This window comes from Salmo salar, chromosome 04 (assembly GCF_965601325.2).
Source record: "Salmo salar chromosome 04, fSalSal1, whole genome shotgun sequence".
Taxonomy (NCBI): domain Eukaryota; kingdom Metazoa; phylum Chordata; class Actinopteri; order Salmoniformes; family Salmonidae; genus Salmo; species Salmo salar.
In genome coordinates, this window is record NC_138294.1 from 70,193,250 (window position 1) to 70,315,145 (window position 121,896).

Consider the following 121,896-nt stretch of genomic DNA (forward strand, 5'->3'; position numbering starts at 1 on the left):
TTTACAACTGGGCCAAACATCATGTTTCTGTTTTGATTGATGAAGACATACTGTTTTTAAATGTGAATATGATGCCCCACAGGCTCTAAGCCAATGGTAAACAAGTTGAGCCACTGAATAAAAGGCATACAAGAAAAGACGCGCCAATACTATGCTACTCCACCTATACATTACATCCCAATACCGAAGTGTGTCCGGTCACAACTTGCAGACTTGTTTACGTTTTGTTGCCGATCTTACTTTGCTACCTGACTACTTCACGGTTTTTAATTTTTCATTACCGTATATTTTTAGTTTTTCCCTCACTCAACTTTTTCACCCCGGAGGTTTTATCTGGACATGGTTCGTCAGGACTTCAAACAGCCGAAGCTAAGTAACATTAACATGATGCCTTCTAATTGCAGTCGCTGTATTCATAATATACAGGAGAACGATCGCCTTACGGCAAGGATAGCTGTGCTGCAAGCCCAGCTTCAGACGCAATCGTTAGGCAAGGGTAATTTTAGTGTAGGAAAAGATGAAACAGCGTCTGTGCCACCAGTAAGTACAGATAGTAACGTTAGTATAAACCCCGCAGCCTGACAACTTTCTCATGGCTTCTGGAGGGAAACGCTGTAGGAATGCTCAACCGGTGTCGCTTATTCAGTCGACAGAAACTTTCAACCGGTTCTCCCCATTAAGCGAGTCGGAGTCGGAGGCCGAAACTTCTCTGGTCTCTGCTCCTCCCGTTGTGGGGTCTGAGACGCCGAAGCCTCTCACCATTAGCTCTGACAAATTGAAAACCCTAGTCATTGGCGACTCCATTACCCGCAGTATTAGACTTAAAACGAATCATCCAGCGATCATACACTGTTTACCAGGGGGCAGGGCTACCGACGTTAAGGCTAATCTAAAGACGGTGCTGGCTAAAGCTAAAACTGGCGAGTGTATAGAGATATTGTTATCCACGTCGGCACCAACGATGTTAGGCTGAAACAGTCAGAGGTCACCAAGCGCAACATAGCTTCAGCGTGTAAATCAGCTAGAAAGATGTGTCGGCATCGATTAATTGTCTCTGGCCTCCTCCCAGTTAGGGGGAGTGATGAGCTCTACAGCAGAGTCTCACAACTCAATCGCTGGTTGAAAACTGTTTTCTGCCCCTCCCAAAAGATAGAATTTGTAGATAATTGTCCCTCTTTCTGGGACTCACCCACAAACAGGACCAAGCCTGGCCTGTTGAGGAGTGACGGACTCCATCCTAGCTGGAGGGGTGCTCTCATCTTATCTACGAACATAGACAGGGCTCTAGCTCCACAATGAAATAGGGTGCAGGCCAGGCAGCAGGCTGTTAGCCAGCCTGCCAGCTTAGTGGAGTCTGCCACTAACACAGTCAGTGTAGTCAGCTCAGCTATCCCCATTGAGACCGTGTCTGTGCCTCGATCTAGGTTGGGCAAAACTAAACATGGCGGTGTTCGCTTTAGCAATCTCACTAGAATAAAGACCTCCTCCATTCCTGCCATTATTGAAAGAGATCGTGATACCTCACATCTCAAAATAGGACTACTTAATGTTAGATCCCTCACTTCAAAGGCAGTTATAGTCAATGAACTAATCACTGATCATAATCTTGATGTGATTGGCCTGACTGAAACATGGCTTAAGCCTGATGAATTTACTGTGTTAAATGAGGCCTCACCCCCTGGTTACACTAGTGATCATATTGTTGCTAACATTTATGATAGCAAATTTAAATTTACCCCCCAAAAAACAACGACGTTTTCGTCTTTTGAGCTTCTAGTCATGAAATCTATGCAGCCTACTCAATCACTTTTTATAGCTACTGTTTACAGGCCTCCTGGGCCATATGCAGCGTTCCTCACTGAGTTCCCTGAATTCCTATCGGACCTTGTAGTCATCGCAGATAATATTCACATTTTTGGTGACTTTAATATTCACATGGAAAAGTCCACAGACCCACTCCAAAAGGCTTTCGGAGCCATCATCGACTCAGTGGGTTTTGTCCAACATGTCTCTGGACCTACTCACTGCCACAGTCATACTCTGGACCTAGTTTTGTCCCATGGAATAAATGTTGTGGATCTTAATGTTTTTCCTCATAATCCTGGACTATCGGACCACCATTTTATTACGTTCGCAATCGCAACAAATAATCTGCTCAGACCCCAACCAAGAAGCATTAAAAGTCGTGCTATAAATTCTCAGACCACCCAAAGATTCCTTGATGCCCTTCCAGACTCCCTCTGCCTACCCAAGGACGTCAGAGGACAAAAATCAGTTAACCACCTAACCGAGGAACTCAATTTAACCTTGCGCAATACCCTAGATGCAGTTGCACCCCTAAAAACTAAAAACATTTGTCATAAGAAACTAGCTCCCTGGTATACAGAAAATACACGAGCTCTGAAGCAAGCTTCCAGAAAATTGGAACGGAAATGGCGCCACACCAAACTGGAAGTCCTCCGACTAGCTTGGAAAGACAGTACCGTGCAGTATCGAAGAGCCCTCACTGCTGCTCGATCATCCTATTTTTCCAACTTAATTGAGGAAAATAAGAACAATCCGAAATTTCTTTTTGATACTGTCGCAAAGTTAACTAAAAAGCAGCCTTCGCAAATGGAGGATGGCTTTCACTTCAGCAGTGATGAATTCATGAACTTCTTTGAGGAAAAGATCATCATCATTAGAAAGCAAATTACGGACTCCTCTTTAAATCTGCAAATTCCTCCAAAGCTCCGTTGTCCTGAGTCTGCACAACCCTACCAGGACCAAGGATCAAGGGAGACACTAAAGTGTTTTAGTACTATATCTCTTGACACAATGATGAAAATAATCATGGCCTCTAAACCTTCAAGCTGCATACTGGACCCTATTCCAACTAAACTACTGAAAGAGCTGTTTTCTGTGCTTGGCCCTCCTATGTTGAACATAATAAACGGCTCTCTATCCACCGGATGAAAAAGCCAAATCTCTCTTGAAAAAGCCAAATCTTGACCCAGAAATTATAAAAAACTATCGGGCTATATCGAATCTTCCATTCCTCTCAAAAATTTTAGAAAAAGCTGTTGCGCAGCAACTCACTGCCTTCCTGAAGACAAACAATGTACACGAAACGCTTCTGTCTGGTTTTAGACCCCATCATAGCACTGAGACTGCACTTGTGAAGGTGGTAAATTACCTTTTAATGACGTCAGACCGAGGTTCTGCGTCTGTCCTCGTGCTCCTCGATCTTAGTGCTGCTTTTGATACCATCGATCACCACATTCTTTTGGAGAGATTGGAAACCCAAATTGGTCTACATGGACAAGTTCTGGCCTGGTTTAGGTCTTATCTGTCGGAAAGATATCAGTTTGTCTCTCTGAATGGTTTGTCCTTTGACAAATCAACTGTAAATTTCGGTGTTCCTCAAGGTTCCGTTTTAGGACCACTATTGTTTTCACTATATATTTTACCTCTTGGGGATGTCATTCGAAAACATAATGTTAAATTTCACTGCTATGCGGACGACACACAGCTGTACATTTCAATGAAACATGGTGAAGCCCCAAAATTGCCCTCGCTAGAAGCCTGTGTTTCAGACATAAAGAAGTGGATGGCTGCAAACTTTCTACTTTTAAACTCGGACAAAACAGAGATGCTTGTTCTAGGTCCCAAGAAACAAAGAGATCTTCTGTTGAATCTGACAATTAATCTGTATGGTTGTACAGTCGTCTCAAATAAAACTGTGAAGGACCTAGGCGTTACTCTGGACCCTGATCTCTCTTTTGAAGAACATATCAAGACTGTTTCAAGGACAACTTTTTTCCATCTACGTAACATTGCAAAAATCAGAAACGTTCTGTCCAAAAATGACGCAGAAAAATTAATCCATGCCTTTGTTACTTCTAGGTTGGACTACTGCAATGCTCTACTTTCCGGCTACCCGGATAAAGCACTAAATAAACTTCAGTTAGTGCTAAATACGGCTGCTAGAATCCTGACTAGAACCAAAAAATTTGATCATATTACTCCAGTGCTAGCCTCCCTACACTGGCTTCCTGTTAAGGCAAGGGCTGATTTCAAGGTTTTACTGCTAACCTACAAAGCATTACATGGGCTTGCTCCTACCTATCTTTCCGATTTGGTCCTGCCGTACATACCTACACGTAAGCTACGGTCACAAGACGCGGGCCTCCTAATTGTTCCTAGAATTTCTAAGCAAACAGCTGGAGGCAGGGCTTTCTCCTATAGAGCTCCATTTTTATGGAATAGTCTGCCTACCCATGTGAGAGATGCAGACTCAGTCTCAACCTTTAAGTCTTTACTGAAGACATATCTCTTCAGTAGGTCCTATGATTAAGTGTAGTCTGGCCCAGGGGTGTGAAGGTGAACGGAAAGGCTGGAGCAACGAACCGCCCTTGCTGTCTCTGCCTGGCCGGTTTCCCCTCTTTCCACTGGGATTCTCTGCCTCTACCCCTATTACGGGGGCTGAGTCACTGGCTTACTGGTGTTCTTCCATGCCGTCCCTGGGAGGGGTGCGTCACTTGAGTGAGTTGAGTCACTGACGTGGTCTTCCTGTCTGGGTTGGCGCCCCACCTTGGGCTGTGCCGTGGCGGAGATCTTTGTGGGCTATACTCGGCCTTGTCCCGGGATGGTATGTTGGTGGTTGGAGATATCCCTCCTGTGGTGTGGAGGCTGTGCTTTGGCAAAGTGGGTGGGGTTATATCCTACCTGTTTGGCCCTGTCCGGGCCAAACAGGTTTCATCGGATGGGGCCACAGTGTCTCCTGACCCCTCCTGTCTCAGCCCCAGTATTTATGCTGCAGTAGTTTATGTGTCGGGGGGCTAGGGTCAGTCTGTCACATCTGGAGTATTTCTCTTGTCTTTTCCGGTGTCCTGTGTGAATTTAAATATGCTCTCTCTAATTCTCTCTTTTTCTTTCTTTCTTTCTCTCTCTCGGAGGACCTGAGCCCTAGGACCATGCCTCAGGACTACCTGGCTTGATGACTTCTTGCTGTCCCCAGTTCCAACTGTTCTGCCTGCAGCTATGGAACCCTGACCTGTTCACCGGACGTGCTACCTGTCGCAGACCTGTTGTCCCAGACCTGCTGGAACCCTGACCTATTCACCGGACGTGCTACCTGTCCCAGACCTGCTGTTTTCAACTCTCTAGAGACAGCAGGAGCGGTAGAGATACTCTCAAAGATCGGCTATGAAAAAGCCAACTGACACTTACTCTTGTGTTACTGACTTGTTGCACCCTCGACAACTACTATGATTATTATTATTTGACAATGCTGGTCATTTATGAACATTTGAACATCTAGCCCATGTGCTGTTATAATCTCCACCCGGCACAGCCAGAAGAGGACTGTCCACCCCTCATAGCCTTGTTCCTCTCTAGGTTTCTTCCTAGGTTTTGGCCTTTCTAGGGAGTTTTTCCTAGCCACCGTGCTTCTACACCTGCATTGCTTGCTGTTTGGGGTTTTAGGCTGGGTTTCTGTACAGCACTTTGTGATATCAGCTGATGTAAGAAGGGCTATATAAATAAATTTGATTTGATTTGTCTCAGGAAGAGAAGTGGAGAAAGGCTTCAAATAGACAACATAGGCTCCACTTAATGCAGTAGAGCTTTGAAGTGAAACACTAAAGAGCAAAGACAAAGAAGAAAGAAGAGAGTGCAGACAGGCAGCTCAATATATCTAGGGGCTATTACTATGTCTAAAAAACTTGCCTGCCAGCAAACTGCAGCCTGGCGTTTTGCTCTATGATTCTTCTGCTGTCATGCCAATTTAGTGGGTTCTTTGCCTGTTTCACAGAGGACTGACTTTAAGTGACTGTGGGCAGGTGTTTTGCACTAACAGGTACACCGTGAGCTGTACAGGGTGACCTGACAGGGCAACTAAACTAAGAGTTCCCTGGGCCAGGCTGTCATTAAAGCATTTAGCCCAGAGAAAATGTTGGGTGGGTCTCTAAGGGAAAGGAGGGAGGCATTGCTTTGGTGTTGGTGCCTTGATTGGATAGGAGAAATTAGATGGACCACCCAAGAGAGGAAAAAATAGAGGAAGTACTTTAGAATTAAACCTTATTATGAGTATGACAAGTAACATCAAAACAATACGGATACATAAAAGCTCGGATAGTATTTGAAATTGCATGGGAATCGCTCATAGAAAAATCTATCGCACGTGTGTGGCATATCTTTGAGGAATAGTTATGTGATGTTGTGGATGGTGATGACATTAGTATTTTCCCATCCGCACCAGGGGGCAATGATGTTTATAAAATAAACTCAGCAAAAAAAGAAATGTCCTCTCACTGTCAACTGCGTTTATTTTCAACAAACTTAACATGTGTAAATATTTGTATGAACATAACAAGATTCAACAAATGAGACATAAACTGAACAAGTTCCACAGACATGTGACTAACATAAATTAAATAATGTGTCCCTGAACAAAGGAGGGGTCAAAATCAAAAGTAAGTCAGTATCTGGTGTGGCCACCAGCTGCATTAAGTACTGCAGTGCATCTCCTCCTCATGGACTGCACCAGATTTGCCGGTTCTTGCTGTGAGATGTTACCCCACTCTTCCACAAGGCACCTGCAAGTTCTCAGACATTTCTGGGGAGGATGGGCCTAGCCCTCAGCTTCCGATCCAACAGGTCCCAGATGTGCTCAATGGGATTGAGATCTGGGCTCTTCGCTGGCCATGGCAGAACACTGACATTCCTGACTTGCAGGAAATCAGGCACAGAATGAGCAGTATGGCTAGTGGCATTGTCATGCTGGAGGGTAATGTCAGGATGAGCCTGCAGGAAGGGTACCACATGAGGGAGGAGGATGTCTTCCCTGTAACGCACAGCGTTGAGATTGCCTGCAATGACAACAAGCCCAATCCGATGATGCTGTGACACACCGCCCCAGACCATGACAGACCCTCCACCTCCAAATCGATCCCGCTCCAGAGTACAGGCCTCGGTGTAACGCTCATTCCTTCAACGATAAATACGAATCCGACCATCACCCCTGGTGAGACAAAACCGCGACTCGTCAGTGAAGAGCACTTTTTGCCAGTCCTGTCTGGTCCAGCGACAGTGGGTTTGTGCCCATAGGCGACATTGTTGCCGGTGATGTCTGGTGAGGACCTGCCTTACAACAGGCCTACAAGCCCTCAATCCAGACTCTCTCAGCCTATTGCGGACAGTCTGAGCACTGATTGAGGGATTGTGTGTTCCTGGTGTAACTCGGGTAGTTGTTGTTGCCATCCTGTACCTGTCCCGCAGGTGTAATGTTCGGATGTACCAATCCTGTGCAGGTGTTGTTACATGTGGTCTGCCACTGTGAGGACGATCAGCTGTCCATCCTGTCTCCCTGTAGCGCTGTCTTAGGCGTCTCACAGTACGGACATTGCAATTTATTACCCTGGCCACATCTGCAGTCCTCATGCCTTCTTGCAGCTTGCCTAAGGCACGTTCATGCAGATGAGCAGGGACCCTGGCATCTTTATTTTGGTGTTGTTCAGAGTCAGTAGAAAGGCCTCTTTAGTGTCCTAAGTTTTCATAACCGTGACCTTAATTGCCTACCGTCTGTAAGCTGTTAGTGTCTTAACGACCGTTCCACAGGTGCATGTTCATAAATTGTTTATGGTTCATTGAACAAGCATGGGAAACAGTGTTTAAACCCTTTACAATGAAGATCTGTGAAGTTATTTGGATTTTTACGAATTATCTTTGAAAGACAGGGTCCTGAAAAAGGGACGTTTCATTTTTTGCTGAGTTTAGATACTCCGCATTAGCATGACACTCAAGATGATTTTCTCCATCATTCCTGAAATGCCTGTGGTGATTTTGCACGCGCCACACTCCCAACAAATGGACGTCAACAAGTGACGAAAATATATAGGGAAGAGAATGTTTTGACCTAATATGTTGCAGTTGTCCTCAGCAGCAGGTGAGTGAAATGTTTCACGCTGCACTCCCACACATTGTAAAGGCAGGAGGCAGACTGACAAAGCCATAACTTAATTTCTTTAAAGAACTGTTCATTTAAAGGCAGAAGGGAGATATAGATCATGCATACATATGCCTGATTAAGTCATTGTGTGTGGTGAATGGCCTTGACTTGACTCATTATACCTCTGTCATTTCAGAATGTTCACAGTACCTCTGACTACAATGAATATGACATGCCACAGTAGACTAAAGGAAAATCCTCAACCGTGCCCTCAGTTTAAGGCAACGTGCCACCTTTCTGTGCCACCAGGCAGTTTGACTTTGGTAGCGGGGGCATCTAATGGAAATTAGCTCACTCTTCTGTCACCACCACTCTCATGCACCGCCCGCAACTGCAGGGCTCTCCAGAGGGTGGTGCGGTCTGCCCAACGTGTCACCGCGGGCAAACTACCTGCCCACCAGGACACTCACAGCACCCGATGTCACAGGATGGCCAAAAAGATCATCAAGGACAACAACCACCCGAGTCACTGCCTGTTCACCCCGCTATCATCCAGAAGGCGAGGTCAGTACAGGTGCATCAAAGCTGGGACCGATAGACTGAAAAAGAGCTTCTATCTCAAGGCCATCAGACTGTTAAATAGCCATTAGAGGCTGCTGCCCTATATACATAGACTTGAAATCACTGGCCACTTTAATAATGTTTGCATATTTTGCATTACTTATCTCATGTGTATATACTGTATTCTATCCTATTCTACTGTATCTTAGTCTATGGCGCTCTGCCGTTGCTCGCCCAAATATTTATATTTTCTTTATTCCATTCCTTTATTTTAGATTTGTGTGTATTGTTGTGAAATTGTTAGATATTACTTGTTAGGTGTTACTGCACTGTCGGAGCTAGAAACACAATAATTTCGCTCACCTGCAATAACATCTGCTAAACACATGTATGTGACAAATACAATTGATTTGATGGACACTGACATACTTTGACGTTTTTGGCACAAATTGGAAGCCATTCATTCCACTTCTCGATGATTCTCTTTTTTATTTCATTTCTATAATTGAAATGTGTTCGGCTTGAGAGAATTAGTGCTTCTGACAGGGTGGTGTCATTGTGAAGAACTTTGTGAGATAGGATGGGATGATTGAGGGATAGATGGGTGTGACGGAGAAAGAGAGCTACCGACTGGAAACAAACTGGTTTAATCAACGTCGTTTCCATGTAATAAAAATTAAAAATGAAGTTAGGGAATTTTTGTCAATTTTTACTGAACTTTGAACCTAAATCCAATGTTTTCATGTTGAATTTACATTAGTTGACAACTCAATCAAAATGTAAATTAAAACTAGACGTTGAACTGACGTCTGTGCCCAGTGGGGAGAGACAGAGACAGCGAGAAAGGAATGTGGGGTTGCTTGCTTAGCACAGACACTTGTGTCATGGAGCTAAAAATTGTGTGGAAAATCCTCTAGTAGTCCACAATGGCTCCAGAGCTGTTATGGGTCTAGCCTGGACTGTCAGCATTCCTTAAAACTCTCACACTCCTCCATCCACATTTGCGCAATCTTTCTCATTCCATTCCTCATCTCATCACTTTTCTTTCACAGTGTTGTGAGTCAAATAAAATATGTCAATGTTTTATCAATTGGAATGACGACTACTTCATTTCCCTGAAAATTAGGCACAGACAATAGTCACAGTATTTTAATGAACTCAAAGACTTTAACTGGAGTGGCATTAGCTAAGTGGTATGAATTTGTATTCTTCAAATTATAATTTCAGTTCTCTTACAACATGGTATTATCTAACTTTATTCCAATATCCTCTGTACTTACAATTGGAATGTGGGTGGAAGACATGTGGGAGTGGTTTACACCCTATCTGTTTTTATTGGTCTGTGATGTTGTTTTCATACTACTTTGTGCCAGGATAAAGAGTTGTGTCCATAAAATTGGAGGCTTTGTAAAACTGGATACTACACAACCAAAGAGGAGGTGGTGGGCTCAGCCCTAGAAAAATACAGTATCACATGTATTGAAATACACATAGTACATTTTCTTTATCCTTTTACATTTTTTATCTCAATCTCACTTTTTCAGAATGAATAGTAACTATATACTTTGTCAGCAGGGTAAATACAATGACAAACTGCAATATAGGCTACAATGTCATACACCGGCACAACAAATAGAGGGTTCATTTATCTTCAAAGTATATTCAAACTATTCAGGACAATGAATTTACATCAGTGCCATAGACTGTCTTACCTAATCCACAATGATTTAAAATATGATTACTTTGCAGCAAACAACTAGGCTATGGATACTAAAGTTGTGTCGACCAGAAAGCAACACCATTTCTCAGTCTCTTACATGCTCTTACTAGCCCTATAGCATACACATTTCCTTCCAAATGTTATGCTAACATTTATAACCAGACAGGCTGAATTTATGACAAGAAATTGCTTTCCAAGAAGCAGAGGAGCATACATAGCTAACAAGCAGACGATCTCAGTGGTTTTGAACGTTTGGGGTTTATGTACAAAGAGGTGAATCAATTTCCATAAATTGCGGTGGGTCATGGTACACATTCAACTTACAGCAAAACACAACAAATTAATTAGTGAAATGTAAGTAATGCTGTCTAAATATAGTCTTTTCAAATGCTTTTACGTTTTTGTTGGATACGAGTGCTATTTCATGGATAAGATTTATGATATTGTACCAGGGCAAAGTTTGGCAAAAGCTTCTTAAATATGGTCTCAGCTAGAGAGTCTTAAAAAAGAAGAGAATAAAACCTTTCACTTTATTAGCTATATTTGACATCCAAGGCCTCTGCTATCTATTCTACAGTACACATCCTACAAGCCTATGATTGAAAACAACATACCCATGCTATATTCTTATCAGCATGAGAAACCAGACAATGTATGTCCTGAAATGTCTATGAAACGATAGTCTTGGACTATGTGTCATTTACAGTGGATGGGATGATTGAGTGAGCCACTCACAATGCTAATCCACATGAGATCGAGGCGATCTAAAATCTATCCATGATAATTAGCATTAGCTCAGCAGGTCTCTCGCCATGGGTAAGCAGAGAGGGGGATGGGGAAAGGGATAATGCAATGGAGCAGACCCAAGTGGTACTGTAGCCTAAGATACCGTACTGGAGCATCTGCAAGCATGGCAGGGGGCCAGCGCCTATCTCTCTCTCCCAAGCCGACTCGCCTCTCTGTGCAGATGTCAGTACGTCACATGCCCTGGATATGAGAGGAGGCGAGGGAGGGAGGAGGGCTGCCCGAAATCTGTCTCTGCGCCACCATGGGAGTGGAAAGGGTACACTGACTACACACCATCGTTCTGATACAGTACACTCCCTCCCGACCAATGGCAGCCTTCCCTCCTCAGCCAGACTGGCCAAGTGCACGCCTGGCATGCTGGGGTGGTGGAGAGGGGGACAACAGCTGTGGGCGGTGGGAGAGACAGTCGCTCAGTCCTGGCAGGCCGGAAAGGACAGGTGGGCTGTGCTCATCCGAACGATCACTCGCATGTGTGAGGGGTTGAGCGGATCACCCTGGCCAGAGCCTCGCTCTTACATCACCTGCCAGAAATCCCAGGCATGGCAGCAGCTCTGGCTACTTGATAATCTACTTGTAACTAATGCCTGAAAGCGAGTAAAGTCAGATGGTTGGAAGATACGCACTTGGGGCTTATAGATAAAGGACTTTGCAGGAAGTCCCCCTTTGACAGAAAACATATAATCCTACATGACAGTGTCTGAACGTTTGTTTCAAATGATACTGTGAAATTAGGGGAAAATAAAGGTAAACTGGGATTAAACAACTGCCAAAATAAATAAATTCCATGTGCCAAAGAATCCTTTTTCTACTGCTCCGTCTCCTTCAAGAAGAACACACGAGGACAGACTACTGAGACATTATTTGTCTTTCCTTCTTTTATTGAAAATAAAATCCCTATCAATCCCTGCTTCACCATAAGAGCTTTAAGATGAAAGGTGTAAGAGGTTTAGGCCTTTAATTCCCTGGAGAAAGCTCCTCTTATGTCCTTGGATATTACTACCTAAGAGCCTTGGTCTCTCCTCCATGTCACAAAGCACAGAGCATCCGATTGAATCAGCTCCCTTTAATCCTGCTTAATTTAGGTACGTAAACCACAAGGGCTTAACATTCCTATGACCCTGCCACCCAAATGAATGAAGGAATTGATTCTCTCCTTGTTGGCCTTCAACTAGATTTGGCTAAGACTACATTGAGACACTTCGCTCTTGAATATTAGATGAAGGAAGTCATAAGATTACGCTCATAAGGTCCCCTCCCTTCTCATCAATTTCTCCCTCTCTCAGTCACTCTTTAAATTTCTCCCTCCTCCCCTTTCTCACTTTGCCTCCATATCTGTCACAATAGCCACCTCACTCTGATATTAACTTCTTTCTCTTTCTCTCACCACCTTTCTCTCTGTGCATCATTTTCTCGATATCCCTCTCTTTATTTTATTTTTGATCCACATCTTACCTCCCCTATCCTCCCTGAGGGGTTTTGAGGTACGGGGGTGAGAGCCAGCCGCAGCTGCCTCTTCCTTCCTCTGGCTGGGTCTCGGCCTGGGTGTGGAGGCATGCTGTCAGCTCCCATTACCTAATTGGAATTGAAATGCAGCTGGACAGGGTTTCTGCCTGTACTGCACTCCTGGTGGAGATGCTCAGGGCTCCAACGCCCACTTTGCCTCAGATTCACCTCACACATGAGGGGGAGTCAGGGGTGCATCCCCTGGGCTGTGTGGTTGAAAAGCAGCCAAGGCCAGTAGATGGAGGGAGAGAGGTCAGACCACCAGCTAGCTATATCTAAGAAGGTCAGCACTGTTTAATTGATATGCTTGGTCACGGTGCACTGGCATAATTTATACATACTAGCTTACTTTATGAAACACTCTAGGGGCTTATTGTTGAATCTATACTGAACAAAAATATAAACGCAACATGCACAATTTCAAAAGTTACAGCTCATACAATGCCTTGCAAAAGTATTCACCCCCTTGGCATTTTCCTATTTTGTTGGATTACAACATATCATTTAAATAGATTTTTATTTGGATTCCAAGCAATGGACATACACAAAATAGTCGAAATTGGTGAAGTGAAAAAAATGACTTTTTTCAAAAGATTTGAAAAAATTAAAAGCGGAAAAGTGGTGAGTGAATATGTATTCACCCCCTTTGCTATGATGGCCCTAAATAAGATCTGGTGCAACCAATTACCTTCAGAAGTAACATAATTAGTTAAATAAAGTCCACCTGTGTGCAATCTAAGTGTCACATGATCTGTCACATGATCTCAGTATATATACACCTGTTCTAAAAGGCCCCAGAGTCTGCAACACCACTAAGCAAGGGGCACCACCAAGCAAGCAGCACCATGAAGACCAAGAAGCTCTCCAAACAGGTCAGGGACGAAGTTGTGGAGAAGTACAGATCAGGGTTGGGTTATAAAAAAATATCTGAAACTTTGAACATCCCACGGAGCACCATTAAATCCATTATTAAAAAATTGAAAGAATATGGCACCACAACAAACCTGCCAAGAGAGGTCCGCCCACCAAAACTCACGGACCAAGCAAGGAGGGCATTAATAAGAGAGGCAACAAAGAGACCAAAGATAACCCAGAAGGAGCTGCAAAGCTCCACAGCGGAGATTGGAGTATCTGTCCATAGGACCACTTTAAGCCATACACTCTACAGAGCTGGGCTTTACGGAAGAGTGGCCAGAAAAAAAGCCATTGCTTAAAGAAAAAAATAGGCAAACACATTTGGTGTTCGCCAAAAGGCATGTGGGAGACTCCCCAAACATATGGAATAAGGTACTCTGGTTATATGAGACTAAAATTGAGCTTTTTGGCCATCAAGGAAAACGCTGGCACCAACCCAACACCTCTCATCACCCCGAGAAAACCATACCCACAGTGAAGCATGGTGGTGGCAGTATCATGATGTGGGGATGTTTTCTTATCGGCAGGGACTGGGAAATTGGTCAGATGTGATTTTCGAATGACTACCTTATCTCTGTACCCGACACATACAATTATCTGTAAGGTCCCTCAGTCGAACAGTCAATTTCAAAAACAGATTCAACCACAAAGACCAGGGTGGTTTTCCAATGCCTTGCAAAGAAGGGTATATATTGGAAGTATCAGGTATGAAAGTAAGACCCAGATGCAGACACTGTCGAATTAACAATGATTTAATAATCCAACAGGGGCAGGCAATAGACAGGTCAAGGCAAGCAGGGTAAACCAGAGATGGGGCAATGGTACTGGACGGCAGGCAGGCTCAGGGTCATGGTCATGGTAGGCAGAGGTCAATAATCCAGAGGTTGGGCAACGGTGCAGGTCGGCAGGCAAGTGCAGACTGAGGGTCAAGGGCAGGCAGGCTCAGAGTCAGGACAGGCAAGGGTCAAAACCAGGAGGGCGAGAAAAAGAGAGACTGGGAAAAGCAGGCGCTGAGACACAAAAACACTTGTTGACTTGACAAACAAGACAAACTGGCAACAGACAAACGGAGAACACAGGTATAAATACACAGGGGATAATGGGGAAGATGGGCGACACCTGGAGGGGGGTGGAGACAATCACAAAAACAGGTGAAACAGATCAGGGTGTGACAGGTAGATGGGTAAATGTTTACAGAGCATGCATTAAATATCCCTTTGAGCATGGTGAAGTTATTATTCCTAACTCTGGATTTCACCAAAGGTGACTTTAAAACAATTACAGAGTTTAATGGCTGTGATAGAAAAAAACTGAGGATGGATCAACAACATTGTAGTTACTCCACAATACTAAGCTAATTGACAGATCAAAAAGAATGAAACCTGTACAGAATAAAAAATATTACAAAACGTGCATCCTATTTGCTACAAGGCACTGAAGTAATACTGTAAAAAATGTGGCAAAGCAATTCACATTTTGTCCTGAATACAAAGTGTTATGTTTTGGGCAAATCCAATACAAGAATTTATTGAGTACCACACACATATTTTCAAGCATAGTGTTGGCTGAATAATGTTATGGGTATTTGTTTTAATTTTTTGTTATTTCACCTTTATTTAACCAGGTAGGCCAGTTGAGAACAAGTTCTCATTTACAACTGAGACCTGGCCAAGATAAAGCAAAGCAGTGCGACACACACAACACAGCACATGGAATAAACAAACGTACAGTCAATAACACAATAGAAAAGTATATTTACAGTGTGTGCAAATGAAGTAAGATTAGGGAGGTAAGGCAATAAATAGGCCATAGTGGTTAAATAATTACAATTTAGCAATTAAACACTGGAGTGATAGATGAGCAGAAGATGAATGTGCAAGTAGAGATACTGGGGTGCAAAGAAGCAAAAAAATAAATAACAATATGGGGATGAGGTAGATGGGTGGGCTATTTACAGATGGGCTATGTACAGGTGCAATGATCAGTTAGCTGCTCTGACAACTGATGCTTAAAGTTAGTGAGGGAGATATAAGACTCCAGCTTCAGTGATTTTTGCAATTCGTTCCAGTCATTGGCAGCAGAGAACTGGAAGGAAAGGCAGCCAAAGCAGGAGTTGGCTTTGTGGGTGACCGGTGAAATATACCTGCTGGAGCGCGTGCTACGGGTGGGTGCTGCTATGGTGACCAGTGAGCTGAGATAAGGCGGGGCTTTACCTTGCAAAGACTTATAGATGACCTGGGGCCAGTGGGTTTGGTGATGAATATGAAGCGAGGGCCAGCCAACGAGAGCATACAGGTCGCAGTGGTGGGTAGTATATGGGGCTTTGGTGACAAAATGGATGGCACTGATAGACTACATCCAATTTGCTGAGTAGAGTGTTGGAGGCTATTTTGTAAATGACATCGCCGAAGTCAAGGATCGCTAGGATAGTCAGTTTTACGAGGGTATGTTTGTCAGCATGAGTGAAGGATGCTTTGTTGTGAAATAGGAAGCCGATTCTCGATTTAATTTTGGATTGGAGATGCTTAATTGTGAGTCTTGAAGGAGAGTTTACAGTCTAACCAGACACCTAGGTATTTGTAGTTGTCCATATATTCTAAGTCAGAACCGTCCAGAGTAGTGATGCTAGACGGGCGGGCAGGTGCGGGCAGCGATCAGTTGAAGCATATAGTTTTACTTGAATTCAAGAGCAGTTGGAGGCCACGGAAGGAGAGTTGTATGGCATTGAAGCTCGTCTGGAGGTTTGTTAACACAGTGTCCAAAGAAGGGCCAGAAGTATACAGAATGGTGTCGTCTGCGTAGAGGTGGATCAGAGAATCACCAGCAGCAAGAGCGACACCATTGATGTATAGAGAGAAAAGAGTCGGCCTGAGAATTGAACCCTGTGGCACCCCCATAGAGACTTGAAAATAAGGGAGAGCCGCACACTCTAGGAGCTCAGATGCAAAAATGTTAATATCCAACGTTTCGACAGCCAAGCTTTCTTCATCAGGGTATCATCACAAACACTGCGAGATTACTTGTTTATATAGTGTCAGAAGACACACAGGTGTCTGTAACCATGGCCAAATGTGGCCTAATATCAGTGGTTAACTCTGAAATATAAAAATGGCATACAAAAGAACAAATGGATAGCATACGATCATAGATACATTTTAGACTACACAAGCTTACAAACAATTACAATGGCAAAGTCACAAAAATCACAAGAATGGCTTCAAATCAAAGTCTACATTGAGACCGAAGGGAGCAAGGGTCTTTAAATTAAAGATCCAGGCAGCCTCTCGTTTTAACAATAAATTATCAAGGTCACCCCCTCTCCTAGGGAGGGTGACATGTTCGATGCCAATATAACGCAGAGACGAAATCGAGTGGTTTGCTTCCATAAAGTGGGCCGCAACTGGGTAAGTCAAGTTTTTGCACCTAATGGTGCTACGATGCTCTGAGATACGTACTTTTAATTCACGCTTTGTTTTACCCACATCATTTTTACCACAAGGACAAGTTATAAGATAAATAACTGCCTTAGTGGAGCACGTGATAACACCTTTGATTGGGATAGATTTCCCTGTTTGTGGATGTTTGAAGGATTTACATTTATAAGTTCCATTGCATTGAGCACAGCCATTACACTTGTAATTTCCATCCAGTAGGGGCGGAAATAGACGTTGTTCAGGAATATCTTGGGGTGGTAAATCAGAGTGTAGCAATTGGTCTCTGAGATTTCTGCCCCGCGAGAATACGACCAAGGGAAGGTTTTTATTTTGTATAAATGTGCAAAGAATTCTAAAAAACAGTTTTTGCTTTGTCATTGAGGTATTGTGTGTAGATTGAAGATGAATGAAAAAGGAAACCGCACACTGCTCTTGATAGTATCACTGATCTTTAATAAGCTTACGTATCGGCCTCACGGCCTTCGTCAGAGCCGATACGTAAGCTTATTAAAGATCAGTGATACTATCAAGAGCAATGTGCGGTTTCCCTTTTCATTCATCTTCATCATCAATCTACACACAATACCTCAATGACAAAGCAAAAACTGTTTTTTAGAATTCTTTGCACATTTATACAAAATAAAAATCAGAAATACCTTATTTACATAAGTATGCAGACCATTTGCTATGAGACTTGAAATTGAGCTCAGGTGCACCCTGTTTCCATTGATCATCCTTGAGCTATTTCTACAACTTGATTGGCGTCCACCTGTGTTATATTCAATTGATTGGACATGATTTGGAAAGGCACACACCTGTCTATATAAGGTCCCACAGTTGACAGTGCATGTCAGAGCAAAAACCAAGCCATGAGGTCGAAGGAATTGTCCGTAGAGATCCGAGACAGGATTGTGTCGTGGCACAGATCTAGGGAAGGTTACCCAAAAAATTCTGCAGCATTGAAGGTCCCTGAGAACACAATGGTCTCCATCATGGTTAAATGGAAGAAGTTTGGAACCACCAAGAGACTTCCTAGAGCTGGCCACCCGGCCAAACTGAGCAATTGGGGGAGTAGGGCCTAGGTCAGGGAGGTGACCAAGAACCCGATGGTCACTCTGACAGAGGTCCAGAGTACCTCTGTGGAGATGGGAGAAACTTCCAGAAGGACAAGCATCTCTGCAGCACTCCACCAATCAGGCCTTTATGGTAGAGTGGACAGACAGAAGCCACTCCATTTATGAAATGAATTATTCCAGTTACTAACAAGCACACACCCATTAGGAAAATTACTGTAAAAACTGTAAAATCCCCTTGGATTGATGAGGAATTGAAAAATGGTATGCTTGAGAGGGATGAGGCAAAAGGTATAGCAATTAAGTCTGGCAGCCCAAAAGTACTGAAAATTAAGAAATCGTGTGACTAAACTAAATAAAAATAAAAATAAACTACACTATGAAACAAAGATAAAGAATGACTAAAAAGTTTTGGGGAAAAAAAGCCAACTCGGCTCCTTCATTCATTGAATCTGATGGCTCATTCAAACTACTTTAATTACTTTTTCATTGGCAAGATAAGCAAACTTAGGGATGACATGCCAACAACAAACGCTGACACATCCAAGTATATCAGACCAAATTATGAAAGACAAGAATTGTGCTTTTGAATTCTGTAAAGTCAGTGTGGAAGAGGTGAAAGAATTATTGTTGTCTATCAACAATGACAAGCCACTGGGGTCTGACAATCTGGATGTAAAATTACTGAGGATAATAGCAGACAATATTGCCACTCGTATTTGCTACATCTTCAATTTAAGCCTATTAGAAAGTGTGTGCCCTCAAGCCTGGAGGGAAGCTAAAGTCATTCCGTTAACCAAGAATACTAAAGCCCCCTTTACTGGCTCAAATAGCCGACTAATCAGCCTGTTACCAACCCTTAGTAAACTTCTGGAAAGAATTGTGTTTGACCAGATACAACAGAATTTCAGCATGCTTATAGGGATGGACACTCAACAAGCACAGCACTTACACAAATGACTGATGATTGGCTGAGAGAAATTGATGATAAAATGATTGTGGGGGCTGTCTTGTTAGACTTCAGTGCCGCTTTTGACATTATCGATCATAGTCTGCTGCTGGAAAAACTTATATGTTATGGCTTTACACCCCCTGCTATAATGTGGATAAAGAGTCACTTGTCTAACAGAACACAGAGGGTGTTCTTTAATGGAAGCCTCTGAAATATAATCCCGTTAGAATCAGGAATTCCCCAGGGTAGCTGTTTAGGCCCGTTGCTTTAAAAAAAAAAATACTAACGACATGCCACTGACTTTGAGTAAAGCCAGAGTGTCTATGTATGCGGATGACTCAACACTATACATGTCAGCTACTACAGCGACTGAAATGACTGCAACACTCAACAAATAGCTGCCGTTAGTTTCAGAGTGGGTGGCAAGGAATAAGTTAGCCCTAAACTATAAGCATTGTATTTGGAACAAAACACTCACTAAACCCTAAACCTCAACTAAATCTTGTAATAAATCATGTGGAAATTGAGCAAGTTGAGATGACTAAACTGCTTGGAGTAACACTAGATTGTATACTGTCATGGTCAAAATATATTGATGCAGTAGTAGCTAAGATGGTGAAAAGTCTGTCTATAATAAAGCGATGCTCTGCTTTCTTAACAACACTATCAACAAGGCAGGTCCTACAGGCCCTACTTTTGTCGCACCTTGACTACTGTTTAGTTTTGTGGTCAGGTGCCACATAAAATGACTTTTTTGTGGCAATTGCAATTGGCTCAGAACAGGGCAGCATTCCTGGCCCTTGGATGTACACAGAGAACTAATATGAATAATATGCATGCCAATCTCTCCTGGCTGAAAGTGAAGGAGAGATTCACTTCATCACTACTTTTATTTATGAGAGGTATTGTCATGTTGAATGCACCAAGCTGTCTGTCGAAACTACTGGCACACAGCTCGGACATCCATGCATACCCCACAAGACATGCCACAAGAGGTCTCTGCACAGTCCCCAAGTCCAAAACAGACTATGAGAGGTGCACAGTACTACATAGAGCCATGACTACATGGAACTCTATTCCACATCAAGTAACTGACGCAAGCAGTAAAATTAGACTTAAAAAACAGATAAAAAAACACCTTATGGAACAGCGGGGACTGTGAAGCAACACAAACATTGGCACAGACACATGCGCGCGCACACACACACACACACACACACACACACACACACACACTATACATGGCCTTCCCTGTGGCTCAGTTGGTAGAGCATGGTGTTTGCAACGCCAGCATGGTGTGTGCAAAGCCAGGGTTGTGGGTTCGGTTCCCACGGGGGGGCCAGTGCAAAAAAAAATATGCATGAAATGAAATGGATGCATTCACTACTGTAAGTTGCTCTGGATAAGAGCATCTGCTAAATGACTAAAATGTAAATACATACACATTAATTTAGTACTGTAGATATATGGTAGTGATGGAGTAGGGGCCTGAGGGCACACAGTATGTTGTGAAATCTGTGAATGTATTATAATGTTTTTAAAATTTGTATAAACTGTCTTAATTTTGCTGGACCCCAGGAAGAGTAATGGGGATCCATAATAACTACAAATACTCCTCAGTAAAGGGAACATCTGGAGGAAACCTTGCACCATCCCTAAGGTGAAGCATGGTGGTGGCAGCATCATGCTGTAGGGATGTTTTTCAGCGGCAGGGACTGGGAGACTAGTCAGGATCGAGGAAAGATGAACAGTGCAAAGTACAGAGAGATCCTTGATAAAAACCTGCTCCAGAGCGCTCAGGACCTCAGACTGGGGCGACAGGACAATGACCCTAATGGACAATGACCCTACAATGGGACAATGACCCTACAATGACCCTAAGCACACAGCCAAGACAAAGCAGAAGTGGCTTTGTGACAAGTCTCTAAATATCCTTGAGTCGCCTACTCAGAGCCCGGACTTGAACCCGATCTAACGTCTCTGGAGAGACCTGAAAATAGCTGTACAGTGATGCTCTCCATCCAACCTGACAGAGCTTGAGAGGATCTGCAGAGAAGAATGGGAGAAACTCCCCAAATACAGGTGTGCCAAGCTTGTAGCGTCATACCCAAGAAGACTCAAGGCTCTAATCGCTTCCAAAGGTCCTTCAACAAATTACTGAGGAAAGGGTCTGAATACTTATGTAAATATGATATTTCAGTTTTGTATGTTCAATACATTTGCAAACATTTCCAAAAACTGTTTTTGCTTTGTCATTATGGGATATTGTGTGTAGATTGATGAGGGGGAAAAAACAATTTCAAACATTTTAGAATAAGGTTGTAGCGTAACAATGTGGAAAAATACTGAATACTTTCTGAATGCACTGTAAGTATGGTGATATCATATCGTGAGGTCCCTGGCAAATCCCAGCCCCATCAATTATGTCGAACTATTACATGCCTTTGCTGAAAAAAAGTAAGCAAACCCATTTAGAGACCAGCACCATGTGTACTTTTTGCTCATGGCCTATGATGGAATTTTCAATTTAACTGACGCGCTCTTCCGTGTTCTGCAGAACAAAGTGATGGATATTGGTTTCTGCCGTACCCATATCAGCAACAAATTAAACCCCTGGAACGGAAGGGACAAGACTTTGATAGTTTCTTTGAGCAATTTGAGCAGAAATGCAATGAACTGGGCCTGGCAGAAAGTGAAACTTGTTTGATTTCGTTAGAGTTCAGGCTGATCTTGTCGGATTGTACAGTCACAAATGGTAAGAGACAAATCACCTGGACAGCTCCTCAGCTTTTTGTTCCAGCATGACTTGACACAGACTGTTCCCGAGGCGACTAAGTTACTGCAGCTGGTCCTCACAATACCAGCCAAACAGCATCCGTTGAGAGGTAAAAGACATACAGACGAATAAAGAAATACAGTCAAAACCGGACTGATCAAGGTCCACTCTCATCCCTTGCCATCATCTCTATCGCATCGAGAGACTTTTGAAACTGATGGCCAACAGGGAGGAGTTTTATAGTTCAGTCACTGATGGATGGACTTCGATTACAAGTAAGTACAAGTGTTTATTTACTGCTTACTGGCATTTGGGTCACTGTCTGTGGTGCTTAATGTAGCCTGTTAGTTGCGTAGGGCACAAGCTATTAGGGCTTGTGAATTTTTGTCTAATGGTTGCGCTGCCTACCTACTGCTGATGGTTGGTTGTGGTTGTTTGATGGTCATCTTTGTGATCATGTCATACCAAGTGTTTGTGTTTGTGTGTGGGAGTGAGAGACGAGGACTGGGGGGGCTCAATAGAAAGTGCCTACCCGGCTTCAGACCTCACCGCCCTGAGTTCCCTGAAAGTTTTCCGTTACAATGTCATTAACGCTCTGAGAATGAAAATTATAGGTTATTTGAAGATAATTAAATAACATTTTGAGAAATTTCAGTGAATGTTTCAAGAAGAATTTTAATAACACTGCTTGCTTATTTTAGAGGATTTTTTACAGATTTTTTACAGATAAACATTGAGATTAATTTGACTTGGCATTAATCGTGCTAACAGTTATTTTGACTTATTCATTGTGACACAACATCAGTGAGATTCAAACCTGTCTCTGTCGATGGAATTAGTCCACTGCGCCACCACGATGGAGATAGCATGCCATGTTTTTTTACGTATACAAAGCTGTTCATATAGTCTATCAGAAAGTCATGTCTCGTTTTTTGTTTGCATAGAGAGGAACTTATAAAGAGGATAGACAGAGTTTTGTTGAGGCGCAGAGAACGGAACGTTCCAAATATTTTCTTGTGGTTTTATAGAAAGTTTTCTTAAAGAGTGGCTGAACTTACCAATTCCGCATGTTTTTTTGTTGCTCATTAAGAAAAACGAGATTTGAGTCTCGATGTGGGTGTGTTATGTCCGCTTTATCGTACCCTGGCAGTTACTGTTGTTTGTACCTCTTAAGGCATAGTAGCAACAACATAGCCATTATCACTTCCTCAAAATAGTCAAGATAATGAAGACATTATCTCAGGACAGATTCCTGAGTATCAGGTTTTTGGCTAAAATGTCCTGGTACTTGGTAAAGTTAATGATGCAGTTGACCTGAACAAGTTCCCCAGGACAAGTGGAAGCAAACTGTCCCCATAAAATCAAAGATCCACCACCATATTTTACCATACGTATGAGATACTTTTTTGCATATGCTTCTGTTTCCCAACGCCAAACCCACGACTGGTATGTGTGTCCAAAGAGCCCTATTTTCATGTCATCTGACCATAGCACCACCTGGAGTTTGATAAACGGCATTGGCACTTGGATTGGAAACTGAGTTATGGTGAAGAAGTGCATGTTGTTAGCCTTCTTGGATAGGTGTCCCTTCTGAATAGCAGGAAAGACAGCATGAGAGAGGGCATGCCAAAATGAGTGACCCCCGAAACTGTGCAAACAAACATCTGGTGGGTTACAGGATGCAAGGTACAGCAAAACAGAGCCTTAGCCGAGCAATAAAAACATAGTTCGGGACAGAATCCAATGGCTGAATATGTGCAAAGTGCTCACATCAGCAGAGAGAAATTAATCACTTGTGTATTAACCATGCATCTGTTGCCATTATTCAATTCATATTTTCATCAACCAATTAGGGACCACTGTCATGACTACCATTACAACAGCAGAATTCCTTTAAAAAGACATTCAGCTAAAATTAGCAACATGGCACTGCCAGTATGTACCAGTAAGGAGTCATTAGGGTATTTCATATTATAGTTTAGCCGATGATAGCATATTAGCATGTTAGCATTATGTTTTGTTAACGTTGTATTTATAGTCTACTGAATTAACTCGACATTGTTGAGAAACGTTATAAAAAATCTGACTGATAAAAAAACTGATTTCACGAACAGATTATCTCCCGAATCAATATCAGCTTTTAAGATACTCCGCCTTTTTTCAAGACTTTGGAAGATATTATGTTCATGAACACAACATTTATGTAAGGTCCTTTCCGTTTACTTATAAATGGAGGAAGACCTATTTTTTCATCACCACTAGCAAATTTGTCACATGCCTCAGGCTTTTCACTAAATCTAGGAGTAATGGAGAGCTCCAAGTACATCAAGGTTAATGGCCAATATATATTTTGTCAGTACATGGTAGTTACAAAGCCTGTAGACAGGTTCAGTGTAACCACAGTGTAGGTACACATAAATAATTGTGGAATTGTGTTTGAACTCCATTCTTTATGTCTAAGTACACTAAACTCTACATATCCTGTAAGGGCAACCGTATTGCAGACAGCTTCCCTTCTCTTCTTTCCTGCCTTTTTTAAAAACCCACCACTCACATCCCCCCGTTCAGATGACACCTTTATCCTTATGCTTTGTGTTTCACAAGTTACAGTGCCTTGCGAAAGTATTTGGCCCCTTTGAACTTTTTGACCTTTTGCCACATTTCAGGCCTCAAACATAAAGATATAAAACTGTAATTTTTTGTGAAGAATCAACAACAAGTGGGACACAATTATGAAGTGGAACGAAATTTATTGGATATTTCAAACTTTTTTAACAAATAAAAAACTGAAAAATTGGCCGTGCAAAATTATTCAGCCCCCTTAAGTTAATACTTTGTAGCGCCACCTTTTGCTGCGATTACAGCTGTAAGTCGCTTGGGGTATGTCTCTATCAGTTTTGCACATCGAGAGACTGAAATTTTTGCCCATTCCTCCTTGCAAAACAGCTCGAGCTCAGTGAGGTTGGATGGAGAGCGTTTGTGACCAGCAGTTTTCAGTTCTTTCCACAGATTCTCGATTGGATTCAGGTCTGGACTTTGACTTGGCCATTCTAACACCTGGATATGTTTATTTGTGAACCATTCCATTGTAGATTTTGCTTTACGTTTTGGATCATTGTCTTGTTGGAAGACAAATCTCCGTCCCAGTCTCAGGTCTTTTGCAGACTCCATCAGGTTTTCTTCCAGAATGGTCCTGTATTTGGCTCCATCCATCTTCCCATCAATTTTAACCATCTTCCCTGCCCCTGCTGAAGAAAAGCAGGCCCAAACCATGATGCTGCCACCACCATGTTTGACAGTGGGGATGGTGTGTTCAGGGTGATGAGCTGTGTTGCTTTTACGCCAAACATAACGTTTTGCATTGTTGCCAAAAAGTTCGATTTTGGTTTCATCTGACCAGAGCACCTTCTTCCACATGTTTGGTGTGTCTCCCAGGTGGCTAGTGGCAAACTTTAAACAACACTTTTTAAGGATATCTTTAAGAAATGGCTTTCTTCTTGCCACTCTTCCATAAAGGCCAGATTTGTGCAGTATATGACTGATTGTTGTCCTATGGACAGAGTCTCCCACCTCAGCTGTAGATCTCTGCAGTTCATCCAGAGTGATCATGGGCCTCTTGGCTGCATCTCTGATCAGTCTTCTCCTTGTATGAGCTGAAAGTTTAGAGTGATGGCCGGGTCTTCGTAGATTTGCAGTGGTCTGATACTCCTTCCATTTCAATATTATCGCTTGCACAGTGCTCCTTGGGATGTTTAAAGCTTGGGAAATCTTTTTGTATCCAAATCCGGCTTTAAACTTCTCCACAACAGTATCTCGGACCTGCCTGGTGTGTTCCTTGTTCTTCATGATGCTCTCTGCGCTTTAAACGGACCTCTGAGACTATCACAGAGCAGGTGCATTTATACGGAGACTTGATTACACACAGGTGGATTCTATTTATCATCATTAGTCATTTAGGTCAACATTGGATCATTCAGAGATCCTCACTGAACTTCTGGAGAGAGTTTTCTGCACTGAAAGTAAAGGGGCTGAATAATTTTGCACGCCCAATTTTTCAGTTTTTTATTTGTTAAAAAAGTTTGAAATATCCAATAAATTTCGTTCCACTTCATGATTGTGTCCCACTTGTTGTTGATTCTTCACAAAAAATTACAGTTTTATATCTTTATGTTTGAAGCCTGAAATGTGGCAAAAGGTCGAAAAGTTCAAGGGGGCCGAATACTTTCGCAAGGCACTGTATATATTATTTTACCTTTTGATATAAAGATCCCCTGCTTTTGCTGCGCTGAGGTTCTCGTGAGTAAGGGTTTGTGGATGTCTGCTTGGCTGATCTCATGTCAGCTCTTAGGGGGTGGGGGTTGACCCATCCGTTATCCCCCAGGCCCACCTCACTGACCACCTACCCAGAGTGCCATCTGGCACACATCTCAGAAGAGAGAGGTCTGTTGTTTGTATGTGTGGAAAGAACTGAAAAACGCTTGCCCGCTATTCACCTCATGAGCACATTGCGCCGTGTATTTATGATTTATTAAATCAATCATTTCTCCATCTCTACATCATCAAAAGTGCAAATAGTTTCATATTTGGTCCGTTTTCTTTTCATCATATGCACAAACAGACAAGCAAACAACTAAGCGATGGATTCTATAACAGCTTTTCTGTTACTGTACGACCAAATCATGCTCAAAGCTGGGATGTTTTAAAGCAGTGGAATGTGTATTCTCTTATAGCTATGCAAGGTATTTTATTAAGCGTTTGCCCTATTTTTTTAAGTAATCGTTTAACTAAAGGTTAAATAAAATGAATAAATAAATATTCGTTTTTATTACACAATTTGCACAGCTACAACTTTTAGAGTTTTTGAAGACACAGCACCAGCAGCGTAACTAAATTTGATTTGATTGGAAATAAAACAAAATATAAAAAAAGGCATTTGGGAATTCCTAGTACTTAAGATGTTTTTTGTTCATCTAATTTTAGCAGTGACTCGTGCTTTGTTTCCTCTAAGGTTCATGCTATATGGGTTTGCTGTGGGTATTTAGTGATAGGAAGGAGAATATCTACAGTGCTACATTAAGCACTACGTGTCTGGGAGTTGAGGGTCATTCCAAGTTAAACTGTAATGATAACAGTATGGTAGCAGCATCCTTGATATGCCCATGACAGATTTGTCGAGCACAAGAAGTGATTACTTGAGACACATCGTGTCCCCTAGGGAAAAAATGCCCTATTTATTTGATCTGAATTCTCATTTGCTTCCTATTTTTTCCCTCAATCCTTTTACCCGCTTAAGCCAGGTCCAAGTGGGAATTATAAATGAGCACGAAAGGAGGAAAATATTACAGACCATGTCAGCCAAATCATCCTTTACTGGATACGAGTGTTTTTTCACATGTATTTTTATTTCTATGCAAGATGCCTTTGCAGAGAATTTGGGTGACAAAAGCTTTCAGTTGTCCTGTCCATCACATTCTAAATATAAGACATGAAAGATCAAGGATATAAATACATTGACTGACTTGATACCCTTGTCTTCACCCTTCACCAATCAACTTTCACATTGGGCCATGATTGCGTGCCTGCCTGCTTCCCCGGCCCTTTGTGGAGACTGAGGATCAGTCTGAGTGCTGTGAGGGCTGTGGGTTTTCAGATTTCTCTTTTGGGCGTCCTTGACTCTGATAAGGGCTCCAAAAGCCTGCAACATTCACACATCGGCGGGGTAATGTAATGGCTTTGCTGCTGAACCTTGTTTTGAAAGGACAAGACAGAGGGGACAGATATGGCCCTTTTTATTTGATTAGACATTCCCTCTCTACTTTCTTCTTCTACTGTCTCGGAGGATTTGTAATTAAAAAACGACCTTACGAAACTACTAAGATGAGGTATCTCTGGGAGCTAATGCGATTCTTCAGGTCTCAGGCAAGGTTACTCACAAAACCACCTCTACACTGGGACTGTTGAATTGACTATGTGCAGTATATCATTATTTGTTTATATGCTATGTGCCTTGAGGGATTTTAGAAACCATGATACAAGACACGTTATCCATCCACTTACAGTATGTACTGTACATACCTGGATGGGTACCTACCTGCCTACCTACCTACTTACCCTTCAATCCACTTAAACCTGATATATACTCTCCAACAAGTCCTTGAGTTAAAAGCATGAATCCAAATCAAATACTGCACAGCAGTGGAATATCATGGAGGCCCTCTTAAAAAGAGATTTAGTCTACAGTGCAATATAAATTGCTTGCCCAAGGTGACAGAGAACCAGAAGGCTTTGCTTACGTACCATCTGGTGGCATATTTCCCTGTTAGTCTACACCTGTTGTTTATGAAGCATGTGACAAATAACATTTGATTTGATTTTCCTTACAATAAAGAGGACAGTGAGATTCACAGTTTATAGTGCTAACGGGCTAAAACATCTCAAGGTCGCGGCACCGGACCCAAATAAATATCACTGACAGATTCAGTGAACCCAGAGCGGCCGGGTAAAACAGACCATGGGAGGTAGTTAGTCTTCTGTCCGCAGCGTTTTACAACATGAGAATGTCACCGTAGCAGCAATCGAGCCAATGCTGCTCAGAGTCTAGGTGAATTATACAATGGGTGGGTCTAATCATGAATGCTGATTGGTTAAAACCGCATTCCAGCCGTGTCTATTCCACAAGTTACCACCAGCTAAATCTGACGTTAAAATGCGTTTCTCAGCCAGTCGAAATCATGAATCATTTTTCTGGATATACTGTATACAAAGAAATGCAAATTGAAAAAGGTAAAGCGAAACAAAATGCAGCTGGTTTGCAGTCTTTCCAGCTTCAGTTTGAAGTGATTGTGTTAGCTGTGTTGTTGTTGGCTAGCTCCTCTGAACAACAGTGTCCTGACAAGAGAGCACATTTTCAATGGCAAGGGAAATCACGCCTCATTAGCTCATTGTTATGGTTGTATCCAAATAAATGTCATTATAAAGTGGGTGGTTCGAGACCTGAATGCTGATTGGCTGACAGCCATGGTATATCAGACCGTATACCATGGGTATGACAAAACATGTATTTTTACTGCTCTAATTACATTGGTAACCAGTTTATAATAGCAATAAGGCACCTCGGGGGTTTGTGATATATGGCCAATATACCACGGCTAAGGACTGTGTCCAGGCACTCCACTTTGCGTAGCCATGGCATATTGGCTACTATTATAAACTTGATCTCCACTATAAAAAGCATCTAGGCCTCCCGGGTGGCGCAGTGGTCTAAGGCACTGCATCGCAGTGCTAGCTGTGCCACCAAATCAAATCAAATGTATTTATATAGCCCTTCTTAGATCAGCTGATATCTCAAAGTGCTGTACAGAAACCCAGCCTAAAACCCCAAACAGCAAGCAATGCAGGTGTAGAAGCACGGTGGCTAGGAAAAGCTCCCTAGAAAGGCCAAAACCTAGGAAGAAACCTAGAGAGGAACCAGTCTATGAGGGGTGGCCAGTCCTCTTCTGGCTGTGCCGGGTGGAGATTATAACAGAACATGGCTAAGATGTTCAAATGTTCATAAATGACCAGCATGGTCAAATAATAATAATCACAGTAGTTGTTGAGGGTGCAACAAGTCAGCACCTCAAGAGTAAATGTCAGTTGGCTTTTCATAGCCGATCATTGAGAGTAGTATCTCTACCGCTCCTGCTGTCTCTAGAGAGTTGAAAACAGCAGGTCTGGGACAGGTAGCACGTCTGGTGAACAGATCAGGGTTCCATAGCCGCAGGCAGAACAGTTGAAACTGGAGCAGCAGCACGGCCAGGTGGACTGGGGACAGCAAGGAGTCATCATGCCAGGTAGTCCTGAGGCATGGTCCTAGGGCTCAGGTCCTCCGAGAGAGAGAAAGAAAGAAAGAGAGAAAGAGAGAATTAGAGAGAGCATACATAAATTCACACAGGACACCGGATAAGACAGGAGAAATACTCCAGATATAACAGACTGACCCTAGCCCCCCCGACACATAAACCACTGCAGCATAAATACTGGAGGCTGAGACAGGAGGGGTCAGGAGACACTGTGGCCCCATCCGATGATACCCCCGGACAGGGCCAAACAGGCAGGATATAACCCCACCCACTTTGCCAAAGCACAGCCCCCACACCACTAGAGGGATATCTTCAGCCACCAACTTACCATCCTGAGACAAGGCCGAGTATAGCCCACAAAGATCTCCGCCACGGCACAACCCAAGGGGGGGCACCAACCCAGACAGGAAGACCACGTCAGTGACTCAACCCACTCAAGTGACGCACCCCTCCCAGGGACGGCATGGAAAAACACCAATAAGCCAGTGACTCAGCCCCTGTAATAGGGTTAAAGGCAGAGAATCCCAGTGGAGAGAGGGGAACCGGCCAGGCAGAGACAGCAAGGGTGGTTCATTGCTCCAGAGCCTTTCCGTTCACCTTCACGCTCCTGGGCCAGACTACACTCAATCATAAGACCAACTGAAGAGATGAGTCTTCAGTAAAGACTTAAAGGTTGAGACCAAGTCTGCATCTCTCACATGGGTAGGCAGACCATTCCATAAAAATGGAGCTCTATAGGAGAAAGCCCTGCCTCCAGCTGTTTGCTTAGAAATTCTAGGGACAATTAGGAGGCCTGCGTCTTGTGACCGTAGCGTACGTGTAGGTATATACGGCAGGACCAAATTGGAAAGATAGGTAGGAGCAAGCCCATGTAATGCTTTGTAGGTTAGCAGTAAAACCTTGAAATCAGCCCTTGCCTTAACAGGAAGCCAGTGTAGGGAGGCTAACACTGGAGTAATATGATCACATTTTTTAGTTCTAGTTAATGAACGAGACAGACAGGGAGCGTTTCTCAGCCAGTCGAAATCATGAATCAGCTGGCATCATTTTTATGGATATATACAAAAAGAAGTTAATTGAAAAAAGGTCAAACGAAGATTTGCAGTCTTTCCAGCTTCCGTTTGAAGTTATTGTGTTACAGTAGCTGTGTTTTTGGCAAGCTCCTCTGAACAACAGTGTCCTGATGAGTGAGCACATTTTCTAAGCCAGGCGAAATCGCGCCTCATTAGCTCATTGTTATGGATGCATCTAAATAAATGTCACTAGAAAACAACTTAAACAAATGCAGCTACTTTGCTGTTATTCTTGCTGCACTTTTTGACGTAACTGTAAGTTAGCCGTAGTTGGCTAGCTAGCAAGCAAGTAATAAGAACATTGCCAGCCAGTATGGTAATAGAACATTTAGAACGAACGACTGGGTTGCGTCCATACATACAGAACAAAAAGACTTAATGACTGGGTCGTGTCTCTAGCAACCCTACATTTGTGTCCGGACTATATCTTGTGGAATGATTAAATAGTATGAACAAATTAATAAAAATAATGTTTTTAATGAAAACATATCAATCATTATTTGAATATCTTGGTAACCCGTTGTATAAAAGTTATAATGCTCTCGAAGGTGTTTGGAGGTGTAACGGCTGTCTTTGGAGAGACTAGACCAAGGCACAGCGTGGTTAGTGCTCATCCTGAATTTATTAAAGATGGAACACTTTAAACCAAAAAACCGACAGCCAAACAGTTCTGTCAGGTGCAAAACACTAAACCGAAATTAACTACCCACAAACCCCAAAGGAAAACAGGCTGCCTAAGTATGACTCCCAATCAGCGACAACAATGTACAGCTGTCCCTGATTGAGTGCCATACCAGGCCAAAACAAAGAAATACAAAGCATAGAAAAACAGACATAGAATGCCCACCCAAATCACACCCTGACCAAACCTAAATAGAGACATAAAAAAGGCTCTCTCAGGTCAGGGCGTGACAGTACCCCCCCCAAAGGTGCGGACTCTGGCCGCAAAACCTGAACCTATAGGGGAGGGTCTGGGTGGGCATTTCTCCGCGGTGGCGGCTCTGGAGCGGGACGTAGACCCTGCTCCACCACTGGCTCACCCCACTCTGGCTGCGCCGGAGGACAGGCGGGCGACTCTGGCTGCGCCGGAGGACAGGCGGGCGACTCTGGCTGCGCCGGAGGACAGGCGGGCGACTCTGGCTGCGCCGGAGGACAGGCGGGCGACTCTGGCTGCGCCGGAGGACAGGCGGGCGACTCTGGCTGCGCCGGAGGACAGGCGGGCGACTCTGGCTGCGCCGGAGGACAGGCGGGCGACTCTGGCTGCGCCGGAGGACAGGCGGGCCGTCTCTAGACAGGGTACTGTCGCCGGAAGCTCTGGACGGGGAACTGTCGCCGGAAGCTCTGGACGGGGAACTGTCGCCGGAAGCTCTGGACGGGGAACTGTCGTCGGAAGCTCTGGACGGGGACTTTCCGTAGGCCTGGCTCTGGGCGCAGGCACAGGACTCACCAGGCTGGGGAGACATGCAGGAGGCCTGGCTCTGGGCGCAGGCACAGGACTCACCAGGCTGGGGAGACATGCAGGAGGCCTGGCTCTGGGCGCAGGCACAGGACTCACCAGGCTGGGGAGACATGCAGGAGGCCTTGCTCTGGGAGCAGGCACAAGACGTGCAGGGCTGGGGAGGCGCACAGGAGGCCTGGTGCGTGGGGCTGGCACAGTCTTCACCAGACGGCTAGCATGCACCTCAGGACGAGTATAGAGAGCTGACTCAGGTGATATCAATTCGAGGACATGCTTCGTAGGGCGAATGTCGTGCCTCATGCACCAACACAGCAGCTCTCTCATATCTCTCTCCTCCAATCTCCCGTTCAACTCCTTCACTGTCTCTGCTTCGCTCCCTTCGCTCACCTCCAACTTCACCCCGACTGGCTCTGGTTCCATCCTCGGCACCGCCGACCGTCCTGTGTGCCCCCCCCCAAAAAAATCTTGGGGCTGCCTCTCCTCCTTTTGCCGTGCCAGCCGATCCTCCCAGAAACGCCGTTCTGCCTTCGCTTCTTCTATCTCCTCCGGCGGGCGGCGGTATTCTCCAGCCTGTCTCCAGGGTCCCTTTCCGTCCAGTATCTCTTCCCAAGTCCAGGACTCTAGATAGCTCCTCTCCAGCTCCTTACCCCGCTGCTTGGTCTTCTTGTGGTGGGTAGTTCTGTAACGGCTGTCTTTGGAGAGAGTAGACCAAGGCGCAGCGTGGTTAGTGCTCATCATGAATTTATTAAAGATAGAACACTTTAAAACAAGACACCAACAGCCAAACAGTTCTGTCAGGTGCAAAACACTAAACCAAAATTAACTACCCACAAACCCCAAAGGAAAACAGGCTGCCTAAGTATGACTCCCAATCAGCGACAACGATGTACAGCTGTCCCTGATTGAGAGCCATACCAGGCCAAAACAAAGAAATACAAAGCATAGAAAAACAGACATAGAATGCCCACCCGAATCACACCCTGACCAAACCTAAATAGAGACATAAAAAAGGCTCTCTCAGGTCAGGGCGTGACAGGAGGATATATTGGCATGGTTTGCCAGCCCTGGGGCCTAACAACACCGTTGCCAATATATCCTCCAAACACCTGCTTCTCAGGCATTATCACTTAAGTGTAAACAAGGGTCTTGTGATACTTGAAAACAGCAGAGCACACTCTGGAAAATGTGATTAAGATTTAGATCAGATCATTTTGCATATTAATTGTAACGATCGTCGTGCAGGAAGGAAGAAGTGGACCAAGGCGCAGCTGGGAGCGAACTCATGTTATTTATTACAGACTGAAATAACACGGTCAAAACAGAGAATAAACGTATCGCTACTGCTCCAACAAAAAGAGACAACAACCCACAAACATCGTGGGGGGAAAAGGAACTTAAATATGATTCCCCAATCAGAGGCAACTAGTGACAGCTGTCTCTGATTGGGAATCGACAGAACCCAACATAGAAATACGCCCCAAAGCAAGGCTATACCAAAAACATAGAAAATAAACTATAGAAATGCCACACCCTGACCAAAATAGAAGAGTTCACCTGGTCAGGGCGTGACATTAATCCTTCAAATTGCATCTTTACATTTCTCTACAAAAGGGGAAGAGAGCATAGACATGATGTCAGAGTTATATTTACTTAGCTACATAAGCCAGAGGACCAAACCAAAATGGTGGGTCAGATGGCTCAGTTAGTTGGAGCATGGTGCTTACAACACCAGGGTTGTGGGTTTGGTTGTGGAGGCAGAAAAATGGGGGAGAATTGATCTGGCAACTGGAGGGCTGTAGGATTCAGATCCTAACAATCCTCTACCGTTGAGCACAACTATAAATCGCTCCAGATAAGCATCTGCTAATGGCCATATCACTTTTTATTATTATTACTTAGATGGAGTTGGAAAGGAAGATACATAGATACATGTAACCATCCCTCATGATGGTTGTTGCAACGTTGAACAGTAACATCTAACCTGACGCGATACACATCGCAACATCAATGGAGAAGATATAATCAAACTAAATAGCAAGTGTGTACACCTTCATGAGAGGACATTCATTTTGAAACTTTGTAAATAGCCGTTCCACTTTCCCCCGACCTTGCTGGCGGCCACATAAGTGACGCAGAGCAACATCCTCAGGTATATAAAAATAAAATACATCTGTATGTTTAAGGAAGGATGCGACAGATGGGCTTCAAGGCAAAATCTTGAGGAAAAAAATATTCAAACATGAAAGTCAACATTGCGCTCTTCCTCATTCCGTTTCTATACGTCCGTTCTGCTAAAACATACCCTGAAAGAGCAAGCTGGGGATAAGAATGATGACCGTGAATACAATGTGGGCTCAGAGCCAAAAGCTTGGACTTAGTGGATGGCAAAGGAGAAATTATGTCGTCTTACCTGTTGGGGCTACAGGTTAGCAATGAACCCCGAGTCGGGATTGCTAACAAGGCTGGAAATTCAAAACATCAAAAATCTAATAATTTCAATTTCTCAAACAATCAACTATTTTACACAATTTAAAAGATAAACATCTCCTTAATCTAACCACATTGTTCGATTTTCAAAGAGGCTTTACGGCAAAAGCATAAAGTTAGATTATGTTAGGACAGTACATAGCCACAAAAGTACAAACATCCATTTTCAATTCAAGGTCAGGCGTCACCAAAAGCAGAAACCAGCTAGAATTATGCACTAACCTTTGTCAATCTCCATCAGATGACACTCCTAGGACATTATGTTATACAATACATGCATTTTTTGTTCAATCAAGTTCATATTTATATCCAAAAACAGCATTTTACAGTAGCGTGAAATTCAGATTTTTTTCTTCTCTGAAATGCTTCCGGTGAACATAACAAAATTACTATTCGAAAACATTGGTAAATTATAATATTGTCATTCAAAGAATAATATATTATCATCTCGTAATTGCTACCGAATGGCCAGATCTCAAAATAACTTTACTGGGAAATCACATTTTGCAATAAACGGGGTGCTATGCTAAGAACAATAAGCTATGCTATACAGTTAGCATCATCTAATATCGATAATAACATTGTAAATATCCCCTTACCTTTGATTATCTCCATCAGAAGGCACTGCCAGGATATCCCAGGTCCGGAACAAATGTGGTTTCTTTTGACAAATTTCATAATTTATGTCCAAATAACACCAAGTACTTAGCGTTCATTATGCTCCCACAAAACGTGGTGGGGGGGTGTAAAATCACGCTGAAAAGCTAAAAAAACCTAGTAAATAATCTATTTACGTTCGTTCAAACATGTCAAACCTTGTTTAGCATTAATCTTTTGGTCCATTTTTAACGTTAAACATCAGTAATATTTTCACACAACCTATCCTATGTCTAGATAAACAATGATGACAAACTCACGCTTCTCAGATTTATGCGCAGGCGCAAAAAAATGAAGCGATGACATGTCAACTTCCTGGCATTCTAATTTGCTCTCTGTTTATCATAGAAGCTTCAAACAACTTTATAAAGATCGTTGACATCTAGTGGAAGCCGTAGGTGTTGCGAAATGAATCCTTTCTCACTATGGTATCTATAAAACAATGACACTAAATAGTACAGTCACAAAATTCACATTTTTTTTGGATCTATTTTTCACAGGTTTTTGCCTGCAATATGATTTTTGTTATACTTACAGACACCATTCAAACTGTTTTAGAAAATTCAGAGTGTTTTCTATCCGAATGTGTTAATGATATGCATATCCTAGCTTCTGAGTTGGTGTAGGAGGCAGTTAAAAATGGGCACATATTTTTTTCAAAATGTCTCAATACTGCCCCCGAGCCCCAACAGGTTTTAAGTGCTGAAAGTAAATCTGAGAATTCAGGATGTCTCTAAAGCGCCTCTATCATTCAAAAGACAAGAGAAAAACAATGGAAACAAAAGAGGCTGTTACATATTGTTTGTGCGTGTATGGGGGAAGGGGGTTTAAGGGTTACTTTCCTCCACTGTACGTCAAACTATAAAGCCTGGTGCATCAGGTGGATATTGGGAATGCGTTTTACATTTGAGCTCTATTCACTGTGTGTGGACCTTGAGAACACATTTCAACTACTAGTAAAACGACCATTGTCCCCTTTTCTGTATTAATACTTAGTACTTACATAGTTGTCTGATATTGAAAAACCATAAGAACTGTAAATTCATTAGGGAGAAGACACCATGACAACCCGAAAAGCGTAATGCAATGAATAGTCTTTATTCCCTCCAGTTATCAAAGCAACGCACATTTAATAATATGTAATTGTCATAAAATTTCAAGCAACATATTTGGGCCACACACATTAGTGTGGACTTTCTAGCAGACACGATTCCAATGGTTGGCTTAGCTATATAAACGCAATAACGATGGCGTGCAAAATCAACTGAGATTGACTGGAATAAATAGCTGATTCTTTAAAGCCTGATCTGCCTGACGACACAGCTGTGGGGTTCTCTTTAAATGCAGTTACAACGGACAGGATTAGGCCAGTAAAAAGAGCCTCCAATCAATGCTCATTAATCCCTTGTTTACTCTACACAATTTGAATAGGCAACAAAACATTCCAAAGGCCATTTGTTTTAGGAAGGATGCCAATTGAGTTTTCTATTTTTAAGAATGGAATTTGACTGGATATCTGACATACAAAGCCTACTCTGAAAATCAATAATAAAAAATAAAAAAATAGATTTGTAAATGTTATCGTAATTGCACAAGCACAGAATGGTGTCTGATAGAATAGAATGGGTAAAATGGGTAGCCTAATACAGTAGTCCCCAATCAGAGCTTCGAGCTGCCTGGTCCACGGTTGTAAAACGTCTGGTCCTCCCACATCTTGTCAACCATACATTCTTCACTGTGTGAGTGATGCTATCGGTAGCCATGGAAACCCGATACAATAGATTCATTCCCCCTGCCTCTCTCTCCCTGGCCAGTCCTCTCCATCCACTGAAAAGCTCTTGACTTTGCGCATGTACGGCCAAACTGAACATTGCATCGACTCCAAGATGGCGTTAACACGTCTGGCTTGCATTCTGGTCCTCCTCTCAACTCACTGTAAGTAAATGCATGAGGACTGAGCTTTATTTCCCTAGCCTATTGTCGTTGCTGAGACATTCTGGACGAGACATTCTGGACGTGACACTCGCTTGTGTCATTTGAAATGAGCTACTTTGTTATTTGCGAGACGTGATCTGCGTAAGGATATAGGTGATCATTTCTGACCCAACTCTCTCAGCAAGCTAGCTATAGCCAACCAGCTATTTTGTTATTAATAGATGATGTTCTGATTTAAATGGAGATATATTCAATTATAAAGTAGGCAATCGAAGACCAGAATTAAGAAATGGTTTGGTAACGCTAGAGCCTCAAGCCCTGTTGTGTCGGCTGGTTGGAATGTTTGATCTATCCAAAGCCGGACAGTGCAGTTTGGCATTTGGAAGTATGTCTAGTTTATCGAACTCTTCAGAGATAGAAACCATTCGTAAACTGCTCTACATACAGTTAGCATGTTTTAATTGGCTACAAACTTCACATTATGAAATAGCAAGAAGAGATACAATATATCCGTTAATTTAGAGGCTTGTTTTTTTAAAAGGGGATGAGTCGAGTCCCCCTTTAGTCTGTCTCCATACTTTCAAAAGTGTTCGACTGTAAATACAACTAAATGTGTTATTGTCTAAGAAATAAGTATTTGATATAAATATACGTTTGCTTAAACGTTTTTAACGTGTTTGAATTGTGGTTGATAAAAGTTCAGACTCGCAGTATTCAGTGATGCGAGATAACGGTTTTTTCCATTGGGGAATAAAGACAGACAGTCCGCGGGAGGAGCCTATCTGAAAGCAGCAGGCAGCTCGCTTTGTCAGCGTTGAGAACTCTTTGAAGAGCGGTTCTAAAATGTAGATTTTGTAACTTTTTATTAGCCATCTCAGATTAAGCGATTTGTCTCCGGATGTAAACAGTTATTGTTTTGATTTGACCCTAATTAAAACATGAAATAACTGTTAGAACTGTTTACAATTTGGCCAGATGCAGAGACAAATCATTTGGCTATGTTGCTGGAAGAGTATGATGCAATTTGTTCCCATGAAGCGCTCCCTCGTGTTTAACTCATGCATACTCAGATCCTTCTCAGAAAGAATGTTTAATAATTATGTTGACATTTCAGAGATATGTGTAGATTGATATGCTAAATTAAACGAAATAAAACTCTGAATAAGAAGAATGAAATAAAAACATTTTGAATTGTTCCCAAATGTTTCCTAATAGCCTATAGCAGGTGCTATAGCTTACCTCATATTAAAATTGTAATGAGAATTTGAATCACTAAAGTTATTGATAAATAAGTTAAGGCTACTGATATACACAACAAATAAGGCTAGATTATAGCAGGATCTTAAACAGCACCACGTGATGGACTGGTGGTGGTCATTTGCTTTAGGGCTTAACTGTTTTTCCTGAAGTGCTAAGCATGTATTGAGCCCTTCATGAAGAGAGACACACGGAACAAAAGGAGGCACAGACCTGTGTGCCTTCAGCTTCTCTGGTCATCCAAGTGTGTGGACTGGCTTAATTATCTGTGAATTTAAATATGGATAGCAAGAAAGTTGCTTCCAAAGATGGTGCTGGTGTCTTTCAATGTAGCTCTGCAATTAGACCTACTGAGAATCTGATTTAGTGTGTTTGAAGCAATGTTGCCTATTATTTTACAGCTTACCCAGTTGTTATTGTCTGTAGGCTATATACTATAGTTAGAGCTGGTTAACCTTGATTGTTGTTGGAAAGATTGTTACCACTCAATTACAGTTCTGAAAGAAAACCATAATTCACAATTTGAGGAAAATAACTTCAATCAGCTTTGTACAGTTAAACACCTGTTACGATGTAATTTGATTTTATTGCTTAAATGTACAAATCTATTTGACAATTTGAGGAAAATAACTTGAATCAGCTTTGTACATTTAAACACCTGTTACTATGTAATTTGATTTTATTGCTTAAATGTACAAATCTATTTGACCTCTTTTGTTATGCACATTCTTTTGTTGGTTTTAGGCTAATTCATCGTTGGCTTGTTTTTTCATTTCCAAGGAACTGTTTTGAACTCATGTCATAGTTTGAATGTATTTTGAATAGGTATGAGAGAGATGTACAGGGATTTTCTAAAAATAAGGAAACACCAACATAAAGTTTTTTTTAATAAGACGTTGGGCCACCACGAGCCGCCAGAACAGCTTCAGTGTGCCTTGGCATAAATTCTACAAGTACACTATATATACAAAAGTATGTGGACACCCCTTCAAATTAGTGGATTCAGCTATTTCAGCCACACCATTGCTGACAGGTGTATAAAACTGAGGACACCGCCATGCAATCTCCATAGACAAACATTGCAATAGAATGGCCTTACTGAAGAGTTCAGTGACTTTCAACTTGGCACCGTCATAGGATGCCACCTGTCCAACAAGTCAGTTCGTCAAAATTCTTCCCTGCTAGTGCTGCCCGGTTAACTGTAAGTGCTGTTATTGTGAAGTGGAAACGTCTAGGAGCAACAACGGCTCAGCCGCAAAGTGGTAGGCCACACAAGCTCACAGAACGGGACCACCGATTGCTGAAGCGCGTAGGGGGGACCAACTCCATATTAATGCCCATGAATTTGGAATGAGATGTTCGACGAGCAGGTGTCCACATACATTTGGTCATGTAGTGTATCTGGAGCTCTATTGGAGGGATGCGACACCATTCTTCCACAAGAAATTCCATCTTCTGGTGATTTGTCGATGATGGCCGGAAATGCTGTCTCAGGCGCTGCTCCAGAATCTCCCATAAGTGTTCAATTGGGTTGAGATCCTGCCAAGACTTAGAAGTGCCAAGATATGTGGGAGTTTGACAGTGCTCAAAGTGGAACAGTACCAAGCCAATATAAACCAAGCCAATATTCTTAGATTTTTATTTGGACTTGCGTGTGTTGTTTTGTATTGTTAGGTATTACTGCACTGTTGGAGCTAGGAACATCAGAATTTCACTACACCGACGACAACATCTGCAAAATATGTGTATGCAATCAATAAAATTTGATAAATATTGAGATATTTCCTTAATAGTCTTAGAAGAAGCACCTTCACAAATCTTAACCCTTCAGGTCCAGTCACCTCTATTTGAAGTTTGAGAATTATTGGCTTCTTTGACCTCAAGAAATGCAAATTTATTCAGTGGCAGTAAAACTTGTTTCCAGTCTGAATAAAAGTGAAAGAAAGATCAATTACAATGGTTGTGGCAAATGTCATTTCAGACTTGATAAATGATCCTTTAGCAAATGAGTGGGAAATTGAATAGGCTACTCACAGAGGCATGACCAACTGAAATGTGAGAACCTGGTCTAGTTTTTTGGCCCTATGGCAGCTCACAGTAAGTCTGCTTAAGCCTCATACCTCTTTGAGTGAGAAGAGAAGTCCCTTATCTGAGGAGATATAGGAGAGAAAAGCAAGCTGCCTCCTTAAGCATGAAACACATTGAGTATCCCATTGCCGATAGACAGCCTATAGGTACTTATCACAGTGGGAGGCCGTTCCTTCTCTTACTAGAACAAAAGCAGTACCTGCTTCATGCCGACCTGTTAGCAACGAATCACAATGCTCGTCAGCGGCCAACAACTTCACTTTGAGACAATCAGAGAGCATGAACACCCCCCCCCCCAAAAAAAACAAAAACAAACAAGGGGGGCATTTTCTCCATACATCCACGGATGAGCCAATCACACTTCATATGCAATGTAGGCTATGGGATGGTAGCTGGCTAAGTGCACAGATGCAATGCACACAACACTAAATACTTATTCCAAGCTAGCTACCACTGTAGCTAGTATTGACGTTATAATTAAATCACAATGGATTAGCTAGTTTCAATGAAACAGCTGCCTGTTTTAGCTGCCGAGTGTTGTGTAAGCCAGCAAATATGCTAACGCCTTTGCTTAGCTAATGTTGGAGTGTTTTCCCCTGATAAGTCACACACACACACACACACACACACACACACACACACACACACACACACACACACACACACACACACACACACACACGATGAAGGATAAGACGCATGTCTTCTTTGCTGACTTAATTTAAACAGGAGCCAGATGACAGGTGTTTTCTTCATTGTCTAAAATGTGTGGCATTGCTGGTGGGGACGGCAGGAGTTGGTGAGCCCCAGGGAAAGTGCTGATAGCGCTTCCCTCCAGGAGGTGCTTGTTGTCAGATGCTTCCCTTCCCATCCACAGCTTGTGAGCAAATGTTTGGAGCACTCCCTGAATGGCATGCTGGAACCCCCGGGCGAGTCACATACAGCTTGACATTTTAGTGTAGAGACAGTAAATGGCAGGGAAAAAGCGAAAAACGAATAGCAAGCACAGAGAGGAGTGGTTGCCCACTCAGCGCTCGTTATTTTAGAGAGTTAAGAGTTATTCCCAACAGACAAAGCAGTTGTGTGAGAATGGTAGACCCACTGTCCGTTTAAACTAGCACGGTAGCCCATGTCCTGTAATTAGGCTTGCAGCTCTAGCGTACATTTCCAGTTTGCTTATAAAGCCGTTTTGCAGTTTATCTATTCTGGGGTTAGGTTTTGACAACAATTTGAATTGACATTCATCTCAGCATTTAGTAGTTACACTGAAGTTAAAGCTAATCATTGGCCAACAACAAGAACACAATACTAGTTATCTACAGTGCCTTCTGAAAGTATTCAGACCCCTTGACTTTTTACACATTTTGTTAGGTTACAGCCTTATTCTAAAATGGATTAAATTGTTTTTTCCCTCATCAATCTAAACACACAATAATCTACACACCCCATAATGACAAAGTAAAAACTGTTTTTTAGACATTTTTGCTAATTTATAAAAAATGAAAACAGAAATATCACATTTCCGTATGTATTCATATCTTTTACTCAGTACTTTGTTGAAGCACCTTTGGCAGAGATTACAGCCTTGAGTCTTCTTGGGTATGATGCTACAAGCTTGGCACACCTGTATTTGGGGAGTTTCTCTCATTCTTCTCTGCAGATCCTCTCAAGCTCTGTCAGGTTGGATGGGGAGCGTTGCTGCACAGCTATTTTCAGGTCTCTCCAGAGATGTTAGATTGGGTTCAAGTCTGGGCTCTGGCTGGGCCACTCAAGGACATTCAGAGACTTGTCCCGAAGCCACTCATGTGCTGTCTTGGCTGTGTGCTTAGGGTCGTTGTCCTATTGGAAGGTGAACCTTCACCCCAGTCTGGAGCAGGTTTTCATCAAGGATCTCTTTGTACTTTGCTCCATTCATCTTTCCCTCGATCCTGACTAGTTTCCCAGTCTCTGTCACTGAAAAACATCCCCACAGCATGATGCTACCACCACCATGCTTCACTGTAGGGATGGTGCCAGGTTTACCCTGTAGCTCAGTTGGTAGAGCATGGTGTTTGCAACACCAGGGTTGTGGGTTCAATTCCCATGGGGGGCCAGCACAGAAAAATAATGTATGAAATGAAATGTATGCATTCACTACTGTAAGTCGCTCTGGATAAGGGCGTCTGCTAAATGACTAAAATGTAAATGTAAATGTACTCCAGACGTGACGATTGGCATTCAGGCCAAATAGTTCAATCTTGGTTTCATTAGACCAGAGAATCTTGTTTCTCATGGTCTGAGAATCTTTAGGTGCCTTCTGGCAAACTCCAACCGGGCTGTCATGTGCCTTTTACTGAGGAGTGCCTTCCGTCTGGCCACTCTACCATAAAGGCGTAATTGGTGGAGTGCTTCAGAGATGGTTGTCCTTCTGGAAGGTTCTCCCATCTCCACAGAAAAACTGTAGAGCTCTGTCAGAGTGACCATCAGGTTTTTGGTCACCTCCCTGACTAAGGCCCTTCTCCCCCGGTCTAGGAAGAGACTTGGTGGTTCCAAACCTCTTCCATTTAAGAATGATGGAGGCCACTGTGTTCTTGGGGACCTTCAATGCTGCAGAAATGTTTTGATACCCTTCCCCCAGATCTGTGTGTTGACACAATCCTGTCTCTGAACTCTACAGACAATTCCTTTGACCTCATAGCTTGGTTTTTGCTCTGACAACTGTGGGACCTTATATAGACAGGTGTGTGCCTTTCCAAATCATGTCCAATCAATTGAATTTACCACAGGTGGACTCCAATCAAGTTGTCGAAACATCTCAAAGGTTGATCAATGGAAACAGGATGCACCTGAGCTCAATTTCGAGTCTCATAGCAAAGGGTCTGAATACTTATATAAATAAGGTATTTCTGTTTTGTATTTGTAATACATTTGCAAAAAATTTTAAAAAATCCGTTTTTACTTTGTCATTATGAGGCATTGTGTGTAAATTGATGAGGAAAAAACATATTTAATACATTTTAAGGCTGTAACGTAACAACATATGGAAAAAGGGGTCTGAATAATTTCCAAATGCACTGTACCTTGGATAACCGCGCCACAAAGGACCATGCATGGGATAAAGGCAGCGAAGCACATGATTCCAACAATGGAATGCCCTGAAACAGCTGAGCAGGAGTGGGTGGATGTGTTTGGGGAGAAGGCACGAGTGACCAGAAATATCTATGGCGTCCCTCCCAAACCCCAGACACTGTTTGTTAGCAGCAAATGCGGCATTGTGAATCAAAAGCATACGGAGGAAAAAAAACTTCTAATGTACTGTGAATTACTTCACCCCTCCCACTCACCTGTTTTAAGTTGGTCTTAAAGAGTGTGAAAGGGTAGTAGACTAAGAAATAAAGCATAACAGAAAAGCTGGATTTGAATGGTCTTTTATGAGATAAAAATCGACTGGAACTTCGCACCAAGAACTTGAAAGTTTATTGAAGTAGGCACTACTCTGCTTTTATATATTTTGTTCTCCTTTTGGTCAGCAGTAGCAGATGCTGAGGGGAAAGTTGAAAATGGACATGCTTATATTCCAGGAAAGGCAAGCACGTGCATTCTTCAAATGTTAATAAGACTATCGTGTGGAAGAGGCATTGATAAAAAATAAAAATAGGTCTAGAGCCTGGCTGCTAGGCTGAAGGTAGTTGGCCAAAACCCCCCATGAAAATATAACATCAGCTTTGGCTCGTCTCAGATTTGTTGTTGTTGTTCCATTAAGCCCATCTGTAGGCCTTGGTGTAATTCTGGGGAATTTTGATCGAGGACAACAATTATTTATAGTTCTCACAGATCTCATTTTTTTCTGTTGTGAGATATGGCATAATAAGTCTGGAAGTGATATTTCACCTTGTCAGTAGCAGTTGAAATCTGTTGTTTGTTTTGCCAAGACATTATCATGCAATGTTTTTTCTGTGTCTGCGGGATAATCTTTGAAATGCTCATCAATTGGCTGTCTGCGTTTAGGGCAGTGTTTTGGTGATTTCCTGTTTGCCGATCTTTATCTGTAGTCACGTGATCCCTAGGGAAGACCGCCGGAGTAGTTTTCCTCCCTGTGTTCATTCAATAGATTCAGACAGAGCCAGCACATCAATAGGTCAGGAGGAACCGCCATCAATCACACATTGGGATACTGTCAATTTAGGGAAATAATTACAGATTCATTAATGGCAGGGCACAGATAATAGAATGAATGCTGCTGAAGCACTGCCTGTCTGAAAAGGCAAGGTAAGTCTGGGCTACATGCTAGGAGTCATAGCCAGATAATCGCTTTGGATTCATCCTCTGTTTACCATACTGTCACAAAGGCAATTACTCTCTCTATAAATAGCCAGATGGCAGAATCATATGACAGCCTCAGGTGTTTGAACACTGTTCATTCCAAAGCATTGGGCTTGTATTCAAGCAACTCTAAATATATGATTCGAGATTAAACATATTCATATCTAAAGCATAGTAAAATAGAAACTATTGGCATTATCTGAAAATTAATTTGTTCATCTTAAATCTTCTCTCCAATTTTTTTTAAATCAAATACACATTGACGACAACAGGCTAGTTTCAGCACCATCATCACCGCTTTTCTACCCTTCTGAAAAGGCAATTTGGCATTTTCAGCGAGAACACTTTTAGTTCCTAAAACAAGTCTATCACCAACAGCCAAGCTGACAGTTAAAATACTCTCCTTCCTGTGATCTGCAGAACTGACAATGACTCCAATCCCTCGCAGCAGCCAGCTGAGTTCTTAAGTGTCTTCTACAGTATGAAGGGCAGATGACACCAGCCTTGTGATAAAAAAAGACATCCCAATCATTTTGTTGACCATAACTAATCCACGCCGAGGCGTTCTCTTGATGTAGGGCCTTGCGAAAGAGACCAGTATGCAAGAGCCATGTATGTGGTTGTACGGCCTCCGGGTAGTGTTGTGCGATTATTGCAGTAAGACCTAACAAAAATGTTGGTGGTCATCCAAAGGAAGTTTTTATTTATTTCTCTTTTTTTATTTAACCTTTATTTAACTAGGCAAGTCAGTTAAGAACAAATTCTTATTTACAATGACGGCCTGCCCCGCATAACCCTAACACGGACGACGCTGGGCCAATTGTGCTCCGCCCTATGGGACTTCCAATCACGGTCGGTTGTGATACAGCCTGGAATCGAACCAGAGTCTGTAGTGATGCCTGTAGCACTGAGACGCAGTGCCTTAGGCCGATGCGCCACTCAAGAACCCATTGTGTAGCATTGCGGTGTTAGGTTCTAAATGAACCGAGTAAAAACTCACGGACGATTAGTAAAGCTCAAACGAAGTTTATTCACCCTAAGGGTCAGTCAGCTGAACAGACAAAGACATGTTTCCACCAGCACAAGTATACATACCCCAATTTGGATGAAGTCTCCTCCTTCCCTCGAAACATTACGTCTTTATTGCTAGGCAAGAAGTTAAGTGATGCAGGTAATTAACTGTTCCTTCTCCCTGTGACCTGACCTCGGCCCCCATTCCTCACTAATCGACAGCTCTCCACCCTTATCAGTGACTGCAATAAAGTGATTGCCTTTCCTTTACTCATTACATTCCAAGCTTAATTGACTCCACCATATACATTCCTCCTACAGATAACCATTAACTTTTGGTGGTAGAAACCAGACTGTGGCACTCCTCATTTCCATAGGGTACCTGATGATTAACAATATTTGCAAGATGGCGCCGACAGAGATGGTCGCCTCGCTTCGAGTCCTTAGGAAACTATGCAGTATTTAGTATTTATTTTTATGTATTATTTCTTACATTGTTGCCCCAGGAAATCTTAAGTCTTATTACATACAGCCCGGGAAGAACTATTGGATATAAGAGTGACGTCAATTTACCAACAATTTGACCAGGAATACAACTTTCCCGAAGCGGATCCTCTGTTTGGACCACCACCCAGGACAATGGGCCTAATCCCAGAAGCTGACTCAACAACGGCGCAGCAGAAGGGGCAGATGGAGCGGCCTCCTGGTCAGGCTTCGTAGACGTGCACCTTGCCCACCGCTCCCGAGTATACTACTCGCCAATGTCCAGTCTCTTGACAACAAGGTAGATGAACTTCGAGCAAGGGTTTCCTTCCGGAGAGACATCAGAGATTGTAACATCCTCTGCTTCACAAAAACATGGCTCTCTCGGGATATGTTGTCGGAATCAGTTCAGCCACCGGGCTTCTCCATGCATCGCACCGACAGAGATAAACTCCTCTCTGGGAAGAGGAAGGGCGGGGTTGTATGCTTCATGATTAATGACTCATGGTGTAATCATAACAACATACAGGAACTCAAGTCCTTCTGCTCACCCAACCTACAATTCCTTACAATCAAATGCCGGCCATATTATCTCCCAATTTTGGATAACTAGTCACTTTAAACAATGCCACTTTAAATAATGACACTTTAATAATGTTTCCATATCTTACATTACTCATACCATATGTATATACTGTATTTTATACCATCTATTGCACCTTGCCTATGCCGCTCAGTCATCGCTCATCCATATATTTATATGTACATATTCTCATTCACTCCTTTAGATTTGAGTGTATTAGGTAGTTGTTGGGAAATTGTTAGATTACTTGTTAGATATTACTGCACTGTCGGAACTAGAAGCACAAGCATTTTGCTACACTCGCATTAACATCTGCTCACCATATGTATGTGACCAATAAAATGTAATTTGATTTTGATTTGATTTATTTCAAGTTTAGAAGTCAGAACCCATCAGCAGTGAGTAAGGGGGGTGGAGTAGGGGTAGGTTTGGGCGGTATAGTTCTCTTTTTTGGGGTTTGGTGCACCCTAAAATTAACTATCTGACTATCTATATGCCAAATAAATGATCACCAGCTCAGGGCTCCAGCTATGCATTTGGTTTGCTAACTTGCTAGTTAAGTGGCTAGCTTACTCGATCAATCTTCTTGGTTACAGCAGAGAATCAATCCCCTACTGGATCAAGATCCCTGCTGCCAACATTTTTTTCCATTCAGAAAGAAATAGTGGCCCTTGTGCGCACTGCTGGTAATACTGTATGGCACAGGAACGATATGAAGGTATGTAAATCTGGAGTTCATCGTGACTTCTCACTGTAGTGTTTCTCACGTTTCTACCCAAGGTAATCGGCCTAGATGCTTTATCAGCCCAGTGACCATATGCCAGAAATGATTCATCATCAGGCAGAATCTCAGCATCAAATCAAGCTAAATCATTCTTATAACTATCTCAAGCTCAGGAAATGTAGTTGGCCTCTGTGAAGGGATGTGCGAGTCTTGTGCTAAGGCCTGACAAAAATGTTGGCAGTCAGACAAAGGGAGTTTTTGTTGAGTAGCATTGCGGTGAGTAAGGGGGGTGGAGTAGGGGTGTTTGGGAGTTCTCTGTGACTTCTCACTGCAGTGTCTCTCACGTTTCTACCCGAGGTAATGGCCCAGATGCTTTATCAGCCCAGTGACACAAATGCCACAAATGATTCATCATCAGGCAGAAACTCGGCATCAAATCATGCTAAATCATTCTTATGACCATCTCAAGCTCAGGAAATGTAGTCCATTGAAGACTGCCATGCCATCACAAAAATCCATCAAAGTATGACATGTTTGTTAATACACAGTTTCAGTAATTTTGTCCAGAGGTTCTTATTTGGGCAGCTGATAGGTAGGCCTACAACCTACAACTACAGTTTCAAATTGAATGTATTTCACAATAAAGCCTCTCTCTTCAAACGAGGTATGTAGGCGTTAGCAAGTTCACTGAACGTCAGAATGATGGTGAGTAGGCGATAGAGAACAGAGCTACAATAAATGATTCTTGATTTGTGTCAAACAAAGGAAGGCCTTAGTAGAATAAATATCCTGTCTACTTTTGAAAAGCCACCATTAGCATCCGACTTCCAGTGTACATTTAGCTGACTGGTCAGATAGTGTTGGTAGATTGTAACCAGACCATCTGGTGACCTGGTGTTGGGGTTAACACTTGAGCTACAGTATTAGGCCTAACTGGTAAAAAGGATGATTTTATGCAGCAGAGATGCGACAGTGTAACATTAACTGAGCAAGTATGACCTCAGTAATTCCTTTGTCCCATTAATGCTCTTAATAAGGATACTCTTTATTTTACAGTATGCTATTTCCCTGGCACTTACTTAGAAATGACATGGTGAAATGGTAATCACTCAATAATTACTAAACTATTTGTGTGGTTTATTTGGGATTCATTGAAACAAGAAGCAGCATTTGTGTTGCTATATTTGAAGGATCAAAAAATATCAATTGTTATCACATAATTTTACTAGTTCATACCAAGTATTTATAAGCAGAGACAAGACTAAGTATAGCCAGACATAAGAACATATCTTCATGATAGCTTTCAGCTGACCTAGTCTGGAGCACTTCCATTAAAACTACATCATCAGTTAAGCCTGAGAAAGTGTCGGACCAAGCATGTATAAAATACTCAGTGAGCGCTGAAATGTTTGATATCGAGCGACATTAATGGCAATTCCTAATCCTGTCAGAATGTATCACAGGGACGTGGGCAACCCTAGGTTTTCGGTTTGCCATGAGTCGTGCCTGAGAACACGGTAGAAGCCCAGATACAGCATGTACACAGTACAGCTGCCACACGTGTGTGAGTGCATACCCTGGGTAAGTGCCTGAGATATTTGTCGGCATGCCAGACATTGGTGGCGAGTTTGTAACATGGTGGCCCTAGAATGAGCTTCGTAAGAGGGTGTACTGCCTGTAGTACTTGCTTGTCAACCATGTTACAGCAAGCTGTAGAAAAAGAAAAACAATTTGAGTCATTTTTATTGTGACTCAGAGGTTTGGCGGGCATTTGTCATCACTGTAACCGGACGCTAGACAAGGCCACAGCCTCAGAGCTGTAGAGAGAGTTTAGGCATCCGTGTGCTTAAGAGTCCATTTTAGTAGCAGAGGCTATAGGGTCTGATAAGAGTGCTTGCCTGAACTGGTGATGTTAGCAGGTAAAACAAAAAAAAGAAAAGGCCAACGCATGGAAGTGCACAGAAATTTGAATAGATTTTCATAAACACCACCGTGTCAGCCATTGGAAAGAAAAAGCGTATAGGACAGAAAAAAATATGTGGAACAACTCAAATTTGTCACATCTAGCTCATTTCTAAGGCAGGAAGGTTGCAATTAAACTAAATTGTCAGTTTCTCAACATTCTAGTCCTATTCTAATGTGAAATGCAGCAGAGACATCCAAAATGACCACACTATCTCAGCTGCCATTTCCTCCTAGATAGTCCGACTTCCCGAGTTGAACATGTTTACACAATGGTCATTATCAGGTCTTACAAGATAACCTTAAAAGGAGCCAACTAGACCTTGGAGAGGTTTCACACAGGCAGAATAATCAGACATTATTATTGGGGATGATTGTGTGAGGCTTAAAAGAGATTCTCACAATGTGGAAAGACACCACAACAAAGATACTAATACATTCATCATAGCCATATAGAAGAGGTTCATTGTAACGCTGGAATGAATTCAAGACCACTCTAGATGATATAGAGATATAGAAATTACGACTTGTGAACAACGCAAATGTATCGTCGCAATCATGGGAGATGAGAAAAAGACAGATTAAACTTGTCCTTTTAAAACCTATTTAATCCCAATAGAAGCAACAATAATACGTTTGAAGTCAGGATTATAATAGATTGTGATAGAAAATGACATGTTTTCTTTGTTATTCATCCATTTTGTCATGGCAAAAGCTCAAAGGATGAATATGAAGCACCAGGCCTCGATGCAGAATTTGTTGTGTCTCCACTGGACTAACATTCCTTTCTAAAAACAGTGCTCTGTCATTGATTGATAGGACCCTCTATGCATATACATTTCACACACACAGTCACAATTAACGGAAAGCTGTACAGCCTCATCCTTTCATTTCCCCCGCCCTCCTCCATTTACATTTTAAGGCCCTCACTGTAAAAACCCAGATCTTAAAACATAGGCTGCTTGCATACCCATGTAGAATGTTGAATACAAACCATGAAAAGAAATTGTTTTCAGAGATATATCCAGATAGCCCTGCAGATTTTAGATGAAAGTACAATGACCCTGGTGGAACAATCTGGTCAGGCGGCACCATAAGAAGATTTGCTACGCTTGACCTGTGTTCTTCATTTCCAGTATGCACTGCTGGTACGATGAAGACATGTCTTATAGTCTTTCTGAAAGAACAATGAGAGCACAGATGTGCGGCTCTTGAAATATTGAACGCATAAAACAGTGGAGTGACAGAATAAAGCCAACAAATAATTTATTGAGAAAATAAATAAGAATGGTAGGAAACATAAGAACAAAAGCCTTTTAGTAGGCAGGACGAGTTATGTTACGGTGCTCACACAGGGTCTCGGAGTGTGCCCTTTGGATGAGGAGAGGAAAAACACAAAAGTTTCCCCTCAGCTTCCTCAGACCCATCCATTCCGGTTGTATCTGGTTTGAGCCAGAACAATGATCTTATGGGTTTGTGCATTTTCACCACACTTTCAGAGGGAATCTATATCTCTGGGCTGATGAGTCCCTCTAAATAGCCTCCCCCGATTCTCAGTAATTAATTCCCCGCTCTGAGGGTCATTCATGCGGAACTGGCCAACCATGCAGTTTTATTTCAGATCATCAACACTCAGGATCATCCTGCATATGACTTTGGGCAAAATCCTGTGGTTTCAGGGCGTAGGTTAGCGCAATGTTTCGAGACAGACCTGGGAATGACGGGGCTCGGAAGGTCTCGTGATCAAACGAACAGATCTACAAGTGGCCCCAGATGTGAGCAATGAAGGTAGCGTAGAGTACTGTATGTAGGTTAAACCTACCGATGCCCACTCAATTTGACGGTTTTCCCCTCAGAGTTTAGCTGGACGCTTGTTTAGAAATCAGACAGCAGTTGGCCAATCGGTTGGAGACATCACTTATCAGGGGTGGGGTCACTATAATTGCTATGTGCAGCTGCAAAGATTCCATCGGAGTCTGGACATTCCATACTGGGAGCAATATGCAGACCAGTGACACTCCCCAGTAATTGACGGGATATTCTCTTTAGTGTGACTAATGAGTTTGGCCATAATTATTTCCCATTTAAAGGGCAATTTTTTATTTTTTTTATCTTGGTTAGCTGAGTTATGCGAGAATTACTCAGCTAGGACTGTAATAATACTGTTAACCTGTATCATTAAAGTGCATCTTCCAAGGAATTCTCCATTGCATGATATACAGAAGATGAGAACAAGCATAGCAAGAGACCATAAGACAGAGACTGGTGATCGTTCTCTTTGGTTTGGAAATGGGGTTATGAACACACCTCAGCGGTGCACTACACATCTGTCTAGTGAAAAAAGAATAGGGATTACACCCGGGTCTGGAATTTTCTCTCTGGATCAAGATCCAGATGCGAGCGTGTTTCTTTTTTGTGACTCTGTCTTGACATGTAAACAGTGTGTAATCTGCCATGTAAATCATTCTTTCAGAGCTTCAGAGAAAGGCAAACGGTATATTGAAAAAAAGTCCCTGCCAATTTCATGTTTGTATGCAACTTTTTCCACACTTAAATCTTGATGTTTCCCCCCTTTTTCCAATTTTAAGTTTGAGGCAAAAGAATGAAGGGCAATCGAAGGAGGAGCACTTTTGCTTTATCACACAGAACACCACAGAGCACTTAGGTTTGACTTAAGCAAAAACAGGCAGGTGACAAAGGTCAGCTGTCCTCTATTTTTGCCATGAATGCACTTCTGTGACTCACCATTGTGTCCAACCACCAGGTTGCATTGTAACACTGAACAGTATGTCTTACTTCCTGTGATGGCATGAGTTTGACTACATTGGTAGCGTTAAATCCGGCCACAGAATGGGCTGCATGGAGCGCTCAGCAGTTTTGCTATGCGGCGCGTTTGTCCGGCATTTCCCATGGAAACCTGTGGGAGATTCCTCCCGAGCAGGTGATGGAAGCAGGGGTCCTTTGGGGTTGTCAGTGGTAGCTTGACGCTCAGATGGTTATCCCCTTTTCTCCCACCTGTTGCTCAGCAACATTCTCTGCCCTGCTCCTCAGACTGCCTATGCTAACTATTTGAGTCTGGAATATGCTTTTGTACACATGTTGTTCTAAAGGCCTGCTCACTGGGTCAGTCGCTGGGATCGCTCACCAGGGAACTGCACACGTTGATGTCGCAATCCTTCAAAGTACGCAATTTTTTATATAGGAGAGCAATCCTTTTTGGTATAGGAGAGCATTGTGTTAGTATCTACTCTGGAAATGGATAATGAAATAGTCCTGATTTATTCAGTTATATATCCTAGGTTGTGGAATTTAGCAGTCTTTAGAGTTGGGATAGTGGGTGGTAAGAATGCGTCTTCCATCAGAAAAGTCAGAACACAGTAATTTTGTGATGCCACACATTAAAATACAAACCATACTGTAGTAAACACTTTAATTGACATTTACTACATAGACTATATCTTAGCAGAACAATATAATTGCCTCTGAGCAAGGCACTTTTTAAAATATAATTTGGACAAGGGTATTCACACTAACTAGCAAGGATTATCAAAATGGACAGTAAATAAATGAACAGGGAAAGTTATGACTGTTGTCGTTAGTTGACCTCAAATGTGGTTCCGTTTGGAAAGTGACCCTTTGTCCACGCTTATCAAAACTCTGCATCACCTGTGACCAGTTGTTAATGCTGAGTGATTAACAGAAATGTCAGTTATTTTTCATTTTTAAACAACTAATTGACCGATTATTTGAATTCCATTTAGTTCTGTTTTTTCTGTAGCTGTGAGCTGTGCGCACATTGCACGTTTTCTCTAGAGATAAATCAGATCAATCCCGAACTGTGCTATGTAGTAGCAATTGTAGTTTCCAACAGGCCAATATTCTACATAGTTTAGTGCAGAAAACGTGGTAATTAACTACAATGACCATACATGCCTACAATCCATTGCGTGCCTACTTGTCCAGTCCGTGTTTCTTTTAGCCTGCTCCTTAAAAGAGAGAAGACTGAAGAATGCGTTATCGAGAGGGATAGAGAGCAGTTGCTTCGGGTGGTATCTCTCTACCTGAAAATACATGATCTAAGTGATTGATAGTTGGTATTCAGCAGTCATAAAAGTATGTCTTATTTACTTAGAAGAGCTACTAAAATAATGATTTTGTCAGAGCATAGGCAGCAGCTCTATAGAGATGAGATGATAACTTGGAATGAAAATAAAGTAATCAAATAAGTAATCAAAACTAATGTAATATACACAACAACTGAAATATTTGATTTAAATAATGTCAATAAATGTTGGTTAATAAGTGATAAGCAGTAATGGACAGTCACTACTATCATGGGACCTTTATCACTTGTTTTATTCGGATTATTAACAGAAACTGAACCAACCTCAAAAAGTACTAATCAAATCAAATCAAATGTATTTATAAAGCCCTTCTTACATCAGCTGATATCTCAAAGTGCTGTACAGAAACCCAGCCTAAAACCCCAAACAGCAAGTAATGCAGGTGTAGAAGCACGGTGGCTAGGAAAAACTCCCTAATCGCTCAGCACTACCGGTCGGTTGTCCCCACGATGTCAAAAGCTTTGGGTGACCTCACATTCTACACTCCCCCGCACTCACTCCACACTAACTGCTTACTAACTAACAATTAAACAGGCCAGAACTGCTGCCCACAGCATTTAACAAAATATAGAGCCATATTTATTGAGTCTAGGTCTACTTCAAATCTGCTCAAAATAAATATTTTGAACCCAGACTCCCTCATTCGATAGTAATGATTGTGGACAGCTCTACACCAGAATAAAATGTAGACACTGCTGTTTTGTCAGTAAATAACTACAAAATGAAACAAGTCTAGTTTGAATAGTCTGTATGAATGCCTCACACCATGTTTAGTTATTCTACATGTTCAAACCTCACGCCATGTTATTTGTTTTCTGGATCCAGTCTTGCGTAACTGCCTATCATTTTCAAGAGTCTATTCATGGAGTAATGGGGGTTGGCGGCCTTGATTTAAAGGCCCTACCCCGTTGACATTCATCATTGCTACAGAATCACAGTGAAAGCAAGTGGAGAGAGGACACATTTTTCATTGGGTTGCCATAGAGCACTTCCTGCATGGCCACTATATGCAAAATAATGACTTTTATGGAAAGAAAGACAACTGAGGTTAATTTTACCTACAAATATATAGATGTTGTCACGGGTGTCGTATTGATTTGACCAAAACGCAGCGGGAATATCTATACTCATCTTCTTTTTATTTTGAAGAAGGAGAAACGAATAAATACGTATACAAAAAAAGAACTAAACGAAACAGTCCTGTCAGGTGCACAAACACTAAACAAGGAACAACTACCCACAAATCCCATAGAAAAACACCCCTCTTAAATAGGACCTTCAATTAGAAGCAACTAGGAGCAGCTGCTTCCAATTGAAGGTCAATCCCATTAACTAAACATAGAACTAGACATACTAGATAAACATAGAAATATACTAACATAGAATATAGCCCAACAAACCCCGAAACACTCTAAACAAACACCCCTCTTAAAACAGAACATAGCCCAACAAACCCCGAAACACTCTAAACAAACACCCCCTGCCACGTCCTGACCAAACTACAATAACAAATAACCCCTTATACTGGTCAGAACGTGACAGATGTCTAGAGGTGTGAACCTTCATCTTTGAGTCAGCAAAGATGCTAGTTAATTCTGCCTACAGTTTCTGTTAATGCCAGTAAGAATTACATTATTAAAGGAATACCTTGCAACAGAATCATGGGTGATAAAAAATGCATCAAATCATATGCCTGTTAGCAACCAGGAAGTCATGAAACCACAGTATGAAACCAGGGTATTTTATGTAAAAATAACCAGCTTCACAGAGCTTAAGTGTCCAGAATAGAGAGATGAATATGGGGATGTATAGGCTATTTATGCATTCAACTGGCCTAACTGTCCAGGCATTCAGAGTTGCTGCCCCACTGCACAAGATGCTTTTGTTCAGGAGTGCAAACAAAAGGCAATTAATGAGATCGGCTATGGGGGGCCACTGCTGGAGAGGAAAACAATGGGAGCACTGGGATTTGTGCTTGGCCTGCTGTTCTAGGGCCGATAGGATCTCAATGAGTGGCCTGAATGCTGCTGGGAGGCCCATGATGGAGATTTTATGAGCTCCCTGCTGCCTTCTCACACACTCTGCCCTGTGAACACCACAATTGTGTTGCTAAAGAGTAAGTGACCATCTCTGGCTGTGCTACAATGTGTTTCAGCCATTATCACATTGCCCAATAGAAAATTGGCATGTTCCAATCAGTTCCAACAGGATCTAAGGCTATGTAGTAGATGACTCCCATTGGGGAACACAGACATGAAAAGATAAAGCTAAATCACTTTGTTAGATTTAGATATATAGGTTGTGAAAAGGCTCAGTTTTGTGAAACACTAGTGAGGAAAAGCTCAAGTGAGCCAATGAAGTCTGGCCAATGGCCTTGTCCCCAGAGGCAGTGTCACAGGGGACTCCCTTTCAACTCAGCTCTTTTCAGCGCACAGCGAGCATCCTTTGGACCAGGAAGTGAGGCGGATTAAGGCTTTTGGCCTCACTAAGTCAACACATCTCTGCTAGCAGTGTGACATTATTATTCAGCTGTCAGGCACGCCTTAGCTCACCGGTATCTGCTACACACATTGGCCGGCACGATCAACAATGGCCGCTTATCAATGTAGCCCAGGCCAACGTGGCTGAGCCTAGTGTATCAGTTCAACGTGGCTGAGTCTAATCAAATCAAATTTCAAATAAAATTGTACTTGTCACGTGCCGAATACCGTGAAATGCTTACTTACAAGCCCTTAACCAACAATGCAGTTCAAGAAATAGAGTTAAGAAAATATTTACTAAATAAACTAAAGTAAAAAATACAATAAAAAGTACTGAGGTTATACACGGGGGTACTGGTACCGAGTCAATGTGCGGGGTACAGGTTAGTCAAGGTAATTTGTACATGTAGGTAGGGGTAAAGTGACTATGCATAGATAATAAACAGTGAATAGCAGCAGTGCAAAAACAAAGGGGGGGTTCAATGTAAATAGAGCGGCCATTTGATTAATTGTTCAGCAGTCTTATGACTTGGGGATAGAAGGTGTTAAGGAGCCTTTTGGACCTAGACTTGACGCTCCGCTGCCGCTTGCTGTGTGGTAGCAGAGAGAACAGTCTATGACTTGGGTGACTGGAGTCCTTGACAATGTTTTGGGCTTTCTTCTGTCATCGCCTAGTATATAGGTCCTGGATGGCAGGAAACTTGACCCCAGTGATGTACTGGGCCATATGCACTACCCTCTGTAGCGCCTTACATGCTGACCAAAATAAATTTACACATACATGTTATTCAATCATTGCACCCACACTGCTTGCGCGAGTCGAAGAGCGCTAAAATAGAACTTGGTTCCCGCCTCTCCCATCTCCTCATTGGTTTTTAGGAGCATATACCCACGTGGGTGATTGAAAGATGAACTGCGGACCACACTCCAGTCCAGTTGATAGTGGTAATGCAACTTAATGTTGGTTACCAACCGCAATATAAAGTCCGAAGAAGAAGAAGCCTGAAGGAGGAGAGATTACTAGAAACAAACTTGGTTTACCCTGTTATCTGTGGATAAATTGTTGGAGTTTACCTTGTGCATTTCAGGTAAAATAACAACACAATGTTTATATCTCGGGACAAATTGGCTAGCAACAGCAAGCTAGCTAGCTAGCTAAATTGCCATAAATGTTTAATGCTTTCGACCTGTCCCCAAATTAATATAGTTTGTTCAGAGTTCATTTTGATATTTCAGCCTGCGTGTCCTGATCGCTTCTGGTGTTGGTGGACAAAATCAACATGCGCACGATGGTGCACACGGACACATGGGTTTGGTCTGGTCAGCATGTTAAGGTCGGATGCCGAGCAGTTGCCATACCAGGCGGTGATGCAACCGGTCTGGATGCTCTCGATGGTGCAGCTTTAGAACTTTTTGAGGATCTAGGGACCTATGCTAAATCTTTTCAGTCTCCTGAGCGGGAAAAGGTATAGTCGTGCCCTCTTCACGACTGTCTTGGTGTGTTTGGACCATAATAGTTGGTGATGTGGACACCAACGAACTTGAAACTCTCGACCCACTCCACTACAGCCCCGTCGATGTGAATGGGGGCGTGTTCTGCCCTCCTTTTCCTGTAGTCCATGATCATCTCCATTGTCTTGCTCACATTGAGGAAGAGGTTGTTGTCCTGTCACCATACTGACCTCCTCCCTATAGGCTGTCTCATCGTTGTCAGTGATCAGGCCTACCGCTGTTGTGTCGTCAGCAAACTTAATGATGGTGTTGGAGTTGTGCTTGGCCAGCCAGTTGTGGGTGAACAGGGAGTACAGGAGGGGACTAAGCAACCACCCCTGAAGGGCCCCCGTGTTGAGAATCAGCGTGGCAGATGTGTTGTTGCCTACCCTTACCACCTGGGGGCGGCCCGTCAGGAAGTCCAGGATCCAGTTGCCGAGGGAGGTGTTTAGTCCCAGTGTCCTTAGCTTAGTGATGAGCTTTGTTGGCACTATGGTGTTGAACGCTGAGCTGTGGTCAATGAACAGCATTCTCACATAGGTGTTCCTTTTGTCCAGGTGTGAAAGGGCAGTGTGGAGTGCGAATGAGATTGCATCATCTGTGGATCTGTTGGAGCGGTATGTGAATAGGAGTGGGTCTTGGGTTTCCGGGATGATGGTGTTGATGTGAGCCATGACCAGCCTTTCAAAGCACTTCATGGCTACCAACGTGAGTGCTACGTGGCGGTAGTCATTTAGGAAGGTTACCTTCGCTTTCTTGGGCACAGGGACTATGGTGGTCTGCTTGAAACATGTAGGTATTACAGTCTCGGTCAGGGAGAGGTTGAAAATGTCAGTGAAGACACTTGCCAGTTTGACCAAGAAGCACTGAGTACACGTCCTGGTAATCCGCCTGGCCCTGCGGCCTTGTGAATGTTGACCTGTTTAAAGGTCTTGGTCACATCGGCTATGGTGAGCGTGATCACACAGTCATGCATGCTTCAGTGTTGCTTGCCTCAAAGCGAGCATAAAAGGCATTTAGCTCGTCTGGAAGGGTTGCGTCACTGGGCAGCTCGTGTTTTGGTTTCCCTTTGTAGTCCATAATAGTTTGCAAGCCCTTCCACACACGACGAGCGTCAGAGCTGGTGTAGTAGGATTCAGTCTTAGTCCTTGCCTGTTTGATGGTTTGTCTGAGGGCATAGCGGGATTTCTTATAAGCGTCTGGATTAGTGTCCCACTCCTTGAAAGTGGCAGCTCTAGCCTTTAGCTCGGTGAGGATGTTGCATGTAATCCATGGCTTCTGGTTGGGATATATACGTACGGTCACTGTGGGGACGACGTCGTCGATGCACTTATTGATGAAGCCAGTGATTGAGGTGGTATACTTCTCAATGTCATTGAATGAATCCCGGAACAAATTCCAGTCTGTGCTAGCAAAACAGTTCTGTAGAGTAGCATCCAAATCATATGACCACTTCCGTATTGAGCGAGTCACTAGTACTTCCTGCTTTAGTTTTTACTTGTAAGCAGGAATCCGGAGGATAGAAGTATGGTCAGTTTTGCCAAATGGAGGGTGAGGGAGAGCTTTGTATGTTTACATACACCTTAGCCAAATACATTTAAACTCAGTTTTTCACAATTCCTGACATTTAATCCTAGTAAAAATTCCCTGTTTTAGGTCAGTTAGGATTACCACTTTATTTTAAGAATGTGAAATGTCAGAATAATAGTAGATAGAATTATTTATTTCAGCTTTTAATTCTTTCATCACATTCCCAGTGAGTGAGAAGTTTTCATACACAATTAGTATTTGGTAGCATTGCCTTTAAATTGTTTAACTTGGGTCAAACGTTTCGGGTAGCCTTCCACAAGCTTCCCACAATAAGTTGGGTAAATTTTGGCCCATTCCTCCTGACAGAGCTGGTGTAACTGAGTCAGGTTTGTAGGCCTCCTTGCTCGCACACGCTTTTTCAGTTCTGCCGACAAATGTTCAATAGAATTGAGGTCAGGGCTTTGTAATGGCCACTCCAATACCTTAACTTTGTTGTCCTTGAGCCATTTTGCCACAACTTTGGAAGTATGCTTTGGGTCATTGTCCATTTGGAAGCCCCAATTGCGGCCAAGCTTTAACTTCCTGACTGATGTCTTGAGATGTTGCTTCAATATATCCACATAATTTTCAAACCTCATGATGCCATTTATTTTGTGAAGTGCACCAGTCCCTCCTGCAGCAAAGCATCCCCACAACATGATGCTGCCACCCCCGTGCTTCACATTTGGGATGGTGTTCTTCGGCTTGCAAGCCTCCCCCTTTTTCCTCCAAACATAACAATGGTCATTATGGCCAAACAGTTCTATTTTTGTTTCATCAGACCAGAGGACATTTCTCCAAAAAGTACGATCTTTGTCCCCATGCAAACCGAAGTCTGGCTTTTTTATGGTGGTTTTGGAGCAGTGGCTTTTTCCTTGCTGAGTGGCCTTTCAGCTATGTCGATATAGGACTTGTTTTACTGTGGATATAGATACTTTTGTACCTGTATCCTCTTCACAAGGTCCTTTACTGTTGTTCTGGAATTGATTTGCACTTTTCGCACCAAAGTACGTTCATCTCTAGGAGACAGAACGCGTCTCCTTCCAGAGCGGTATGACGGCTGCGTGGTCCCAGATGAACGTGGTACCTTCAGGCGTTTGGAAATTGCTCCCAAGGATGAACCAGACTTGTGGAGGTCTATAATTTTTTTTATGAGGTCTTTACTGATATTTTTTGATTTTCCTATGATGTCAAGCAAAGAGGCACTGAGTTTGAAGGTAGGCCTTGAAATACATCCACAGGTACACCTCCAATTGACTCAAATGACGTCAATTAGCCTATCAGAATCTTTTAAAGCCATGACATTATTTTCTGGAATTTTCCAAGCTGTTTAAAGGCACAGTCATCTTAGTGTATGTAAACTTCTGACCCAGTGGAATTGTGATACAGTGAATTATAAGTGAAATAATCTGTCTGTAAACAATTGTTGGAAAAATTACTTGTGTTATGCACAAAGTAGATGTCCTAACCAACTTGCCAAAACTATAGTTTGTTAACAAGAAATGTCTGGAGTGGTTTAAAAACGAGTTTCAATGACTCCAACCTAAGTGTATGTAAACTTCCGACTTCAACTGTATCTGTGTATTGTTATGAACACACTGTCAGGAGTTATGGAGTGCACAAGCAATGCCCATGTTTAAACCCCATTGCTTGAGTTTATATTTCAAAATGTCATCACAATCAGCATTTCTTGCCCATCTCTTGACAATAATATTTCACACAGAAACCAATTAAAACACATAAAAGGATATTTTCCCTTTCTCGACACAACACGAAGACATTTATTTTAATTGCACTTGGTAAGGCTGGGGTGGAAATTACATTCCTAATTAGGATTAAGGAAGAGGTCAGTCTGCTTGGACTAGAATGCGAGGTATTTGCAGCGAGCAGAGCCAATGCCATCTGTGCAGAGAGCAGCTAATTCTGGCACCCGATGTTACACAGATTTTCGTGGTAGGAGCTTCGCTACGAGCATAGGATTGACTCTGTCCCCTGCCCCAAAAACGCTGTGTTGAGCTGAATTAGACCCCTGGATCTCTTAAGCCCCCACCACGGTCTCAGACAGCTCCCCAATTTATTTTGACGTCCGAAATGTGTGGCGTGTCATATTGTTTGCACTGGAGTGCCATGTCAGGGGCACCATCCCCTCTGCTTTATGCCTCGATTTGCATTGACAGGAGGCGTTTACAGCGTCTTACACTGGGGCCAGTCTGGGGTTGAAAAATGAGCAACGAATTGATGTTATTAAGGGAGGATGGCCAAGGCTTCCTCAGCTGACTGTGAAATGGTAGATGTAGTGCTGCTACACTTACCTGCAACCAATTAGCAAACTGTGGGGGCCCAGCCTGGCGTTGACAGCCACTATAAATAGCCGCAAGGCTTCTCAAACGCTAACCTATTCTTACTTACTGAGGAATAACTCACAGACCTGCTGCCTCCGATTGTCCACTACATCATCACTAACATGCACTGACACCGGCTCAAATTACAGAATTGACTCAAAAACTGGCTAAACACAACCCATAGCAGGGCAGCTTCACTTTATGCACAGCAGCATGTCGAACTGGCGCACCACTCCTTTCCACTCTCACTTTCACTTTCATACCCACTTATAAAGCTTCCTGTGTAAATATTGTGCCTGGATATAAATATTTATATTAGCAGCTCCAAGCTTAGATTATTTTACCTGTCATCAGATCACCCTCTCGTAGTTTTATTGATGTACAAATTACCTCGACTAACCTGTACCCCTGCATATTGATTCGGTACCGGTACCCCCTGTATATAGCCTCGTTATTGTTATTTTAATGTGTTACTTTTTATTATATTTTACTTGAGTTTCTTTGGTAAATATTTTCTTAACTCTTTCTTGAACTGCACTGTTGGTTAAGGGCTTGTAAGTAAGCATTTCACAGTAAGGTCTACAAATGTTGTATTCGGCGCGAGACAAATAAAGTTTGATTTGATTTTAATTTGATGTTATCAGACATCCCTGAATTTCACGTTGCCCCTGGCAATGATTAGGTAGGTGCCTACTTAGACCGAATACGGAGAGATTACCTAAGAGGCAGTTATATAAACAGTATGCTTGCCATTTAATAGAACACAGGCAATAGCCTACATACTGGAAATGTAGGCCTGTGTTTTTGAGTTTAGCTCAGCAGAATAGTTTATGGAGAAAAGTAACAATAAATGCTTGAAATTGTGAGGAGTGATGTCTAACTGTAAGGTCTATGTATACAGAGGGTCTGTTGAGTGAAGATACACTACCAAAAGTATGTGGACACCTGCTCGTTGAACATTTCATTCCAAAATCATGGGCATTAATATGGAGTTGGTCCCACCTTTGATGCTATAACAGTCTCCACTCTTCTGGGAAGGCTTTCCACTAGATGTTGGAACATTGCTGCCGGGAATTGCTTCCATTCAGCCACAAGCATTAGTGAAGTCGGGCACTGATGTTGCACGATTAGGCGTTCCAATTCATCCCAAAGATGTTCAATGGGGTTGAGGTCAGGGGTCTGTACTGGCCAGTCAAGTTCTTCCACACCGATCTCGACAAACCATTTCTGTATGGACATTGCTTTGTGCAAAGAGGGCATTGTCAAACTGAAACAGGAAAGGGCACATGATATTTGACATACAATTGAAGTTTGCTGCTCTCTTGCACTGTGACTACGCTCAGCCCTCCTCTCTAAGATCAAGCCTGGTGACATTTGCTCGGCAGCTGAAGGAGTACCTGAGGCATTTTCTTTGAGGCTTGCGTTATCTTTGCTTGAACTGCACTATATTTATTCACACTGGAATGAGGGAAGACTACAAAGCACCTCCTGTACATTTCCAAACTTGGAATTTGATTGCCTGTACGCGTTTTCAGCAGATCTGTCATCCTTTCACAACAGTTGACAATCATCCAGAGACTGTTTCAATCATCATATAGATGCAGCCAATGTGACGTAATTCCCAGCTCTGGTATCCACTAGCAACACCAGCATTCTGGATACAAAATGACTTTCTGCCGGTGCCATCTGTAGCCTGTTCAGCTATTACACAATTATGATAAGAGAGAGAAAAACAGCAATGGCAAGGCAAGTCTAGCGACAAACTGTGATTCGGGATAATTAGGCACAAAGATATGAGAATCTTAGGGCACTATCACAGCATATTGTGCTATCACAGCATATCACAGCGATAGTCAAATTGTTTTAGTTGCCTAGGGTTACTTATTTGATTGCCACCAACGCAGATGCTGTTATTGCTCCTTGGGTTTCATATCTGTGACTGTCTGTGACAGCAGACAAACCTTTCATTTCAGAATATCTGGTCAGAGCTCAAGCTTGGTGGATGAACAGATGGATCCAGTGTTTTATTGAAACCAGAGGTTATTAGTGTCATCCAATAAGAACAGAAGTGGCACTTTTCGATAGGCCAAAGAAAAGAGATGAAAATTCAACATAAGACCCACGGTGGTAATTTTCAGTGCTTATGTAAAGAGGCTTCAGTGTGCCCTCGCCACTATGTATCCCCCCATCCCATAATGTTAAACTGTGGGTGAAAGGGTAAAAATAGGGGTGAGGGGGGATAAGAAAGTTGACCGGACAAGTCAGCTGGCGAGAGTGACCGCCACTGCCGGATGACCACAGCTGTGACCACACAACCTGCGGTCACTTGGCCTGCGAGCTTAGCCCTAAAACCAGTCCCTCCTATTGTTGTTGTTGTTATTTTCACAGAGGACTTGAGGTCAGTTCAGCCACTTTCTCCCCAGCTCACACAAACTGATGGGTCACCACCAGAGCTTCTGGTTACTGGTGGGGTAAGGGAAGAAAGTCTAGGAATTTGCATATTTAGGTATAGAAACTGTGGAAACTGGAGCATGATTTGTTTGGAATCAGTGCAAAATCTTTTCTTAGCAAGGAGCTTATGCTGTATGGAATGTAAATGTCCATTTATTAATTAATTAGTCTGGCTTTGCATCCAGATAGAGATTAGAAACTAAGCTATGTGAGAATTGGCATCGCCCAGGGGTAAAATGTATCAGAGCCATTTTCTAAAATATTGTTTGAAAACTATCCTGTCTGACAGTCTTGTGAAAGCATTTGGATTTTCTGGGATAAACGTAACTCAAACCACAATCTGGTTTAGTATGCACATTTCATGAAGGTCCTGCCAGTTCATCTCTTGCAGCACCGACCAAAGAAAAGTATGTGGTGACAAAAACTGTAACCTAGTTTTGCTTGCAAAGATAAACATTTACTCTCTTTGAAGGAATTCCAAGTGTTCACATAGACTCCCTCAGCTACAAGTAAAACACTCTCCAGGCCAAGACACTGTGGAGGTACAGGAGGGCAGTTACCTGGGTGGTTGAATTGGAGAATGTGTGACCCACTACACACCATGGCCAACATGCAGCATTGCAGAGCCTTTTAGGGCAGCGGAGGGAGAATAGTTCTTAAGTCTTGCGGAGTGTTATACTGGACTGTATATGTCTTAGCACTGGGATAGAGCCTAGTTTAACACAATCCACATACGGAGTGGAAGTTGCAGAGCACAAAAACACATCCCATCCAATTGCCGTCACTGACTGAGGAGGATAATGCATTGTTCCGTGGGCACCACTTGCTCAGCGAACAAACAGCCCTCCTCCTCTTGGGGGAATTAAATCAATGCAGCAGTTAAAAAATAACAAGGAATATTATCTGCTTCATGCGCTGCTGAATGAACGGGATGTGCTCAATGTTCACTGACTAGACGTGTCAAAGCAGATTCTGCCCATTTACCAAGTCCCATGTGATCGCTAATCACGTGTGTGTTTGTGTGTGTTCCAAAGGGGTGTAGCCTTACACGAACAAAGCTTTGAAAAACAGCAACTAGCAGATCATTTGCAAAACTAGGTACTTTGATGTCTGGGGTTTAGGGACATGGGTGTATCTCGCGGAGGTGCTAGGCAGAATTGTTACTTTGGGAATTTCACTGGGAAGCTTAATGAACCCTCCATTTATGACGTCACACTCCTCTATAACTTTCTTTTACTAGCAGAAGGGGAAAATCTTGTTGATTTTTCCAATAGTAACACCACAGAAAGCTAGGAGCCAATTCACATGCAGGCATCCATTCTCTAGTCCTCAGTTTAATTACCATCGCTCCATGTCATCTGCGTATAATTTTAAATGAAGCCAAGGGATATCTTTTGTCTCCAGTCCCTCATCTATTGTTTTATTCAGCATCGGAAAGCCTGGGGTTTTATCAGGGCATTACACTAAGATTACCAAGAAGAACCAGCCGTCCCTCTTGAGAAGGGCGAGGGAGATTAAAATACATCCATGCAGATTGCCAGATCGCACACAGCTGTGCCCTGCCAGGAAGACGAGAAAGAGAGAAGGAAAGACAGGGTAACATAGGTCACGGAGCACCTGCATGGTTTGAGGGCTTAAACTACACACACACTGCATAGACCTGGCCATCTACTGTATATGAATACAGTGGGAAACACTACAGCAGCCTCTCAGACGCAGGTGTTAGGGGATGCATCATGGCACTGGGAAGTGGTCAAGACCTTAGAGTCTTTCCCAGGGGAGGGGGCAGAGAGAGAGAGAGGAGAGAGAGAGGAGAGAGAGAGGAGAGAGAGAGAGAGGAGAGAGGAGAGGAGAGGAGAGAGAGAGAGAGGAGAGAGAGAGGAGAGAGAGAGAGAGAGAGAGAGAGAGAGAGAGAGAGGAGAGAGAGAGAGAGAGAGAGAGAGAGAGAGAGAGAGAGAGAGAGAGAGAGAGAGAGAGGAGAGAGAGAGAAGGATGACAGAGGGGTCATAGGTCAGGATGAGGCAGACAGGGAAGGGAAGAGAGACGGGAGACACCTGTCCCACAGTGCACAGTCATCACTTCCTTATTGCCGCTTAGTCCTCGAACGCTTTCCTGGCCACTGCTGCCTCTCCGCTAATGCCCCCATCAGGATAGCTCCATCTGTTGCCGTGCAAATGCTCAGGAGGATGTAATTGTTAAGAGGATGTATGTTCAACCAAGGTCCCGGCCTGCTGGATCCGCTCCATTTCTTGTTTTGTTCACCTAGCCTCACCTGCCAACCCTGAGAAATGATTAAGAATTCAGCCATCCTGCTTGCAGACAAGACTGTGTGTGTAAATTACCAAACATCGGGACTTGTCAGGGACAGTATATTTTCACAGTATTATTTAGTGTGTTGTTTAAAAAGCTGCCTTCTGCACTCACCTAGAGAGTTTTGACTTTAATATTGTGGTCTGGATGTAGGGACTTTAAAGTTATTCATGTTGACTGGGGTTTTTGCACACTTTTATCAGAGTATCAAGCTCACTTAAGCACCAAATCTGCACCTAATACTGTCTGAGTTAACAAGGAAGATGGAACAGGGGCTTGCCTAAGCTAATCCATTAGCTGGTCAAAATAAAAAAAGCTGTTTGGTGAAATCAAAGACAAAATACTATTGTGCTAAGTAATATATTTAGGTACGCTTATATGGCTTTGTTTTAATGAGCACACAATCAACAGGTTTTTATTTTATTTTATCATGCTGTACCATGAGATACTTGGCCTATATAATTCCCTCATTAACATACACTCCTACATACATGCATAATTGATCTCTGAGGGGGGAAGAAATGTGTGCAGTTGTGCAAATAAGATTGCATATAGCTAGAAATATATGAGGAAAGTGGTGATTGATATTCATCTTTATTCTGCACCAATTCTACTATAGAATTGATTTTCTCAGTCTAGAATCTCTCCCTCTGTGACTATTCCAATCAAGAAGAAGGAGTTGACATTTCAAAAATACATTTTGCCACATAACCGTGGCTGCAAGGGCTTGTCAGAGGCATTAGCGAGTTACCAAACAAGCAAATACGTTTTTTCTACGTGGAGCTATTCTATTACTTCCGCCTGAACACTTTCAACTTGTCCCTCGATATTGTGGAATATGTGAATAACTTGCAGGCTTTGACAAAACTATTTGATTTTTCAGTTTACAAATACAGTAGCTAATTTGACAGCTAATTGTGCAATGCTGGTGCCTAAAATTTTTATTTTTCTGTCTTTTAATCAGTGAAGTATTGTTACATTATTAAGAGAATACTGTTTCATACTGCTTTTATGCCATGTCACTTCTAATGCTTTATATATACTGCTCAAAAAAATAAAGGGAACACTTAAACAACACATCCTAGATCTGAATGAAAGCAATAATCTTATTAAATACTTTTTTCTTTACATAGTTGAATGTGCTGACAACAAAATCACACAAAAATAATCAATGGAAATCCAATTTATCAACCCATGGAGGTCTGGATTTGGAGTCACACTCAAAATTAAAGTGGAAAACCACACTACAGGCTGATCCAACTTTGATGTAATGTCCTTAAAACAAGTCAAAATGAGGTTCAGTAGTGTGTGTGGCCTCCACGTGCCTGTATGACCTCCCTACAACGCCTGGGCATGCTCCTGATGAGGTGGCGGATGGTCTTCTGAGGGATCTCCTCCTAGACCTGGACTAAAGCATCCGCCAACTCCTGGACAGTCTGTGGTGCAATGTGGCATTGGTGGATGGAGCGAGACATGATGTCCCAGATGTGCTCAATTGGATTCAGGTCTGGGGAACGGGCAGGCCAGTCCATAGCATCAATGCCTTCCTCTTGCAGGAACTGCTGACACACTCCAGCCACATGAGGTCTAGCATTGTCTTGCATTAGGAGGAACCCAGGGCCAACCGCACCAGCATATGGTCTCACAAGGGGTCTGAGGATCTCATTTCTGTACCTAATGGCAGTCAGGCTACCTCTGGCGAGCATATGGAGGGCTGTGCGGCCCCACAAAGAAATGCCACCCCACACCATGACTGACCCACCGCCAAACCGGTCATGCTGGAGGATGTTGCAGGCAGCAGAACGTTCTCCACGGTGTCTCCAGACTCTGTCACGTCTGTCACGTGCTCAATGTGAACCTGCTTTCATCTGTGAAGAGCACAGGGCGCCAGTGGCGAATTTTCCAATCTTGGTGTTCTCTGGCAAATGCCAAACGTCCTGCACAGTGTTGGGCTGTAAGCACAACCCCCACCTGTGGACGTCGGGCCCTCATACCACCCTCATGGAGTCTGTTTCTGACCATTTGAGCAGACACATGCACATTTGTGGCCTGCTGGAGGTCATTTTGCAGGGCTCTGGCAGTGCTTCTCCTGCTCCTCCTTGCACAAAGGCGGAGGTAGCGGTCCTGCTGCTGGGTTGTTGCCCTCCTACGGCCTCCTCCACATCTCCTGATGTACTGGCCTGTCTCCTGGTAGCGCCTCCATGCTCTGGACACTACGCTGACAGACACAGCAAACCTTCTTGCCACAGCTCGCATTGATGTGCCATCCTGGATGAGCTGCACTACCTGAGCCACTTGTGTGGGTTGTAGACTCCGTCTCATGCTACCACATGAGTGAAAGCACCGCCAGCATTCAAAAGTGACCAAAACATCAGCCAGGAAGCATAGGAACTGAGAAGTGGTCTGTGGTCCCCACCTGCAGAACCACTCCTTTATTGGGGGTGTCTTGCTAATTGCCTATAATTTCCACCTGTTGTCTATTCCATTTGCACAACAGCATGTGAAATTTGTTGTCAATCAGTGTTGCTTCCTAAGTGGACAGTTTGATTTCACAGAAGTGTGATTGACTTGGAGTTACAGTGTGTTGTTTAAGTGTTCCCTTTATTTTTTTGAGCAGTGTATATATAAACTCAGCAAAAAAAGAAACGTCCTCTCAGTGTCACCTGCGTTTATTTTCAGCAAACTTAACATGTGTAAATATTTGTATGAACATAACAAGATTCAACAACTGAGACATAAACTGAACAAGTTCCACAGACATGTGACTAACAGAAATGAAATAATGTGTCCTTGAACAAAGGGGGGGTCAAAATCAAAAGTAACAGTCAGTATCTGGTGTGGCCACCAGCTGTATTAAGTACTGCAGTGCATCTCCTCCTCATGGACTGCACCAGATTTGCCGGTTCTTGCTGTGAGATGTTACCCCACTCTTCCACCAAAGCACCTGCAAGTTCCCGGACATTTCTGGGGGGGAATGGCCTTGGCCCTCACCCTCCGATCCAACAGGTCCCAGACATGCTCAATATGATTGAGATCCGGGCTCTTCGCTGGCCATGGCAGAACACTGACATTCCTGTCTTGCAGGAAATCACGCACAGAACGAGCAGTATGGCTGGTGGCATTGTCATGCTGGAGGGTCATGTCAGGATGAGCCGGCAGGAAGGGTACCACATGAGGGAGGAGGATGTCTTCCCTGTAACGCACAGCGTTGAGATTGCCTGCAGTGACAACAAGCTCAGTCTGATGATACTGTGACACACCGCCCCAGGCCATGACGGACCCTCCACCTCCAAATCGATCTCGCTCCAGAGAACAGGCCTCGGTGTAACAGTCATTCCTTCGACGATAAACGTGAATCCGACCATCACCCCTGGTGAGAAAAAACCGCGACTCATCAGTGAAGAGCACTTTTTGCCAGTCCTGTCTGGTCCAGCGACGGTGGGTTTGTGCCCATAGGTGATGTTGTTGCCGACAAGCCCTCAGTCCAGCCTCTCAGCCTATTGCGGACAGACTGAGCACTGATGGAGGGATTGTGTGTTCCCGGTGTAACTCGGGCAGTTGTTGTTGCCATCCTGTACCTGTCCCGCAGGTGTGATGGTCAGATGTACCGATCCTGTGCAGGTGTTGTTACACGTGGTCTGCCACGGCGAGGACGATCAGCTGTCCATCCTGTCTCCCTGTAGCGCTGTCTTAGGCATCTCACAGTATTTACATTGCAATTTATTGCCCTGGCCACATCTGCAGTCTTCATGCCCCCTTGCAGCATGCCTAAGGTACGTTCACGCAGATGAGCAGGGACCCTGGGCATCTTTCTTTTGGTGTTTTTCAGAGTCAGTAGAAAGACCTCTTTAGTGTCCTAAGTTTTCATAACTGTGACCTTAATTGCCTACCATCTGTAAGCTGTTAGTGTCTTAACGACCGTTCCACAGGTGCATGTTCATTGAACAAGCATGGGAAACAGTGTTTAAACCCTTTACAATGAAGATCTGTGAAGTTATTTGGATTTTTACAAATTATCTTTGAAAGACAGGGTCCTGAAAAAGGGACATTTCTTTTTTTGCTGAGTTTATATAGTGTCAAGAAAAAGTATGTGAACCATTTAGAAATACCTGGATTTCTGCATAAATTGGTCATAAAATGTGATCTGATCTTCATCTAGGTCACAACAATAGACAAACACAGTCTGCTTAAACTAATAACACACAAACAATTATACGTTTTCATGTCTTTACTGAACACACTGTGTAAACATTCACAATGCAGGGTGGAAAAAGTATGTGAACCCTTGGATTTAATAACTGGTTGACCCTCGTTTGGCAGCAATAACATCAACCAAGCATTTTCTGTAGTTGCGTATCAGACCTGCACAAATGTCAGGAGGAATTTTGGACCATTCCTCTTTACAAAACTGTTTCAGTTCAGCAATATTCTTGGAATGTCTGGTGTGAAGTACTCTCTTGAGGTCATACCACAGCATCTCAATCGGGTTGAGGTCAGGACTCTGACTGGGCCACTCCAGAAGGCGTATTTTCTTCTGTTGAAGCCATTCTGTTGTTGATTTACTTCTGTGTTTTGGGTCGTTGTCCTGTTGCATCACCCAACTTCTGTTGAGCTTAAATTGGCGGTCAGATAGCTTAACATTCTCCTGCAGAATGTCTTGATAAACTTGGGAATTAATTTTTCCGTCGATGATAGCAAGCTGTCCAGGCCCTGAGGCAGCAAAGCAGCCCCAAACCATGATGCTCCCTCCACCATACTTTACAGTTGGGATGAGGTTTTGATGTTGGTGTGATGTGCCTTTTTCTCTCCACACATAGTGTTGTGTGTTCCTTCCAAACAACTCCACTGTAGTTTCATCTGTCCACAGAATATTTTGCCAGTAACGCTGTGGAACATCCAGGTGCACTTTTGCGAACGTCAGACATGCAGCAGTTTTCTTTTGGACAGCAGTGGCTTCTTCCGTGGTGTCCTCTCATGAACACCATTCTTGTTTAGTGTTTTACGTATCATCGACTCGTCAACAGAGATGTTAGCATGTTCCAGAGATTTCTATAAGTCTTTAGCTGACACTAGTATTCTTCTTAACCTCATTGAGCATTCTGAACCGTGCTCTTGCAGTCATCTTTGTTGGACGGCCACACCAAGGGAGAGTAGCAACAGTGCTGAACTTTCTACATTTATAGACAATTTGTCTTACCGTGGACTGATGAACATCAAGGCTTTTAGAGATACTTTTGTAACCCTTTCCAGCTTTATGCAAGTCAAAAATTCTTAATCTTCTGAGATATCTTTTGTTTGAGGCATGGTTCACATCAGGCAATGCTTCTTGTGAATAGCAAACTCAAATTTTGTGAGTGTTTTTTATAGGGCAAGGCAGCTCTAACCAACATCTCCAATCTCATCTCATTGATTGGACTCCAGGTTAGCTGACTTTTTACTCCAATTAGCTTTTGGAGAAGTCATTAGCCTAGGGTTTCACATACTTTTTCCAACCTACAGTGTGAATGTTTAAATGATATATTCAATATAGACAAGAAAAATACAATAATTTGTGTGTTATTAAGTTTAAGCACACTATGTGTGTCTATTGTTGTGACTTAGATGATGATCAGATCAAATTTGATGACCAATTTATGCAGAAATCCAGTTAATTCCAAAGGGTTCACATAGTTTGTCTTGCCACTGTATATACATACATAAATGTAGAACTTTTTACTCTCAGGGCCTAACTTGTGTTGTCTTTGTTTAACTAGAACTGTATGAAATGGATCATATCTCGAGAGACAAAGCCCAAAATATTGCTATTAAAGATTCATAGCAATTAACATTAGCAATGGGGGAACATTAAAGCTTTGAAGGCCTACACTAAAGAGTTACTTATAGTCCTTCCTTTCCATCACTGAACTTTACGTCTCATTAAATGTTTAATCTTATATTAAGTTAAGCGGGTGAATATTCGCCTTTTTCAGCCCGTGGGACAATGTATAGCTTGGTGTTTAAACTGACGACATAAGGTAAACAAGCTGTGGTCTAGTAACGATCTCAGAGACCTTAGGGTAAGCAGCTTACCCAGTCTGCTTTAGAGGGCGACCCCAAACAGCTCCTACACCCATGCGTGCATTGGATAGTTAGCAGGGAAGTGGTATGAGACTGACATTGACTTAGCAGGACCAGGGTGAGGGGGACAGGAAATACACCTACTAATGCCTGGGTGTGAGGAGAGTTTCCTGGGGAAAGGTCTACCAAAGGATCCGTAACCTTATGCTTTCAGACAGACTTGTCTCTTCAGGTCGCAGACTCGCCTTACTGTGTGAAAGAACTGTGTGGTGTCTTGCTAATTCATTGTGTCAGCTTAGGCCCGGTGAACTCAGCCGGTAAAAGGCTCTAAATGTGCTTCTGTCTTTTTAATGGACAGGGGCACTTAGGCCTCTTTCTTTAGACAGGGATGGGGAGCTGGGACGCAATGGGGCGCCAAGCCGTGTTACTGGATCAGTAAGGTTCCTGGAGGTAATCACTTAATGAAAACGCCCACAGAGTTGGAGTTGGTTATTGGTTTCAGTCAGGTGAAGTAGCCACTGGGCTCAGTCAAAGTGTGTCACCAGGAGAGAAAAATCTAATAGAGTGGAACAGTAAAGTTAGGGGTTGGCAGTGGGGAGTGGCACACAATGCAGGGAATAAAAAGGGATAGTTCACACAGATTACACATTGGTTTCCTTACCCTGTAAGCAGTCTATGGACAAGGTATGACAGCAATCAATGATTTGGTTTAGTTTCTCTAGCACTGTTTTGTGGCACAAGTCCCATTCATGTCATGGTAGTGATATTAGCATTTTTGGCGCATCATGTCCAAATCATCCAAAAGTATCTAAAATTGATTGTAAAGCTCAACAAAGTCACTTATAGATGATTTTAATACGATGTGTGAAAAATGCTAATATCGGTACCATGTCCTGAATGGGATTTGTGCCACAAATGCTAAAACGTTAGCATTTGGACACAGTGCCAAGGAAACTAAACCAAAGCATGGATTGCTGGCATACCTTGTCCATAGACTGCTTACTAGGGCCGGGACAATACCAGTATCGCGATACTCGTTAGTATCGTGGCAATGAAACAAAACACAAAGCAGATTTAACTTTTTTTTTTAAAACAGCCCTAATGTTGAAAACAAGCATTGTGTTGTCATCCAGAGTCACATGTATTTATTTTCCAAGCTATAGCACACAATATTATTCATACAGGAGGTTTTTAACGGACCAAAGAGTAAGGTCTGCTTCATGTTTGCATTTTTTTCCATGCAAAAAATATTGCGATACTGATATCGTCCCGGCCCTACAGGTTAAGGAAACCAATATGTCCATTTGTAATTTGGGTGAACTATCCCTTTTAGGACATTCATTCACACTGACATTCAGTTCACTCAAGCCAACTGACCAAGCCTCTGTGACCCTGACCAGCAGCTACTTGAGCCTAAGCATCATCTGAGTCTCAGGGAGACTATTCATGGTTGTGTGACTGGGTTGGTATGCATGTGTGGAGGAATGGCCTGTCGGGATGATTCAGCAGTGCCCACTCCCATGGCCCATTACTGCCACATGGGCACTCGCGACAGGCCCAGAGAGGGAGAGAGAGAGCGGGGCCGGGCAGGCTGCTAGGCTGCCACTGGCATGGGAGAGCTCGCGCCGAGAAGGGCATGCGCCTCCCTGCACAATTACTTACAGTGCGTAGAAACTGTGCCCCCCCTTAAGTCCACGTCGGTTCACCCCGCCAGACTAAAAATGGAAGGTAACAGATCCAGGCCATGGTACACTGGGAAGAATGAAGAATGCGTCTGGGTGGGGTGGTAGACTGGGAGCGAGGGGATTGATGTTAATTTAGTTTCTGGAATTTTGGATGAGCTAACTGGTTAGAAACAACCCTAATGGGGGCGTAACAGCGAGCTCACCAACCATAGCCCGGCAAACAGGCACTAATGGACATCGCACGTAGTTTGTGAAGTCATCAGTGTAATGGCAAAGTTCGTGTGACTGTGAGACTCATGTTTCTTCCTCCTCTTTCCTGTTTTGCAGGTTACTTCAACGTGTTGGCAGTGATTCTGAGAACAACGAATGATGCGCCATGGGCCAACGAGTTTGAATGTAAGAGCCAATAGAGATGTCGTAATGTATACACTGATGTGCTTGACTTTGACTTGACACTAAAGAACCAGAACCAAACAACATCAATCTTTTGGTTCTTCATTCTGAAAGCCTTGCATCTAATTTCCTCTCTTCTCGTCTGGTAGCTATCGAATTGTCCTGTTTGATAGAGTCCATCTCCACAAACGACCCCAGAATCGAATGGAAGAAAATTAAGGATGGGGAGCCCAGTTATGTCTACTTTGAGAAGAAGATCTCAGGTAACGGACTCAACTGAGTGCTTTGTCTTAATGTCATCTTCACTAATATCAATATCAAAGTGATACAAAGGGACAAAAATATAAAACAATTCTGATCATCTTACAGAAACAAACAATTCCTGCTTTACAAACAGCAGTTCTCTGACTAATGAGGGAATGACATTCTGTTCTATACTCATCAATTATGTCTGTATTAAATCAGCGGGAACTTAAAGTGTGTTTTTTTTTCTCCTGCAGGAGATTTGGAGGGCAGAGCAAGGATCAGAGAGCCTGCAACATTAGTGATAACCAATGCCACAAGATCAGACTCAGCCAGTTATCGTTGCGAGGTCACCGCCCCAATTGACCAGAAAACCTTTGATGAGATTTTGATCAACCTTGTCGTAAGAGGTAGGTATATCAGCCGCTTCAACTCACATCTACTCAACACATCACTAGCTTTTTGCACCATAATCACATTATTAGTTGTATTACTAAAGTAAACTGTGGTATAATATTGAAGCCAGAACAAATGTAAGACTTTACACCAACACAAAGATGCATCACCCTGTGGCTATGACTGAAATTACATGTTTGGGGAAGGAATAATTGCCACTACCTAGCTGAAATTACATGTTTTCCAAGTCATTTGCGATGCAATTCTTTAATGCATCTCATAATTTCACTGCCAAAATATTTGCTCTTAGTCTTAAACCTTGTTGCTTTTGGAAGTTGCTATGAAGCATAACATACAAAACACAATGAACGTACTCATTGTCCCTACAAACAGCGTTAGAGTTTACTACTTTCAATGCTGTAAGCTGAAACTTTTTTGTAGGTCAGGCCAACTCTTTGGCACACGTATGAAGATGCGTTGTGACTGGCCTGCCCCTGCCGCAAAGGCGTGTTCTGGGCTATATGGGGAAACTTCTGAAACTGCATCCCCGCTAAATAGCATCGCTAAAGATGGAAAGTGTCGTGTGTTTAGTTGACAGGGTTTGGCACGGGGCAAAAGACGCGTACCCATTCTCAGAGGTCATTCATTGGCCTAGTAACTATAACCGAATGTGTATCATGGGTTGTACTGATTTGACACGTTCAGATGCTGAATGTTGCCATTGCTGAATATGTGTTTGTGTCCACAGTGAAGCCAGTGGTGCCGAAATGTGCTGTCCCCAAATCGGTGCCCGTGGGGAAGGCAGCGGAGCTGCGCTGCGTGGAGGACGAAGGTTTCCCCAAGTCTCAATACCAGTGGTTCCGCAACAAGGAGGAGATCCCCGATGACCCCAAGACCAGCCCCAAGTTCTTCAACTCCTCCTACACGCTCAATGCCGAAACTGGAACCCTGGTAAGTGTGTGTTTTTGTGTGAGGACTGGGAGGAAAGGGGACTCTAGGGCAGGGCGAGGCTGTGGGGGTAGGTGCGGATATTTTGGGGAAACAGTTGATGGTGCGCAGGGGATTGAGGCATGAGGGGAATTTGCAGTCCTCGTTGGCACATTCCTGAACTCCCTCTCCCCTGCTCAGCCAGACACAGTCAATGGCTCGCCCCCAGGCCCTCCACTCAACCTTCACACTAGCCTCTAAAGGTTGGCCTGGCTGTCACTGACATACTTCCAGGGAGTCACACCCTACTACATGCTACACCGGCCCCTTTTACTTGAAGACCACCAATTTACGCTGCCAGATCTGTGTTTCGTATCCAACTAACCAAAAGCCAACTTACTATCAACAGGACTAGAATTAGAGGACAAGACATCATTAGCCTGTGTTCAAATGTGATGGGAGACAGCATCAGAAAACTGAAGGGATATCTGTTGAACATCAAAGCAACTCATTTTGGTGACAGTTCCACTTGCAACGTAATCCCAATTGGACCTCGTTATAAACCTGCACTTTACCACATGCAGTAAAATATATTGGCAACCTTGCAGGATTTACTTTTTCTTCGAAAATAAGTTGACATTTGAAAAACTGTATGTGTTTACATGTGCATTTGTTTGATTTACAACTGCATAGGACCAAAACAACTAATAATCTAAACTAAAATTGAAAGTTTTCACTACAAAAACCAAAAATAGGCTGGAAAATAATAATTCGCATTTACTATGTCATTTCTCAACTGTGGTGAGTTTGCAGGTGCCTTCAGGTTAAAAATAGCCAGTCAACCAGTTTTTAAAAGAAAAAACGGAACATTCTGAACACTGCACTCCATTGTAAAGTGCCAAGGGTGCCAATATATTTTACAGCATCTGTACATACACCAGAACAAAAAGACACCGGTTTTACTGTTGTTGGTTTTTCCTCTGCAGAAATTCAGTGCTGTCAGAAAGGACGACTCAGGAGAGTACTTCTGCCGAGCAAAGAACGACGCGGGTCACTCAGAATGTGGACCGCAGATGATGGAAGTCTGTAAGTCTGTTTGACAGCTGACACAGTTGTATACAAGTTACACAACACACTAGGGTTGGGCGGTATCTAGATTTTCATAGTGTCATACCGTTTCTGTACCATACTGGGGTATACGGTATTACAGAATTTGCACACACAAGGGGTGACATAAATAAATAAAAACAAGCACAAAACTATTTAGTCAACAGGGATCTTGATCCAGGAGGGGATTGAATGTCTCTGCTCTAACCAAGAAGCTTGATCTTGACATCTAGCCACTTAGCTAGCAAGTTAGCAAACCAAATGCATAGCTGGAGCTGGATAGAATTTATTTGACACATCTCAGATTTCATATAGTTATAAGCAGTGGGTTAAAAACAGTGTTGAAAATCATACTGTCGGTATTTCGAAATACCCCAGTATACAGTATATCGCCCAAGCCTACATGTTGAAGCATGTTATTCCAGTAGTCCGGTATTTCCTTCATAAAGAGCCAGTTGAAGATACCTCAACATAAATTCTTCGTTCTTCCTGTTGTTTCTCCCCAGATAACATCAATATTGCCGGGATCATCCTGGGAGTGCTGGTGGTGGTGGTGGTGCTATTGTGTATAACAGTGGGCATCTGCTGTGCGTACAAGCGAGGCTACTTCGTCAGCCAGAAACAGACAGGAAACAAGTGAGTGAGACTTCCTCTTGAGTGGCGCGGCAATGGGGATGGGTCATGGCTCTTTGAGGTTTAACATTTGCCGATTTAGACCTTATGAACCTTCTTGACTTCACAACTTGACCTGGTCAACTCAATGGTTTTATAACATGCATGGAACAATTCTTACTAGAAATGTGTAGTTTTTGCAACATAAATGCCTTCTGATCATGTCTCCATTGTGTCTGACAGTTACAAAGCCCCAGCGAAAGGAGACGGAGTGGACTACGTCAGGACAGAGGACGAGGTGCGTAAAGAAAAAAATATATATATATTTTAAACTAGGCAGTCCAACTTTTTCTTACTTGCTCTTCCCTTTTTATTCTAGGGTGACTTCCGACACAAATCTTCATTTGTCATCTGAAGAGGAAGACGAAGGGCATGGAAGGGAAAGGTGTGATACTTTGGACTGAACTCACTAAGTGTGTGAGATGACCAGTGAGCTGCCACAGTATGTGCCTTGAGCTCTCTGCACGTCTGAAACGATTCAAGTTTGCCAAAGGTGACAAGTTTTCACAAATCTATATAGAACTATTAACCATCGTTACAGACACAGATAAGAATTGAAACCCGCTTGTTGAACTTTTTATCACCAAACAACTTATTTTGCTAAATTATGGAGATTTTTACGTTAAAGTTATAGCATGTTTCAATAAGGTTTTTAACACTATCTGCTGGGAAAAAGCATTTATGTAAGATGTTCTGCCAGGAGGGGGAAAACATCTAGCTAAGTTCTGAAGTAAATCTAACATGACATATTTCTACTTTAAACATGTGCTTCAAACCTTTGTCATTTATATAATTTTTTTTCTACCAGCAAAATGTGTCAGACTATTTTTGATGGAATATATTTTGAAATGCCTATAAAGGTTTACTTTTTTAAATATTTGTAAAATACTAGCATACTTTTTTATTTGGTTGTGGGAAAAATAAGTTTCAACCACTCAGTATTCAGCTGTAAAATTTCACCTTTCCTACCTACCCCCCCCCAAAAAATGCAATCACAAAATGACTTGTTTTACCATAAAGGTTTGGTTCTAGAACAGTCTTACATATGTTATTTACAGTTGGGATTTCCATGTTAATATTGAAAGTTAAATGTTTGTAGATAGTGTCTTGGACAGTAAGAGGCTTCAATGAGTACCAGCCAAAAGCTGGGAAAATACTGTACACAATCAGTGCTGCATATCCTTGATTTTAAGTGTCCTTCTATGCTTGAGTTTATCTTGTATATATTGAATATTCTGTCCATTTTTTTGTTGTTGTTGCTGTATGTCAGGAATACATTGAGTATTTGTAATACAGGGTTTATGTTGGCTAAAAATTGTACATAGATAAGTTTGTGTGTGTCCCCAAGGAGGCAATATGAAACTCTTCCCATGGTTTGAAAAATACATGGTCAAGGTAGAGACGATCTGCCTAATGTTTGCACATAAAAATGTTACATTGTTCAATCTTCTCTACACCAGGCAAAAAAAACATAGAATTTCAAATTCAAGTAAACGACTTAAGAAATTGTATTTGACGTTTTCCCAAATGAATTTATTTCCAAGAGTTACAAACATTACAAGATACAGTAATTGCCTGTAGCTAGTAGAAACCAATTAATGCAGATGCAAAACATTTTTACAAAACAGGTACTTAAGGTTTTCATTTGTACTTTGAAAAAAGATCCTTCCTCTTAAGTGCCTTCTGCCATTACAATAGTAGATCAGCTTCATGCCACCCAACACATTTTAACATTTTATTTTAAAGGTATTTCTCAATCTCAATACTGGAAAATGCACAAAAACCTGAATTGCATGTTTAATACTCTACAAACGGCGTTTGAGAGGAATGATGACATTGACAAGAATGGAACATTTTCCCACCCAAATCATTTTTACATATCTGCTTTGTTTTGTAAATAGATTATTTTCTTTTAGCATTGATTTAAAGGATTACCGGTACACTTTTTTCCATTGGAGTTGAAATAGAGATTTATTATGCAATAGTGCCTAAATAGTGGGAATTCTTTTTGGTAGAGTAAAGACACAAATAGAAGAAAATATACACAAAGTTTGTTAACAGATTAAATAGATGGAGAAACACTAAAGCATGCCGCCTACTTGAAGCCTACATTTACCATAAAGGCCAGAAAACACCGGCAACTTCCAAGGCATTGAAGATATTTTTTTATTAAACAGCCCTCTTCAAAACCGGCAATATGTAGTTTTAAATACACAGTGAAAGAGATTCCAATACATGTTCTATGGTTGGGGCTTGCTAAGCCAAATGGTGACTGCCAATCACGATTTTCCTCCAATCCAAGGTTGAGGTTCCAGCAACAAGTGTTGATAATCTGCCTCTAATTTCGCCAATAGTTGGCGTTGAAATCACGTAAAGGTTCAAGCGTTTCAAGTGTTCACACGTTTATTTGATTGAGAACATGATTTTTCTGAACCAAACTAATGTAACGCCCATCTCGGGCCTGGTACAAATCCTCTGAGAATTCTTGAACCGTATGTTAATGATTAATAAAACTCACTTCTAATATTCTGACATGGGTGCTGGATTTTCATTTACAAAAATAAAGAAAATATCAATACGATTTTACATGGGACATCAACTGTGTTCAGTATAGACAGAAGAGAACATGAAAAAGAAATCGCTACTGATGTATTCGTCTCGTTCTTTTTTGATTGAGTGGGGACTGCACGTTCCATTGCCTTGGCACTGGAGTTCTGAAAACACAAGAAATGAATTAGGTGAAACATTCCAACCATTATATGGTTTAAAGCTTACTTTGATCAAAAAAATAAGTACTTACTGCTGATCAGGTGATATCAATTGAAGGACACGTCCTTCTTCTCCAGTCTTTGAACCTACGAAGAAAAAAAACTAAAGTCAGACCAAACACATCAGTGTCCACTTGTGATCAAATAGCATCTGTCTAAAGGTCAAAATGTTACATACCTGTTTTCTGGTCACTGAAGATGGCGCTGACTCCTTCCCCGAATGTAACTTCATTTATGGTACCTGAGTAACATGTAATAGGGATATTATGTTGGCGAATTAGATTTTTGATATTTAATGTAAGGCATAAGGTTAGTAGTTTGGTTAAAGGGCAATTCTGCCACTTTTCAACCTCATCTCCAGCACCAATTGCTGACAGGTGTATAAAATGCAATCTACATAGACAAACATTGGCAGTGGAATGGCCTTACTGAAGAGCTCAATGACTTTCAACGTGGCACCGTCATAGGATGCCACCTTTTCAACAAGTCAGTTCGTCAAATTTCTGCCCTGCTAGAGCTGCCCCGGTCAACTGTAAGTGCTGTTATTATGAAGTGGAAATGTCTAGGAGCAACAATGGCTCAGCCGCGAAGTGGCAGGCCACACAAGCTCACAGAAGGGGACTGCCAAGTGCTGATGCAAATAGCGTGTAAAAATCGTCTGTCACTACCAAGTTCCAATCTGCCCCTGGAAGCAACTTCAGCACAAGAACTGTTTGTCGGGAGCTTCATGAAATGGGTTTCTATGGCCGAGCAGCCACACATAAGCCTAATATCAACATGCACAACGCCAAGCATCGGCTGAAGTGGTGTAAAGCTCGCTGCCATTGGACTCTAGAGCAGTGGAAATGCGTTCTCTGAAGAATCACGCTTCACTATCTGGCATATTTTGGTCATATAGTGTGTGAAAACAGTGCATTTCAATGATGTGGTAAAAAAGAAAAAAGTTAAGGTCGTAAGAAAATTATCCTGCAACACAGGGTAGGATAAAAAGTAAAAAAACAAACAATGATTTTCAAAACCGGCAACGGGTTTCTAGCCCAAAGGAGGGTCTTTTATTTTTCCCCACATCACTGCCAATCTAGTGTTTCAAAAATCACATTTTACATAAGTTGACACTGGTATTTCATTGGAGACAATGAAAATGAGGTTGAAAAGTGGTGTAGTTCCCTTTTAAGGTTAGGGTTAGGCATAAGGTTAGCAGTATGGTTAGAGTTAGTTTTAAAAACAGATTTTAAGAAGAGGGTAGAACGTCCAGCTCTGCCAGTTAGTGCCAATTGATGATTTCAGTGAGTGGGAAATGACCACCTCTGGACAACGTTTTTTTTTGTTGGGGTTTATCATGGGGCTGCCAGCCATTGACTTGTGGCCCAACAGCAGCTCTTTTTGCTCTACATGAAGAAGCTTTCATTGAGTCAGTAAATTGTTGACAGTACCTGAAAACACTACCCACAGTGATATTCAGAAGGCTCCTCAAGACCCCATGTACAAAGCTCTCCAATGAGGGAAATCTAGCAGCATCAGCATTATTGGGCACAATGGATGGTAACCACTGCATGATCAATGCATATAGAGATTGATTGTCTAGAGCATGCTCTGCTAAATGACTTAAATGTAAATGTAAATGTAGAGCAGTGTGATCCATTTCAGTTCCACATGATACTCCTCATTCAATGTTAGCTGCTCTTGGGACATGCACACAGCCTATACACTTGGCATGCGGGAGGGTGTCTGACTCCTGAAGGAGAAGGGGGATTCAGATCTGGGTTGGTCCAACTTACCCTGCGGGGTGCTTATAGCTCGATCGCAGACGCCTCCTTTCGGCTTCACTGTTATAGTGGAACAAGAAAAAGGAAAGAAATCTGTCAAATTGAATCACATCTCACCAAGTCGGAGTTGGCCATTTCCATCTAGATCCATCTAGTCAGCGGTGTGGTCATGAAAAGCGGCCATACCTGATCCATCCAGGGGTGTGAAGTTTCTGTCGCCGGTCACCATGACCCAGCTCTTGTGTGGCCCGCTCCTCTGCTTCGCTGGCTGACGCCTGGGGTTCAAGCACAACGCCCAGTCAGAGAGACAAGCTTAATTACGCTCTCCCATTCCACATAGCAGCAAGGTGTGCCCATAGTGGTGGTTGTAATAGAATGTTGGTGTAGCTGAAGTGACAATGGGAGTAATGCCTCTAGTGCCAGATCAAAAAGGCACAGTGTAGTCAAAAACATGATTGTGTTTTATATACATTTCCAGACTAGGAGTCTGGAATAATACTGTGAAAATTATGATTTTGAAAACAGCCTGAAGTTTCTGCTTGTTTTGGTGGGATGGAGTTTTGGCCTGCCTCGTGACATCACCAGGCAGTAATTTAGTTAATTAACAAATAAGAGAGTTCCAAACCTCTGCCAATAACAGCTAGTTCAGGTTTCCCCTCCCCACTTAGACCCTTCCTAGCTAAATTCTTGCTTAAGAAAATGCTCTTTGCTAAAAATCTATTTGTTTTTCAACCATTTTAATTGAAAACAAATCACAGTAATATACTTAAATTGTTACCCAGAAATGATATAGCTATCTATAAAAAGGCTGCATTGGACCTAAGATTATTAGGCATTTAATAGCGCCATTTGAGATTGCTCAATCTGGGACTGGAATGTGTCTAGACATATCCACCCCACCTTGTAGTACAGAGGATTCAAGGTGATGTAAAATGGGTGTAATATTTTCACACCAAGTATAAGTAGTCTTAAGGCAGTAGTTAGGTACAGTGCATTCGGAAAGTATTCAGACCTTCACCTTTTCCACATTTTGTTACGTTACAGCCTTGTTCTAAAATGGATGAAATTGCCCCCCCCCCAGGAAATCTACACACTATACCACATAATTATAAAGGGAAAAAAATTGGTTTTGAAATTCTTTGCAAATTTATTAAAATTAAACTGAAATTACAGTTACATAAGTATTCAGACCCTTTACTCAGCACTTTGTTTAAGCACCTTTGGCAGCGATTACAGCCTTGAATCTTCTTGGGTATGACGTTACAAGCTTGGCACACCTGTATTTGGGGATTTCCTCCCATTCTTCTCCGTAGATCCTCTCACACGCTGTCAGGTTGGATGGGGAGCGTTGCTGCACAGCTATTTCAAGGTCTCTCTAGAGATGATCGATTGGGTTCAAGACCGGGCTCTGGCTGGGCCACTGAAGGACATTCAGAGACTTGTTCTGAAGCCACTCCTCCATTCCTGGCTGTGTGCTTAGGGTCGTTGTCCTGTTGGAAGGTGAACCGCCACCCTAGTCTGAGGTCCTGAGAGCTCTGGAGCAGGTTTTCATCAAGGATCTCTGTACTTTGCTCCACTCATCTTTTCCTCGATCCTGACTAGTCTCCCAGTCCCTGCCGCTGAAAAACATCCCCACACACAGCATGATGCTGCCACCACGCTTTACCTTGGGGATGCTTCCAGGTTTCCTCCAGACGTGATGCTTGGCATTGAGGCCAAAGAGTTCAATCTTGGTTTCATCAGACCAGAAAATCTTGTTTCATATGGTCTGAGAATCCTTTAGGCAAACTCCAACCGGGCTGTCATGTGTCTTTTACTGTCTTTTAGTGGCTTTCGTCTGGCCATTACCATAAAGGCCTGATTGCTGGAGTGCTTCAGAGATGGTTGTCTTTCTGGGAGATTCTCCCATCTCCAGAAAGGAATTCTGGAGCTCTGTCAGAGAGACCAACGGGTTCTTGGTCACCTCCTTGACCAAGGCCCTTATCCCTCGAATGCTCAGTTTGGCCGGGCAGCCAGCTCTGGGAAGCGTCTTGGTGGTTCCAAACTTCTTCCATTTAAAAATGGAGACCACTGTTTTCTTGGGGACCTTTAATGTTGGAGACATTTTTTGCTACCCTTACCCAGATCTGTGCCTCGCCACAATCCTGTCTTAGAGCTCTACGGACAATTCTTTTGACCTCATGGCTTGGTTTTGCGCTGACTTGCACTGTCAACTGTTGGACCTTATATAGACAGGTGTGTGCCTTTCCAAATCATGTCCAATCAATTGAATTTCCTCCAATCAAGTTGTAGAAACATCAAGGGTGATCAATGGAAACAGGATGCACCTGAGCTCAATTTTGAGTCTCATAGCAAAGGGTCTGAATACTTACGTAAATAAAAAAAAAAGGTGCTTTTTTATTTTCAATACATTTGCAAACATTTTAAAAACCTGTTTTCGTTTTGTCATTATGGGGTATTATGTAGATTGAATTTAATACAATTTTTTCCCCTCGTCAATGTAGAATAAGGCTACTGTTACAAAACATGGAACAGGTCAAAAGGTCTGAATACTTTCGGAATGCACTGTATGTACAGTATAGGTAGGTAGCAGGGTTTCCATTAGCCGGTAATTGCTGGCTTTTGGCCAACAAAATAAATCATGTACCCCGACTGTTGCGTGCTGCCTTACGTGCCTGCCCCTACTGATGAGGAGAGCGTGCGAGAGAGGAGCTTTGGGCTACTGTTGAATTCAAAGATGGAGGCCTTTTTAATTTAAGTAAAATGAAAGTTAGAGTATGCCAGGGTTTGCGTTAGGCAGTCTTTCGTCCGATAAAAAAAAATGGAAAGTAATAAATAAAATTGGCACCGGACATTGGCCAGGAGAAGAAAAAAATCCCTTTGAGAAATAATGCTTTTTAGCTCATTAATTGACTTAAATACCTGTTGACTGGTCATGCTTATCGGTCTATAGGTTAATTAGCATTATTTTGTGGAATTACATTGGCCCGTGTATAGCATATTCATTATACATATCTATCACACGCATACAGATAGAGCCTTCGAGTGGAAAATCTGACAGTGCAAGAGTTGCTGCTGCAGCATCTTGTGGTGCTTTCAAGACAACTGTGAACTCTGAAAAATCGAGGTCAAATAATGACTTCAGTGATCTTCAGGTCGGAGATCTAGAAAGAGGACCGAGTTCGATGACCGTTCAAAACGAATTTTCCTAGTCAGAGCTTGTTCCCCCCCCCGCCAGTTGTCTTGAACGCACTGAAGTTGGAAGTCAGATTTGAGTTCCCAGTTGTTTTGAATGCAGCATCAAACGGCAACGGAAGGCAGGCTTTATCAGCGCGTCACACACCACTTTGCAATGAGCCGAAGGCAGTATGCATTTTGAAAACATATACTTCATTGTTTGAAACCTGAACGTTTTAGTAGACATGACGCATGTCTTACCTTGCTTCAAGGTAGCCCTCCCTTTCTAACAGATAATTTCATCGGTCACATGAAACCGCTAGCATGCCCTTTTGCATTATGGAATGAACATTCACGCGTAGCCTACGCGTGCGCATTGCTGCGCTTATAATGTGAAGAAATAGTTTATCAACTAAACGTTTTGAGCTATTGCATCAGACTCATGTAGCCTAGGCCTACTCGTATGAATTTGGGATCCATCGTCTCACAACTGTCCCAGAGTTTGTTTGGAATAGGCCATTTCTTTCTCGACAAGCTGACCAATAAAATAGGTAACGTAAACCTTTCTACTATAGTAGATTTACATAGGCTAGTGATTTTGCTGTTTGTTACTGGTCTTGTTGGCCGAGGAAAAGTAAATGTGGACAGTTCTAACATGTTCAAAGCACACATCAGAATTCGGTAAGAACCGCACATCGTTGCATCCTCGACTTGCATGTTCTAGTAATATCAATTACCATATTCTAAATGTGATCTGCACCGTGTGTGGACGCCCTAATCATGTTACGCACCCAATGCATATGGATCAGGTACATTTATCAAATGTCCGGCAATTGAAAATGTTGCTGGTCAAATGTCCAGCTCCACATTTTCCTAACAGAAACCATGTCTTATGCCTATAGTAAAAAGACTACAAGGGAGATGACCTCCATATGGCATTTTAATATTGTAGTGGACAAAGATGAGAAGAACGTTGGGGTGGCCAAAGGTGCAACTCGCTATTTTGGTAGGCTTGAATTTTGGAACTTTATAAATGTTTTCGTATTTATAATAATTTGTTTTATCATTATTGTAGGCCTATTTATAAAATATCATTAGCCTATTATTATCATATGTTGGGTATGGTATGCACTTCCTGGTAATTGCTGCAATATAGCCTATAACATTTTTGTGAAGGTTTAAACCAGTTCGCAAGTGTTTTGTTTCATTCTGTTGAGCCATTTTAAGTTCCAACTGCCGCAATATAATATCCTGCTTGTATTTCCCCTATAAAGAATGACTTGATCACGGCCGGCACGCTCATTAGGCATGATTACGTGGCCGCCTATGACGCCTTTTTCTGAGCTGAACTGGCCAACACATAAAACTTCACATAATTCTGACAAAAACAATGACAATTTCCATCAACCAGTGGCATATGGGCTTTTTAGGTGAGCTCTGATGCCGCCCTAAGATAAGCAGTGCCTACTTTGTTAAAGGCAGGGGCGCAAAATATTTAGCTTGTCTATTCTCAGCGCGCCTCTCAAGGGTGCTGTTGGAGAAACGCATCTCTGCAGCACTCCCAACATTCCATCAAAAACAATCAAACGCGCCTCCCAAGTGGCGCAGGGGTCTAAGCACTGCATCGCAGTGTTGCGTCGTAACTACAGCCTGGGGTTCGATCCTCGATAAATACAAATTTTCCTAACAGAAATCCTAGTAGGTAGGTACGAAAGCATTGTGCTTGTATGCAGCTAAGAGCTGTACCTGTCTGACTGGACAAGTCTTTGGGTGAGCAGGCCTCGGTGGCTGGGGGCGACGGGCTGGGGCGTGGCAAAGCCCGTTTGGAGGAGCCTGTGGGCAGAAGCAGATGCAGGGGAACCCAGGATCTGAGAGACAGGGAGGGGGAGGTATGGTGGAGGGGGACAATTATGAGATTATGTATGGGATATGTAGCCTGTAGACATTTAGACAATTGACATTGAGTCAGACATTTCTTCATATTCTCTCTTTTACAGACAGACACAGTAACTTTTTTAATTAATTTCCACTTAAATAGAATTTTCACCTTCTGACATCAATGCAAGTGAGATTGACTTAAGTGGAAGTTAGGCATCAAGGGGCAATTCCTTCATTACCAGCAGGGATCCTGATGGATTGCTATTCAGGCTGTTCGCAGCAAAGAGTAATGGCTGTAATAAAGTACTCCTATCTAAAAAAGACAAGACCTCCCTCCATTACTAGGCCTAGTGCTCACCGGCGTGCCCCCAGAGGCAGCATCCCCTCCCAGGGAGCAGTGGGCCATCTGGGCTTCCATCTCCTGCTCCTTCTCCTTCTCATACATCTTCAGGTTGTACTCCAGCTCTACCGCCAGCTGCTCGTCCGCTGCAAAGAACTCCTTCACCTCACTGCGGTAGTCCTGCATGGTCAGCTAGACAGCAGGGAGAAGTGTTATATGCCCTTAGGAGTTGGCCTTAGGAACAGATCTAGGATCAGACTAGCTTGAGAACCCAAGGACCAAGGGCCATTGACTACAGCGCAGCCAATGTGCGCAACAGTCCCGACACCCTGTCTAAATCTTTATAATCATTGTGTGCAATATGCTTTTGGAAACGTCAGAAACTTCATATCACCTCCAAAATAAATTTTACAAATACAGAAGATCCACTTACTGTGGGCTTCAACACAGATCTCCACGAGGTGTTTTGCATGGCACATAAGGATGCACATTTTAGTAAATTTGGCTGCGGACTAACAGACCCTCATTAACCGGTCAACAAAATTGTTTCCAAACAGTAAAATGACGTGACCAACAGGAAATAACATACATGCATACGTGGGATGTTTTTCATCAAGATGCAACAATAGAAAGCCTAACGTCTTAAAGTCAAAAAGCTATTATTGAACACGCAACTGCAATTAGCGGAAAAGCACCGCTCTAAACAACGCACTTAAAATGTTCAGGTTTTAAACAATGATACTGCCTCAAATCCACATTGCAAAGTGATGGGTGACGCGCTGATAGCATGCCTACCATTGACTATCGCCTATGCACTCAAATGGGAGGCGTGCTTTAACTTTGAGTTGAAAGAAGAAAATTGTAGCTCTTTAAAATCATGGCCATCAAAAAAGTTAACCCGCAATTGCATTTAGAATTGTTATTTGTTGCGTAATGACTGGGCTTATAAAAGAACGGGTCGCTCCAGTACCAGCTTTTTGAGGAGCTGTTCTTGCCCTGTGACCGGCGGCGATAAGCTATTCCGCTCCTCAAACTAGGCTCTGTATGCGTGATAAATAAGATACATGACGACTACCCAAAATCCACACACCAATTTAATTCCACTAAATTATGCTAATTAACCTATAGACCGATAAGCATGACCGGTCATGTGTCTTTTCAGTAGCTTACCGATTAACATCCCTAGTTGCACATTTACCTGAACTATGACACTTCCTGAGCTAAATAGAACTCTGGCGAGAACACAGAAAAACATTGGCTAAAAGTGGTGTTTGACAAAAAATAAAACTCTGGAAATCTGTTTGTATTTGCAAAGTTATTTTTGGATCATTATTAAGTTGTGTTCCAAGGTTTCCAAAACTGTTTCGCAAAAAAAAAGAAAATGTTTCCAAATAAGAGTGTTTCAAACTTGACCAAATCACCTCAGCTAATCAAAAGGAACATTGAATGACTCCAACGTAGCGTTGGAATCAGAAGAGCCCTACTCCACTGTATTCACTATCCTGGTGGCTACAAACATTGTTATGGGATACATTTTGAACTGCAAACCATGCTCAGTCCTAAGTTCTTGCTTTTAATGTATTTTCAAAATTTCTAAGTTGTTTTAATATATTTTACATTTCTAATTTCGCTATCATACATTATACTTGACAATGGATGACGTGATGTCATGATGATGGCCGTCTTCCCTCCCTGCCTTACCTGGAGGTAGCCCATGAGGTCCTTCAGGACTGGCGAGCGCTTCTGTTCCAGCATGCTCTTCAGATTAATGATGATGGGAATCATGCTCTCGATGAACACTTTCTTCTGGACCTGTGGGTGGATGGATGAACAGTTAGCCGTTGGCCCCCTCTAGTGGCTTGGAACACAACATTTGTGGGTTTAAGTAGTGCTGGACAAATACATGTTTATTGTAAGTCACTTTGGATATAAATAGTAATATTAGCATTACTACTACTTGTTTTAGAATACAAAATTGTGTGTCCTATTAAGACGTGTTGCATGTAAAAGTGAAGAATTAAAGAAAGCTTAAATTGCAACCAAATCCAAGTCCTGGCCCCCCTTTTCATTATACTACAATTATCATAATCTATTATTACTACTACCATTATTCAAAGCTCAACATACCTGTGAGACAACCTTCTTCTGGGCCACCTGCATGACGGCCTTGGCCATGGCCATCTGCTCGTCCTCCTGCGGCTCGTCACCACCAGCCCCCGCCGCTCCGCTCAGTGCTGACAGCTTGATCTCCTTGAGGCTGAGGATCCCAAATGTCTCAGCCAGCACTGCCGCCCCGTCACCGTCCAGAGGCAGCTCCCCGTCCACAAAGCACGCTGAAGGGGTGGAGGCAGAGACACAGCGAAAGAGCGGGAAGCAAAGAGAGCATATGAGTGAGAGAGACAAAGGTGCAAATAGTCGATAAGCGCTCACCAATAAACATTTGAAGAGTACATGTAATTTCAATGTCGCAGTTTTCTTGGAGCACTTACCAAGGATGTTCTGGCTGATCTTGATAGTGATGTTAAAGCGCTGGGCGTCTGTGAAGTGCACCAGCAGGAACCTATAGATCGTGAACCTCCTCTCTTTGTTCTGGGCTCCTTTCAGGGAGAACTTAGCCTTCTCACTGGGGGACAAACAGACATTTACGAGTGTTTCCCAACCTGTCATGGACTAGGGACTGGCAAAAACTACATAATTGCTATTGAATAGAATGACACCCTTAAGTCCATTGTAACACATGGCAAACATTTCCATTTCGCACAATTGCTCATATAGTATTGCCAGTTCCATAGTCTAGCGAGTTCAATCACATTACAACAGCAAAGTCCCATAGTACTCATCCACTGATTAGAAAGCATTTTTACTGTGAAAATACCTTGTGACCATCTCACCATTGGAGTGGCTGATCAGCAATATCTCAGACTGCGAGTTCAGAATCAGCAACTTAGAATAGTCATCATCAACCTCGTAAACTCAGCAAAAAAAAGAAATGTCCACAGATCTTCATTGTAAAGAGTTTAAACAGTTTCCCATGCCTGTTCAATGAACCATAAACAACTAATGAACATGCACCTGCGGAACGGTCGTTAAGACACCAACAGCTTACAGACGGTAGGCAATTAAGGTCACAGTTATGTAAACTTAGGACACTAAAAAGAGGCCTTTCTACTGACTCTGAAAAACACCAAAAGAAAGATGCCCAGGGTCCATGGTTATCTGCGTGAATGTGCTCCTGGTATGCTGCAAGGAGGCATGAGGACTGCAGATGTGGCCAGTGCAATAAATTGCAATGTCCATACTGTGAGATGCCTAAGACAGCGCTACAGGGAGACAAGATGGACAGCTGATCGTCCTCACAGTGGCAGACCACGTGTAACAACACCTGCACAGGATTGGTACATCCGAACATCACACCTGCAGGACAGGAAAAGGATGGCAACAACTGCCCGAGTTACACCATGAACACACAATCCCTCCATCAGTGCTCAGACTGTCCGCAATAGGCTGAGAGGCTGGACTGAGGGCTTGTAGGCTTGCTGTAAGGCAGGTCCTCACCAGACATCACCTGCAACAACATCGCCTATGGGCACAAACCCACCGTCGCTGGACCAGACAGGACTGGCAAAAAGTGCTCTTCACTGATGAGTCGTGGTTTTGTCTCACCAGAGGAGATGGTCAGATTTGCGTTTATCGTCGAAGGAATGAGCATTACACCGAGGCCTGTACTCTGGAGCAGGATCGATTTGGAGGTGGAGGGTCCGTCATGGTATGTCACAGCATCATCGGACTGAGCTTGATGTCATTGCAGGCAATCTCAACGCTGTGCGTTACAGGGAAGACATCCTCCTCCCTCATGTGGTACCCTTCCTGCCGGCTCATCCTTACATGACCCTCCAGCCTGACAATGCCACCAGTCATACTGCTCGTTCTGTGCGTGATTTCCTGCAAGACAGGAATGTCAGTGGTCTGCCATGGCCAGCGAAGAGCACGGATCTCAATCCCATTAATACGTCTGGGACCTGTTGGATCAGAGGGTCAGGGCTAGGGCCATTCCCCCCAGAAATATCCGGGAACTTGCAGGTGCCTTGGTGGAAGAGTTGGGTAACATCTCACAGCAAGAACCAGCAAATCTGGTAAAGTCCATGAGGAGATGCACTGCAATACTTAATGCAGCTGGTGGCCACACCAGGAATAATGTGTCCCTCAACAAAGGGGCGGTCAAAATCAAAAGTAACAGTCACTTTTGATTGACCGCCCCTTTGTTGAGGGACACATTATTCCATTTCTGTTAGTCACGTCTGTGGAACTTGTTCAGTTTATGTCTGTTGTTGAATCCTGTTATGTTCATAAAAATATTTACACATGTTAGGTTTGCTGAAAATAAACGCAGTTAATTGAGGATGTTTCTTTTTTTGCTGAGTTTAGAAAGCAATTGGTAGCCAATATAAAACTACTTTTTGCCAAAAATAGGAGCATAATTGTACCTGTCCGTTTGAGGGAAATTGTTGTAGGTCTTGTTTTTCTCATAGGAGTTGAAGTGGAAGATGCACTCAATGAAGTGCTGTGAGAACATCACTGGGTTCTTCTTGAGCAGGAGGTGAACCAGGCAGTACTCACACAGACTGGAATGGAAATAAATATGTGATTTACTAGTTCACTCAGTTCTGTTCATTTTTTGCTTTTTGTATTGAGTGCATTGGAACTGGTGACAGCATACATAATGATCACCACTTACCTAGCAATGGTAGGGTCAGAATCCACCAGCACTGCAACGAAACGGAAGAACAGCGAGCCCTTCCATTTGACAAACTCTTCCTACAAACAGCAACGATTCATAATTCTTTACCCTCTTCCTGACAGTGACAGGTTTATCGGAAAAAACTTCTACATTGTGGCTTTAGCAAGCTGAATTCAGGAACAACAAGTATATATAATTCCAGGATTACAGCAACTGAGAATAACATTTAGGAGGGCATAGTCATTTAAGAAGACTGATACATTTTAAATCAATCAAGCCATAGTAACACTTAATTTTCTGTCAGTTTATTGTCCTCCGGCCACAACCGGTACAGCAGAGGGCGCTGTCTATTGTTTCTGAGTCCTACCTGCAGCAGGTTGGTGAGCATGGTGAGGGTCTGCTTGCGGATGAGCGGCTCCTTATCGCGGAGACAGGCCGACACGTTGGGAACGTAGCGGTCAACCATGTTGGTGTAGCGCACGCACAGGTCACACATGACCACAACCACATTGCTGCGCACCGCCAACTCGCTGCACAGTTCCAGTTCGCGGGCGAACGCCGGAAGGTACTTGCGGGTCAGCTCCTCGTGCTGCAGGCACAGCTTACCTGGAGGGAGACGGGAGGGGTGGAGAGTTAGCTATCCAGTTATTTTTGGAGCAGAGTGCTTATGGTATGCTACTCTTCCAGCAAAATGAAGGCAGTTATACAACTCTAAAAGCATTGTGTACGTGCACTCAGGCCCCTACTCCACTACCATACATCTATAGCACAATGGTGTAGGGGCTAGGGGTTGTTTCTGGACAGTGTCTCAGCCAAAAATACATTCATTTCCAGGAAGGAGGACTGAGGTGAGGTCATACCTAGAGTGATGACAGCATGAGCCCGGATGCTGCTGGGCATGGAGGAAGCCTTAAACTGAGACAGAGGCTGGGAGCCGGCCAGCTCCTCTGACCCCTCTGTTAAAACACGAAACACACAAAACATGTAGTCTAAAGAAACATTCGACATAGCTGTGAATGGACCAGAAGAACAATGCATAAGACTGATAAATTTAATGTGACCAAAGATACTGAACAACTGAATTTACAAAAGGTTTTTCCCGCTGCAGCCACTTAAGGGTTCCATAACATTCTAATATTCTCTGAATAATGTATTCAAATACCTGACTGTTGTTCCACACTGGAGGTGAGGACAGACTGGACAAGGAGCACAATGCGTTTGCCCACTTTGGAGGGACAATGCAGCGACGCCACGCCTAGTGTGTACAGGTGCTTCACCTGACCGGAGAATAAAATTCAATGAAGCCCAATTAATACACAAAAGATCCAGTTTATACTTGCTTTGCAATAGTATTCAAAGGACCTGTCAATGAGTGATTCTGTTTAGATGTTAATTTCTCTCACCACCAAATCCTCATTCAAATTCTGTGCTCCGTTTTCATTCAGGATGACGCTGGAAAGATACGCCTCACAGAGCGAGACTAGTTCTCCACAGTGTTGGTTAAGGAATGTCTGCAAAGCATAATTTAACTTCTGGTTAGCTAATACAGTCCACATTAAAAGATTGGAAGTGAGTTACTGGGATTTATTCTAATATTTGAGGCTCGCATACACAAAAACTACCTGTGTGTCACTGACTGCCTCTGCCTTGCCCAGTCGACACAGAGTCTCCACACTGGCACTGATCACCTCCAGAGGCATGTCAAAGCTCTTCAGCCAGGTAATAATGTCCTCTGCCATTAAAAAATATAAAATAAGTTAGATTCACGAACAAGAAGTAAGGATAGCTAGGGTCAGGGCCATTTCCAGACCACATGATGCGAACAGGAATAAATCTGGACCCTAGTTATAGTCAAGGGCACAGAATTTCTCCCAATCAGGAAAAACTCCTACAATAGAGGGGAGGGATCCAGGGCCTAAATATTTTTTTTTTATTTTTTTTTAATCTACCAGCCAAAATATTTACCATAATTGCAAAGAAACAGACAACCATACACTGTAATGTTCCTAAAAAACAAGAAACGTAATAAGAATTCATGTGGCATATTGCAAAAATGTAATTTTAACCAAAATATTCAGCTGCCCCTTTAAGAGCAGGATGTTACCATGGTAACAGGGCCACTCCAGTCATATGAGAGATTTGGGATCTGACTAGGGCATCTCTTCACTATCAGTTGAAGCAGCAGACTCAATCTAACATTGGAAAACAACCGAGCTTGTGAACAAAACAATGTAAATAGCCAAGAAACACAAGGACAAAGTCTCAATTTGTAAACTTGAGTAGATTAGACTAACTTTTATGCTTGTGCGCAGCACCTCAAACTAAATCATACAGCACTTCACTCAGTACGCACAGCTCCTCTCCTCTGCTGCTTGAGGCAAGATATAGGATGCATATTTCTTTGTACGATTAGCCGATACGAAACAAAGTTGCAGAAAAACTAATATTTCTCTCCTATAAATTGTGCTCATACTTTACTTTTTTATATTTTTTATTTGCGAATGTAATGCTTGCACTGTAGAGCCCTGCAAATTGACCACCCGCCAACGTGGCTGGTGAAACACACATTCTTAGCTATAGCTAACTCTAGCCACATTTGGTAGGTGTTAATTTTATGCCTTGGAAGGAGCCATCTTGACAGCTCATCCTGTGTCATCCCATTCAAAGCAACTTGGACACCCACCAACAATCCTGCTCTTGGTGTCTTCGTTCAGATGCTCGCCAATGTCCCCGATCACGCACAGGATATGGCAGGATGTTGTCACTGTGACATTCTTTGACCTAGAAAATAAAACATTTAGTAAAATATTTGACAAGCACAGGAGATGGGCTGTTTGAAAATACGCAGCGTCCCTTTCTTGACGTAATGACCAGTCTGTATAGTGACTGGACTGGTGAAAGCCATGTTGTGAAACCTCTGCTTTCACCAATCACGTTGTCTAAGGTCAGGAAATACTTAAAGGAAGGGATGAAGAAAGAATGCATTGTCTTAGTATTAAGGCCAGAGAGAGGGCCGGATACAGTCATTTACAGAAATAAATACTCCAAGATATTTATCAATAGCCTGATCTACACTGACCTAACCAGGTCGTCCCAGGCGTCCAAGATCTTTCCGTAGTCGAGTCGGGGGCAGGAGCTGGCCACTTTGGAGAGCAGCAGCCACGCCCCGGTCGCATGCTCTGCCTCCGTGTGAGAGATGAGGTTGTTGATGAAGGCTGCAGTGAACTTGTTCTGCTTGGACCACACCGTGAAGGCCCTACTGAAGTACCGGCTGTAGAGGAGGAGGAACACAAAGGTTTAATTAAATGTTTTTGTCCCCACTTAGATACACTATGGAAGTTAATTGTTTAGGTCAAATTTTTGTTTGTTCATATTATACATATTTAGTATAATATTGGCTGTGGGGAGGTGTTCCTCGCTTCTGTCCAATTACATTATTTCTGGACATTTAGCGGACCACTTTTGGCTGAAGAGCACCCCCAGACGCACCTAATTAACATGAAGTCTCAGAAAGCAGCATGAATGTGTACCTACCCAAGGTCTTGGCAGTTGTCACACAGCAGGCCCAGCAGGTCCCAGGTCAGTGTCTGCTGGGCGTCCCTGTAGCTGTAGGAGCCGTGGCTCTTCACCTGGCTGAGGATGGTCTGCTCTAGGCACTCCAGGGCTTTCTCCTGGACCGAGCTCTCTGCGTCCACTACGGCCGGCACCACGCCCCGCAGCCACGCCTTCTGTACCAGGCTGTTCTCTGGGTGGGTCTGAATGGAGGGGTAGCCCAAGGCACAGAGATATGAGAAAAATATGGAGAAAAGAAAAGAGGAGAGTGCTTGTGAATGACTGAAGTTGACTATACTGGCCAGAGATCTACAAGGCTCCTAGACCTTAGGAGCCGGTTTCCTGGACCATGGAAACTCCAGTGAATAGGATGGAAGTGTTGATCTGCTTATGAACAATATGGCAGAAGCTCAACTAGACTAGAGCAGTGTTCCCAACTCCAATCCTCAAGTACCCCCAACAGTACCCTGGACTAGAGGGTAGTAGAAGGAGAGGCAGTGAGCAGTGCCACCCAGACAGACCTAACTACTCACAGCGAGGAGGTCCATGAGGCACTGCAGGGCCTTCTTCTTGACAGACAGGGCGGGGTCACGGGTACGTTCCGACAGCACAGCCAAGTTCTCCTCACTGAGCATGATCACGTTGTGCTTCAGGAGGCCCATCATCGCCTGGACACATTGAGGGTTAGTGAGATTTTAAAGAGTGGGTTGGTCGTATTTGCACACCTTATATTGCCCCAGCAGGTAGAATGAGTAACAAGCAAGAAATGTGCATTCCACAATCTGTGTTTTAACCCTTGGGGGGAGGGTTCTACTAAGCTAACATATGGAATTATTTTAGGATGGTCATACAAAAGAATCAATTAGATACTTTATTTTGAATGCTAGGACCCCTTTAGGTATGTATTATTTGATTAAACATTGAATTTGGTCTTACTGCCATTAGCCCATAGAAACACATTGAATAACAGATTCACACATGGAAAAACTGTCCCCCCAAAAATGTAAAAGGAAGTTTGTTTTGAAGTGCCTGTCCTATATTTGAGATAAGAAAGATCAGGAAATGTATTTATTTTTGAGATATTTAACCACTTTTTTTTTTAGGTACTAACCTACTTCCATATATAGTACTGTGCAAAAGTTTTAGGCAGGTGTGAAAAAATGCTGTAAAGTAAGAATGCTTTAAAAAAATAGACATGTTAATAGATTATATTTATCAATTAACTAAATGCAAAGTGAGTGAACAGAAGAAAAATCTAATTCAAATCCATATTTGGTTTGACCACCCTTTGCCTTCAAAACAGCATCAATTATTGTAGGTACACTTGCACAAATTCAGGGATTTTGTAGGTATAGTCAGGTGTATGATTAAACAATTACACCAAACAGGTATACATTCAAATTCAATATGTAGGTTGAAACAATCATTAACTGAAACAGCTGTGTAGGAGGAATAAAACTGGGTGAGGAACAGCCAAACTCAGCCAACAAGGTGAGGTTGCTGAAGACAGTTTACTGTCAAAAGTCATACACAATGGCAAGACTGAGCACAGCAACAAGACAAGGTAGTTACACTGCATCAGCAAGGTCTCTTCCAGATGTGCTGTCCAAACTCTTTTGAAGCAGCACAAAGAAACAGGCAACGTTGAGGACCATAGACGCAGTGGTCGGCTAAGGATCTTACTGCAGCAGATTAAAGACACATCATGCTTACTTCCATTCGCAATCAGATGATGTCCAGCAGTGCCATCAGCTCAGAATTGGCAGAAAACAGTGGGACCCTGGTACACCCATATACAGTCTGGAGAAGTCTGGTCAGAAGTGGCCTTCATGGAAGACTTGCGGGTAAAAAGCCATACCTCCAACGTGGAAACAAGGCCAAGCGACTCAACTATGCACAAAAACACAGGAACTGGGGTGCAGAAAAAGGGCAGCAGGTGCTCTGGACTGATAAGCCAAAATGTGAAATATTTGGCTGTAGCAGAGGCAGTTTCTTCGCCGAAGGGCTGGAGAGCGGTACACGAATGAGTGTCTGCAGGCAACAGTGAAGCATGTTGGAGGTTCCATGCAAGCTCGGGGCTGCATTTCTGCAAATGGAGTTGGGGATTTTGTCAGAATTAATGGTCTCCTCAGTGCTGAGAAATACAGGTAGATACTTATCCATCACACAATACCATCAGGGAGGCATCTGATTTGTCCCAAATGTATTCTGCAGCATGACAACGACCCCAAACATACAGCTAAAGTCATTAACCTCTCTTGGGTAGGGGGCAGTATTTCACGGCCGGATGAAAAACGTACCCAAATTAAACGGCCTACTACTCGGGCCCAGGAACTAGTATATGCATATTATTAGTAGATTTGGATAGAAAACACTGAAGTTTCTAAAACTGTTTGAATGATGTCTGTGTATAACAGAACTCTGTTAACAGAAACCTGAGATAAATCCAACCAGGAAGTGGGAAATCTGGTTCTTGTAGTCTTTTCAAGTCATTGCCCATCTAACACAGTGACTTAGGGTTCATTTTGTACTTCCTAAGGCTTCCACTAGATGTCAACAGTCTTTAGAACCTAGTTTCAGGCTTTTGCAGTGAACAGAGAGCGAACAAGAAGGCCGGGAAGTTGGTGACTCAGAAAATGACATGAGTTTTGTAGCGCGCGTTCATGTGATGAGGTATCTGTGTTCCAAAACATTTTTCAAGACATTGGAATCATCCGGTTGGAATATTATTGAAGTTATGTTAAAAAGGCCCTAAAGATGATGCTATAAAACGTTTGACATGTTTCAACGAACGTAAATATAACTTTTTTTTAAAACTTTGTCGTGAAATCTTGGGCGCGCTTCCTACATTTGGAGTAGCTTACTGAACGCGCAAACTAGGAGGTATTTGGACATAAATTATGGACTTTATCGAACAAAACATTTGTGGACCTGGGATTTCTGGAAGTGCCTTCTGATGAAGATCAAAGGTAAGTGAATATTTATAATGCTATTTATGATTTTAGATGACTCCAAAATGGCGGGTATCTGTATTGCCTAGTGTATGTTTCTGAGCGCCATACTCAGATTATTGCAAAGTGTGCTTTCCCCGTGAAGCTTTTTTGAAATCTGTCACAGCGGTTGCATAAAGGAGATGGTTATCTATAATTCTTTGAATAACAGTTTCATATTTTATCAACGTTTATGATGAGTATTCTTGTAAATTGTTGTGCTGATTCACCGGGAGTATTGGAGGCTAAATATTTTCTGAACATCACGCGCCAATGTAAAATGCTGTTTTTGGATATAAATATGAACTTTATCGAACAAAACAGACAATACATGTATAACATTGAGTCCTTGGAGTGTCATCTGATGAAGATCAAAGGTTAGTGCTTAATTTTAGTTGAATTTCTGGTATTTGTGACCCCTCTCCTGCTTGGAAAATGGCTGTGTGGTTTTTCTTGTGTTGTACCTGTCCTAACATAATCTAACGTTATGCTTTCGCCGTAAAGCCTTTTTGAAATCAGACAATGGGGTTACATTATGGAGAAGTGTACCTTTAAAATGGTGTAAAATAGTCGTATGTTTGAGCGCTAGCGTCCCACCTGCCCAAGAGAGGTTAAGAACTATCTTCAGCGTAAAGAAGAACAAGGAGTCCTGGAAGTGATGGTATGGCCCCCACAGAGCCCTGATCTCAACATCATCGAGTCTGTCTGGGTTTACATGAAGAGAGAGAAGCACCTGAGGCTGCCTAAATCCACAGAAGAACTGTAGTTAGTTCTCCAAGATGTTTGGGCCAACCTACATGCCGAGTTCCTTCAAAAATGGTGTGCAAGAGAACCTATAAGAATTGATGCTGTTTTGAAGGCAAAGGGTGGTCACACCAAATATTGATTTGATGTTAATTTTTCTTCCGCTCACTCACTTTGCATTTTGTTAATTGACAAATATATTCATTCTTACTTTACAGCATTTTTTTCACACCTGCCTAAAACTTCTGCACAGTACTGTATACTTACTTTCATTTTTTTTTTTTTTTTTTTTTTTAACTGGTACCAGGGTACCTTCAGACGAGTCTTGTGAGCGTCCTAGAGTGTGTTCGTGAGTCTCTCACCTTTCCATAAAAGGGTCATAAAAGTGGGCAGGCCAAACTGGCTGATTTTTGTATTATTCTAATTGACTCAAGATGGTTAATGGCATACAACCATGCAAAAGAAACCTACAACTCTTTAAGTCATGTCATCTACTGACACACTGTACAGTACACACATTAAATAAACAAAGACAGAAGTACGTACCTGCAGTGCACACTTCCTCACGTTGGTCTTTGGGTCACTCACACGGCGCTTCAGTAAAGCCATTGTGTCCTTTGCTAAAGAAAACATGAGCATCACATTACCATCAAATACTGAAATCATGTCCCACCAAACAATGTTTTAAATAAACACCTAAAAAGCCTGTAAAAAAATAAAAAATAAAAGAGACTTACACTCAAAACTTGCATGGTCATTGTTTGTGATCTCAATAGTCTTGAAAGGTAAAGTCCTGAACGTTTTTTGGGTTGTCTGTGAATTTAAAGTGCCTAAAAAAAGTAAAGGAGCAGGGCACATTGAGTAAACAAACAAAAATATCCAACTATATTACTGGATTTAAAGCTGTTGTAGAGCTTACCATCAGAACCGTCACCCTCCAAGACAGTCTGCGCAGATGCTAAAATTGATAGAAATGACAAATTAGTTTAGTATGCAACTAGTATTTGGTGCTTTGTGCATGTGTACATACATGCATATGTAAATGTATGCGTGTGTGAGAGAGATTCACTGGTGGGGAAGAGCTCTTTGATGCTGCGTGTGGCGTTCATGGAGGGCAGCTCCAGGCACTGGGCCAGGCAGGTGAGGGCGTGGCCTCGGACTGTGGGTGAAGCGTCTGAGCGACGGCCAAACACCATGTTGTGGACCAGGAACCTGTGGGACAGGAAGGAGACTAGTTCTGCGTCCAAATTTTCATTTGCTTCCCTCTCTGGCTGTTCCAGCAGAGCCATGGACACGTCCAGTGCAAACATCCGGTACACCACCTAGAGGAAGACAGCAGAAAGTTCAGATTCAGTTCAAAGCCAACAGCTCAAATCCCAACTAATTCATACGTGACAGCGCTTACCTTTGCTTGTCTGGAGTAATCAAACAGCCACTTTATGAATGACGCGTAGTCTCCACAGGGCATTTTGGCCAGCAGCTTGGCCACAGCCTGGGCTCCATGCGTACGGTAGTCTGTCTTGTCCACCATCTGAAAAATTCATGCCAGGGCAAAGCTATTATCTAATGTGATCCAATGTCTTTATTTTCTGTTGTAACATTTATCCCCCTTTTCGGGATTACGATCTCATCTCATCGCTGCAACTCCCCAATGGGCTCGGGAGAGGCGAAGATCGAGTCATGCGTCCTGTGAAACATGAACCGCCAATCCGCACTTAACACCTGCTCGCTTAACCCGGAAGCCAGCTGCACCAATGTGTCGGAGGAAACACTGTTCAACTGACGACCGAAGTCAACCTGCAGGCGCCCAGCCCGCCACAAGGAGTCGCTAGAGAGCGATGAGCCAAGTTAAGCCCCCCCGGACAAATCCTCCCCAACCCGGATGACGCTGGGCCAATTGTGCGACGCCCTATGGGACTCCTGTTCATGGCCGGTTGTGACACAGCCTGGGATCGAAACCCAAGCTGTAGTGATGACGCAAAACTGCGATGCAGTGCCTTAGACCACTGTGCCACTCGGGAGGAACGTCTTTTATAGGAGTAAATTCTCTTTTAGACAGAGTTTGGAATAGTTCCGAATTGACAAAAAAAATGTATGGAAAGCATTTTAAAGTAAATGTAGTTTTACCCGGAAGGATATGTGCTGCAGGAGGATCCGTAGAAAGGGCAGTGCTGGCTCTTTCAGTTCATCAACAACGTGACTATGAGACACACAGGGCGAGATCCATTACAGCAACTAGTGATATGCATTTCAAACTGCAAACAAAAAAATTAAAGGGTTCTTACGAGTCCATACAGGAGTGCATGTTAGTTTAAATACTTTTTTTGAGGGGGCTTTTTAAAGATTCTACATACAAACAGGTAAAGGGTAAAACAAACTATCCCCTACCGCAGGGGTTCCCCCTCAAAAAAAACACACATTCTATACATATTAATTTTTTTGGGGGGGGAGAGACTCAGTCCGGCTTTCAACTAATTCTTGAAAGTTGTAAAAGTTGCAGCTTGTGCATTCTATTGGGAGTGCATCATAAGTTTTCCTTGGCATGTCAGTCATTGCATACCTTAGAGAGCCATATCTAGATCAACTAGCCCATGTCAGCTGAAGTTTTTTTAGCCCATAGATTGTTGTAATGTTTGAGTGACTGAAATATCACATGAATACACATGTATATAATTCCAAGAATTTGAGCTTTAAAACTGCTAGACTTTCTCTGCGCCTCATGGGGCAGCAGGAAGCCTAGTGGTCAGAGCGTTGGGCCAGTAACCAAAAGGTTGGTGGATCGAATCTCTGAGCTGACAAGGTAAAAATCTGTCATTCTGCCCCTGAACAGGGCAGTTAACCCACTGTTCCCCAGTAGGCCATCAGTGTAAATAAGAATTTGTTCTTACTTGACTTGCATAAAAAATGTAATGTAATGAAATGAAGATTTACAGTAAATAGGTTTTATGCTGGAAGGGGGGCCACGAGTGAAAAAGTTTAAGAACCCCTGCCTTACCGCATCAACAGAGCTCAGGAGTACATGTTTATGTAAAATATGATATACAAACACACACACACACACTTGAAGTCAGAAGTTTACATACACCTTAGCCAAAGACATTTAAACTGTTTCACAATTCCTGACATTTAATCCTAGTAAAAATCCCGTCTTAGGTCAGTTAGGATCACCACTTTACTTTAAGAATGTGAAATGTCAGAATAATAAGAGAGAATGATTCATTTCAGCTTTTATTTCTTTCATCACATTCCCAGTGGGTCAGAAGTTTACATACACTCAATTAGTACTTGGTAGCATTGCCTTTAAATTGTTTAACTTGGGTCAAATGTTTTGGGTAGCCTTCGACAAGCTTCCCACAACAAGTTGGGTGAATTTTGACCCATTCCTCCTGACAGATCTGGTGTAACTGAGTCAGGATTGTAGGCCTCCTTGCTCGCACACACTTTCAGTTCTGCCCACAAATTTTCTAAGGGATTGAGGTCAGGGCTTTGCGATGGTCACTCCAATATAGAGGTCAGCCGATTATGATTTTTCAACACCGATACCGATTATTGGAGGGCCCCAAAAAAGCCGATGCCGATTTTTTAAATTTGTTATTTGTAATAATGACAATTACAACAATACAAAATTAACACTTATTTTAACTTAATATAATACATCAAAATCAATTAAGCCTCAAATAATGAAACATGTTCAATTTGGTTTAAACAATGCAAAAACAAAGTGTTGGAGAAGAAAGTAAAAGTGCAATATGTGCCATGTAAAAAAGCTAACGTTTAAGTGCCTTGCTCAGAACATATGAAAGCTGGTGGTTCCTTTTAATATGAGTCTTCAATATTCCCAGGTAAGAAGTTTTAGGTTGTAGTTATTATAGGACTATTTCTCTCTATACGATTTGTATTTCATATACCTTTAACTATTGGATGTTCTTACAGGCACTTTAGTATTGCCAGTGTAACAGTATAGCTTCCGTCCCTCTCCTCGCTCCTACCTGGGCTCGAACCAGGAACACCGACAACAGCCACCCTCAAAGCAGCGTTACCCATGTAGAGCAAGGGGAACAACTACTCCAAGTCTCAGAGCGAGTGACGTTTGAAACGCTATTAGCACGCACCCCGCTAATTAGCTAGCCATTTCACATCGGTTACACCAGCCTAATCTTGGGAGTTGATAGACTTGAAGTCATAAACAGCGCAATGCTTGAAGCATTGCTTAGAGCTGCTGGAAAAACGCATGAAAGTGCTGTTTGAATGAATGCTTACGAGCCTGATAGAGCAGTCTGAGCGGTGGTATGCACTATCAAATCATAGACTTAATTATAATATAATAAACACAGAAATACGAGCCTTAGGTCATTAATATGGTCGAATCCGGAAACTATCATCTCGGGGGAAAAAACATTTTTTCTGTCAGTGAAATACAGAACCGTTCCGTATTTTATCTAACGGGTGGCATCCCTAAGTCTAAATATTCCTGTTGCATTGCACAACCTTCAATGTTATGTCATAATTACGTAAAATTCTGGCAAATTAGTTCGCAACGAGCCAGGCGGCCCAAACTGTTGCATATACCCTGACTGCGTGCAATGAACGCAAGAGAAGTGACACAATTTCACCTGGTTAATATTGCCTGCTGACCTGGATTTCATTTAGCTACATATGTAGGTTTAAAAATATATACTTGTGTATTGATTTTAAGAAAGACATTGATGTTTATGGTTAGGTACACATTGGAGCAATGACAGTCCTTTTTCGCGAATGCGCACCGATTATATGCAACGCAGGACAGGCTAGATAAACTAGTAATATCATTAACCATGTGTAGTTAACTAGTGATTATGATTGATTGATTTTTTTATAAGATAAGTTTAATGCTAGCTAGCAACTTACCTTGGCTTCTTACTGCATTCGTGTAACAGGCAGGCTCCTCGTGGAGTGCAATGTAAAGCAGGTGGTTAGAGACTTGGACTAGTTAACCGTAAGGTTGCAAGATTGAATCCTCGAGCTGACAAGGTAATTAACCCACCGTTCCTAGGCCATCAGTGAAAATAAGAATGTGTTCTTAACTGACTTGCCTAGTTAAATAAAGGTCTAAAAAAATGTAAATAAAAAGGGGAAAAAAAATACAGATTATTAATTAAAACTTGAAATCGGCCATTCCGATTAATCGGTCGACCCCTACTCCAATACCTTGACTTCGTTGTCCTTAAGCCATTTTGCCATGACTTTGGAAGTATGCTTGGGGTCATTGTCCATTTGGAAGACCCATTTGCAGCCAAGCTTAAACTTCCTGACTGATGATGCCATCATGATGCCATCTATTTTGTGAAGTGCACCAGTCCCTCCTGCAGCAAAGCACACCCACAACATGATGCTGCCACCCCCGTGCTCCACGGTTGGGATGGTGTTCGTCGACTTGCAAGCGCTTTTTCCTCCAAACATAACAATGGTCAGTACGGCCAAACAGTTCTATTTTTTTTCTCTTCATCAGACCAGAGGACATTTCTCTAAAAAGTACGATCTTTGTCCCCATGTGCAGTTGCAAACCGTAGTCTGGCTATTTTATGGCGGTTTTGAAGCAGTGGCTTCTTCCTTGCTGACCGGCCTTTCAGGATATGTCAATACAGGACTCGTTTTACTGTGGATATAGATACTTTTGTACCCGTTTCCTCCAGAATCTTCACAAGGTCCTTTGCTGTTGTTCTGGGATTGATTTGCACTTTTCGCACCAAAGTACATTCATCTCTAGGAGACAGAACCCATCTCCTTCCTGAGCGGTATGATGGCTGCGTGGTCCCATGGTGTTTATACTTGGATACTATTGTTTGTACAGATGAACGTGGTACCTTCAGGCGTTTGGAAATTGCTCCCAAGAATGAACCAGACTTGTGGAGGTCTACAATTTTTTTTCTGAGGTCTTGGCTGATTTCTTTTGATTTTCCCATGATGTCAAGCAAAGAGGCACTGAGTTTGAAGGTAGGCCTTGAAATACATCCACAGGTACACCTCCAATTGAATCAAATGACGTCAATTAGCCTATCAGAAGCTTCTAAAGCTATTACATAATTTTCTGGAATTTTCCAAGCTGTTTAAAATACAACCAACTTAGTGTATGTAAACTTCTGACCCACTGGAATTGTGATACAGTGAGTCAAGTGAAATAATCTCTAAACAATTGTTGGAAAAATTACTTGTGTCATGCACAAAGTAGATGTCCTAACCGACTTGCCAAAACTATACTTTGTTAGTAATACATTTGTGGAGTGGTTGAAAAATGAGTTTTAATTGCTCCAACCAAAGTGTATTTAAACTTCTGACTTCAACTGTGTGTAATATATATATATATATATATATATATATATATATATATATATATACATATATATATATATATACACACACACACGTGTGTATATATACACACACACACACACACACGTGTATACACACACACACACACACACGTGTATACACACACACACACACGTGTATATATAAATGACTATTGCCTGGTAGCACTCACATCTATAGCCATCAAATGCTTTGAAAGGCAACATTTTTCTATTATAAAAAATAATAATAATAAAAAAAAAAAAATACACTGAACCATGCATGATAAAACAGATTGATCGGAACAGCTGGTGCTATCAGGCTTATTAACCGATGTGAATAAGGTCTTTATACAGGTTAACATTCGCAAGGCCAGACGGGAAAATGGGTCTGTACTACTTTTTTTTTAAACTTTCTGTACTTCTGTCAAATGTGTCTTACGTCATTGTCTACTGCTTGAGAGAGGATAAAGTCTGTATCAGTGCAGCCGATGTCCCAATAATTATTGCGCGAGAACACTGAGCCTCCTCACAGCCTGCTCCACTTACTCATTGCTAGCTCTAGCCTGTCCTGATGATTACCATTATGTTGTTATGTAGTACATATTTTTTTTTATTATACCAAAGTCAAATTGATTGTATGATTTTATAACGCATACATTCAAAAATGTCAAATGTAATGGTATTGAACTCAAAAGATCTGTCTGGATCAAGTGCCATTCTGTGACTTTGGTTATTATGCCCCCCGGTATCATTTTGGTATTGTGATAGTATCGACTTTTGTGATACTAAACTTGGTATCAAAATCAAAACACTAGTCTACACCTGTTTATGAAGCATGTGACAAATTGTTTTTTGGACATATCCTCATGTTTCCTGATCATTGCAGATGGACATGGAGTGAAGGAGAGGAAGCATGTTAATTGATTCACGTCGTGAACTGCCATTCCTTACCTGACAAAGCCAATGGCCTGATCCCGGGCAGCAAGGACAGCTTGGGTGGCCATCATGAGGGAGGGCTTGCCACTTTCCCCTTTGCTCATCATGAGGATCACATACAGGACTCTGTGGAAAACCCGGCGCAGAGACTGGAGAGACAAGTCAATTCAACAACAAAGAACCAGAGCTTAAACTCATTACGGTAGTAAGTCTGTAGCAATGTTTTGACCAAGGAAGATGTGTTGTATGTATTTTCCTCAATACCACTTTCTCATCCCCGTGATTTGAGGAGCAGAGCAACCACAATCCGTAATAGGCCAACTCAGGCATTGTCCTCATGTCATCGATATCCCTGGGCACAGATCAATACAATTTTTACCAAATAATGTTTTATTTATGTTGAAAATATTGAAGTTCAAAGGATAATGAAGTGTATGCATGTCTGTGTACTTACTGTCCAGCACCAAAGGTCAATTCTCCAATAACAGGCTCAAAGTTAGTCAACTTGGCAAACATCTAAAGTTGACAAAGAAGATCCAGCTTTTAATGGTGTAACTGCTCAACATTTTAATAGATGAGGTCAAAACCACCTAGCCTATAGATACTGGCACTATCCAGCAGTACCTGTACACAGTTGTCTGCACTTTGTGGCTCATCCCTCAACGGAAATTTGAGAAGGAGCCGGAGGAGGCTTTTCACCAGGAGGACGACTCCCTCTCTGATTTTCAGGAGGTCCTGTGGAGACAAATGGACCTCCTCCTCCTGTTCCTCATCCTCATCTACTTCCATCTGCTGAGTGAGAGACAAGACAAAAACACTATTAGAATGAACAAGGTAAGTAACCTTGGCAAAATTAAAAGATCATTGAGATTTGATCAGTGTCATTATACAATATTGTGTAAGGTAAGACAGCCCCAAGTATGAAAACAGGAACATGCCTGGACATAAAGGCAATGGAGTATTTCCAGTATATCTGTGACAAACCTCGTCATTGGCTTTCCTGTGTGGTTTGGACCGTTTGCCGTCAGCCTGAGAGCTCTTCAGGGTGTCTTTCTTGCGCTTCTTGACCAAGCTCTGGGGCCAACAGTTGCTCACGGTGTTCAAGCAAGTGTCGAAGAGGATTTGGTGGAACATTTTGTTGACCACACTACCTGTGGAAGACAGACAGAAAGGCAAGACCAAGAGACAGACCAGAGTAAACACACATTCACAGGGTAACCTCCAGCCCACAGGAAATTATTTTCACCCGTCCACATTAGAAGTCCTAATCAAACATGTTTCAGAATTTTACTTAGTACAGTACAGAACATACCTGGGATTCCCAGTAGGAGTAAGTAGATGGAGGATGCCTGTAGAGCGCTTATCCTTTGCTGAACGCTGGCTGTTTTGGACTTCCCTCCCAAGATAAAGTACGACAGCACCGCCACAAGTGACTTGACAGAGACCCCATTGTCACCGAACACTGTCCAGACACTCTAAAAATACAATCACGGAATCAAGGGAATGATAAATCAGAGTACATTCTATGGATTGCTTCTCTGTAACAGATTGGTTTGACTTGAAAGTTGGGAACCTATCTGTAAATTATTCAGTGTTTCCCCTATTTGAATTTAGTAGTGGCGCAACGCCGGTGCTAAATCATGGCCTCCACTGCACAATTTTTTATTAAAATGCAGATGTATGCCCCAGGAAGACCCCATCCACCGTCCGCCACAGGTCTCTTATTTTCATACTAAACACAACAGACATGGTATTACACACTCCTGATTTGTTAACTGACCTCATGACCAGTATGAAGTTGATAGAAATAAAACCATGCATTTCAAGATGGAATTCACACTAGAGGAAACAGCTCTACTGTCCACTTCAGCACCTTTGTTATTTTTTTGGGGATGAAACTGAGCGAGGTGAGGTGCGTCGGTAAATGTGGTACATATTCTGATGTTCTGTCGCACGTGCAATGATGCGTCAGTAACTTCTTTGTTGTTGTAATATCCTAAACGGACCTGGCAGTTTCAACAATAGAATTCCAGCTTTAAAAAAGGGTATGCTACAAGTACTTGAGGTTAAGGACAGCCAAACAGAAAAGACCATGCAATTTTCAAGCTAAACTCTTTACTAAAACAGTTCTTACTTGGGATGTGCCATCAGTTCCTAAAGTGGACACCTCAGTGTCAGTCATATAGGGTAGCAGGAGACTGTACAACGTTTTGAATTCCTTGGATCCATTTTTTATGACAATGGCAGCATCCAGTGGTTCAATTTCAGTGAATTCAAAATCCCACACAGCGTCAACCCAACCTGCACAAAAACACACCAATGAATATTAGTTTTATCTCCTTACTTGACCCCAAACTCTGAACAATGAATGCAAGAGACTTGACATGATAATAAATCAGCTAGCTATCATAGGTCAATTCTACGCCAGCTGGGTGGAAAATATTTTTGGCATCTCAGATTGTTCTGGCAATTCTCACATAGGAACTTCAATGGGAGGCAGGACGCTTGACATGCTTTAAAAATGTGTATTACAAACCACTTAAGAAAATCATGAAGAAAGTGGCCATTTTATGCCATTTTTAGACTTATACATGCCTTCGATAACATCTTGGTCATTATACCCCTTCTAGTGTACTTTAACATATGGAGTATGTCTACTCTAGATTCTCAAATACAGATTAATTTATTCAACATTAAAAAAAAAAGGAATCTCAAACTATCCTTTTTGATTGTTTATTTCAAAGATGTATTTTTTGGAACAATATATATGCTCTCTGCTAAATCTGAAGTTCTGATCAATTTTCCGAGCACCACAGTGAATGGTAAATGGATTCAAAGGGAACTCCCCCTGCTGGTGATTTGCTGAATGTGCAATTCTAAAGGAGGGCTGTGATTGGTTAATGACCTATAATGTCAATTTCTATGTATAATATGGGTCATATCATTATAAGTACCAGAGAGCCCACTCTGCAAATTGTATGCGTGTGAAGAGTATATTGTTTCAAACAATAAGTCTAAAAATACGCTAAATAAAAAAGGGTAGTTGAGAACTATTAAAACGATTAATATGACTCACGTTGAATAAATTGTGTATTTCAGAATAAAGACAATACTCCATATGTTAGAGCACAGTATAATGAGTATTTGTTGTCTGTATCATGTACGGTTCACAGATCATAGGGTGCAGTGGTGGAAAAAGAACCTAAATTGTCATACTTGAGAAGTAAAGATAACTTAATAGAAAATGACAAGTAAAAGTCAGACAGTAAAATACTACTTGAGCAAGTCAAAAAATATTTGGTTTTAAATATAAAAAGTAAAAGTATAAATCATTTCAAATTCATTATATTACGCAAAATCTACAAAAATGTACACAAATATTACCAGGGGCACACTCCATCACTCTTACAAACGAAGCATGTGTTTAGTTAGTCCGCCAGATCAGAGGAAGTAGGGTTGACCAGGGACGTTCTCATGATAAGTGTGTGAATTACACAATTTCTCTCTCCTGCTAAGCATTCAAAATGTAACAAGTACTTTTGGTTGTCATGGAAAATGTATAGAGTAAAAACAACATTTTCCTTAGAAATGTAAAAGTACCGTAAATTCCAGACTATAAGCCGCAACTTTTTTCCCAGGCTTTGAACCTCGCGGCTTAAACAATGACGTTGCTAATATATGGATTTTTCCCGCTTTCAATTATTTTTTTTATACACATTCTGTGACGTGCTCAGTTTTTTGGCGGCATGAAGCTTTCATTAGACCAATGAAATTGCCGAACGGGTTAAGGTCAAACAACCTTTTTGTTTACTGTTTAGATTAACTCAAGCACTCTCAAACTTCCCATCATTCTGATTAAGGTAGTCATTTTGTCACCTTCATCATGGCAAAGACACGGAGAAATGCATATGATGCAGCTTTCAAGTTGAAGGCGATTGATCTGGCTGTTGGAAAAGGAAATAGAGCTGCTGCACGGGAGCTTGGTCTTAATGAGTCGATGACAAGCCGTGTTTCGTTAAAGCCTATTTATTTTTGTTACAAGCCGTGTTTCGTTAAAGCCTGTGTAAAGTTAATTTGTTTCAATGTACCGGTAGGCACCTGCGGCTTATAGACATGTGCAGCTTATTTACGTTCAAAATAATATATATATTTTTAATTCAGTGGGTGCGGCTTATATTCAGGTGCGCTCAATAGTCCGGGAATTACGGTAGATGTGTGTATTGGGTATATGTAATTTGTTAGATATTACTGCACTGTCGGCGCTAGAAGTACAAGCATAACATCTGCTAATCACGTGTATGTGACCAATTCAATTTGAGTAAGCCTAACACGGAACCCAAACCAGCTGTGGGCGTGCGCAATCGTGCATAAATACATTTTGTCCCACCAAACGCGATCACGACACGCAGGTTGAAATATCAAAACAAACTCTGAACCAATTATATTAATTTGGGGACAGGTCAAAAAGCATTAAACATTTATGGCAATTTTGCTAGTTAGCTTGCACTTGCTAGTAGAGGTCGACCGATTATGATTTTTCGACGCCGATACCGATTATAGGAGGACCAAACAAACACGCTACCGATTAATTGGCCGATATCGATATATATATTATAATAATGACAATTACAATAATACTAAATTAACACTTATTTTAAGTTAATATAATACATCAATAAAAACAATTTAGTCTCAAATAAATAATGAAACATGTTCAATTTGGTTTAAATAATGCAAAAACACAGTGTTGTAGAAGAAAGTAAAAGTGCAATATTTGCCATGTAAAAAAAGCTAAGATTTAAGTTCCTTGCTCAGAACATGAGAACATATTAAAGCTGGTGGTTCCTTTCAACATGAGTCTTCAATATTCCCAGGTAAGAAGTTTTAGGTTTTAGTTATTATAGGACTATTTCTCTCTATACCATTTGTATTTCACATACCTTTGACTATTGGATGTTCTTATACATTTACGGCATTTAGCAGACGCTCTTATCCAGAGCGACTTACAAATTGGTGCATTCACCTTATGATATCCAGTGGAACAACCACTTTACAATAGTGCATCTAAATCTTTTAGAGGGGGGGGGGGGGGGGTTAGAAGGATTACTTTATCCTATCCCAGGTATTCCTTAAAGAGGTGGGGCACTATAGTATTGCCAGCCTAACTTCAGGAGTTGATAGGCTTGAAGTCATAAACAGCGCAATGCTTGAAGCACAGCGAGGAGCTGCTAGCAAATGCAGGAAAGTGCTGTTTGAATGAATGCTTACGAGCCTGCTGCTGCCTTCCACCGCTCAGTCAGACTGCTCTATCAAATCATAGACTTAATTATAATAACACACAGAAATACAAGCATTAGGTCATTAATATGGTCAAATCCAGAAACTATAATTTCGAAAAAAAATGTTTGTTGGCATCCCTAAGTCTAAATATCGCTGTTACATTGCACAACCTTCAATGTTATGTCATAATTATGTAAAATTCTGGCAAATTAATTACGGTCTTTGTTAGGAAGAAATGGTCTTCACACAGTTCGCAACGAGCCAGGCAGCCCAAACTGCTGCATATACCCTGACTCTGCTTGCACAGAACGCAAGAGAAGTGACAATTTCCCTAGTTAAAAGAAATTCATGTTAGCAGGCAATATTACCTAAATATGCAGGTTTAAAAAAAAAAAAAGATACTTGTGTATTGATTTTAAGAAAGGCATTGATGTTTATGGTTAGGTACACATTGGTGCAACGACAGTGTTTTTTTCACAAATGTGCTTGTTAAATCATTACCTGTTTGGCAAAGTAGGCTGTGATTCAATGATAAATTAACAGGCAGCGCATCAATTATATGCAACGCAGGACAAGCTAGATAAACTAGTAATATCAACCATGTGTAGTTAACTAGTGATTATGTGAAGATTGATTGTTTTTTTAATAAAATAAGTTTAATGCTAGCTAGCAACTTACCTTGGCTCCTTGCTGCACTCACGTAACAGGTAGTCAGCATGCCACGCAGTCTCCTCGTGGAGTGCCATGTAATCGGCCATAATTGGTGTCTACAAATGCTGATTACCGATTGTTATGAAAACTTGAAATCGGCCCTAATTAATCAGCCATTCCGATTAATCGGTCAACCTCTACTTGCTAGCTAATTTGTCCTATTTAGTTAACTTGCTATTGCTAGCTAATTTGTCCTGTGATAAACATTGAGTTGTTATTTTACATGAAATGCACAAGGTCCTCTACCCCGCCAATTAATCCACACATAAAACGGTCAACCGAATTGTTTCTAGTCATCTCTCCTCCTTCCAGGCTTTTTCTTCTCCTGACATTATATTGCGATTGGCAACTTTCATAAATTGGGTGCATTACCTGACCTCGTTTGTCTTTCAGCCACCCACGTGGGTATAACCAATGAGATGGCACGGGTACCTGCTTCTATAAACCAATGACGAGATGGGAGAGGCAGGACTTGCAGCGTGATCTGCGTCAGAAATATAACTGATTTCTATTTTAGCCCTTGGCAACGCAGACGCGCAATAATCGAATAACATAGATTTCCAAATGTATTTTGCAACGCACACGAGCGGTGTAGTCAGCCTGTAACGTTACTGTATTCCAAACATCGGTTCTTACGCCTACATCATGATGATTCCTTGTCAAGTCAATATTGTTGTAGGTAAATGTGAGAATTATATTAGCTAAACCCTGACTATTTATTTGTTATGTACAGCGAAATTTGCCATTTGTTCCTACGTTCTGGAATGTTCAAGTGAAGTTGGCAACTTGGAATTTAGCAAGTGACACTGCACGACCACAGTAGTGTTATAACAATAAAATGTAGCTAGCTTAGTCGATAAAACCTGCCATAATAGTATTGGTAAAGTGTTAGATAAACTCACGTCACTGAAGTTAGTGACACTTAACATATTAGGACCTAACAGTAGCTAGCTGTTACCAACAAAAAAAAATAGCAAATCAAAACAGGTATAACAACAAGTCACGTCAGGCGTTCACGCTAGCTAGATAGCATCGGTTCTCTTGCAACCTGGCACGGCAAATTCGTTAAATTATCAATATAAGCAGGCCAATTGTTATTTCCGTACTACTTCAATACACATATCCTTTCAAATTAGGACTTACCTCCGGAGACGTCTTTCAATTTCAGAAAATCTAGCGCATGTATTAACTCCATCTTTCTTTGAATAAACCCGCCAACTCCTCTACAGTCGCGCCCTTGATTTACGTCATCGTCGGTTATATTTACGCTAGAAATGTTGCGTCGAAATTGCGCAGAATCTGACGCTGACAGCTTTGGTTGACAAATATATATTTTTAAACTGGGTGGTTTGAGCCCTGAATGCTGATTGGCTGACAGCCGTGGTACGGGTATAACAAAACAATATTTTTGTTCTTCTCTAATTATGTTGGTAACCAGTTCATAATAGCAATAAGGCGGGCAATATACCACAGCTACGGGCAAAATCCATGCACTCCGCATTGTGTCGATCTTAACAACAGCCCTTAGCCGTGGTATATTGGCCATATACCACAGCCCCTAGGGCCTTATTGCTTAAATATTATTTCATTTTGCCACATCTAGAAAATAATACTTTTTCTTGACATAGGTGGTTCCTTTCTTCTAGCTATAATGGATAAGAAGTACATTCATTGAGCAAGGGGGTCAGGAAAATCACACGAATTTAAATGAACACTTCAAAATTGCAATATTTCTCTGTGATCTGATATGGTGTCAGTGTGAAGTTGATATAGCTATCCAAATTGATTTGGCCATTTCTATCTGTAGAATATCTGCATTCAATGCACATTACACTGATCCCGAGCCTGCATTTACACGCATGCGCATTTAACGAGGAAACGCTACAGTGGGCATTGCAATACTGCTGTAATTGGAAACATTCAACAATCGCTCCGTTTAGTTTCGTATCATAGGACAGCACAATCTAAATTCCGGAGGAAATCACTCGTAGGAAGCATTTGGAATACAGTAACGTTAGAGTTTCGTTGTACATGCAAAATCTACAAAGGCTTGTTGAAAAAGGTATAGGCTCTGAAACAAGGTCCAGTGATGAGTTTCTTTAGTTTTGGTCAAAGTGCAGAAATCGATATAGTTTTGAAAGACGCTGAGACAAGAAAGAAAGCTGAACATAAGACTGAGGATGGGAAAAAGGACAAATATTTTCTGTTATATGATGGCGAGACAGTATCTGGAAAAGTCAACGTAACACTTAAGAATCCAGGGAAAAGACTCGAGCATCAAGGCATCAAAATGGAGTTTATTGGGCAGATTGGTAAGTCTGTGACACATCAGGGTTGTCACTGCCAAAATAACTTAATAAGCTACAAAATTATCCATGGCGCAAAACATGAATTTACTTCGATTAAGAAGTCTCTATTCGTGATGTTGCCATCCTAATGAATTGTCAAGCTGATTAAATGAACTATCTGTGTCGATTGATTGATCAATGTTGCAACTGTAGCTCGATGACCCAAGTCATATGACATACATGTATGTGCCACGTGTGTTGCCCGTTGAGAGAGAAATATATGTTATCACCAGCTGGTCTTTAGCTTGCTTTGAGTATGTTACAATCGACATACAACGTTTTAATCGATGAGTGAACGTATTAAGCCATGCCATGCACATTAGTCTATTCACTGCACGCTGCTTGGGCACGGGTTAAAATGTAGTGACCTGTGGTTGGCTGTGATATAAGTGATAAACAGAAGCACTATTGTGCCACAGAAACTCTCCTACAGTAGATTAGTTATCTGCCTGGTCAGAGGTTCAGAGATGTGTGAGAATCATGATACTAACTTCACCTGTCAGTTACACTTGAACATAAATGTGGCCTAAATCATATGTCCTTTATAGTTACATTGTAATAAACGTTATTACACACTTGTAAGATGCAGTAACCCGTTATCATTTGTAGCATTACCTTGAATATATTTACACTACATGTAATGCCTTTTAAAGGGATAGAAAGTAATCTGTAAACTCTTCTAGATTTTTTCACCATTGAAAACTGGTGACTCTAACAACTATTTCTCTCTTGTCAGAGCTGTACTACGACAGGGGGAACCACCATGAGTTTGTGTCTCTGGTTAAAGACTTGGCCAGACCGGGAGAGCTAACGCAGTCCCAGACCTTTGACTTTGAGTTCACACACGTGGAGAAACCATACGAGTCCTACACAGGCCAGAATGTCAAATTACGGTAAGCAAGTATCTGGCAACAAACCATGCATGAACCATTTGTACACCATTATAGGTCAAAATCAATTACCCTCACACACAATTTCAGTTCCATCACTACATGCGATTTCACTGTTATTTCATTCGCCTAATAATAGTGCATTCTAGTTGTTGTCTTTGGTAACCGGGAATTGTCAGTGGATTGCATGTGATTCTAGGCCATTTAGTTAAATGTAATAATTTTAAGCATTATACAGCTGATTTTCTGTGATAAAAATGCCTTTGTCCAAAAGAATGGACCTCTAGAGTGCCATTTAAAGAGTTTTGCAGTCAACAAAACAGAATTGTTGCCTTGGCAAAACAAGGAAATAGAAACAGAAATAATAGAATCTGAAAATAGAGATAGACTGGAGCCCAGTCTAGAGAATTGCCATTTCCGATGTCTCCAGTACAGTGTATATCTACAGTAGCTTAACTTCTGTACATATGTCAAATATGTTAACTTGAGAGTATCATTTGTCTGTAGCGTGAAGTGCAAATACAGTTATATCAAAGCACAGACTTCACCTGATTTCAACTGTGTCTCACCAGCTATTTATGGTCTTTATGGGTAGAATGTGACTCCTATTGGAGACTTTCTGAATTGTTCTTTGTGCATCATGCATTTATACCCATTAAGTAGATGTTGATTTTCTGCCTCTTCTCTTTTCTATTTCAGCTACTTTCTGAGGGCAACGGTAAGCCGGAGACTGAACGACATCAGTAAAGAAATGGACATTGTCGTGCACACGCTCAGCACATACCCAGAACTCAACTCGTCGATCAAGATGGAAGTGGGAATCGAAGACTGTCTACACATCGAGTTTGAGTACAACAAGTCCAAGTATGACTCTGTTACTCTGTTAATATTCATGTTTTTGAATGATGAGATAGCAAAGCTTTAGTGAAGTCAAACTTAAGTCTCCCTGGTTTAACTTCCCTAAACTCCTATGCTAATAGCATGTTTATATTTGTATTTATTATGGATCCCCATTAGCTGCTACCAAGGCAGCAGCTACTCTTCCTGGGGTCCAGCAAAATTAAGGCAGTTATACAATTTTAAAAACATGACAATACATTCACAGATTTCACAACAGACTGTGTGCCCTCAGGCCCCTACTCCACCACTACCACATATCTACAATACAAAATCCCAGTGTACGTGTGTGTATAGTGCGTATGTTAACGTGTGTGTGTATGCATGTGTCTGTGCCTATGTTTGTGTTGCTTCACAGTCCCGGCTGTTCCATAAGGTGTATTTTTATCTGTTTTTTATATCTAATTTTACTGCTTGCATCAGTTACTTGATGTGGAATAGAGTTCCATGTAGTCATGGCTCTATGTAGTACTGTGCGCCTCCCATAGTCTGTTCTGGACTTGGGGACTGTGAAGAGACCTCTTGTGGCATGTCTTGTGGGGTATGCATGGGTGTTCGAGCTGTGCACAAGTAGTTCAAACAGACAGCTCGGTGCATTCAACATAAATATTTTTTGGGGCTCGCAAGTGGTCTAAGGCACTGCATCTCAGTGCAAGAAGAGTCACTACAGTCCCTGGTTCGAATCCAGGCTGTATCACATCCGGCCGTGATTGGGAGTTCCATAGGGCTGCGCACAATTGGCCCAGCGTCGTCCTGGTTTGGCCGGGTAGGCTGTCATTGTAAATACGAATTTGTTCTTAACTGACTTGCCTAGTTAAATAAAGGTTAAATAAAATATCTATAAAAATATATATATTTATGTTAGCTCTCTGTGTACATCCAAGTGCCAGCCGTGCTTCCCTGTTCTGAGCCAATTTCAATTTTCCTGAGTCCCAAGACCACACGACTGAATACTAGTCCAGGTGCAACAAAATTAGGGCCTGTAGGACCTGCCTTGTTGATAGTGCTATAGTGCTGTATCGTATGATTTTTGATGAAAAAACATCTGAATGTAATAGGACATTTGAGGTAGCTTATGTCGCTAATTAAACACTGATCAGTTTGAGGCGAGTGAAACATTGTCGAAGTACTTGTTATGACAACTTCTGTCATTACTGTTTATTAGCATTGGATGGAAGTGGATAGTTAATCAAAACCAAAGTGTGGATTTCGGTCTCTCCTTGTCCATAGACTGCTTTCAAGGTAAGGAAACCATAACCTAAATATGCCATTTAAACAGTCACTTTAACTGTGAACTGTCCCTTTAATGCAGATACCACCTAAAAGATGTAATCGTGGGAAAGATTTACTTCCTCTTAGTACGGCTCAAGATCAGACACATGGAGATTGACATCATCAAGCGAGAAACGACTGGCACGGGCCCAAATGTGTACCATGAGAACGACACCATAGCCAAGTATGAGATTATGGACGGAGCACCAGTGAGAGGTAAGTGGCACCAACAACCAGTGGAGGCTGGTGGAAGGAGAAATCAGAGGAAGGGCTCATTCTAATGGCTGGAATAGAACTGTATGTTTGATAGTTTTCTGTTGACTTTATTCCAGCCATTACAATGAGCCCATCCTGTGGATTCTCCTTTTACCATTCTCCACGCAGGATTTACACAAATGATGGGCATGGAACTTGGATTGAAAACGTCTGACAAAAGACATATTTTACAGTGAACTATCACTTTAATAGTATGGCTTTTGTCTTTCAGGGGAGTCCATCCCTATCCGACTATTCCTGGCTGGCTATGAGATGACTCCTACAATGAGGGACATCAACAAGAAGTACTCTGTGCGGTACTACCTCAACCTGGTGCTCATAGACGAGGAGGAGAGGCGTTACTTCAAACAGCAGGTACATGCAGATACACAGTAGAGACAGTAGAAACAGTAAACACACAATAGAGATAGAATGGCAGGCTGGTAGCTGCTGTTGTTCTATTTGATCCGATTGGTGACTAATTTGTGGTTCATGTCAAGGGTCAAGGTCAGCACATTGTTCATTTCAACTCTGTGTATGATTGCTGTGTAACAGTAAGCTGTAACAAAACATTTATTTGTATTGGGATGTAAAGAAAGGACATCAAATAGAGGTCCTATCATACCTGTATCACACCATAGCAAATTGTAACATGAGGTGTACACCACTACAAGTAGGCTGTGTGTTGGTGAGTGCAGTAGTTCAACTGGGATGTGTTCATTATCACAACGGGAAATAAAAATGGACATTCTTATTGGACAAGTCCAGGTAGTCTCTCCCGGTTTCATTCTGTTTTATTGCCTTGTTCTAGGAGATCACGCTGTGGAGAAAGGGGGACATAGTGAAAAAGAGCATGTCCCACCAAGCGGCCATCGCCTCACAGCGCTTCGAGGGCTCGTCCAGTGCAGAGAAAGCCCTTGCTCAGGCCCAGGCTAAAGAACAGGAACAGTAAAACTCCAGAATAGCCTACACTCCATCGCTTTGTACAGGTGTGTGTCTGTGTGCGTGTACAGTGTGTGTGCGATGTTGTGTACATGTCTGTGAATCTATGAATGTGAGAAAGGATGCATGTGTTTTTTCACTGCATCTATGAATGTGTGTGTGTTTGTTGATGTTCAATATGTGAACATCAGCCATTTTAGGTATATATTTCTACCCTCGCCCATTTCAACATCGCCATCTCACCACAAACACTGATGGCACTTTCTACAACAACTGCAGCTGAAAAGGGATGACAAATTTCATGTTTGAAGAAAAAGGCATTCTCATGGTATATTTGTAACTTTTAGTCAGGTTTTTCTGTCGTACTGATTAGCATAATATGCTTTTTTATTTTCTTTGAAATAGTGATTTCTTAACTCGAAACAATGGTGAAAACAGCTGCCTTTAGGCATCTCTTAATGAATACTTGTCTTTGGCAGTTGGACTCAATGGACATGCAAGACCTCTTAAGTCCTGTTTACACCTTGCATTAACATGTGGTCGTCATCCGATCAAGATTTTCAAATCACTATCTGATCAAGGTCTGTTTTGTCGACACAAAAATGTGTCTCTCATCCGTCTACTGTATGTGGACACTGGACACATGTTAGCGCCAGGTATAAACGTGGCTTTAGAATCAGAGAATATGCTAAATGTTTTTTTATCGTGCGAAATGTCATGCAAATAGGGAACATTTGGGAAAATGTAATTTCAATTGTCAGACATCAACTATCAACATTGCATTCCATCATCAAAAAAAACATTCCATTCCAAGCTTTGTGTCATTATCAGTAGATGTAAACAGCAATGTTTTATTTTTTAACATAATCTTTTTTTAATGTATTTGATCTTTTAGTGGCATTATACATGTTCTGGGTTCATCTATCTGTTAGAAATGTTATGTCCATTAACATTGGCCAAGTTCATTTTTCATGGGCCAAGTGTGGTGACACTGATAGTTTCTTGGAACTAATGGCTTTCACGGTTGTGGCTAGATGGAGAATTAATGTAGCAGGTTAGGAGAATTAACATGGAAGGTAAGAAGAATTAACGTTGCAGGTTAGGATAATTAGGTTAAGGTTAGGAAAAGGGTTAGGCTTAGCTAAAATGTACTCCATCTTAGCGTAGAAGCCATCAGTTCCGAGAAACCACCAGTATACCATGCCGGTTCCCTGGGTAGGCAGTGTTTTCTCATTTTAGACCATTCCATTGGTCCTACTGAAATCTCCACCCACTCAAAACTAACTTACCAACTGCCACTGCTGCTAATACGTGTGAAAGATTTGGGTGTAACCTTTCCAACCTATGAACCAGAAATAAGATCAATTTAAACCATTCATTTTTATTTGCACTAGATCCAAATTATGTGAAATCAGTCTGTTTTCTGTCAGTAATTGGTTTGAAAAGTACCTAGAAGACATTGCCAGCATTGGATAACTTTTTGCCTAAGGGTTAATTGCTTAATGGCTCTAGTTCAATTCTAGAAACAACCTCACAGCTTGTTTTTCCTGTAATCTCCAACCATTTTACACCAGGCACATGACTTCCGGTGTGAATGCACTGAAGTCCTCATAAATTGTACCTTCACTGTAGGGCTCAGTGTAATTTTGATTGGAAATAATATGAAGAAACAAAGAATGTGTCAAAAGTAAATACATTTGTGTCAGAGCAAATAAATTTGCAAACATTTCTAAAAAACTGTTTTTGCTTTGTCATTATGCGGTATTGTGTATAGATTGATGAGGGGGAAAAAACGACTTAATCAATTTTAGAAAAAGGCTTTAACGTAACAAAATCTGGAAAAGTGAAGGGGTCTGAATACTTTCCGAAGGCACTGTATTTTGGCCTTTAACTAGACTTTGGGCTTGATTCATTCAGATTGCACTAGCCGACTCCCACATAGCTGTTGTTTCGACGGCGTTGGGGGTGGAACTGGGTTAGAGCTGTCAAATCCACAAGCGGTTCTTGGCATTATACCTGTCGCGGATATTGTTATTGGCTGCATAGAGTCGCATTAGTATAAATCCCATGCAGCCATGTTATGCTTTATTAATGCTAAACAAAGGTCCTTAAACGTATTAGAGAATGATGGATTTAATTCAAAATGACTCAAAAGAAAGGTACATAAATCAAACAAATATATCAACATAAAGATATCATACAAACCTTTAAAACTACAGTCTGCAAATAAAAATAAATACAAAAAATGTCTGCCCTGCCACTTATTTTAATATACAGCTGAGGGATGGGAAAATATTACACCA

At 42.2% G+C, this 121,896-nt stretch overlaps 3 protein-coding genes and 1 pseudogene across 4 annotated transcripts; 3 read left to right on the top strand and 1 right to left on the bottom strand.

The window, feature by feature from the left end:
* Positions 1-6,287, top strand: part of LOC106603650 (atlastin-3 pseudogene) — a 13,225-nt pseudogene extending 6,938 nt beyond the window's left edge.
* A 30,681-nt stretch (positions 6,288-36,968) lies between these two features.
* jam3b (junctional adhesion molecule 3b) lies at positions 36,969-80,312 on the top strand. The gene is made up of 9 exons (XM_014197636.3): positions 36,969-37,123; positions 74,370-74,438; positions 74,585-74,698; positions 74,936-75,088; positions 75,823-76,025; positions 76,988-77,087; positions 77,615-77,744; positions 77,964-78,018; positions 78,100-80,312. The coding sequence occupies exons 1-9, from the start codon at positions 37,039-37,041 to the stop codon at positions 78,133-78,135; spliced, it is 945 nt and encodes a 314-aa protein (XP_014053111.1). The 5' UTR covers positions 36,969-37,038; the 3' UTR covers positions 78,136-80,312.
* On the bottom strand, positions 79,287-114,267 carry ncapd3 (non-SMC condensin II complex, subunit D3). 2 transcript variants are annotated; one of them, XM_014197635.3, is made up of 35 exons: positions 114,133-114,267; positions 109,133-109,299; positions 108,311-108,473; positions 107,983-108,149; positions 107,623-107,787; positions 107,453-107,514; positions 107,263-107,350; positions 107,014-107,147; positions 101,861-101,933; positions 101,139-101,264; positions 100,803-101,055; positions 100,653-100,691; positions 100,471-100,563; positions 100,280-100,353; positions 96,533-96,667; positions 95,982-96,202; positions 95,527-95,718; positions 95,131-95,228; positions 94,070-94,179; positions 93,851-93,958; positions 93,610-93,724; positions 93,308-93,403; positions 92,815-93,053; positions 92,445-92,524; positions 92,194-92,331; positions 90,199-90,332; positions 89,837-90,042; positions 89,411-89,521; positions 87,728-87,901; positions 87,238-87,359; positions 82,501-82,589; positions 82,327-82,374; positions 80,727-80,789; positions 80,581-80,635; positions 79,287-80,494 (listed from the first exon to the last, which is right to left on the bottom strand). In XM_014197635.3, exons 1-35 carry the CDS (start codon positions 114,182-114,184, stop codon positions 80,422-80,424), a joined length of 4,263 nt encoding a protein of 1,420 aa, XP_014053110.2. In that variant the 5' UTR covers positions 114,185-114,267; the 3' UTR covers positions 79,287-80,421. The 2 variants fall into 2 exon arrangements, with proteins under 2 accessions (XP_014053110.2, XP_014053109.2); XM_014197634.3 differs by having other exon boundaries at positions 107,623-107,790.
* A 582-nt stretch (positions 114,268-114,849) lies between these two features.
* LOC106603672 (vacuolar protein sorting-associated protein 26B-like) lies at positions 114,850-119,940 on the top strand. Its single transcript, XM_014197633.3, has 6 exons — positions 114,850-115,301; positions 116,074-116,230; positions 116,927-117,091; positions 118,437-118,612; positions 118,884-119,026; positions 119,463-119,940. Exons 1-6 carry the CDS (start codon positions 115,079-115,081, stop codon positions 119,601-119,603), a joined length of 1,005 nt encoding a protein of 334 aa, XP_014053108.1. The 5' UTR covers positions 114,850-115,078; the 3' UTR covers positions 119,604-119,940.
* Positions 119,941-121,896: the final 1,956 nt, after the last annotated feature.

Bases quoted from the DNA above. Each gene is read 5' to 3' on its own strand.
- jam3b (XM_014197636.3), top strand. From the start codon at position 37,039: ATGTACGGCCAAACTGAACATTGCATCGACTCCAAGATGGCGTTAACA. The intron at 74,439-74,584 runs GTAAGAGCCAAT...CTCGTCTGGTAG, and splicing joins ATGGGCCAACGAGTTTGAAT to CTATCGAATTGTCCTGTTTG. The intron at 74,699-74,935 runs GTAACGGACTCA...TTTCTCCTGCAG, and splicing joins CTTTGAGAAGAAGATCTCAG to GAGATTTGGAGGGCAGAGCA.
- ncapd3 (XM_014197634.3), bottom strand. From the start codon at position 114,184: ATGGAGTTAATACATGCGCTAGATTTTCTGAAATTGAAAGACGTCTCC. The intron at 96,203-96,532 runs GTGAGTAGTTAG...CCCTCCATTCAG, and splicing joins GCCTCATGGACCTCCTCGCT to ACCCACCCAGAGAACAGCCT. The intron at 93,054-93,307 runs GTATGACCTCAC...GTCTCCCTCCAG, and splicing joins TCATGCTGTCATCACTCTAG to GTAAGCTGTGCCTGCAGCAC.
- LOC106603672 (XM_014197633.3), top strand. From the start codon at position 115,079: ATGAGTTTCTTTAGTTTTGGTCAAAGTGCAGAAATCGATATAGTTTTG. The intron at 115,302-116,073 runs GTAAGTCTGTGA...CTCTCTTGTCAG, and splicing joins GGAGTTTATTGGGCAGATTG to AGCTGTACTACGACAGGGGG. The intron at 118,613-118,883 runs GTAAGTGGCACC...TTTGTCTTTCAG, and splicing joins GGACGGAGCACCAGTGAGAG to GGGAGTCCATCCCTATCCGA.